This window comes from Emys orbicularis, chromosome 3 (genome assembly GCF_028017835.1).
Source record: "Emys orbicularis isolate rEmyOrb1 chromosome 3, rEmyOrb1.hap1, whole genome shotgun sequence".
Lineage (NCBI taxonomy): Eukaryota > Metazoa > Chordata > Testudines > Emydidae > Emys > Emys orbicularis.
The window spans coordinates 46,327,546-46,471,724 of NC_088685.1; positions in this window are offsets into that span (position 1 = coordinate 46,327,546).

Consider the following 144,179-nt stretch of genomic DNA (forward strand, 5'->3'; position numbering starts at 1 on the left):
TACTGATAATAGCCTAAGCAATACAAATTATGGAAATGGAAAATTAAGGTGGGGTGACCCAGGTGTCACTTATGTACCAGTCCAAAAGAAAATAAATAATAATGGAGGGAGGGAATGGGAGGCAGGACAGAAGTGAGAAATGGGCGGGGGGAGGGAAGAATGGGGAATAATTGGAAGGGGGAACAAAGAGGACACAGAACCCATGGCATGTGGTATAAGGGGAAATGTGGGATATACAGAGTCCCTGATATGAAAGGGGAGGGGAAAGTGGGGGCTTTGGGTTGGACCTTAACTGCGAAATGGAACATAACCTTAACAATGACGCCTACAGAACTAGCAATCTAGGGAACTAGTTATCATTTTAAAGCAGAAACAGACATTTGTTTGTGTATGAAAAGAAGAATTGGTTAATTGGTGATAATCTGGTGTATTTAAAACTTGATTTTTAAACAGGGAAAATATGCCAGTGAAGGATGTACAAACTAAGTTCATCCAAAATATTAATTAGCTCTTTAATATAAATATGATACACTATTAATCAAATGCTCTTTTAGTTAGTTCTCTTTAGTTTCTGTCATGGTGATTGTGCACCACAAAAGATGTCAGAAATGCACAGTGTCAGCAAATCAGACCCTGGGTCTCTGAATTACTTCTATTTGGAAACATTGAAGAAAGTGGCTTGATTTATTAAGTTTTAGTTCTAGTAAATTGCCACTAAAAACATCTAAGCAAGTGCAGCACTTTTAGAGGTGGATTAAACTAAACTATTAAATGAACTATAGTCTCAATATACTAGATCTTTATATTTCTCAATAAGAAACTCTGCAGGCTTGTTAGCCTTTTGTTTCAAATGATTCATGTATATGGTTGTTTTGTTGTGTTTTGGGGGTTTTTTGCATTCTGTCCATGGAGTAAATTATAGCCCAATGATTGCTGAAACATCATATCCAGTACTACAGTATTTTGTATGGAAAGGCATATGAAAATGTGGTTCTAGTCACACTCTAAATTATCTCTCTGGAAAGCCATATAACACTAAAGGGAATTTTATGTCTAGCTGCAGCAAAGTGTTGTGTAACCTTGAGAAACACTGAATCAAGTCTTCCTTGGCTGCTCTGGGGCTTCTGAGTGTCTTCTTTTGCTTCAAAGGTGTTTGTTTCCTGATACCCAAAGGATGAAAGTTTAGACGAGAGACAATCATGTCAACATTGTTTATCTTGTTCAGGATCATTCTTGAATGAACTAAAATGTGAAGAACACGTGTGTGTCATGAAGCATGCAACCTTTCCAGTCACACTTTGCAATGTTATCAGTATAATAATTTAATTTCCCTAAAAAGCAGTCCCCTGGTTCTGTCTCTTTCCATCTTTCTTTCATTTAAAATTGCACCTGACAGAGAGAGAGAGAGAGATGAGATATAAGATTATAAATGTCTCATCCCAGTTACTTGCTCAAAACATTTTCTTTTCAACCATCTCCTATTACGATGAAGATATGCTGCATGGTGACTATATTGGGCAACACAGAAAAATTACATTAGAGAAAATTTATATATATACAAAAAGGAAGGAGACTTGGAGTAGCTCAAGGAGGGAGGGGAAGCCAGTGACCCTATGAAAGCAAAAGGATGGTCTTGGCATTAGGGCTGTAGCCTCAGATTTGGGAGATCTAGATTCAATTCCCTGCTTTGTACAGCCAGCTCTTACTTCTTGCTTCTTCTACCTCAGAGTAAAGACACAGTATGGGGAAGTTCATACAACTTCTGGTGTAAAAGGGCTGTAATACAGCATTGAATCTAGCTCTGTTTATTTTGTTCTTGTGAACGGTACCCTTGGCAGCATTGGAAACTGAAACACTCAGTCCATACAGGAGACACAATGTGGGTAGCTGTGTTATGAGGTTCCCCACACTGTCACTCAAGTATGCCTCAACCTTGAGTTAGAAGTAATAGGAGGGAAAGTAATTTAGTCTCTATGATCATTCAATCCTTGGCATGTCTTCTCTTCTAGCAATACTCACAACAAGCAAAAAGAAAAAGGAAGTGGCTATGGCAAATAAAAACTTGGCTTCTAATATTTCAAATTTGTAGCTGGTCAAAATTTTCTGAATGGTAATTATTTTGATGCTCAAAAAGGTTGGTTTTTTCCACAGAAGAATAAATAAGGAGGGCAAAGTTTTTGGAAAACATTTCATGAAATTTTTTTGCCCAGATCTAGTCAAAATGTTTGCAAATAATTTCCCTCGTGTTTCATCTATCTCCAGTCTTGATGAGTGCTTGACCAGATAATATTTGGGTAATTACAGTCATTCATTATTACTGTTTTAGAAAATTTTATTGCTTATGATTTTTCTCAGTGTTGTCCATTCACTACCACTACACTGATATAGAGAGAAGTAGTATTCTTTTACATTTAATTTATATTTATATCCTTGTGACATGGGATCTGGATATCTACAGATTTTACTGTATTATCCTCTCCACTCAGAAGTTTTATTTCAATAGAGTCTATTGACTTTTAAGCACAGTATAGTATTACTCCCCTGCCTCTATTGATCTAATCTGTCCTCCCTGTATAGTTTATACCCAGGCATTTCAGTCTTCCATTCATTATTTTCATCCCACCATGTTTCAGAAATGCCTATAATGTCTAAGGCTTTGTCTTCACTACCCGCCGATCCGGCGGGTAGCAATCGGTCTATCGGGGATCGACTTACCGCGTCTAGTGAAGACGCGGTAAAATCGATCCCTGATCGCTCTGCCGTCGACTCCAGAAATCCACCTCGGCAAGAGGCGGCAGCGGAGTCGGCGGCAGCGCGGCAGCGGTCGACTTTCCCGCGTCCTCACCGCCAGGTAAGCCGACCTAAAATACGCAACTTCAGCTACGGTATTCACGTAGCTGAAGTTGCGTATCTTAGGTCGGACCCCCGCTGTAGTGTAGACCTAGCCTAAGTCCTCTTTCGTTGCTTTGTATTTTAGTTCACCTCTTTTTGCTTTTAAATTTCTTGCACTGGTATATAGACATTTATAGCTTTTATTCTTCACAGTAAGAGTTACAGCAATACCTAATAGGAACTGGCATATAAAGAAGAATGCATTGACAAAGGGAAAATATTGGATTTTTGGCCCTGTTCTCCAGTGCATTCTACATGGTGAAGTCATTTGCACCTGTGCAAAATGACTGCAAAGAGGGTATGCAATATGTCCAAGATAGGACTGGCAGCACTTTACATTTGCTTTGCTCTGGTGTAAATGACAGTAGAAATCAGGCCTCATAACAAATTAATGCTGTCTATAAATGGATAAGTAATGTTCCATCTTCCATTGGAGCAATAAATTAGGGCCCAATTTTGCAATCCTGCTTTGTGTGAAATTTCATTTGACTTCAGCGGGAGTTCAATGGACAGAGGCCCTGAGAATGCAAAGCATTTGGCCACTGGGGAAAATGAAAAAAATAACTGTTATTTGGTCAAAATGTTGGTATTTTAGGTTATTTTTCTGTCCCATAAAAAATATCACATTATTTAACTTGCGCAATCCCTCATTGACTAAAATCATTGCAAATATTTTCTGCATAAACTTGAGCCAAATAAGATCATTAGCACTGCAGCTTCAATGACTTTATATAGAAAATGGAGGATTAATAAAAATTCTGTTGACATGTGGACATTTTGCTTGGGGCTCATCAGCTTTACTACTGCGGATAGGTGCTCTTATTATTCAGACACATTCGGTAAGGATTTTTCAAAGTTTCAGTATTTAGCAAAAGATTAAAAACCCTACTTCCATATGTTAAGATAGTAAAAGTATGCAAAACTGTCATTTTTATTATATTTACCCTTTTGGGGCTAGCAAAGTAATATTATTGTTAATTTCCTTAGAGTTGGTAGGCCAAAAAAAATCTTTGGATCAAAAAGCTTAAGTCTCTATTTGTCTTTGTTTGATTTTATGACTCAATTTGTGTATAGTCCTGATTCAGTAGAAAGTTTTGTCATTTAAATGTGACTGTGGAAAGCAAACAACTGCATAGCTCTACTTAATATCTTGTGATTACCTTAGCCATATGAGAACCAGGGGAAGTAAGCATAAAATTAGAGACCCCTTCTAAGTCCCTGACCCTGCAATGTGATGTGCATGAGTATAACTTTGTACCCACACTGAGCCCCACTAATTTAAGTGGAGCTCTGCATGGTCACAGGACTCCAATCATAAATATCTCATTGCAGGATCAGGACCTAAGCATGGTCTGGGAGTCCTTCAGTTTCATTACTGGGAACGATGAGCTGTCTGAGGCTAGGTGTCAGCAACTCAGAAACACAGGCGCTCCTGGAAAATAGCATATATGTGGCTAACAATTCCATTCAGATCAATAGCAATTTCTTGCTAGAGAAGTGTGAAATTCCCTATTCTTTACCATGGCATTTCAATTATTTGTTAGTTAATTTCATGCTATATTCTTAACCGCTCCCAGCGCAACTCCCTCGTTTTACTTTATTTGCAGTTTTGACAAAATAGCTATTTTTCACACTGAAAACTTGTAGTCATATGGATTTCAGTGTTGTCTACATGAAAGCTATCTTGGTTAATTTTCCCTAAGAAGCAGACCATTTTTACTACTGAGTTGGGCTCCTTTCCATTTTTTACCAAAACAAATGATGTATTGTAATGTTCCTGCCCAGTGATTCAAGAGCATGAGTACTAACCTCAGGGCAGGCTGCTAGGAACCAGGGCACAATCCCAAATTGGTTCTGTGTTCTATACTAAGATTTCACAACCAAATTATCAAGTGTAAACTCCCCAGGCACTATAAGGCCTCGTCTACACTGGGGAAGGGGGAGGAGGACCGATCTAAGTTATGCAACTTAAGCTACGTGAATAACGTAGCTGAAGTCAATGTACTTAGATCTACTCACCGTGGTGTCTTCACTGCGGTGAGTCGACTGCTGCCACCCCATAGACTCCGCCTGCGCCTCTCGTGGCGGTGGAGTACAGGAGTCAACGGGAGAGCGCACGGGAGTCAATTTATCACATCTAGACTAGACACGATAAATTGACTCCCAATGGATCGATCACTGCCCGCCGATCCAGTGATAGACATACCCTAGCAGCCTAAACATGTAGTCTTAGATAGTTCCTTTGGGCACTCTGATCTGTCTCATCACCAAGGTAAACCTACCTTTGTGATAGATGATCCCTTACACTAGGAATCACAGTAATATTCAGGTTACTTCCAGTCCCAAAGGTCCAGTCACTTACCCCAGGTCAATTGCACCTTTATCGCTAAAGATATCACTTGTAGCCAATCCTATAATAAATTGCATAAAGATTAATTAAATAGGAAAAGGAAATTAGAGTTATTTACAAGATTAAAACAGGTAAACATAAGTACACAAATTAATTACAATCTTACATTTCAAAAGGTAATAGAAGCTTCTATAACAAGCAAGCTCTACATGTCCTTTAGGGCTAACCCAGGCAAAGCAGCTGGAGGGCACTTGCTTATGCCGAGAAAGACCCTGCCCCTTGGAGTCCAAGCAGCACAGAGTTAATTTGGTTTGGGGTTTTGTCCTGTTCCTGCCATATGCTCTGAGCTGCAAACACAGCTGATGGGATGAGTCCACTTGCATGACTGATCTTCTCAGCAAGGAAAGCAAGACAACAGAAGTCTTTTGTCCACTATTATTTGGTGATGGCACACATGGAAATTCCAGTTGAAACATCCCACAGTACTCCATCTGGTATCAATGGACCTCTCCTTTTGGGAAGGGTGTAACACCTTTTGTTGAAGATGAGCCCTTCACACCAATTAATCTCTCTCTCTCTCTCTCTCTCTCTCTCTCTCATGATTTTCACAGAGGCTTACAATAAATCATGCAAATATTACCTTACAATATGGAATACAGATAATATAAGTTAGATCTGGGTGAGTACCTGATTTTTTTTCTTTTGTTGGCAATTTTGAAAATGGGGAGAGGGCAGGAGGAAAGTGTTTTGGGTTGGACAAAAATGGAAATTTTTTGACAATTTCAGTGAATCAAAACTAAAGAAAAATAATTTTTGTCATGAGATTTTTGTGGAATCTGGAATGCTCATTTCAATTTTGAGCCTTTAACACTTTTGATTTTTAAAAATAAAATTAAAAGAAATCTCAAAATGAAAAGTTGTTCTGAACAAAAAAAATAAAAACATTTTATTGAAAAATGTGGAAATGAAGTGTTTTGATTTTTTTTAGATTTTTGGTTTTTTTCCTAAACAATTCAACAACACCACCATAAATTTTCAAAACATCTTGGTTGTTGCTGAAACTCCTTTTTTTCTTTTTCTTTTTTTTTCCTGTGAGAAAAATAGTTTGGTTGAAAAAATTTGCTTTTTCTTGTAGACTTATCTAGCTTCACTCCTGAATCTGGCCCAGTGTCACCAGTGCCAAGTGTATTGTTAATGAAATGGAGAGTAGCTGTACCCAGTGGTGCTGAAACCCCCTGGCTTGAAGTAGTAATAATAAACACTGAATACATGGTTTCCATCACCAGAACCCCCACTATAAAAATTGTTCCAGTACCCCTGGCTGTAACTTCATAAAATAAATCTCTTAGGAGAAATCAGTCAGTCAAATTAGTGAGAAAATGAGCATCTTTACTTTTCATTTTCTCGCTTGTCTCTCAAATGAGTTTCATTAGTACTGACAGAACTGATGATACTGCATTTGCAGTCCAGGGACTTACTCTGAGTGGGTCTCCCTTAGTCGATGTGTGCAATCATGGACATGTTTGAAACTTTATTGATGATTAAATCTGGTCTACCATTAAGTTCATTATTTTGGAGTGTCTTTGAATTGTGCAGGAGTAATTAATATAGACAGGATACTGGTATTTGCCGTCTGTCTTGGTCATGGGACAGCCAAGAAATATTCCAGGGCAGTCAGTGACCTATTGCTAACTGATGTAGTTAATCAACAAACTTTAAAATGTAGAGATGGTTTTTGGCTCTGAAGATTCAGAATCCAAGCCCCTGCTTTCCATTTTCTGGAACACTGGTCCAAGAACACCCATGAAAAGGCAACTGCTGATGCTTGTTCCATGAAACTGGTCATCTTGTGCAGAGCTGTGAGCAGAGTCCTTTTATGACCTAGCTGGTGCAGAAAGGTTGTAACAACTCTTTTTTTCCCTCTACTGACTATCCAAATATCTGGCAGAGTAGGGAGAAAATAATTCTTAAAGCAGAGCTCTTTATATGTCTTAAGACATACACAAGCACAAACGGTGATGTGATTTTTATATTAGAAAACATTAAACTGGAATTGTCTTATGTCCTTCCAAAGTGTGAAATAAAATTATGTTAACGGGTATACTAGTAAGAGTCTGCTTAGTTTGGTTGAAGAAAACATGTGCTTTCTAAATTCTATTTCTAATATTCATTTTTCCACCCATGAAATCATTCCCTTCATTAGATTAAAACTGAGCCTCTAAGAGTACTTCTGCATTGCGATAAAAGCCCCACAGCCTGGTTATGGCTGGCCTGGAGCAGTTGACTTGGGCTCTCAGGGCTTGGGCAGCAGGGCTATAAAATTGCAGAGCAGATGTTTGGTCTCAGGCTGGGATCCTATCCGCTTGCAGGGTTTCAGAGCCCAGACTCCAGCCTGAGTTCAAACATCTACACTGCAATTTTTAGCCCCACAGTCTGAGTCTTGGCAGCCCAAGTCAGCTGACCTGGGCTCTGAGACTCAGTCCTGTGGGCGTTTTATCACAGTGTAGACATACCCTAAGCTTGTATAGCACGGATGCACACTCACATTTTGCTAATGCCTATAGTCTAAAGCACCCTTCTAGGAAAACTTGACCATCTAAAAAACTCGTACATAGATGGATAGGTGAAAAGACATATTAAGAAAAAAAATTAATCTATGCATAAAAACCCCCTTTAATATTGTGCTACTATTAATTGTGAATGTTAAATGACCTAAAATGGCACTAGATAGAGCTAGGCAATTTAACGTTTTTTGCATTAGGATTAGTGAAGGCATTCTAATATATTAGAAAAATATAGCATATGATGTGGTACTGCCAGAAAACAGCTTGTATCTTCTGGCTGCAGCAATTGTCCATATGTTTGATATCCTCCATGTAACCCAGACATATATCATTAATCGTAATTCCATGCCAAGGCCATTGGCAAGCACCGTGGACAATGACAACAATTACTGCCTCCTAAAAGTCTTTGACAAACTACAGAGAAATTTCCGTCTGCCCCTATAATCTAAAAAAATGTATAGAGCTCATGGAATACAATGATTCTGTGCGTTAGAAATGAAGGCTGCCTATCTCAGGGTGAGAAAAGATGCTTCACAGACAGGCAGTAGAAAGGATGAAGATATGTCTGTTTAGAACCTGACAACTATTTTTCTATGATGAACAGTATTTCTATTAAAAAGAACAGGAGTACTTGTGGCACCTTAGAGACTAACAAATTTATCTGAGCATAAGCTTTCGTGGGCTACAGCCCACTTCTTCGGATGCATATATATATGATATATATGATATATATGCATCCGAAGAAGTGGGCTGTAGCCCACGAAAGCTTATGCTCAGATAAATTTGTTAGTCTCTAAGGTGCCACAAGTACTCCTGTTCTTTTTGCAGATACAGACTAACACGGCTGCTACTCTGAAACCAGTATTTCTATTAATATTTCAAACTTGATGTATTAATTTGTAATATTCTCGAGAGAAATGTTTGGTACCTATGCTAAGAACCATTAATAATAGATAAGGAAAGACTAAACAACATTCAATTTTCCAGCCCACTTATACCAAAACTAACCAGCACTAACCTTTTCCCCCCTGTCCTATCTCTTTGCCTGATCCTCATCTGACTCATTTGCAAATCCTTATGCTCGATTCCTGCCTTTGATGATATTCCATTGTATAAGGGGTTATGTTAGTTGTGAAAATTTAGCACCACTAGGAGCACACTGGAAGTGTCTGTGTAAACAGGAAATAAAGACAGTCTTGCATTCACCATGACTACAGTGTCCTGGGTCTCTGTAATCTCTACATGGTGTGAAAGTGGGATCAAATAAAGACTCAATGGATCATAGAGCAACCTTGCAAAAAGGGAAAAGGAAAACAGACAAGCAAGCCCTCCAACCCATCTAGAACAACCCAAAAGCTGCAGACAGTCAGAAATCTTTATGAAACAATATTAGTTGGCTTCTGGTGCTCTTACCATAAACCAAGATCTGTGGAAGAACTCCAGACTGATTATCCCTACATCAGTGCAATAGGAAATACTTAACAGACTGCATGAGGACTCCATGCAAATTATAGGGAGAGAGCTAAACAGTCTGTTGGTGGCCTGGATCTAGCAATCAACTACAACAGAGAGTTGAGAAATTTGATATTTGTGCTCACATGAGCACATTTGAACCATTACTAACATCTGCTCTATCAGACAGGCCATGGCAAAAAGTTGGGACTGATCTTCTCTATTTGGATAATACAATCTATCTTTTGATTGATGTTGCATTGTTGCTCAAAACATCATCAAGTGCAGTTGTGGAGAGAAGAAGACTCATCTTTTGGGATTCCAGAGCAAATAATCTGACAATGGTTCTCAGTTTTCTTCTCAGATCTTTGTAGATATCTGTTTCCATTCATGTCACATCCAGCCCACAGTTCCCAAAGAAATGGGGAAGCAGAACATGTAGTAAAGAAAATAAAACAATTTTCTAAATCCTCATATCCTCACCTTGTCCTGTTGGCCTACTGGTCACCACTTCTAGCAAATGGATTCAGCCCTGTGGAACCACTGATGGAATTGTAGATCTCAACTTCCTTCCCAGTCATCCTTTCCAAAGTAGCTGTTTATTGGCCTGACTTACCAAGACTACAGAAGAAGGAAGATCAATATAAACCCAGCAGAAGAGGGACTTTGCTAGGCACCATACAGTCTAATTTTCAAGTACTGTAATCCAGGAGATCATTTTCATGTGAGAGATTCTCAAGAAAAGGGGACAGTGCAGGGATGCCAATGGAACCAGGGTCAACTTGTTGCATCACAAGGTGGATCTCCAATACACTTGGATCCCTACCCTGAGATTAAAGTTTTGAACACCACATCTGTCCACATAGAAATGCCAGCATAGTCCTCCAGATCCTCTCCCTGTGAGGAGATATCCAGGTACAGATAGCTTATTACATTCCTGGAGGATTACGTCGGATCTTGAGAATTCAAGAAAGTCAGAAAACTAGTAGCCAAAGGCTTAAAAGGGCAAAATAAATCTGACACAGGGCTGAAGGTTTATGCAATTTATCCCATCCTTCACAGAGCTGTTTATTTTTGTTGTTTCATTCCTGTTATAAAATTAAAGGATTTGAATATGGTGACTAATGTAGCTAAAAGGTCCACAGCTGCTTGGACTACAAAATCAATTTTAGCAAAGGAGGGAGAAAGGTGTATATGAACTTTCTATAACCTACAAATGGTTTGTGTGCAATTGAAGTTCAAATAAACTCTTATTGGGTCAATATTGATATCTGAGGTAATCAGTGGAGCTCCATCAACTTGAATTATATCAATTACTAACAGCTGATTCACTTGAGGTATGCTAACTTGTACTCACTGAGGATTTGATCCATTACTGCCAAACTTGTTTTCCAGTTGGGATATGAGGTCAGTCCCAGACACTGTAATAGCTAAGTGTTACCATGAGTTTGCTCATTTCACAATTCTAGATTTGTTTAATCTTTGTGAATTGAACTTGCCACTAAGAGAAAAACGGATGTGAGGCATAAAGTTCTAGCATGATTGTAAGTCTGTATAAATTCAATGCTAATTGCAGTAAAACTGATTATTGACCAAACTAGGACTGTAAGTTACAAGAATTAAACAGAAGGCTGTCAAGTGCCATAAGATTAACAAATCCATTACTTTGCTGGCCCATTCTTTACCTTTTAAGCTTAGGTAAAACAAAACTCTCTTCTGTTTACTTTTGTTCACATATGGTATTAAGTCCAATGAATGTGTTTCTATATTTTTATTGAGTGGCTGAGGGTTGAAATATGACATATCCCTGGGGAAAGCAAATCAATGATTATTTAAGGATGTATTTAATTTGAATAATACAAAACACACTGGTTGAGTCTGTATGATTCAAGGTATTGGAAATGGGACTTACAGATTTTCACAGGTAGGTGCAGATCTAGCCTACATAGGTCATCTGATATATTTGTCATATTGGCATCTGAACACTGAGATGCTGTGTTGCAATACCATCCAAATTCCCGCACTGCACTATCTGTTGTACAAAACTCAAGTTCTCCAAAGCATTTACAATCTAAATTCAAAATTTGGGTCTTTCCCTGGTCATAAGGGAAGGATGTATTATGCTTTTCTTAAATTGTATTATTTATAGTGAAATGATCTGTTTTCTATTTTGTCCAGAAGGCGGCAATATTCAAGGTAATTCCAACCCTCTCATGGAAGGCAGTTCCTAAGCTATGCACCAACAAAACTGTCTCCTGCTCTCATGACTCACCTTTCTAGTTCATAATTCCTTTACAACTGGGGGAGTGGAGCTTTTGAGGGAAGAGAGTCAGAAAGACTTTTGTCCCTAAAGTAACCTGGATGCCGACAACTAAGCGTTTTGAAGATTAGAATTAGAACCTAGAATATGATCCAATATTCAATGAGGAGCCAATATAGTTGTCTGAGCAGTGGGGTGATGATACCATACTGACATGTGATGTTTAGCAAGCTGATTAATTTTGATCGGCTGGACATGTGCAGTGGTATCATGTCATTCCCAGTACAAAATACTGCAAGAGTTGGGTCTGAAAGCCATGAATGTGTGTAACACCATTGCCAAGTCTGCATCTGACAGGTTGTGAATGCACCCGCTGGCAACTCATAGATGGAAGAAGGCATTTCTGCTAGATTTGGGAATAGCAGTGAAGGATCTTGGTGAACCTTGAGGCTGTGAACTCTTGGTGATCACACAGAAGAGCTATTGCTTGCAGGCAATGTCATGATTTTGGATAGTTCTTCAGACTGTTTCTCTCTTTCTTCTAACCGTATTTGTCTTGTCTAGGTTTAGTTGCAACCAGCTGCTCTTCATTCAGAAGCTGACCTCCTGTAGGCATTGAGACAAATGGGAGAGGAACTGTTAAAATTTGATGTGAAGAATGAAGAGAGTTGAAAGTCAGTTACCTACTGTTTGTATCTCAGATCTCCCTGTCATAGGCTAGGTCTACACTACAGCGGGGGGTCGACCTAAGATACGCAACTTCAGCTACGTGAATAGCGTAGCTGAAGTGGCGTATTTTAGGTCGACTTACCTGGCTGTGAGGACGGCGGCAAGTCGACCGCTGCCGCGCCGCCGTTGACTCCGCTACTGCCTCTTGCCGCGGTGGATTTCCGGAGTTGACGGTAGAGCCATCAGGGATCGATTTTATCGCGTCTTCACTAGACGCGGTAAGTCGATCCCCGATAGACCGATTGCTACCCGCTGGATTGGCGGGTAGTGAAGACGTGCCCATAGTCTAGCCTGTCATAGAAATATAGGGCTGGAAGGGACCTTGAGAGGTCATTTAGTCCAGCCTCCTGTACTTAGGCAGGACCTAACCTAGACCCTACTTGATAGGTTTTTGTCCAACCTTCTTTTTAAAAACTTTCAATGATGGAGGATTCCACAACCTCCCCTGGAAGCCTATTACCGACTTTAACTGTCCTTACAGTTAGAAAGTTTTTTTCCTAATATTTAACCTAAATCTCCCTTGCTGCAGATTAAACCCATTAATACTTGTCCTGCTTTCAGCATACATGTAGAACAATCACCATCCTATTTATAATATCCTTTTGTCTGAGGCAGACAGATTAAGCGACTTGCCAAGGGCCACACAGGGAGTAAAGGAAGATGTAGGAAGTGAATACAGATCTTCCAATCCCTGACAGTGCATTGACCATCAGGCAACAGCCCCCATGTTTTAAAATATGTAAAAAAAAAAAAAGAATCAAAGAATATGTATGCTGCTTAGGGTACTGGCACAAAATATCATCAACAGACAAAACTTGCTGTATCCAGTGCATTTTTCTGTATGCTTTAAGTCATTAGAGTGAATCTAGTGAGCTATAACTACAGTTGAATAAAAAAAATTTAATTTGTCTAAAAAATCATTGGTGAACCCCTTTCTTTTCTCTGACTGCTGAATGTTAACCCCTTACTGTTTTTCATAGATTATAAGGTCAGTAGGGACCACTGTGATCATCTAGTCTAACCTCCTGTATAACAAAGGCCATAGAACTTCCCCAAAATAATTCGCAGATCATAGCTTTTAGGGGGAAAAAATCCAGTCTTGACTTAAAAATTGACAGTGATGGAGAATCCACCAATCGTTCCAATGATTAATTACTCTGACTGTTTAAAAACGTATACCTTATTTCCAGTCTAAATGTCTCTAACTTCAACTTCCAGACATTGGATCATGTTATACCTTTCTCTGCTAAAGAGCCCATTTTTAAATATTTTCCCCCATGTAGATATTTATAAACTGTAATCAAGTCAGCCCTTAACCTTCTCTTTGTTAAGCTAAATCAATTGACCTCCTTGAGTCTATCACTATAAGGCATGTTTTCTAATCCTGTAAGCATTCTTGTGGCTTTTCTCCAAACCCTCTCCAATTTATCAACATCCTTCTTGAATTGTGGGCACCAGAACTAGATACAATAGTGCTAAATATAGAGGTAAAACAACTTCTCTACTCCTACTTCAGATTCCCCTGTTGATGCATCTAAGGATCATATTTGCTCCTTTGGCCACAGTATTGCACTGGGATCTCGTGTTCAGCTAGTATTCCACCATGATCCCCAAAGCTTTACCAGAGACACTGCTTCCCAGGATGGAGTTCCCCCAGCATGAAAGTATGGCCTGCATTCTTTGTTACTAGATGTATAAACATTTACATTTAGCCATATTAAAACAGTGTTTGCTTGCACCCAGTTTACCAAGACATCCAGATTGCTGGACTCTTCATTATTTACCACTCCCGCAATTTGTGTCATCTGCAAACTTTATCAGTGATGATTTTATGATTTCTTCCATGTCATTGGTAAAAATTTTAGAGTGTAGCGATAAGAATTGAACCCTGTGAACCCCACAGGAAACATGCCTGCTCAATGATGATTCCCCATTTACAGTTACATTTTGAGACCTATACGTTGGCCAGTTTTTAATCCATTTAATGTGTGCCATGTTAATTTTATATCATTCTAATTTTTTAATCAAATTGCCATGTGGCACCTTACAGAGGACAAAGTATATTACATCAACACTATTACCTTTATCAGCCAAACTTGTAATCTTATGGAAAAAAAGGTATCAAGTTAGTCTGATGGGATTTATTTTCCATAAAACCATGTTGGCCTGCATTAATTACATTAACCTCCTTTAGATCATTATTATTAAAGTCCTGTTCCATTATCTTGCCTGGGATCTTGAGCCCATAACAGCTCCTTAAACCATCTTGTCTGGAGTAGGGTTGGTATATCCAGTCACACAACACTAGTGGATTTATATATGTTGTTGAGATGATGAGAGAGAGGCTAGAGAACTCCACAAGTGCGGGCTCCAGATGGGGAGATGCAGTTACTCATCACAAATGTTTTGGGTCATTCAGAGTGGAATGATCTGATCTAATTCGGTGTGTGTCTCCTCTTCCATTGCAAGACTTTCTGCTGCATAAGTGGCATGCTATGGTCCATTGTGGTGAACACAGCTGAGAGAGAGCCAACAGTAGAAATATGAGAATTTGTCCATTGTTCATAGCCAGCCTTTTGAAAATATGTAATTGTCCACTAGCACTATGTGTGTGCAAAATCTTGATCTCAAACCTATTTGACAATGAGCCGTATTATGAGAAAGTAGTTGATGTATCACCTTGCTTTACAGTTCCATTTGTATGAGGTGGTGGATTATACATAAGATCATAGCAAAGAAAGAAAAAGAAAACAATCATATACAAAAGGCTCCTCTGCGATGTACCTGTTCATTTATTATTCCAGCTTTGTTTACTAGAGATTACATTTATTTTCACTTTCAGCATTTCATTTACTTGTATATCAGGGCTGTATGGAATAATTTAAAATGTAATATTGACAATAACAAAATACACTGGCCAAACTCTGGACCTCAGAGTTACGAACACCAAGGTTATGAACTGACCAGTCAACCAGACATCTCATTTGGAACCAGAAGCACACAATCAGGCAGAGAAAGAAAGAAAGAAGTACAGTACTATGTTAAATGTAAACTACTAAAAAAAGAAAGGGAAAGCAGCATTTTTCTTCTGCCTAGTAAAGTTTCAAAGCTGTATTAAGTCAATGCTCAGTTGTAAACTTTTGAAAGAACAAGCATAACATTTTGTTCAGTGTTATAAACAACCTCCATTCCCGAGGTGTTCGTAACTCTCAGGTTCAACTGTATTTGGGAGAGGATGTCTTAAAAGTATCCAATTTATATGTAGATGGTCAATTTTCAGCCTTTGCAGACCTACAAGTTGAGAATAAATTGGAAAGGACAGAAAAAGTGAAGTTAAAAAATTGATTTCCATGAGTGCTAAGATTTCCATTTCTATGTCCAGAACAATTACTGTAGGACTGTGTGCTTAAAAAAATAAGGAGCATGCAATGTTACACTTGTATAGTGTGTCACCTTCCATCCAAAAAAAGCTAAAATTCCAGCAAGCTTTTCAGTTTGTTTAGGAAAGATGTTTTACAGATGCAAATGTAGCCCTTGCTGGAGCTCTAGGCATAACTAACAGAGTGAATCAAAGGCTGTGAACAAGAGTAGGCCTATGACTTGTCTACACTGGTAAGTTTTGTCACCAAAAACTGCCTTTTGGTGACAAAACAGCGATAGGGACTTTTGTTGAAAAAAACACCCACTTTTGGTGACAAAAAACTTCCATCCCTGTGAGAGACTTTTGTCTTTTCCCCTCCCTTTATTGTTGACAAACAGCCAGTGTAGACACCATTCCTTTTTTTTTTATTGGTCTCCAGAAAGAGTCCCACAGTTCCCATGCTGCCACTCTGGTTTGAACTCTGCTACCCTGCAGCTTCCCCCCTTCCAAGCCCCGGGAATTTTAAATCTCATTTCCTGCTTGCTGGCTTCCCAGGTGAGCATGGCTGGCTATTGCACCAAACGCGCTCTCGCTTGGACCACCGCTGAGCTGTTGGATCTGATCAGTATATGGGGAGAGGAGTCTGTTCAGTTGCAGCTGTGATTGACCCATAGGAATTGGGACACATATGAGGAAATTTCTCAAGGCTTGTGCGAAAAGGGCTATAATCGGGACACGCAGTAGTGCAGAGCGAAGATAAAGGAGCTGAGGCAGGTGTACCATAGGGCGCGGGAGGCGAACAATCGCTCCAGTGGTGCACCTAAGATCTGCCACTTCTATAAGGAGTTGAATGCTATCCTCGGTGGTGACCCCACCTCCATTGCCGATAGCCCCGTGGATACTTCGGCGGCAGCAGAAAGAGGGGGTAACCCAGAGGCTTAAATCCTGGATGTAGAAGTGGAGCTAGAAGAGGATGTGGAGCTCCCAGCGGGGTTGCCCGGTGGGGCAGGCAGCCAGGAACTTTTCTCCACTCCAGAAGTGCTCTACGGGGAGCAGGAAGCAGATGAAACGCTAGGTAAGTTGCTGTGGCTTGTGTAGGGAATTGAAAAGTGGGAGGCAGGTAGTGTTTTACGTGAGCTGGACATTACCCTGTGTAGCTAATCTGCATGGCCAAGCAGGGTGTCGATGGACATCGAGACCTGCAGGGAATCATCCCGAGAGAGGCTCTGGAAAGTTTCCAAGAGGTAGTTGTTAATCCTCTGTGGCAGATTCCAAGGGATTGCAGCCTTGTTAGATCTCCTATTGTAGGAAACTGTATCATGCCATTTAGTAATCACTGGAGCTGGGACCAAAGCAGCACATAGCTGAGCTGCATATAGACCGGGATGAAAGCCGCAAGCATTCAGTAGTTGTGTCCTGGCTTCCCTGCTTAGCCGCAGCAGTGATATGTCAGCCAGCAGGTTGGCTGCCTGTGAAAGTGTGTGATAATTTTAGAAAGAGTTCCCTGCAAATCTGCCCTGCAAGCCATGACCGTTTTGTCCGTATGCACAACATTCCCCCCACTCCCGACACTCACCATGATTAGGGTGCTCGCGGAGCTCTGTGCCTGCCTAGAGTCAGTGAGAAAGTGATTGTTACTTGTTGCAAAAGGCCCTTGTTACTGAAATGTTTCAATAGTTTGCTGGAATGTAACAATTCCTCTTCTGTGCATTGGCCACAGCAGCCGAGACCTTGAGAACACACCACGCACTCCTGCCAACCGGCTTCAGCAGATAAGGAAGAAGCTGAGATGCAGCAAAGAAGACATATTTAGGGAGGTGCCTTAGTGCGATGAGAGACGGACCAGGGAACGCAAAGAGTGCTGGGAAGCCGAAAGTCAGGACAGAAAAGAGAATGCTGCATTTGCTAGGCAAGCGACAGAGCAGATGATAAAAGTTATGGAGGATCAGACAGAGATACTCAAATCTTTGATACAGCTGCAGACTGAGCAGATCCATGGTCGACCTCCACTGCAGCACATGCACAATTCTTTGCCAACTCAACCCCCCTGTATGCCCATACATTCATTTTCACTTTTCAGCATGCCTGAGTTTCCCCATCACTCCACCCCCTCTCACAGCTTGCACAATGATAGCTGGAGCTACACACAGGTGTGAGGTTTTATCCTTTTTAACAATAAATAAAGGCTAAGGTATTTAATGATACAGCATTTTTATTCTGTGTTCTACAAAAGCGTATAGCAATCAATTCACTCTCAGGAACAGGCTTCTAAAGCATTTTGTTGCATGGGCCTCGGGCCCCAAAATTGTACATGGATGCACCAGGGAAGCAACTCCAAAGCAGACATGTGTTAGTGCCCCTCATTGTCGAAGTGGTTCCTCAAAGCCTCTCTGATGTTAATAGCAGCCCTATGGACTCCTCTGACAGTCCTAGCATCTGGCTGTTCAAACTGTGCAGCCAAGCACTCTGCCTCAGTGCTCCACACATGAGCAAACATTTCACCCTTAGATTCACACAGATTATGCAAAGTGCAGCATGCGGCTATGACCGTGGGAATATTATCCTCAATAAGGTCTAGCCTGCCATTGAGACACCTCCAGCGAGCTTTCAAACAGCCAAAGGCACATTCAACTACCATGCGGCACCTGCTCAACCTGTTATTAAAACACTCCTTGTTGCTGTCCAGGTGCCCTGTATAAGGTTTCATGAGCCAGGGCTGTAAGGGATAAGCCGGGTCTCCCAGGATTACTATGGGCATTTCCACATCCCCCACTGTGATCTTGTGGTCTGGAAAAAAATCCCCACCTGCAGCTTTCTGTACGGGCCACATGCGTCATGCACCTTTCCAAACCAGCCTGCACTGATATCTGTGAAACGCTCCCGGTGATCTACAACACCATGGAGAAGTATCCCTTCCTATTGATGTATTCTGAGCAAGGTGGTCTGGTGCTAAAAGTGGAATGTGTGTGCCATCAATCGCCCCGCCACAGTTAGGGAAACCCAACTCTGCAAAGCCATCCACTATTTCATGCACATTTCCCAGAGTCACGGTCCTCCGCAGGAGGATGTGATTTATCACCCTATACACTTGGAATAATACAGCCCCAACAGTGGACTTCCCAGCTCCAAATTGATCTGCAACTGACCGGTAGCAGTCTGGATTCACCAGCTTCCACACAGCGATTGCAACATGTTTCTCTACCGAAAGGGCAGCTCTCATTCTGGTGTCCTTGCGCCGCAGGTCAGGGGCCAGCTCAGCACATAGCTCCAGGAAGGTTGCTTTATGCATCCTAAAGTTCTGTACCCACTGGTCTTCATCCCACACCTGCATGACAATGCAATCCCACCAATCAATGCTTGTTTCCCTAGCCCAGAAGCAATGGTCTACCATATACAGCTGCTCTGTGAATGCCAAAAGCACTGATAAGTTGCTGCTGTCCATATCACACTCGGGTGCTTGCAATTCATCCTCTGTCAGTAACTTTACGAGTAACTCTGCTGCCACGCACGATGTCCTCATGGCAGTTAACAGTGCATAGGAGAGAAGTGCAGGATCCATCTTCTCTCACTGCAGATGCTGGTGCACACTACAAAGACTGACAGTTGGAAAACCAGTGCGAAAGGAAGCCAGAACAGTGCAAAAGGAAGCCAGAAACCACTGGAGGACTGGGACACAAAGCAGTGCGTGACGGGACATTTTGCACATCCCAGGATACGCCACAGTCCGGTTCTGCCTTCCCACAACACCTAGTGATGGATGGTGTCACCAGGCACTGTGGGATGCATACCCACAGTGCATTGCTCACGCTGTCGACAATGGTGCCCTGAATGTGGACACGATCTGTCAACAGAGGGAGCAAATGTAGACTTGCTTTGGCGACTTTGCTTTTCTCAATTTTTTTCATGTCAACATCAGTTTCATTGACGAAACTTGCCAGTGTAGACAAGTCCCTAGTCTTGGCAGAATAGTAACCCACCAGGCATTGGATAACAATGTAAGAACATTCCTGACCAGAGAAGATGGTACAAAACCCAACTAACTACATAAACACAATCTTAAGAGATGGTACTGGAACCCACCGACCCCTCATAAGATAATGATGGGATGACAGGATGAGGATGTTTTGTTCGAAGTAGCAGGTACAAAGATAAGGGTGGTAACTAACCACACCAGGAGTGTAATACATAACTTCTTTGTATCAGTGTATAAAAGGAGAAGTCATTGGAGGGGCATCTTTGTACTTGCTGAGGGGACAGCATCTTGAGCAGGTACCACTGTCATGGGCACACCTGTGTTAGTGTATCTGTATCCATTGAGACATGGTGCTAGAACCGTGCTTTGTCGATAATAAACCTGTCCAAGTGCTTTCACCACCAAACTGTGTTTGTGGTCTTTCTTTATGAGTAACATCGAGATTTCCAGAATTAACATGCTGCGCTGTCTGCCAATGCAACTGACATCAGAGCTCCAAGAATGGCAACACTGGCAGCAGTAACAAATTAGCAGCCTTAACAACTCTCTGCAATAAAACAACAGCACATTTAGAAACTACTTGGTTCTGTTAACAAGAAAGAGGTTGGAATATCTTCATGGGGGTTGGTGGGAAGTCAAAATATTCTTAGCCAAAAGATCCTACAAAATAATATCGTTCTGTATAGCCTTAGAGCAACCTCACCAGGGACACTGCATGTAGCTCTGACGCATACAGGTAAAGAAGGTTATTGTTTATTAATCTTTAGGACTTTTTATGAAAACCTATTGGTGAAAAATTGGACGCACAAAAAATCAGGTTTTGTTGCTGCCCTCCAAGCAAGCAGTGGTGCACCTTAAAGGACAATACACTAAGGTCTGATATATTCATCTGAAAATCTAGAGTGCAAGCAACTAGTGCTAGCTCAGACCCCTTAGCTCCCTCATTGGCTCCAATATCTCAAGAGAGGACCAAGGAAGAAAAGCCAACTCCCCCAAAATATGTTGCAGGTGAGGAATGGTCCTAGCATTTTCTAAACCTTCCCTGAATTTTCCTGCTCTGGATGCAGGGATACCAGAAAAGGCTTCACAGATTGCTCCCCAAATTCTGTCTACCACACAATTGCTCATAAGCTGTAGTATTGTCTGTGGCCACCTACATGTAGGGTTTTGACTAGTGACTCCATAGTCAAGGGCTCAGTGGCTTCACTTCTGCCTTGCTCTCACCCGGTCATCTCCCAAAACGATGGTGTAGCATTCAGCCCCTGAGAGCTTAGGAGCGTGTAGGTTGTCAGGACTCCCTACCCAAGCTCTCCTTGACCTGCCCATGCAGGTAACCTTTACAAAACATTTTGGGCCCTATGGTCTACATGGATGCTGGGAGTGAGTCTTGCAGCCCACTTTGACAGACCTGAGGGAGTGGGGCTAACATCAGTGCACTAAAAATATCAGTGTGGCTGTTCAGGCTTGGGTTGAAGCTTGGGCTGTGAAGCATATGGAGAGGAATGAGCTTCAGAGCCCAAGCTCCAGCCTGAGCTGGAACATCCACACTGCTATTTTTAGCAAACTAGTGTGAGTCCCCCCAGCTCCCTCCCCTCACACCACCACCACTAACATAAATCTGTCAACCTGGGCTGTGAGACTTGCTCCCAGCTGCTGTGTAGACATACCCTATATGTCCAGAAGGGCAACATGAGAAGGCAATATTTGCTTCTGTGTCCACTGCAATGAGAGAGCAATGTTTGGTCCTATGGAATTGAAAAGAAACTGGACTCTCTATGCAACTCATTTGTTCAATGAGAGGTTAGATGCATGTCTGTCTAATACACAGCATAATTCTGAAAAAAAAAAAGGCTATTCAAATCATGTCACATACCACTGCTCACTCTAGTTGTATCCATTGTAAAGAACACAGCAGGATTTCAGAATGTTACCAAGCAAAGCATTTCTTGGATTATGCTGTCAATAATGAAAGCAAAACTGGCCTTGCCAAAGCATTGGAAGGTTGAGACAAAGCTCACAAAATGAGAATAGATTTCAGGGTTAACGGAGGCATCATCACACGAGAGAATTATTTATAGACTACAAAATAACTATAATAAATTTGAAGAGATCTGAGGACCATTTTGGGAATTTATCACATCTTGAAAATAGGCCATCTTTGTAAGCAACAAATGATTAATACACTCCAACCCTGGCCTTTACCTCTCCTGCTTTTTTCTCTGTGACATTGTTATTATTATTATTTTGCACAGAAAGTAGAAAAAAAGACATATTGGCCACGTTTGAAGAGTTCATTTTCAATACAAATAGGAAAAAGTAAATAACCATCTGTGTAGTACTTCTATGTAGAGTTAGATCTTGCCTTTAGGTTATGGAAATATTTCTGTATTTATGACTTCAGCATTTATGATTATCATTTGTTTCACTGGTCTCTTGCTGTACTTAAGAGTCAGTCAAATGAATTAGAACTTGCTATAGAGAGCTAATTGTTGGGTGGTGAGATTGTGATTAGCAATGAGTTCTAGCACCCCTGCCCTCATTGTAGTTTCTGCTGTGGGGCGAGTTTTAGGTTAGAGCATCATTGATAGACGCTGCTGAGGGATGCCCTGGTACCCCCCCAAGCCGCCACCTCAGCTAACATCCCTCACTTTTGGGGCTGTCATAACTTCCAGTGTCCCTCTGGTGGAAGGGAAGTGGTATCAAGTGCACTTTATACCACTGCACACTTCCTCTTAGACATTTTCTGCTACCAAGTGTGATAACTTGGTTGACATGAGCAGGCCCAAATTAAGAAAAGACAGGCCTGAACAAGTAACTGCTGAACATGCCCAAACAAGTAATTGCTGAAACAAATAACTAGTGTGAATATGTTTATAGTAAATAAGGGAGGCTGAAACTAACAAAGCTAACTATTGTGGGTATATTTATAAGAAACAAAGTAGGCAGAAACACCCTGAACTGATAAGCCTGCCTTATACAATCAGCAAAGCGATTGATCCTTACATGAAAGAAGTATAAATGTTAGTAGCTAGGAAAGAAGCATATACACTGTGTAGTGCATGACATGAATTGAAATTTGGTATTGCCATGTACCTAGCCCCCCCATTCCTGAGCCCGGCCAGCATGGGTAAAGAGCTGTTACATAATAAAGTAACCTGAGTGACGACCTGGAGTTGAACAGAGTGTTTGGATCCCAGAGATCTGGATGAAGTGTTCTTCCAGACCCAGGGCCGGCCAGAGGGGGGGGGCAAGTGGGGCAATTTTCCCTAGGCCCCAGGCCCCGCAGGGGCCCCCACAAGAATATAGTATTCTATAGTATTGCAACTTTTTTTATGGAAGGGGCCCCCGAAATTGCTTTACCCCAGGCCCCCTGAATCCTCTGGGCGGCCCTGTCCAGATCTGAAGAAGGTGTTCTGGATAACCTCAGTGGAAAGGTCTCAGAGAGAATCCCAACACCAAGGACCTGAACCTGGATTGACATCAGCAGATGAGAGCATAAACCCAGAGTGATTCTGGTCCTCAGTCAATGATCTTCAATACATTCACCCAACAAGCTCAAAAAGATCATATCAAAACAAAACTCTGTTTTCCCCAGTCCCACAGTGGTATCACCAAATTTCACACACTCATCATGCTTTACACTCTGTACCCTCTCTTAGTACAATAGCATACCCCTTCATGGCATATGTTGTTATTTTTGAACAACTATAGTACTGCCTATTTAGAGGTCATTTCCAGAATTACATGAAGACGTAGATAGGATTTGGAAGTGGAAAAATGCACTCCCCTCCACTGGATGAAGTTTCACACTAAATGTTCCTTTCCCCTCATTGCTGCTTGTGATACAGTGTCAATCTTACACAAGGACTGAACAGGTAAATTAAGCCATTTAACCTTATAGGCTGCACCTGGAGGAGAGTCAGGGTCTGATAAGGCCTAAAGGCTAATGAAGCCCAGCGAGGGGAGGAGCAGGGATAGGCTTATATAAAAAAAGGAAGTTGGTGGTAGAAGGAGTGCTGCAGAGAGAAACTCTGCAATCACTCCTGAGAGAGGAGGGGTGTTGGCTAAGTACAAAGAGGACAGTAAGTCCTGGGTTCTTGCCTTGGACTATGAACTCTGGCAAGAAGCTGAGAGGGGTGAAGTAGCTATGGGAAGTGGAGGAAGTGCCAGTGGTATCACAGAGATGGGACAGAAAATAGAGAAGAAAGGTAGGAGAAAGCCCAGGGAAACAGCAACAGGTTCAGAGCTTCAGCAGACAATGATTGTGGGGAATAGGGTCCCTGGGCTGGAACCCAGAGTAGCAGGCAGGCCTGGGTTCCCCTACAGCCCACTGGGAAAGTGGCACAGACTTGGAAATGGATCAAAAGACTGCCGGAGACTGCAGACAGACAGTTTGTCCTGTGGGACTTTGGAATCCCCTGAAGGAGAGAACTATAGTTATCTGGCTAGAGGGCCAAGTCATGAAGAGCGAGCATCACAAGTCCAGAGAGAGACCCCAGGGTGAGCAATGGATGGAGAGGGCACCAGACCAGCTGAGAACTGATCCCAAGACTGAGGCAAAAGGAGGTGCCGCAACACTGAAGGTATCCTGTTATACTGCTCTATTTGCTTTGCATGGTGTGATAGTGTCATTGACAATGAATACTCTACGGACAGAATAGTATTGGTGGTAAACTTGGGTAGTATTTGGGATGTGTTCATTGTTTTCTCTTCCATTCTTCTGTCAATGATAGCAGTCTGAGAGTCTCCTGCGTAGACTTGTACTGATGTTGCTGAATGTTTTCAGGAAATTAGTCATCAAACCTGTAAATCCATCACAAATCACTAAATGTTAAAGCAATCTGGACAGGCTCTAGAAGAAAAGAGGAGATGCAGCTAAAAGAAGAATGAGAGGGTGATTAGGAAAAAAAAATGGGAAATTTCCATTTTAGTGCTATCATCTAGTTTCCTTTTGTATAAGTACAAGCTTGATTTTACCAGGTTTTTTATACATAGGTGCAGACTATATAGTACAGATTATGTAAAACCATTTGCAACAGAAGTACAGTTGAACGAGGAACAGAGAACTAACCGGAAAGTTAGTACTGTGAAAGGCCTCTTAGAAATCTGTCCTGATTTGAAAAGGCCACAAAAAGCAAAAGGACCAGATGTTTGATTTACTTCAGCTGAGGATCTGACCCACACACTCCTAGGAACACATGTGCCAGGTATGCACTGGTGCGTGCTGCTCATACACTGGCAGAGACTGCTCCATGCTTGTTGTTTTGCTTAAGGTCAGCTGGGAGAAATTCTCAGTTTTCACTTTGCACCTTAGAAACAAAAGGTCCAAAAGTGTATAGAAATTGGGCAATATTCTTTTCAATAGTTTGGGAGCTGTCTAGTGGCCCTTACTGTCTTGTGCGTTGCAGAAGCCACTAGAACGCTAGGCGAGCAGCAGTTTATATAGTTAGTAAACAGTTATTTGGACCCTACTGTGCAAAGAGCAAAAGACATTACAGTCCTGTGACACTGTATAAAAAGAAAGATGGCCATGTTTGCACTAAGGTTTAACCGCTGATGTATCATCACTGTTGCACAGTTGTGATAAGTATGCCTTGTAATGGATCATTGGAAAAGTTATGATTTTGTTGAACAATGCAACAGAGGGTCCTGTGGCACCTTTAAGACTAACAGAAGTATTGGGAGCATAAGCTTTCGTGGGTAAGAACCTCACTTCGCTTGCATCTGAAGAAGTGAGGTTCTTACCCACGAAAGCTTATGCTCCCAATACTTCTGTTAGTCTTAAAGGTGCCACAGGACCCTCTGTTGCTTTTTACAGATTCAGACTAACACGGCTACCCCTCTGATACTTTGTTGAACAATGTTATCCTGTTTATGTGTATATATTATCATTGAATACGAAGTTATGAATCTTTGCTCTGCATTTGAATCTCAGACATGTGTTCCTGAGTAACACTCACAAGACAGATTTACATCCAGACCAGCCAGCCATGTTGATGAGCCATTAAGGAGCACCAACTCTTCCAGTGGGCCCATCCCAAGGATGCCTCAGAAAGCATATGGACAATGGAGGCCCAGTCACTCAGCAGGGCACATAGAACATGTGATCCCCGACTTCATGTTTGAGACGGTAACTTTCCATGCACATGGGCTGAAGGTATAAATTGGAAACTGTGACATCACCTTCTTCCCTCTTTGCTCCTCCATATCGCTGGACTATGATTTCTAACAAAGGGAAGCTTTGAACAATGGACTGAGGACCCCCAATCTTTTGAGTGATCCAGAGAGGCTTCCTACATGCTGGCAGATTTAACATCACTGCTATCATCTTGATCTACAAACTCTGAAATCAACTGTAATGTAGAAGATTCATTTTAACCTTTTCATAACTCTCTTCTTTTTTATATTAACAAACTTTTTGTTTACGAAAGGATTGACTATCAGCGTCGTTTCGGGGTAAGATCTGAAGTATATTTTGATCTGGGGTGTGTCTGGTTCTTTAGAACTGGAAGAACCTAATATACACCTCTACCCCGATATAACATGACCTGATATAACACGAATTCGTATATAACGCGGTAAAGCAGTGCTCCGGGGGGGGCGGGGCTGCGCACTCCGGCAGATCAAAGCAAGTTCGATATAACGCGGTTTCACCTATAACGCGGTAAGATTTTTTGGCTCCCGAGGACAGCATTATATCGAGGTAGAGGTGTATGTGATTTCTGGTTTTATTAATCATTTATCACAGAAGTCTGGTTTGTCTGGGCTGTACATGAGGGGCGAGAGGGCCTGAAGGGGACTGTCTGAGGCTCCATAATAATTAGTACAGTATTTAGTACTGTATTTAGTATTTGGAAGAACACATTTGTTACTGGCTTGGTGAAATCTTATGATAGAGTACACCATCTGTCTGGAATATATGCCCTGTATTCTGGCCGTCTGACCTGAGATTGGCACTTTTAGCTGTGTCCCATACCAGGCAGCATGACAAGTCCACCAGACTGTATTTCATGGATAGGCTGACTGGACAGGATTCAGAGGCTGTCACAGATGTTGACAATATATGTCAATAACTGTTCAAGTACCCTCCTCACAGAATCTTACAGTGTGAGAGCAGATCAAGGAAACAAACAATGCATCCTTACAGGAACATACAGTAAAGCTTGACTGCAGTTTGAAGGAGGTAATGGTCTGACATTCAGAAGAATGATCCTCACAAATCCAGCTCCATTTTAATACCTAAAATGAGAATCAGCATGTTCCCTATGCATACTGATGAGTCATCGTTTGGGTTACAGGCTGCTAGAATCCTTGCACATCCTCAGTTCAAGGTCAGAGAAGATACAGCGTACACAGTAAATACTTCTGTTATACAATCCTTGTCTAGCCTCCAGCTAAAAACTCTACTGGGAATGGGGTGAGGAATGTACCTGTAAAAGGGGAACAGGTTCACATGAGGGAAAAATGCTTCTAAGAGTGTGGCCCAATTCACCTCCTATTAAAGTTCATAATAATGCTTTCACTGACTTCAGTGTCCTTGTATCCCACATTCATTTGTGACAGTTTTTATATTTGCTTTGGACAGGTGACTTTCTGAGAGTATTACTCATTAGCTAAATTAACTATTCCAAGTGGCATCTTTAGTGAGAATTCCCATTGGCAGCTGTGAGTTCTTTTTCTCTTACAACTACATTGTTTGTTTGACATCACAGGACAAAAACAAACAAGACAGAGAGAGAATGCACCAGGATAGAATTGAATATAGCATGTGAAAAATAAAGTTTAAAATAAAAATCCTCACAGTAAAGCCTAATGAAGATTTCCAAATATAGGTCTCCTCAGCAGAACACAAAGTAGATTAAGAAAAAAAGAGTGCAACAATGGTATATATTGTACATTATAATCATAGATATTAATGTTGATTGTGTTACCATTCCTGCATGTTAAAGTGGAGGTTATCCACATCTATTGTTCACACACAGAACAGCTATTCAGTAGTAGTCAACAGCATTGTGAAGTGTCTAGAATATTAGGTAGGCTGAGTGTGTTTATTAACACTTTAATATCATGGTGAGTGTGCAGCCGCGGTTTGTATAATCCTGCTATCTTCAAAAATAGTCAACTATATCTTGCAGAAAGAATGGCAGTTTGTTTACATTCTTGGTTAATTACCACATTCAACTGCATAGCAACCAAATTAATGACTGGAATTTATAAAGTCTAACAATGCAACCAAGTTGAAGATCTGCCAATAACCTTCCAGTAAATCTAAAGAACCCACTATCTCAGGTTCTATTTTAGCAGGGGAAAATCTCACTTTTAAATGACTCATTTGTATAATATCTTAACCACAAATGTACTTTCCAATCAATACTGTTTGAAATTAACAAGCTTTAATACCAGGATTCTTTAACCCTCTTTACCCCTGAGTATGTATTTTAATTATTTAACAAGTAGTTACTTCCTGTTTTAATGGGCATTCCAAAGGATGAAAATTTACAGGAGCCTAATTTGTCTGACCTGGTGCAGTTGATCTTATGAAACTTCTTTAAGCAATCAAGCTCTAGTTTTATTGTTGCTCATTCTAATTCCCCAAAGTCAGGTATCACTCCAACTTAGGAGCAGTTGAAGAACTTGTTAACATTACAGACTGAAGTCTTGAATGAAAAGAGAAGGGTGTAATGGGAGGAAAAGCACAAATAAAATGTAATGTAACTCTGTTTATCATACAGTATACTGCCAAAACAAATTTATCAAAAATAACATGTTGGATCCAATTCTCAGTTGGCCTCCCATCTCAGCTGAGCTCTCAACTATCTGCATGGAATGTGTAAATTCACAATGGGAATGTTGGCATACACAAATATGAGTTATACACAGGCAGAATATGAAGGCTGGCTGAAAAGTTGGTTTGCCGAGGACTTCTGAGGTCAAGAAAAAGAAACGAAGTATTTAAAACCATTTCTTCAACCCAATTCTACTGAATTTCTCTCAGGTTAACCTCTCCTCTTTAGTACATGGAGGTCAAAGCTACTGCATGAAAGTAGATTCTTTCTTGTTTCACACAAGCATCTATTCTAAGATGGATATTCAAAACAATGTAAATTATTAGCAAATATTATAAATAAATTGAAAAAATATTAATTGGCTTTTTTAATTGTTTTTACTGGTATTCATTTTCAAGAGTTATAAAATGTAATGATCTCTGTAACTAAAGACTGTAGGTTTTACAACTTACATGAGTTTATTCATAGCTATAAAATCCATTTGGAATCTGATTTTTCAGAGGTATAACATCAGTGGAGATGTGAGTGCTCAATACCTTTTGAAAATAGGCACAAGTTGTCTCATACGGGATACCCAACAACTGGGGCACCCAAAATCATAGGCCACTTTAGAACATTTTGGCCTTTGTGGCTTGCACTTTTTGGCAAAGTTGGAGTAAATGGGTTGAGGATAGTGAAGAGGCTGATCCACTAGCTATTACTGCAACTGACTTAGTTGGTGTCTTGGGTTGCTGTGACAATGACAACTATGTTCAAAGAGCTTTACTACACCATTTTTTTTATTCATTGTCGATAATTAAACAATAGTTTGGCAGATATATTTTCCCCATGTCTGTAAGTATTACACAACTTTAAGTTAAAGTATCTTTTAAATATGTTATGTGCCCAATTTGTGTTGCTTCATCAGCTTGTTCATCATAATGCAGATCAACTGTTTTGGTATATGCTTCCAAACCCTTTGTAGAACATGACTATTTATCTTAGGATATGACTTGATTCTGCAGAATCATAAGGTACACCTCTACCCCGATATAACGCAACCCGATATAACACGAATTCGGATATAACGCGGTAAAGCAGTGCTCCAGGGGGGCGGGGCTGCGCGCTCCGGCGGATCAAAGCAAGTTCGATATAACGTGGCTTCACCTATAACGTGGTAAGATTTTTTGGCTCCCGAGGACAGCGTTATATCGGGGTAAAGGTGTACTTCTAAGGTGCCTCATTGCTTAGCTACCAAGGTATGTCTACACTGTGGAGCCCATGCCAGTTTAGCTATGCTGGCATAGCCCCCTTGTGCAGTTGTAGCCTACACCAACAGAAGGAGCTTTTTTCAACAGTGTAGGAACACCACTTCTATGAATGACATTAGCTGTGTTAACAGAAGCACTCTTCCATTGGCATAATTGCATCTACATTGGGGTATTTGTCAGCATAACCACTTTCGTCAGGGTATGGTGTTTTTCATAACCCTGACTGATGTAGCTATGCTAATATAACTTTTAGGTATGAACAAGCCAGAGTCTGACTGCTCTACTTGGTGTCCATATTTATGTTTTTGAATCCAGCACACTCCACTAAAATGTTGTTGAATATTTTATCTTAGTACGCTGTACTCATGCATGACTAAAGATCTCATATGGAAATTTCCTAGTACTTGCGTATTACATTAGTAGCAAGTGATGTCTCCACATCCAATAGAGTGGAAAGTACTAGTGCACTGTAAAATTTGATTTTTTTTTTAAATCAATACTATGCTGATTCCATATAAGATCTAGTAGAAGAACAAATGAAGAATAGGATTTTGGATATGAAATTTAACATACCCTAACATATTCACAGGGATATCTATACTGCACACTAAGCCTGGATCTGTGGGTGTTTGCAAGCTTGATTGCCCACACTACATTGTAAACCTGGATTTACAGTTGTAGGACCCAGAGCTCACAGCCATGCTAACATGTCCAGACTACACTCTGAAGACCTGACTCACGTTTGTGGTTTATGCTCCATGCACACTGCAAAATAATAGGGCTTGGACCTAAGTCACAGTTGGACTTGTGCTCTGACCCATCTCCTTAGCAGGATACTAGGATCTCAGTCCTGATTACTTGCTGACTTGAGTCAGACTGTATGTGAATAGAAAGGGGGTTTGGGTTGAATCGTGAGTCAGAGCTCTGGCTTGATGTGCAGTGCAGACCTACCCTAAATGAGAGTGCTTCTGATGCAGGTAAATTGTCAGTGTACTTAGTATTATACCATTAATCCTGGTGTTTGGTTTTAGTATACTGTTTATGTGACTCTGGTGCAAATCTGCTTCACTGAAATGCTAAGCCAAAGTTTACAGAAGGGGTATAAAATGAGATGCCATTATCTTCAAGTCTTGCTCTAACTGGCCTGCAAGTGCAACCATCTGCAAAGAACAAGTCTCTAATAAAGGCGTTTGTGATGCACACAAATAAAATAGATTAAAACATTTGCCTGAATGGATTCTAATTTCTATTCCCAGGGTAGATCACAAACTGCTTGATCTGATTTTAGTGCAAAGAAATCTACAGCTAGTGATGAGTCATCCAACCAAACCACCATGTAGCTGTCATATAATATTGGCCAACTTATCTGGACATCCAGTTTTTTTTTTCTGGAACCATCAAAGACCAGAACAACTGACCTGTTAACATCAGGTTTACAAATACCACATATGAGTCTCCATTTTGTTCCCTATTGCAATTGTCAAGCAAAAATCCTGAGACACTGCTATGCTGTGATTGAAAACCACATTGTAACATGGGAATAAGGGGGCTGTACTAGGTTCCAGGAATTGGCTAAAAAGCACTCTTGACTATATTTTTGTCTGCACCTGCAGTAAAGAGATACTTTTATAAAAATTACTATCATTTGGGGTCTCTTTCACTTCTGGATGGGACACTGGGAATATGTAAGTTGTTGTGCTTCTTTCTTGTCCTAGCGATAATAGAGTAATTGAGTCAGTATATCAGCCACATGTATAGATTTCAACAGAATTTTTACTTTTTTTCACTGGTGCCATGGCTTGTAAAACTCTTCACAAGTAAGAGGGATGTTGCAATTATTCTTCATCCTTTCACAGGGGAACTCAGTTTTCTGTCATAATAGATTTATGATTAAGAGTAGCAAAACATTTAAACTTTTGAGATGGAACTTTATCATTAGAATGCAATTTACGTTGATCCCACCTATGCAGTGGTGCAATTTTCATCTTTGATAGACCAAACACATTTTTATTTGCTTCAAAGGACTTGTTTCTCATTGAAGTTTGTCTCTTTTTCAGTTCCCCCAAATACTTTTCATATACCTGCATTCAGTTTGAATTCACTTTGAAATTCTGTATAGACCTGCATCTTTTCTACAGATTTTTGGTCATCCAGGACAGATATGTATGTTTGATCTAGCAAAGGCATCTGATGGCCAAATAGTTTACAACAAGCCAATCTTGGCTCTAGTTTTTCTTGAAGCCAAGGTTCTCAACTGCTGATGGGTATATATGTTCATGAAGTTATAATTCTCAGGTCCCCTTCATCTGTTTTTTCTTTCCAAAAAGAGGTCTTGGACTCTGGCCAACCTCTGTGAATTGGCCCTTTCCTACTAACTGGGGCTGTAAGGTCAATAATGAAACATGCAAGTTCTTGACCTATTAAAGCAATTCTAAATTGAGATCTGCTCATCTCTTGTTGAACAAACTGTGTTCAGTATTCCAAATAGCAATAGTTACGCAATATTTGAGTCTTTAATTTTGTTTCTTTGATTCATTGACCACATATTTTGTGTTCCCTCCACTCCCACTACAACGGTTGAATTAAACAAGGATGGGACTCTTTCTTTTTGTTGATCTCTGTCTAGCTGCAGCCAGCTGGGCTGTCCCTAAATAGAAAAAATGGGCTATCCAGAGGTGATGCCTGTTTCTTGCACTATCCTCTAGATGACATTCAACAAAACTTGAAGAGGGTCACGTAGTTGTAATATCTGTGACTATTACCGTGTGCAAGCAACTAATTGTAACTACTAGAGAAGGCTGTTCAATTCCTAAAGGATTGGTATAAAAGTACTGGAAATGTCAAGCTTTGGATAAAATTTTAATTTAAAATCAGATTTTCAGAGGGGAAAGGGAAACCAAAACATGTAATTGTTTTCTTACCAGAAAATTTAGGGGATTGTGATGAGCTTTAGAGTTAGTCAAAACATTTCAACAATTAACAGCACGCTGCTGTTTACATCCAAAGAGACTACCTTTTCAGGCAATGTAATTGTGGCCATTTTTCTTTAATACAGCCTAGAAAAAATATATTAAATATTAAAAAAAAGAGGCAAAGTAAATTCAACAAAATATCCAATTCAAAGTCTTTGATTATCTGCTTTTACCCACAGGTTTGTGGAAAGCACAACACTCACTAGGCAGCGTGGTGACTCCCAGGTACATAAGAACGGCCATACTGGGTCAGACCAAAAGATCCATCAAGCCCAGCATCCTATCCTCTGATAGTGTCCAATGGCAGGTGCCCCAAAGGGAATGAACAGACAGGTTATCATCAAGTGATCCATGCCCTGTCACTTCTGGCAAACAGAGGCTAGGGACACCATTCCTGCCCATCCTGGCTAATAGCCATTGATGGACCTATCTTCCATGAATCTATCTAGCTCCCTTTTGAACCCTGTTATAGTATTGGCCTTCACAACACCCTCTGGCAAGGAGTTCCAGAGATTCACAGTGCATTGCATGAAAAAATACTTTTTTGTGTTTGTTTTAAACCTGTTACCTATTAATTTCATTTGGTGGCCCCTTGTTCTTGTATTATGAGAAGTCGTAAATAACACTTCCTTATTTACTTTCTCTAGGCCACTCATGATTTTATAGACCTCTATCATATCCCCCCTTAGTTGCCTCTTTTCCAAGCTGAAAAGTCCCAGTCTTATTAATCTATCCTCATATGGAAGCTGTTCTATACCCCTAATCATTTTTGTTGCCCTTTTCTGAACCTTTTCCAATTCCAATATATCATTTTTCAGATGGGGCAACCACATCTGCACGCAGTATTCAAGGTGTGGGCATACCATGAATTTATATAGAGGCAATATATTTTCTGTCTTATTATCTATCCCTTTCTTGATGATTCCCAACATTCTGTTCGGTACTCCTTATTGGGTTAAAATAAGGTTAATAGATGCACACAATCCTTCCCATTAGCCCTGGGAAATTTTTCTTTGAGCCTTCTGTGGTAGAAATGGGGTTCTGGGGGCAGTTGTGGCCACAAAAGTCCCTTTAGAGCCACACTGCCAGGGAGCAGTGGTGGGGACAAAATGGTTCCAGAAGTGGTGCAAAGACTGCAGATGGCTATGGCCTCCTGGGATCTCCATGTTTATAGGTGGACTCAGGGTTCATATTTTTTAAAGGGGGTAAGGTGGGGCAAACCTTGGCCCCTCCCACCCACTGATGGAACAATACAGGAGAAACTCCAAAAGGAGAACCTCCCATTAGTATTCCTCCCCTTAGCCACCCCCGATGGATTTTATCATTGGAAGGTAAATCCAGCCTTTTGACGTTAATATAAATCAAAATAACTACATGTAGCCACAACCTACCTGGGAGACACTGTAAGTAACAGACTTTAGTCTGGGAATTTGCCACACTGGAATAGGACTGTTGTTTTTGCTAGATCATTGGCAATAAAATGACAGAAGAGATCTCTCTAGCTGTATAGGCATATATCAGGATGGCTTTTCAGGCAGGGAAATAAGATTCCGTCTACACTGCAAAAAAAAATGGCAGCAAATCTCTGAGACTAGGTTAACCAACTCAGGCTTGTGCTATGGGGCTAAAAATAGCAGTGTAAATGGTGCTGCTTGGGCTCTGAGGCCCATCTCCCTTGCTGGGTTTCAGAACCCGAGATCCAGCCCAAGCAAAATGTTTCTACGCTGCTATTTATAGCCCCACAATGTGAGCCTGAGGCAGTTGACCTGGGCTCTGAGACTCGCAGCCAAGGGTCTTTTTTTGCAGTATAGACAGACCCTAAGACTCCAGGTCACAATTAAGTAACCCATCTCTGTATGCATGCAAAAGACTTTTGTGCAATCAGTGGTCCACTTGAGGAACTGATACGGGAAAATATACAATCAGATAATGCACATTTATCTAAGGCCATTTACCAACAGTGATAAACTGCAGGGTAAATGGATGGAAAAGATGATTTACTGTTTCAGAGCAGCTCAAGAAACAAGCTAAGAATTACCAGAAAAAGGTAGGAAAAACACAGAGGAAATTGTCATCCCCCCCTCCCTCTTTTCTCCACCAACCTGCCAAATATCTTTCCAAACCTGATTCTAATTTTGCTGATTCTTCACAAATTCTGAACAGGTATTTCATGTCTGCAGTGTATACATTGCATCAAAACTGTGTGCACTAGCATTAACTGAATGTAAACCTTTACACAACAAAGATAACTATGTACATTAAAGCTGCTGTTACTGTTTTGCTTAATCCCATCATAATAATCGGCACCTAATATAGTCAAAGCACAGTATATTAACTAATGAATCGTCATACTCTCCCTGTGAGATGAGTAAGTATTATAATCTCTGTTTTACAGATGAGGAATCCAAAACAGATATCAAGAGCCAGATTCTGATCTCACATGGTTTTTAAACTGAGATCAGTGAACTTACTCCTGAATTACACCTGCATAACTGAAATCAGAATCTGGCCCTAATTGACTTGCACCAGGCTACACAGTGAATCAATGGCAAAACCAGGATTAGAATTCTGACTCCCACTCCTGGCGCTCATCCTCTCTCTCTGATATGCAAAGCGATCTTAGTGTCACCATTAAAAGGTTAATCCTAACTAGCAAAATGTCTAAATACAGCATCAGCACTCCCCTGGCAACCTCCACCTCATAATGACTACTGAAGCCTGACAGTGAAATAATTGGTGATGAAATACACCTTGCAGGGGAATAAACATATTCTTCAGATTTTATAGGCACCTGACAAGTTGCAATAAACAAAAGTGCTAACGTATGATGTTCTATGTTGTATTATAATTAAATGAAGCACAAATAGCTGTCTCGGCTGCAAGCTTAATTCATCAAAACATTAGCTGCAATTGTTGAGAGCTTTTTGCCTTTTCGGGGTGTGTGTAGAATGTAATCTTCCTATTGCAAGTCTGTGGTTTAGTAGCCTGCTTTTCCTCTGCATGCAAGGAATTATTTCCTCCTTGTGCACCTGTACTCTGAACAAGGCAAAGAGGGGGCAGAGTCAGCAGAAAAAAAAAGTATGCCCTGCAGGTTTAGCTTGTACTTTTGACATTTACACAGGATTCTGCTCTAGTATTTATTCCAATATTAAAAGAAAAAAAACCCTTGGAAAATCCCCAGCACTGCTTGACACATATACATACTGCTGAAAGATAAAATTCTCAAACCCATGAATATCAGAGGACAACAGTCTGAAATAAATGTTTGAAATATTTTAATAAGCTATTGATTTTTTTAAAATTTAACTTACAACAGAAGAGAGAAGGGAAAAGTGCATTATCCAAGGGGCAGCCTTCCTTCTGTGTTGAGTTGCGCAGTGTCATGAACCTTCAAGGTTTCTTACCCAATGTTTCCTCTAGTGGTGTCATTATATCATGCACAGTTAAGTGTTATGCAGCAGAAAGTATCCAATATGTTCTTCTATTAGGTGGCTCACATTTGCTTTCCCTGTTCTCCTTGAATTGTTGCAATGTGGCTTCAAACTTTTTGTCACAATATAAGGGCATTGATCATCCCCGGGGTCAGATTCTATGTATGAGCAAAAAGTTGGCAATGGCCATTCTTCTGGAATGTACCAGGTCTTTAGAATGAAGTAGCAGAGCAATTCTAAGCTCTACACTGCAACCATGTATTGTTTCCCAGTGCTCAGTGGGCTGGATCACAAATCAAATACAAATTAATGATTTATGCCAATCAACATCAGGCTTATGGTACCCTGTGCTGCCATTGTTGCTTCCGTGTACACTTATCAGATTTTCATGTCCAACAGTATGTTCACCCAACTCTGCCTCATTCCATAAATGAGTAATGAAGGCACTTCTATTTTTGAATCTGGCAGCCCTGATTCACACTGACTCCTGTGTACAAGTTGCATGGGAAAATTGAGGAGTGGCTGTGTAACTCATTTTTTTATGAATATTGTGCTATCTGTGCAATGCATAACTGGCTTATTCAGTTGTACAAAAAAGTCATTTATTTATGCAGAGGCAATGCACCTAGTTGATTAAGTGCTGCCCCAAATCTATTACCGTGAATTATATTTAAATTCATAGCAGTTTTTCCCCCTCTTCAAGGTAACATGATTGACTCTATGAATATATAAAAGAAAGACATAAAAGCAGCTTAGTCAGCAATTAAGGGGAAAAAAACTATCTGCTAGCCTTACTCTTTTTAGGCATTTCTATGCACTTCCAGCTTGTTACAAGTGATAAAAACTCGTTAAGCTAAATTTTGTTTCATTTTGAGAGCAGTATAAATCTTTTCCCATTATACTATATTTCTATAGGGAAGGCAGGTATATAAAAAGGTTATTTCCTGATTCCTTATAATGCATTTCTCTAGATATCTCAGACCTCAATCAACAGTTCTTAACCCAGCTCTACATGGCCTTATTGAAACTTACAGCTTCTAGATGACTGGATGTTACCGCAACACACAGACTCCCCATAAATGCACCATAAGTACAATATATGCATCTTCAATATAAAGCTGAGCTATGAGGCAACACTGACTTTCAAAGCTCCTGCAGTTTCATTAGTCATAAACATCCTCCTTTTACCCTAGATCAGGGGCGGGCAAACGTTTTGGCCTGATGGCCACACTGGGTTTCTGAAATTGTATGGAGGGCCGGTTAGGGGAGGCTGTGCCTCCTCAGTCAGGCGTGGCCCGGCCTCAGCCCCCTATCCGACCCCCTCCTGCTTCTCGCCCCCTGATGGCCCCCTGGGACTCCTGTCCCATCCAACCCCCCCTGTTCCCTGTCCCCTGACAGCCCCCAGAACCCCCGCCCCTGTCTGCACCCTGCCACCCTATCCAACCCCTCCTCTCCTTCCTAACTGCCCCCCCGGGACCCCTGCCCCATCCAACCACCTCTTCTCCCTGACTTCCCCCTGGGGATCCCTGCCCCCATTCAACGCCCCTGTTCCCTGCCCTCTGACCTCCCCGACCCCATCCACACTCCCACCCCTGACCACCACCCCAAACTTCCCTGCCCTGTATCCAACCCCCTCCCCCCCACTTCCTGCCCCCTTACTGCGCTTGCCTGGAGCACCGGCAGCTGGAGGCGCTACAGCCACGCCACCCTACAGCACCAGGACAGGCAGCCGTGCCGCCCGGCTGGAGCCAGCCATGCCACTGCGCAGCACAGAGCACCAGGTCAGGCCCTGGCTCTGCAGCTGTGCTGCCCCAGGAGCTCGCAGCCCCGCTGTCCAGAGCATTGTGCCAGCGGCGGGGCGAGCTGAGGCTGCAGGGGAGGGGGAACAGCAGGGGAGGGGCTGAGGGCTAGCTTCCCGGGGCAGGAGCTGAGGGGCTGGGCAGGAGGGTCCCACTGGCCGTAGTTTCCCCACCTCTGCCCTAGATCATAGGGATAGTCAGTAGAGGCCAGGACCCAATTATCAATAGGAGATGGGAGGAGTATGTGTCCTAGCCATAGATATAAATTCGGAGGTCTTCTAAGAGAGCCTCTTCTCAAGTAGAGAGATCCCATGACAGAGTGAGACAGCACAGAAAATATCATAATGTCACTATATAAATCCATAGTGCGCTCACCTCTTGAAGACTGTGTCCAGTTCAGGTTCCCCATCTCAAAAGCATAGAGTGGAACTCAAAAATGTTCAGAGAAGGGCAATAAAGATGATACAGGGTATGGAACAACTTGCATATGAGGAGAGACTAAAAAGACTTTGACTGTTCAGCTTAGAAAAGAAAAGATGGGGATATGAAAGAGGTTGATAAAATCATGAATGGTGTGGAAAAAGTGAGCAGAAATGTTTTGTTGATCCTTTTACACAATAAAAAAACCAGGATGAAATTAATAGGCAGCAGATTTCATACAAACAAGAGGAAGTACTTTTTCATACAATGCACAACTAACCTATAGAACTCACTGCTATGGGAAGTTATGATGGTCAAGAGTACAACTGGGTTCAAAAAAAGAACTGGCTACGTTCATGGAGGATAGGTCCATCCATAGCTATTTGCCAACATAGTCAAAAATGCACCCTAAGCCTCTGACTATCAGAAGATGGGAGTGGATCACTCCATAATTGCACTGTTCTTCAGCTCTGGTATGGACCACTGTCGGAGGCAGAATATGGGTCAGGATGCACTGACCCAGTATGGCAGCACTTTAAATCTTACATGCTGGACCCAAAGCCCATTGATGTAAATAGGAATCTTCTCATTAATTTCTGTGGGCTTTGGATCAGATCCTATATTACACATACATTAATGACCTGTTTCTGAGGTACTGAACACCTGCAGCTCCCACTGAAGCCAATAAAAAGCAGGTGATAAACCCTTGGCTTCCAGGAACAGCCTTATAAAGAAGGTGAAATTATTTAAAACTAGAGCTGCTGCTAACATATGAGAGAAACAATATTTGTAGTCAAATTAACAGTTACAGAGGTTTTGTTTATAGCAGTTCTATATTAATCCTGTCTGATTTTCACTCGCGGGAATGCGGATCAATAGAAAGGCATGTCATGAATCTTTATTTTCCATGGAAAACAGATTCTAAGAAACTGTTTAACCTGTGGTTTTTTTGTTTTTGTTTTTGTTAGGTCCGAAGTTTGTTCCTCTAAAACCAGTGGTGAATGCCAGCAAAGTGACTTGGAACTGCATTAGAAATAAAGAGAACTACTGTTCTTATTGAAAACAAGACTTTAGGATGACCTCTGGAAATACAATCACTCCAGGAGCAACCAGTTCAAACATCATAAAAAGCCAATGTACATTTTCTGTTGAACAAAATTAAGTTCTTAAGTGTCAAGAAAACAACTTTACTTATGAACTATTCTAAGACACAGCAACAGAGAAGATCCTCATTTACAACATTGCAGGTTGGAACATATAAAGACTGTCCACACAGTCAATTTGCAGCCCTGGAGCTATAAGAAATTAATTAGTTCTCTTTATCTTTTTGTTTTTTTCTTCTCACTGGCCTGCCTATTATATTTGAAATGCAGCTAAAAAGGAATTGAAGGTTTTGGGGTTGAATTAGTAACTCTCATGATTTCTGAATATAAATGCTCAATGTATACTTCTCTGATGCATGCTGCCCTAGTCATTTCCTAGAACTGAGTTTGGAAACAGCCCTTTTATTGCTCATTTCTCACTGCTAAAACTCAATGAAATTCAATTATCACAAAAACAGTCAGTAGGCTTCAATTTTGCGTGTCCTTTTTAAATTTGGAGTGCCTCCCGATTGCTGTCACAGCTATTGCATTGTCTAAATCAATTGCCATGGCATGCTCACTAAATTGAGAAATGTTGTTGTGAATGCATAAGAAGTCTCAAGTATCAACAGAACCAATTATAAACAGGGAGAAAATAAAAGGTAGGGGAATTTCTCATCTGCTGCAAAACTTTTTATTCCTCTGTCTGATTTCCTTTGAGGATTCACTAAGGGACAAATAATACTTCACCCCTTCTACCATGGCAATACTGCATGTTTATTTCAAAGCTTCTTAAGTAGACAAAAATGCTTCTCAAAGAGTAATTCAAAGAATTTTCATGGCTCCAAGCCTGCAAACTTTTCTTCTATGTGAAAAATTATCCCTTTGTTTTCAGAGTTTATTTGCAGAGGCATGCCTTTATGGCCAGATTGAATCATATCCTTATGCAGCTGTGAGGTGGGGAAGGCACAAAGTACAAGGACAACCCTTGCACTCAAGGACTGCTTCTACCTTACAATTCTCAAGGAGGGTGAAACGGGGCAGGTGGAGGGCGGAGATGAGACAGCAGCTCTGTCCCCACTATACAGCAGCCAGTGAAGCTGTCCATCTGTGATAGGGTAGAAATCTACACCCCAGAAAAAGCACTGATTCCAAGCACAGGACCTTCAGGAAACAGCATGGCTCCTAGAGCGCCCCCTGGAATGGAGCAGCTCTGCATTCCCCTGCCTAGGCATAATCAATCCTCTTTTGGGATGAATTGGTTAGTTTTGATAAGTCATGAGTTATTGTTTCTGTTTCCTGATTGGGTGAGTGTGTAAGCCATTCTAGAATGAATTCTTGTGCAGGTGAATGTAGAACCCACTGTCCACAAAAACCCTCACACAGGACTTTGCCATTCAATTTCCATGAACCAGTGAAACTCAGTCATACAGCTAACTGCAGAAAATGAACACAAACCGGGCCCAAACATGGATGAAATAAATTCATTTTAAAAAGACTCTTTGCAGAAAAAAATCTGCACTATTTGTTCAGGTTGACATCTTCCCACTTCCCACCCCACCTCCACACCTCGTGTAGAGCTGGTAGAAATTTTTCAAATTATTTATTCAATTTTATTTTAAGATGAATGTTTTACATTAAAATGTTGGTGAAAAGCCTTCCCGGTTTTGGACCATCCTTTTTTCTGTCTTCCCTCTACGTTTGCACCTTCTCTTACTTTCTCCCTCCTTCTGTTGTTCTCTCCTCTTCCTTCCCTATCCCCAAATTCTTCCTTTCTATTTATGTTTTTAATACCCCTAGGGGAAGTATCTGAGCACCATTTTCTCCACTTCTCATCCATGCCGATTCTGCTTTCCAGCCATCACCTCCAGCTTCCAACCAATATTCTATTCATACATCTACAGTAACATACATGTTTTTCCAAGCACTCCACAGAACTGTCCCTTTCCATGTAGCTACAAAAAATAATACACATACTCCATATATCTGCCCGGTCATATACACCCAGAAATACTCTTCCTCCCTAACACATATCTACATACATGCAAATCTTCCTCCCTAACACATATCTACACACATCATATATAAATTTACCTTCTCCCTGTGTATACAAACACACTTTATACATCTCCTCTGTAGTCCTTTTACCAGTATTATATTGGAAGGGTGCTTGAGAGGCCTTTTAAAAACATTGAACAAATACATTAAAGGGAGCAGGGCCGGCTCCAGGCACCAGGCAACCAAGCACATGCTTGGGGCGGCACCTGGTAAGGGGCGGCCAATCTTGGGGTGGCGGTGGGGCAGCGCGGCGCGGCATTCCGTGGGGGGGGAGGGGCGCTCCGGCGGCACGGCATTCCGCGGGGGGGCGCTCCGGCGGCGCGGCGCTCGGTGGGGGGGGGCGGACTCTGGCGGCGCGGCGCTCGGCGGGGGGGCGGCACGGGGCGCGGCGCTCAGGGGGCGGGCTCCGGCGGCGCGGCGCTCGGCGGGGGGGGGCTCGGGGGGCGGCGCTTTTTTTGCTGCTTGGGGCAGCAAAAAAGTTAGAGCCGGCCCTGAAAGGGAGGTTTGGGATGATTGCCTTTCCCTTTCTCTGGATATTGCAAAGTTCTTCTCCATCTGTGTATGCATTTCTAATGTGCCCACCACCATAGTATGTAGGCACCATCAATAAAATTGGCATAACTTCTGTTTAAGACGGGCCAGATTCTCTGTCAGAGATTGCTTTTACCCCAGGGCCTACAAATGCTTCTGAAGAGCAAAGCTTGTAAAACCCACCTCTTGGATCTACTTTTCACATAATAACACCAACAAAGAACAACCCCTCCCTGCTCCAAAAATATAAAATGAATGAAACCTCACAAATTCCAGTCCCTGCAGACTGAAGGGAAGATTGAGAGAGAGAGAGAGAGAGAGAGAGAGAGATTAAAGTGCTCACTTTATATAAGGCTGAGGTGTGCAAAAACCCAGTGACAGGTGCTGTATAAAAATCTAGATAGCTATGAAATAATCAGATTGTATCAAACAGCAGATTTTTGCAGAAAACCCCACAGGGTGGACTCCTCCCCTTCCAATCAAGGATTTCATGTCCCTCATCTATTTCAAATTACACCAATTGGACACTATGTTGCAGCATTAATATAATCAGCACATTTTGAGGGACAAAGCGTAGGTTTTCTCCAACAGAGTTCAGCTTAAATGTTCATTCATGCAGTGGTGTTGCCTCCTTACTTGGTTCTGAGGTTTCCTTGATATTTTTTAATATTTACATTAAGGCCCCAGTCAAGACTGGGTTCCCATTGTGTTTGGCACTGAATAAACAAACACACAGTATGATACAGTCTCTGTTCTGAAGCGTTTGCGACCTAAGGTCCTCTCCACACACTTAACCACAATGAGTAATCCCATTGATTTCAATGAAACTACTCAGAGTACTACAGTTAAGCAGGTGTGTAAGTGTTGGCAGGCTGTGGGGGGAAGGGTATTTTTAAGGCAAACAATAACAAGTGGGTTTCATAAACAATGGGCAGGAGGGTAAGGCTAACAAGTGATAAGGTTATATGTTTATGTAGGCTAGCGAGTTGGCCAAGTTATAAATTTGAAAAATGGCTGTTTGTACATTCTCAATAGAGGCTTCCTACAGCTTTGCAGTTAAATTCCTCAAAGATTCTGTCTGCACTGGACATGCTTCTGTGCAGGGTTCAGCAGGATTTTCACTCAATTGCAGTTCTGGGATGCAGTGCGCTGGGATGCAGAGCTGGACAGTGGAAACGAAAGCAGGGAGATTGTCTCTCCTGTGCTCTGAGTGATCCCTCCTTCCGTGTGGAGCTTCCTGATATAGATGCAGAGGAATAAGAGCCAGACCTGGCGGTGTTGGGGAGCAGATTGGGACAAAGAGTATGGAAGAAGGAGACTAGGACTGGAGGCTAGCAGGGGAACTCCTGGAATTGACTGGGCAAAAACATTGGGATCAGGAGCTGGAGAGAGAATGGGACTGATTGGGCAAGGAGACTAGAACTGGATAAGGGAGGGCTGGGACTGGCTGGACATATAGAGCCAGAAAGGCAGGGGGAAGGAGGATGGGGGTAGGAGAGACAGGGTGGGGGAAATAATTGCGAACAGATGGGCAAGGAGCTGGAAGCAGTGAGGAAACTGAGACTGGGATGTGGATTCAGGAAGGATTAAGACTAGGACTTGCTAGGCAAGGAGATTGGGATGAGAAGCCTGAAAAAGCTAGGGCCTATGGCAACTGGGACTGGCCAGGAGTGTCATGGTCAAGGCATGGGCAGTCAAGCTAGTGAGTGGAGCTGGAGTCAGGCCTACTGGGTAGAGCCTGAACCAAAGGTCAGAGCCAGAATCAGGAACCAGATCAGGTGTAAAAGCCAAAGTCAAAAGTAAGGAACCTCTTGGCAGAGGATGTGTGGGTTGTGTCTTGCCAGCAGGTGATACTGAGGATCAGGGGAAAGTGCAGGGAATGGATCATACTGAACCACAATATTTCCCAGTGCTCCTGGATTATGTTCTTTAGGCACACAGTCTCCTGAGTTACTGGCTCCTATTGTTTCCATGAAGTTGGGTGAGATTTGGAGAGTTGGAGATTTCTCTTGGATGGAGATTCACAGAGCCTGGGACATGTATGCATTCATGAAGTTGTCTGCAGCACTGATAAGGGCCCACTGTGGTGGGAGCTGCTGCATCTTGCCCAGAATGCATAGCTGAACATGTACCCAGAGAGGTGGCAACAGCCTAGGCGGCTCAAGATGGGTGCCAGTGAAGACTTGCAGGGATGTTCCAAGGTGTAACTCCGAAATCTTGCCCAGGCCTGCCCCCCTTCGGGGCCTAAGCTTGTTTGTTTCCTGACTTCCTCCAAGCAGGAATCCTTGAGGGGCATGTAGAGAGTGTTTGTCTAGTCTCATCCTAGTGAAAATGCAAATTGTTGCATCAGCACTGTTCTCTTTCTTCAATGGTCAAAATCGGCTTCAGGCCAGGTCGGCTTCCATGGGCTTGGGGAGTAGGCTCTGGGGTGATGGTGCAGCAGAATCATGACTCCCCTCTTCTCCTATCTCCGCTCACAAAGCTGGTTATCAATGCAGATGGATATATCAGTAAATGGATCGAGGCCCATATGAGTCTTCACATGAGCTAATTCATCTTTGACTTCCTTGCTCAATCCTGCTCAGAACAGATACAAGTGGGCTGCGTCATTCCATTCCATGTCTGCTGTTAGACAATGGGAATCTGCGACATACATAGTGACCAAATCCATTGCCTGTCAGCTTCTGCATGGAGGCTTCAGTCAAGCATGTGCAGTGGAGGGTTGTCAAAAATTGTGGAGAAGGCCTAGAGAAAAGGATTCCAGTCTGTCAGCATCACACTATCTTGTTCCAGAAAGTGGGAGGCCCAGTCCAAGGCTTCTCCAGTTAACAGGCTGATTATCAGTGGGATAGGTCCAGGGATGGACCATAAAGAATAAGCGACACTACTCAAGGAATCCCCTGAAATTCTGGTGGTTCCCATTGAAACATTTGGTTAAGGGCATGGTGGAACCCTGTTCCAGTGGCAGGGCAATGAGCTGAGCCTGGAGTGCTATGTTTCTTGCTTGTAGCTGAATCACTTGTTCACAAAGGGCTTAGTTCCCCACCAGAAGCTGTGTCACTTGAGCCTCAGAACATGATTCTCTGCTTGGAAATGAGTGACTTGCCTCTGCAAATCTGGTGCCCCATGGGGTTCACTAGATGAAGGGATGCCCACTCTCTCCATATCTCTGCTGGGATATCGATCACAGAGAGATCAAGGACAACTTGTGCAAACTGTCATGGCCAGGACATGGATGGTCAGGTCTAATGGACTGGAGCCAGAGTCAGGCCTACTGGGTAGGGCCGGAGCCAACGGTCAGAGTCAGAATCAGAAACCAGGACTGAGGGTCAGAGCCAAAGTCAGAAGCCAGGAACCAAAGCTGATGGTCAGAGCTGGAATGGAAAGCCAGGAACCAGAGCTAAGAGTCAGAGCTGGGGTCGGAAGCCAGGAACCAGAGCTGAGAGTCTGAAGCCAGGAACCAAAGCAAGGTGAAGGAGCAAGGTCTGTTGTAGCAACTAGCTGGGGATCCACCTAGTTGTACAGACAATTTCCTGGTTTAAACAGTGTGCATGGACCAATCAGGAATGCAGGGAGCACTGCCAACCAGGCCCTCTGTAGGAGGCACATCCTGTGATGCTTAGCCCTACCAGTGTTTAAAAGTTAGGAAATGCCAGAATTGCCTGTGCCCCTTGTGAGTTTGCAGTATGATAAAATCTTAAATTACATATAGAGCCCTGTGCAGATACAAAATTTATATCTGCGGATGCGGCTATCCATGGATATAAAGCAGATATCCGTGGAGCTGCAGGGCTCCAGTGACAATAAACGAGACCAGCAGGGCCATGGCCAGCGACCAGGCCAGGAACTGCAACGTTGAAAGCAAAAGCATGTTGGGTCGCCGCTCACAGAAGCCAGCGCCCATCCTGGGCAGCTCCTCCAGCATAGCTGTGCCGCCCCTAGCCCTGCCCATTGGGACAGGCACCAGGCTCACCAGCAGCTGTCCCTGGTCACGCTAGTGTGTGCAAGCAGCGCTCGCGCTCCCGAACAGGAGTATCGTTCACACAGGGGTGTGCAGGGCTCTAATTACATGATCACATACAATTTTTTTTCCACAGGACTCCTGACTTATTCAGTGCACAGGATGGATGGTGCTCATTCAATGAACAGCTATTCAATATTTTGTTTTCTCCTTGTTGTTCAATGGGTGATCCCATGCCTTATTACTGCATGCTATTCAAACCTTGCTCTGAAGACAGAATTACTAATTTCCACATGGGCTTTTCTATAGTGCTCATCATTGTAGTATCTGAATGCTTCACAAACATTAATTTACCTTCACTGTGCCCTTCTGAGCTGAGGGAGTTCTACTATTTCCACTTTACCGATGGGGATCTGAGGCCCAGAGATATAAAGGTGAAAAGTATACACTAATTTTGGATGCCCAGTTTAAGACACCTAGAACCTGATTTTTCAGAGTACTTAGTATTATATATGTACTTTTATGTTCAAAGTACAGCTGCTATTGAGATCAGTTGTACCTATGAGTACTCAGCACTTTGGCAAATCAGATACCCAGACAATGAGGAACACACAATGAGTGACCACCGTTGAAAAGTTTGGTTTAATTGACTTGCCTAACCTCACACAGGAACTCAGTAGAAGAGGCAGGGATGGAATCTAATTCTCCAGGGCAGCATTCCACTGACTTTATGATGAGACCATCCTTTCTGTTCCTACAATTCCTAGCCTCATTCATTACACTCCTTTCAACCCCAGGTCCTCTGGAACTTGTCATTTGGCCCTGTCCATGAGCCTCCCTGGCCACCCCTGACACAAAATCTAAATTGTCTGAACACCATCCAGCTGGGTCACTTATGAACCACACCCAGTAAATATCTGCACGTGCTCGTGCTTCATACACTATTTGCTTCCTTGCCCTCGTGTCCTCCCCTGACACCAAGAGGCAAGACCTGTTGCAACCTAAGGAGGGCGAGGAATGCAGTGGCCCCGTCTGTACTCCACTCTAGTCCCACAACCCACCAGGGATATCCGCTGATGGCTCCTTCATGGCGCCATGAGCATGAGAATGTACCTTGTGTGGTTCATGAACTCTCCCGACACCTGAGGGAGACCATGGCACATATCTACATGGAATGTATCAGGTTGCACCCCCTCTTCTGGCTCCTCTAGAGCCTCTTACTGAGCTTCTAACTGCACTTTCCCCCACACTTCCTGATCTATACACACCCTATCTGTGGTCCCACAAAGTGATGGGGCCTCCTTGTCAATCTCCTCCTAGTGCTAGTCAAGAGGGCCATCCATTATACCAGGACAGAGGGGTGGAGGGGAGGATGCTTTGCCACTGTAGGGCCTATTTCTTTTCCCTTGTAAAGTCATACCTCTAACAGAGTTCCTCTGGGCAGTGTCCACTGGTACCCTGGACACCTAAGGAGCAGTGGGTGTTATCGGGAGCTCTCTGCTTGGTGTCTCCTTCTGGTGACCTGATTTTTGTCCTATGATCCTTATTCCCATCTCTTTATTTTCATTTGTTGTCCTCAGTATTCATTTGTGGCCTGGGTCTATTGTGCATCCCCCTCATATGAGAGAGAGCACCTTTAGCTATGGGCAGGCCAGTGGTGCTGGAACACTTTTTATAGTGCGGGTGCTGAAAGCTAGCAAAACTATCCCCAAACTTGTCCCCCAGCCCCCAAGCTGAAGCCGGGAGCAGGGCCGTGTCTCTAGAAAGGGGGGACAAGGACAGGGATAAGGGGGATGAGGCTGGGGCAGGCGTGGGGCCAATAGTGGAGTCCCATGTGTGGGACTGGCAGCCGGGACCCAGTGTGCGCAGCTGGAAGCGGGGCTGTCAGCTGGGACCCCGTGTGCGGGGTCGGCAGCCGGGACCCTGTGTGTGTGGCCGGGAGCGGGGCCGGCAGCTGGGACCCCACATAAAACCTGGGGGTGCTGCAGCACCCCCCGCACCACTACTTCTTGCGCCTATAAGGCGGGCCTAGGCCCACCATCCCCTTGGTTTCACAATAGGTACATGCCTTCCAACTTCTGCAACAAATGAAGAAGTGATTCTACGGAGAACAGTGTTCTTCTCTCCGCAACCTTGATTCACCCCCAGAAAAAGTTCATCCTGTACACTGAATGAGGCAGGGGGCCAGTGGCAAAAAAATAGTATGTGATCATGTAATTAAAGACTAGATCATTATGCACATACACAAAGGGGGCCAAATTAAGGTCACACAGGCAACCTTAATTCTGGCCTTCCCTAACTTTTGAGGCTTGACTTCTCCAACTTTAATAATGTTCTTTCAACATAATTTTGTCTGTTTATATTATAAAAAATAATCTCTTCCTGTCCCTAGTTCCATTTTAACTTTTTTAATTCATGAAATTTTAAAAACGGTTATTTTAAAATAAATAACTTGGTACCCCTGCCTATTTCTAAATGTACATGTTTTTGAAACTTCTACATAATCCTGCTTTATGATTTTTGAAATTAAAAACAAACAAACAATAATTTCAGTAGATTCCCTGGCTACTGTTTATTTCCCTGTCCATGCCCAGCGTCCATTTTCTGTCACTCCACCAGTCAAGCCAATCCCCCTTACACACAGTGAAACAACCAAATCACACTGAATGTGTGAGCCCTCTGCTCAAGTGCATCTAAGGGCAGTGGGGAAAGACATCATTAAGCCATTTTTCTGCTGCTCCAAGCCCCAGGGCAATTTAGGGGCTGCTTCATCTCCACGCACAAATTAGAGCAGCCTCAAGGCTCAAGTGGTGTTATTTCCTGCACTTCACATGCCCTATGCTGGGGAAAGCTGCATAGCCAGCACCACATCAGCTGAGGATTCCTTCCATTTAGGGAAACATTAAGTCCACTTTACACTGCTGGAGTGATAAAAGGGGACTTAGCACAGGACAGGATCTGGCCCTTTGTGTTACTACAATTCTTATGTGCTGAGTTTGGTGAACAGTCCACTGATTTTACAAATGCAAAGATGAATTCAAAGTCACTGCATAGGAATTTAGAAGCAGCTTCCAAAAGCAGTAGTAAGCCATAGGGTTGAGATTGAATTCTAAGTTATCTCTGAGAGTACTTGTAAATAACCTTAGTGGGTGTCCATGTATTGCCTTGTGTAATCATCTGTGAAGAAGTCTCAAGTTTTGTCTTGCAGTCTTTCTAGCCTTACACAAGCTCAGGTCCAGGACAGTGTTTATAAAGCTTCTAAGCAAACTGTTTTTCTCTGTAAGGCAGGTAGTGTAATGAGCATTTCTAGTCTATCATCTCTCAACAGGTCAAAAGGGCAGGGATTCGGGGACAATGTGTACTATAGAGCCACTGGCGCTTAAAAAGACAGAGATCCTATTTTTTGATAAGTTAAATATATAAAGCTTGGAGATGTGAATTTTACTAAAGTTTAATTTCAATATACACCTCTCCAACAATTCCAGATACATTTTCAATTTAAGATTTGAAGTCTCTCACTGTTATCACCAGTTGAAAGTACTTTTCATCAAGTCAGAAGAGGAAAGACGGAAGGTTCAGAGTGAAGAACAGCAAGAGCGTGAAAAACAGGATTATTTTTAACAAATTGCAAATCTTTATGAGCCAATTTCTCAAATAGGCACATGGATTTTGCATGTACCAGTCTGTGAATTTGTCTGTACTCATCCTCTCTCTACCTGTTCATGACTCCATGGAATTATAATGAGGAAGAAGCAGAGAGTGTACCTTTGTGCATGCACATATGCCCTCCTCTTTACACTACAATGCAAAGGACCCTGCAGCTAGGATGTCATGTTGTGTATTTGTTTGTCTGGCCATAGTAAAGACTGTGGCTGGTTTTGCCTGGGAGGATAGACAAAAGTTTTATCAGTTCTTAGAATGTCCAGTTAGAGCACTTTCTTTTCTGAAGTGATTATAAAAAGTTTTAAACTGGTATAGTATGTTTACTAAAGCAGTAGGATTTCACATAGGCATGTGATACTGAATGCTTATTGTTGTGAATTAATCATAAGTATATATTTGATTGAAGGCATAAACTAGACGTTGCAACTGAGGCTATGTCTACACTGCAGTTAAACACCTGCAGCTGGCCCATGGCAGCTGACTTGGGCTAGCGGGGCTTAGAATCATAGAATCATGGATTATTAGGGTTGGAAGAGACCTCAGGAGGTCATCTAGTCCAACCCCCTGCTCAAAACAGGACCAACCCCAACTAAAACATCCCAGCCAGGGCTTTGTCAAGTCGGGCCTTAAAAACCTCTAAGGATGGAGATTCCACCCCTTCCCTAGGTAACCCATTCCAGTGCTTCACCACCCTCCTAGTGAAATAGTGTTTCCTAATATCCAACCTAGACCTCCCGCACTGCAACTTGAGACCATTGCTTCTTGTTCTGTCATCTACCACCACTGAGAACAGCCTAGCTCCATCCTCTTTGGAACTCCACTCCAGGTAGTTGATGGCTGCTATCAAATCCCCCCTCACTCTTCTCTTCTGAAGACTAAATAAGCCCAGTTCCCTCAGCCTATCCTCGTAAGTCATGAGCCCCAGCCCCCTAATCATTTTCGTTGTCCTCTGCTGTACTCTCTCCAATTTGTCTACATCCCTTCTGTAGTGGGGGGACCAAAACTGGACACAATACTCCAGGTGTGGACTAACCAGTGCCGAATAGAGGGGAATAATCACTTCCCTTGATCTGCTGGCAATGCTCCTACTAACACAGCCCAATATGCTGTTGGCCTTCTTGGCAACAAGGACACACTGCTGACTCATATCCAGTTTCTCGTCCACTGTAATCCCCAGATCCTTTTTTGCAGAACTGCTGCTTAGCCAGTCGGTCCCCAGCTTGTAGTGGTGCATGGGATTCTTCCTTTCTAAGTTCAGGGCTCTGCACTTGTCCTTGTTTAACCTCATCAGATTTCTTTTGGCCCAATCCTCCAATTTGTCTAGGTCACTCTGGACCCAATCCTCACCCTCCAGCGTATCTACCTCTCCCCCAAGCTTAGTGTCATCTGCGAACTTGCTGAGGGTGCAATTCATCCCATCATCCAGATCATTAATAAAGATGTTGAACAAAACCGGCCCCAGCACCAACCCCTTGGGCACTCCGCTTGATACTGGCTGCCAACTAGACCTCGAGCTGTTGATCTCTACACATTGAGCCCGACAATCTAGCCAGCTTTCTATCCACCTTATAGTCCATTCATCCAGTCCATACTTCTTTAACTTGCTGGCAAGAATACTGTGGAAAACTGTATCAAAAGCTTTGCTAAAGTGAAGTTATATATCACATCCACCGCTTTCCCCATATCCACAGAGGCAGTTATCTCATCATAGAAGGCAATCAGGTTGGTCAGGCATGACTCGCCCTTGGTGAATCCATGTTGACTGTTCCTGATCACCTTCCTGTCCTCCAAGTGCTTCAAAATGGATTCCTTGAGGACTTGCACCATGATTTTTCCATGGACTGAAGTGAGGCTGACCAGTCTGAAGTTCCCCGGGTTCTCTTTCTTCCCTTTTTTAAAGATGGGCACTATATTTGCCTTTTTCCAATTGTCTAGGACCTCCCCCGATCGCCACGAATTTTCAGAGATAATGGCCAATGGCTCTGCAATCACATCATCCAACTCCCTCCGCACCCTTGGGTGCATTAGATCTGGATCCATGGACTTGTGCACATCCAGCTTTTCTAAATAGTCTTTAACCTGTTCTTTCACCACTGAAGGCTGCTCACCTCCTCCCCATACTGTGTTGCCCAGTGCAGCAGTCTGGGAGCTGACCTTGTCTGTGAAGACCGAGGCAAAAAAAGCATTGAGTACTTCAGCTTTTTCCACATCATCTGTCACTAGGTTGCCTCCCCCATTCAGTAAGGGTCCCACACTTTCCCTGACCTTCTTCTTGTTGCTAACATACCTGTAGAAAGTCTTCTTGTTACTCTTCACATCCCTTGCTAGCTGCAACTCCTTGGCCTTCCTGATTACACCCCTGCATGCTCGAGCAATATTTTTATACTCCTCCCTAGTCATCTGTCCAAATTTCCACTTCTTGTAAGCTTCCTTTTTGAGTTTAAGCTCACCGAAGATTTCACTGTTAAGCCAAGCTGGTCGCCTTTCATATTTGCTATTCTTTCTGCACATTGGGATGGTTGTTCCTGCACCCTCAATAAGGCTTCTTTAAAATACAGCCAGCTCTCCTGGACTCCTTTTCCCCTCATATTAGCCTCCAAGGGGTTCCTGCCCATCAGTTCCCTAAGGGAGTCAAAGTCTGCTTTTCTGAAGTCCAGGGTCTGTATTTTGCTACCCTCCATTCTTCCTTTTGTGCTTGGGCTACACTACAGAGCTCTTTAATTGCAGTATAGATATTCGGGCTCCGGCTGGAGCCTGGTCTCCTGGACCCCACGGGCCGGGGCAGGGGGAAGTGAGTTCCTGTTGAAATGATTACTTTAATGCTGCCGGGACTTTATTGTGTTATGAATGATGTTAGAGCACCTATACACTGGAGAGGCATTTTTAAAATTATTTTAAATCGAAATAAATAAAGACACCTGCAGAGTATACTTGATTTTTTTACACCCTGATGAAACTTTGGCAGAAAAGTAGTTGTCAGGTTAGCAGGAATGTTGCTCTCTTCTGATGTCTCTCTGTCATTTTGTAGCTTTTAAAGCTACCACTTTGCAGTGGGGGCGGATGTAGAAGACCAAGTAGACTGTGAGGGGCAGACAGAATATCTACTGGCACATGAGGGAAATGCACACTGAAGTGACAATTTCAACATCCTTTAAAGTGGTACTTTTTATGGGCCTCTCATTGCTAGCAGGCACAGGAGAGTGCACAAGGATTCCAGCTGCCCTCTATGCAACTGCACAAAGGACGTAGGGGATGAGGGGTATGTGTGTGCTGTCCCCTAATACGTGAATTCAGATACTGTGATGATGGGGGCACAGTATAAAAACAGAACAGAGGAAACCAGAATCTGGTCTTATGTGCATTGGATCTGTGACAGACTTAAATATTCAGTAAATAACTGATACCTTAAAAGTTAGCATCTAGTATGCTATTCTTTTTTTGTGCAGCATCACTCATGTTTTGCTTGGATTGCATGGAAGGACAAATCCTTCTGGAATGGAGTAGAATGGACTAGAATGGACAGGAGGTTGGACTAGATGACCTCCTGAGGTCCCTTCCAATCCTGATACTCTATGATTCTATGAAATCAAAACCAAAGAAAATGTAGAGGGCTTGTGTTTTGGAGCTTTTTCTAAAAAAAGAAACACTTTTTTGTGTTGCAGATTAACAATGATGTTAACCTTATTATTATTTCTGACATGTTGACCGTGTGCTCAGTGCTGCACATAACACATAGGGGCCCTACTGGAGATTACAGTCTAAGTGGACAGGAATAATAATACTGGTACAAACTACTCTGGCTGACCAAAGGCAGATTGGCTGAGAGCGCTGTAATATTTTAAAACAGGGAAGAGAATGCCTAATGCAGGTGCATTAACACTGGTCAGCTTGGCAGAGGAACTCTGGAGCAAATCCTGCTTCATCCTCAGGAGCTGCATAGGACTCCTTTACAGTTGAAAAGAAACCTAGAGGTTGGGGCTACACAGGCTTTGCCCTCCCATGTGAAGGATGGAACCATGTTGCTGCTGCAGCACCAAACATGTAGCAGAAACAGAGCATACATGGGCTATGGGATGGGTTAGAGCAGTGGTTCTCAAAGCCGGTCCTCCGCTTGTTCAGGGAAAGCCCTTGGCGGACCGGGCCGGTTTGTTTACTTGCTGCGTACGCAGGTTCGGCCGATCACGGCTCCCACTGGCCGCGGTTCGCCACTCCAGGCCAATGGGGGCTGCAGGAAGGGTGGCCAGCACATCCCTCGGCCCACGCCGCTTCCTGCAGCCCCCATTGGCCTGGAGCGGCAAACCGCGGCCAGTGGGAGCCGTGATCGGCCAAACCTGCGGACGCGGCAGGTAAACAAACCAGCCCGGCCCGCCAGGGGCTTTCCCTGAACAAGCGGTGGACTGGCTTTAAGAACCGCTGGGTTAGAGTACAGGATTCATTGCTACATGAATCTTTTTCCTATCCACTCCTCCATGTTGTGGGGGCATCCAAATAAGAGGCCTACATTAGCTCGTCAAATCACTGGGCTAGAGTAGCCTCTACAGAGTTACTCTATATATACAGGGCCGGTGCAAGGATATATCGCGCTCTAGGCGAAACATCCACCTTGCGCCCACCCTCCAGCCTGGGGAGCCAGGGCCATCCCTAGCTATTTTGGTGCCCTACGCAGCCCCCCTGTGGGGGGCCTGTGTGGGGCACCAGGCCTCCACTGGGGGAAAGGGAGGGGCCCAGGCCTCCACAGGGGGGCTGTGTGGGGCCCTGCCCCAGGCCTCCGTGGGGGACAGGGAGGGGGGGACTGGCCATTGCCTGCGGGAAGTGGAGCGACCCAGCCCCAGCCTGCTCTACTCCCCTGGCTCCCAGCCGCGCCGCCGGCGAGTCCGGGGGGGGGGGGGGCGGTTCCCCCCTCCCCGCAAGCCTGGGAGCCAGGGGAGCGGAGCAGACTGGGGCCGGGTCACTCCACTTCCCGCAGGAAGTAGCCAGTGGTTGCACCGGCCCTGTATATATATCACACCCACATTTCTCCCCTGGACCTGCCCAGCTATGCAGGGTAGCTATTGGGGTTTGGATTTGGCATAGCTCCCACACTGTGTTGTAATGTAATAACTAGGGCTGTCTATTAGTCACAGTTAACTCACTCGATTAACTCAAAAAAATTAATCGCAATTAAAAAATTTAATCGCGATTAATCACACTGTTAAACAATAGAATACCAATTTAAATTTATGTAATATTTTGGATGTTTTTCTACATTTTCAAATATATTGATTTCTATTACAACACAGAACACAAAGTGTACAGTGCTCACTTTATATTATTTTTGATTATAAATTTTTGCACTGTAAAAATGATAAACAAAAGAAATAGTATTTTTCAATTCACCTTATACAAGTACTGTAGTGCAATCTCTTTATTGTGAAAGTGTAACTTACAAATGCAGATTTTTTTTGTTACATAACTGCACTCATAACCAAAACAATGTAAAACTTTAGAGCCTACAAGTCCACTCAGTCCTACTTCTTGTTCAGCCAATCGCTAAGACAAACAAATTTGTTTACATTTACGGGAGATACTGCTGCCTGCTTCTTATTGACAATGTCACCTGAAAGTGAGAACAGGTGTTCACATGGCATTTTTGTAGCTCGCATTGCAAGGTCTTTACGTGCCAGATGTGCTAAACATTTGTATGCTCCTTCATGCTTCGGCCACCATTCCAGAAGACATGCTTCCATGCTAATGATGCTCATTAAAAAAATTGTGCGTTAATTAAATTTGTGACTGAACTCCTTGGGGGAGAATTGTATGTTTCCTGTTCTGTTTTACCCGCATCCTGCCATATATTTCATGATATATCAGTCTCAGATGATGACCCAGCATGTTGTTCATTTTAAGAACACTTTCAGAACAAATAACAGGAGTACTTGTGGCACCTTAGAGACTAACAAATTTATTAGAGCATAAGCTTTCGTGGGCTACAACCCACTTCTTCGGATGCATATAGAGTGAACCATATATTGAGAGATATTTCAGAACAGATCTGACAAAATGCATCACCTTTGCATTAAGGCAAGGAGATCTTTAATTCCCAACACATTGTTATGACAGAGACTTTTGTAGCTGATGCTTTTTCCAGGAGCAACGTCCTGTAGGACCAACTAGGGTGACCAGACGTCCCAAGCTGTTTGTCCCGCGTCCCGACCGATCTTTGGTCGGGACGTAATTTTTGTCCCGATATTTTGCACTGCCGGGATCACTCGGCTTTTTTTTTTTTTTTTCCGGCAGCACTCGGCTTTTTTTTTTTTTTTTTTTTTTTGCCCCCTGTGTCCCGATATTTTCTTCATCTCATCTGGTCACCCTAGGACCAACCCTCCTGGAACATAGATTTTTAATTGAAACCGTGTCCCTCTGTGCCAACTTTCAGAATCACAAAACTTTGGAACTGTTCACAGTCCCCTTGCATTCTGAATACTCTTGTTTCATCTCAGAGTTTTAAGAAGTGCTGGCAAAGATAATGAAGGGAAAGCCAGAGAGATGCATTGCTGATCCATGGTTACACTCCACAGCTCTTAATAGACTTCCCTGCACTACTCAAGAAGCTGAACACAGTGACCCAAATGCCAAGTCAGAAGAAGGTCAATTCTGCTGTGAAAGAATCTCTGATCACCAGATGTTCTCCTTGGAAATCACTGTAAAACAGACTGTAGTGCTCCTGTTCTCTGCTTGAGAAAATTGGAACCAATGTGCACAGTGTTTGTAAGGCCTTGATTTGTGAGCATGTTAAAGCCAGAAATGAAACCCCCCTGTTCAGGCTATAATTTCAGCTGTCAGGCTAATCAGTTAACTCCCTGCCATATTAAAACTGTGCAATTTGCATTGGCTTCTGTTTTTTTCCTGGAGTAACTAGTACCAGGGATTGGCATGCCAGTCAAGCTGCCTCTATCTAAACCTATAAACATAAAGATGACTCCTTTGGGATCTTGTTAAATCTTTTGGCTTTAATCGACAGTTCCTCTTGTTGCAGCATGTCTTTAGTTGTTAAACTACATATGTTAACAGTGTCTTGATCCAACTGGGTGTAGTAACTGACTCAACAATCAATAAACTGTGGAAAAAAGGGAAAATCCAAAGGACCCCTCCCATCGGGGAGAACTAAATTCAGATCATAACCCTTCTCAGATCTATTTTGTCTCAGCCTAACAGGATCCAGGAGTCTGTTCCCTCCTGTATGCATAAGTACTCTGACAACAGTACAATCAGAAGTTTGCTACTGAGGAACAAATAATTCCCAACCAATAATATGTTGAATGAATTTAGCTTCTTTTCTGTCTCATGGAATAGCTGAGTAAATCATGACTTCTTGACTGTATTCAACACTGGAATTTATTCAACAAATATAACTAACTCCTTGGATCAATAAAGAATATTTATAATTCAGCTGTTGCTTAGTTGTAATAGGTCAGCTAAGTCACTGGATGTTAGTTCTGTTCCCTGACTGCATATGCATGCATTTCTGGCACAGTACTTGTGCTTGCAAAGGGAAATTGAAGTCTTTACAAACACTTTTTTGTGAATGTTTAAAATTTGTTTTTTTCTGTGAAAGTGGCAGTAAAGCTTCATCATTTAAATTCATGGGATATAAAAAAAGGAGCTCATGCACAACGGAGAAAGTGAATTAATTAAAAATATAATGTTTTGTGGACTTTTATTCTCCTAGCCTTTACACCTCTCTTACTGATGCAGGTTCTTATGCACCTGTAACACTGCATATCTAAAAACTTGGATTAAGTGCAGAGCGGCAAATGCTAGTTTAGAAGTGGGCCCCAGTCACTAAGGGAGCAGATGCATTTGCAGCAGTCAGTAGGAAGCATGACATTAGACAGTAAACTGTTCTGAGCATAGCCCCTCCCCTGAGGCATAGCTCAAGTCTCCTCCCTAGTTCTTGCTAATTAGAAATTTGAGGGGCTTCTCCCCCCTCCTCACATGGGTTGGGTCTGGGTTTTTTACTGCAGTGACTCATGCCTCCAACCAAGGTGATTCTTCTCTGTGCCTGGGACACAAGGTAAATAAGTACATTCTCCTACTCTATTCACAAGGAATATAACAGTACACGACCACCACAATACAAACTCCAGCCAATGAAATGCCACACTCAAAAAGAACAGTATAACACATAGGATTTTATTGGGGACAGAACACAGAGCCTCTAGGGAAGGAAAGAATTAAGATTAACAAAAATACTAAAACATCAACAATATAACATATTCCACACCTCCCTGCATTTACCACTGCACACAACCCCCAGCACCCTTCCAGACAGATGAGACGCTGAAGATAAGTTAGGCGATGAGTGCTGCAGAGCTGAACACTGGCCAGCTTAAAGAAAAAGAGAAGAGTTCCCTTATGGTGTCTTCACCCCTGGGTGGCGCAGGGTCCTCTCCTGACTCCCTGGTCCAGAATCCTCTGCAAGTCTTAGCTGGCTGTAGGTAGCCAACACTAGGTTAGTTCTCTGCCTCTCCAATTGCTGGTCTCTGCAGGGCTGGCACTCCTGCATCACATACTACATCCCACAGTAACTCGAAGTCTCCCTTTGTGTGGGGAGTGGGAGTTGATTAAAGCCTCCTCAAGCTTCTCTGCTTTTCTCTCAGCTCCAAACTTAGTCAATAGTCAAACAGCCCCAAAGTAAAACCAGAACTGACCCTTTTGTCTTTGAGGCAGCCTATCCCTCAGCGGGAGGGGAGTCTCCTCCCGCTGAGGGACTCAGGAGTCCTGGCTCCTAATTGGCCCAGAAAACTGTCTATATAAATCACTTCATCCAAAGCTTCCCACTAGCTTTTGTAGTAGTTTCCAGTCTATTCTGTCCCCACCCTGAACAACAAGCATGGGAAGCGGTGTTCAGAGTAGGCAGGCCATTGGTCTGGTGTTAAACTGAACAGTCCCTTTTTGGGAGGTTTGTCCCCCATCTGGTACTGACACAAAACCTGACATGATTTTGGATGGAGGGTGTCTGTGACGTTATCTGATTAAAGTATGACCATGCAAACCATTTTTGCCACCACTGTTATATAATTGCAATGAATCTTATATCAAGTGTGACACATGGCCAGAAAGGGTTAAGCAGCTTGCAGGATAATTGACCAGAGTCAACCATTAGAGAGATGTTAGAAAGGTATGTAAATGGTAATTAGGGCCATTCCATGGTAGATAGTCTAGAACTTTGAAATGTAAGCCTATATTCTTAGAAATTAGAGATGAGACTAATTGTATGTGTGTACTCATATCTTGTCAAATGTTAGCCATGTAAACAGACAGTTCCTGTCTGTCACTATAGCTGTTGATTCAAAGATCAAAAGGGAATATTAACATTTAGGTGAATCTTGGGTGCAATAATGTCATTGTCTATATGTCTCTTTAAAGTTTGTGATAGTCTGCCTAATGGATAAATTGCCTTATGTTAATTTGTGTAGCTAATTACCAGTAATGCTTAGGAAATAGACCTACTTCAAAGTCCCCATGACTGCCTATTGTTCGCCAAAGGACTCCGACCTGTCAAGAGAAGGCCTGAAACTGTAAAAAGATGCTTGGGTCCTGATCCTTTTCATTTCAGATCTGCTTGATGCTTCATGCAGAGGAAGTTTAAGCCCAAAATTGAGATCTCCAGTCCTAAACCTGGAATCACCCTGAATATAAACATTGGATTATAACCTATGAATTAATTCTGAAAGAACTCTTTGCAACTACAAAGCTCACCATCTCTGCTATGAATCTGAATCTCAAGAATTGTACTCATGTCTGTATGTATACTAATCTTTTAACCAATACCCGCTCTCCTTTTTTAATAAATGTTAGTTTAGTTAATAAGAATTGGCTGTAAGTGTGTATTTGGGTAAGATCTGAAATATTAATTAACCTAGGAAGTAATGTGTCTGATCCTTTGGGATTGGTAGATCTTTTTGATATGATGAATACGATTTTCAGTAATCCTCATCATATTTGACTTGAGTGTCTGGGTGGAGGCCTAAGGCTGGGTTACTTTAAGGGAACTGTGTTGTTGGCTTCTGGGTAACCAGTGAGGTATTATAGAAGCTGTTTTGTGCTGGCTTGGTAAATCTGAGTATTGGAATATCCACCAGCTTTGGGGATTGTCTGCCCCATTTTTTGCAGTTCACCCTAATTGAGTGACCTCAGTTGGCTTCCCTGGGACTCCTGTCACAGTGCCATTTTGAAAATCAAACCACTGTGTCTCCACTGGCATGACCCAAGAGGCTCAGTCCAGTGTTCTAGGAGCTAGCAAACTCCAAAGGGGGATTACACATGTTTGCACAGTGCCTAGCACAATGGAGTCCTGACCTATGACTGGGACTCCTGGATGTTACCACAATACAAATAATCTGTACCATGTTATCTGTAATCCATGGGTCTGGGGAGTGGACTTTCACTGAGCCTTACTGAAGTCCCTCCATTTTGTGAAAGTACAGTTATGCAAGTCTCAGCTACTGAAGGACATGTCTTTATTTCACAAGTGATTTTCAAATGAAAACAAATTATTTTTGCTTCTAATAACAGGTGATCTTATTTGAGAGGAATAAAGACACATTCTCCCCATCCAATTCATACACCCACTAACATTCAGTTTGCTGGTTTGCTATACTGGCTTTTTTCTAGTGTAGGCTAGGCCTATATCAGTACTGCTATACCAGCAAGCCCTCCTAATGTGGATGTAGTTTATACCAACAGAAGAGTGCTTTTGCTAGCATAAAACATATTGCCTATTTTGTTCAGGGAACCCGTATACCTGAAAACCCTTTTTTTTTTTTTTTTTTTTTTTGATGGTATAGCTGCATCTATACTAGGGGTTTTGCCAGTATAGAACTGTTGTAAAAAATAGGTCATCCTACTAACTGATGTTGCTATACTGGGAAAAGTTTCTAATGTACACCTAGCCTGAGTCCGAAGCTGATGCAAAAGGAACCTCTTCTGACTTCAGGTACTGCCCTACATATTTCTTTGGGTGATTTATCTATTTATGCTGATTCTTTGATGTGGTCTTTTAACTCTGGCCCTTTGAGAAATCATTGTGATTTCCATTTTTGAAGACCAATTTCAGATTTAAGTTCTTATTCTATATTTTAAATTATTTTCTGATACCATCTTCTTGGGATAATCACTCTTTATTCAAGCTGTTTTGTTTGCAAGAACAAGATTTCATCTTCATGTTTGTCGCCACAAATTGAGAATAAAAGGATTAGAAGAATCATCTTCTTTAGTGTATGTGACTTGCTTAACTATATTATATCTGAAAATATGTTTGTATCGACAAAGAGTCATCATGGTCTTGATAAAAGAACCCAAGTTTAGGAGTCAAACACATGGTTTCTAATAACATGGATTCTGATACTACTTGGTGTGTGACCTTGGGCAAGTCTCAAACTCTGCGCCTCAGTTTTCCCATTTGCAAAATGGGGCTAATAATACTTAATTTCCTACCATACAGGGGAATTGTGAGGTTTATATTAATTAGTTAATATTTATAGAATGCTTTAAATATCTAAAGCTCTACACAATGTAAGTGTCACCAGTAAGTTTTACTATTATATTTTTTGTTGTTCCTTGCTGAAAAATTTAAAACTTCCCATCCACCATCATTTGTGTTTACTTTCCCCTTCAAATATATTTTCATTTCCCTAAAATAAATAGGATTCCTTATTCTTAAAATCTGTTTTTCCTCATAGATTTCCTTATAACTCTTGATGTAATTAGGATAAATGTTTACTACATAACTCACTGCCAGCAGAAATATTTGTTACAAGAAACTAAAAGCTCTTCTCTAGCCTCTGTTCTCCTTTCCATTTGATATTCATGTTAGAGTTATCATGCCTCAGCAATGGATGTTACCAGCCTTAAGTAACCTCTTCACCTTAAGGCAATATAGACCATTTAGTGCTAAATAAAAAAAGAAGTTATATAAAGATTCAAGTTTGTAACATTATAAAAGAAACACCAAGAAAGCTGTATCTTTGCATACTGATTCAGTCAGTAAACACAACTTTGTCTTCATCTCCCCTAGAATAGCAGGTTATTCCTCATCTTCCTTTTTCATGCTCTCTTTGTTTTTTCCCCCCGTTCTTAACAAGGAATGGATGATTGCTATATCCTGTAAAGAAGACTTACATTAAGTAATCATAGCCAATCTTTCCTTTCTGTAAGCTAGGCATTCTTGGGCTCCTTTGGTCATAAATACTTAGCCTGTTTTTTTGTCAGAAAATTAAGTCACAACATTCATACAACCCTCTACGCCGCTGCCCTACCACACCCCCCACACCCCAAAAACCCCAAGCAAACAACTTCGGAAAATGTATACCCAGAAAATATAGGTAACCAATGAACAAATGGAAGAGAAGTCAGACATTCAGGTACCTCAGAGTTGTGCTACTACATGCATCTACTTCCCAGTCATACTCCCTTCAACTATCTAATATACTTCTATGACCCCATTACTATAGTACCCGAATACCTCATAATCTTTAGTGTATTTATCCTCACAACCTTGTAAATTATTATTCCCATTTTGCAGATGGGGATTTGAGGACCGAAGAGATTAACTGACTTGCCAAAGCTCACACAGGAAGTCTGTGATGGAGCAGGAATTTGAACTCAGGTCTCCTAAGGCCTAGGCTAATGCCCTAGCCGCTGAATCATTTCCCCTCTATATTCCAACTTCCCGGATTTATTAATCACACATCATTCCTCTGCATAGCTGAGTATCGTGCTGCACAGGGGGTGGCAGTATTGCCAACCTCAAGAGATCAAAAATCATGAGTCAGATCCCCCAAAATCATGAGATTTTTAGACTCATCTTTATTCCTCTGCCAAAGTGTGAGTGTGAGAGAGAATTTTGGGTTAAAAAACAACCTTTAATGCACCCAAAGATCCCTGGCTTCTCAGACCCAGACTTCCCTTACCCACTTCTCAGCCCTAAGATAAGGGAACTGCCATCAATTTCTTATGACCATCTTGACCTAGCAGCAACACTTCTCATCTTGTTCCCCTAGGACTTCTCCTCTGTTCAAGTCCCAGCAGCACCACTTCCCCAACTCCCCCCTTCCCTGCCTTTCTCAGTGCTATAGCCAAACATGAAGGCTCGTCTCAGTGGCAGGGCAGGTCATGTATGCAGTGCGGTCCACAGCCTCAAGGTTTTCAGCCCTGAAAATCATGAGATTGGAGGAGTTTCTTGTGTCCTCATGACAGCTTCTCCTGCAGGCTCCAAAATCCTGTGACTCACAAATTGATCATGAGAGTTGGCAACACTGCCTCCCCCCTCGCTGCTCAGAAAGGATTCCTCTTACCCTCCAGGCTGAAGGAGCTGCCATTTTATCCCCTCCACCACCCACCCTCTTCATTATCTTCCTCACTCTCCTCAGCCTCCCTCTTGCCCCTGACATCCCCTGTACCACATTCTCCTGCAACCCATCAGTCTGCCTCCTGATCCCCCTCATTCTCCCCATCCATCTTTCACAGTGTCCCTGTAGCTCTTCACAGTCCCTGTGTCCTGTCTAGCCCCCTGAATCATAGAGTGGCAATGGGATTTGTCATCCAACTATATTAAGGGCAGCCTCATTTCCACAATCAGATAGATTGTAGAGAAATGAGAGCCATTGTGTTGGCTTCAGCCCCGTTGACTAATAGGATATGTTGGCAATTTTGAATAAGGAAAAATCTGTGAGTTGGCAGCTTTTCATCAAATTTTACATGAGCTGCGTAAAACCACCCCATAATCGCTGGAGTCATAATATGTTTGTGAGAGCTGGCAGTACTGGGGTTCTCCCCCTCATTTGCCTCTTCCCTTCTGCCCTGCCCTAGAGGTGAGGCATGGATTTGCCCCACAGTGCTATGACTGATATAGAACTCATTAACTTCATTTTTGCAGAGTTGTTGTAGCTATGTTGGTCCCATGATATTAAAGAGACAAGGTGGATGAGATAATATCTTTTATTGGACCAGCTTTTGTTGTTGAGAGAGAGACAAGAATTGGTCCAATAAAATATATAAAATATATTACCTCACCTACCTCATCTATCTCATTAATATCATAACATGCATGTTATAGTAGAGGGAAACGATTCTCCTAATGAAGAGTTAAACCAGCACACATGGTCCCAATCTGAAAATGTTGGTTCAATTAGGGAGCATTTAAGGTAATGGAGACACATTGTCTTTCAGGGGCATCCCATTTTGCAGTCTGCTGAATACCATCAAACCAGTGATAGGCCCCCTATGGTTTGCAGCCTAGCCTTAATCAAGACACAGCAGGAACACACAGCATAGGGGGTGTGGGGGGGAAACTGAGCAATACTTTGTCAGTGTTGCCCTTTTGTATAAGACAACTCTAGAGAAAAGAGGTTGTAGTCACAGCAGAGTGTGAGGGGAGGAGAGCTTGCCCATCTCACTGGCTTCTGAACCCATGTGTCAGTGATTTAAACCCAGAGCTGGTTGAGAGAGGGAAAAGTGCTGGGTCTGTGTGTGAATGGGGTGGCTGACAGTACAGACAATCTTGTCAATGGCTTTCTACAGCTTTGTGAATAATTAAGACTAAGCTGGATTGTTTTTGCTGTCTAACAATAACTTCTGTTTAAAACTATGTTATACAGAAACTGCATATATTGTAAATAAAAATGGACAAGAATAATTAATCACGCATCTCTGTACACTCATTCCTTTCCTAAAGAAGGAATACCCCATTCACTGAGTCTAAACTGCTTGGTGTCTTGGTAGTTTATTCAAATATGATGTCAGAAATAGAGGATATTTCTGGAAAGCTGGAAGTTTTGGGGGCCTTTTTTGTTCCTGCTTGAACAGAGATGAAGAAATAAGTGGTAGCTTCTATAAAGGCAAAAATTAAAGCTGTACAAAAAAGGAATTTAAAACCAGACATGAAACTGCTCAACAGGGTGTAAAAACTGATCAAGAAAGGATAAAGGCAAATCATCAACAGATGAAAGATGGTCTGAAAGCACAGATCAAATCTGGTTAGCCAGTTAGAAGTGAAAAGGGTACAAGAAGAGAAGACCTGACCATTCCAAAGGGACATGCAAACAGTTAAGAAAAGGCTCAGACTGTTCTAGTAAAATGAATCAGAGGGGACAATATTTTTTGGCCTTCCTAGTTTATGTTCCTTTCTAACAATCTTTAACTTTTTCCATGAAAATATTTCATTTGACACACAACCTCAGCTCACATGGTGAAACATTTGAAGCCAACAACATTTTTTGTAAAGTGCGTAGCAGAAAATTCTAATGCCCTGGTCAGTCTTTCACAAGAACATTGTCTTAATTCTATAGGGTTATCCAGGATATTGTCATACTTGACTGAATTAAATTTAATATTGTTGAGGTCAAAAATGTAATTGTGTATGTGTTATTGTATGAAGGGAATGCTAATGTAATTTCTCTGGTTACCAGCCTTGCAGCTGTAACCCATACATCCTCTGGGTGTGGTGGTCTGTCCCATCTAGTGGCACTGAGACCACTTAGAGCAGGCCTGCACAACTCGTAAAGCGGCGAGGGCCATATTACTCCAAAGAAAATAGCTGAGGGCCGAAACCCTCCAAGCGCCAACAACCCCCCCCCCAGCGCCACCCAGCCCCCCGAAACACAACACACACACCCCAGCGCCGCCCACCCCATGGAAACAACCCCCCCAGCGCCGCCGAAACACACACACACACACACCCCGTGCCACCTGCCCCATGGGAAAAAACCCTCTTTCCCCAGCACCGCCCCACCGAAACAGCAGTATTGAACCTCGGTAATATGTTATAGCGGGCCCCTAGGTTGGATAATTAAGGTAAAAGAAAAATGTCTTTTTGCTAGAAGTAGAATAAGATCTTCCCCCCACTTTGTAATCAATTGCCCTGTTGAATGAATGAGGTGTGAATGAGGAAGGCATGGAAGGCAGGCACCTCAGACAGCTGCAACCCTTGGAGAGGACAGGGCCAGCTCTAGGATTTTTGCCGCCCCAAGCAAAAAAATTTTTGGCCGCCTCCCCTTTCTTTTTCGTGCCCCTCTGCCCCTGGCCCCACCCCAACTCCATCCCTTCCCCAAATCCCCAGCACCGCCTCCTCCCCTGGTGTGCCGCATTTCTCCCCCCCATTGCTTCCTGCGGGCCCCCCGTGACCTCCCGCCCTAGCTCACCTCCGCTCCTCCTGCTCCCCCGGGCGTGCCGCCGCTCCGCTTCTCCCCCCTCCCTCTCAGGCGAGGGAGGGCGGAGAAGCGGCGCGTTCAGGGGAGCAGGCGGAGCAGAGGTGAGCTAGGGTGGGGGGCACAGGAAGTAACGGGGGGGGTAGAGGAACCACTCCCCGCTCCAGCTCACCTCCGCCGCCTCCCCCGAGCGCCCCGCCACTCAACTTCTCCTCCCTCCCAGCCTTGCTGCGCGAAATAGCGGTTTCGCACATGGCAAGCCTGGGAGGAACGGGGGAGAAGTGGAGCGGCAGCGGCTCGCTCAGGGGAGCAGGCGGAGGCGGAATGGAGGCGAGCTGGGGCGGCGAGGGCACTTTTCCCCATGCCCCAGAGTCGGCACCTATGATGGCCGGCACCAGAATGCCGCCCCTAGAAATGTGCCGCCCCAAGCACTTGCTTGTTTTGCTGGTGCCTGGAGCCGGCCCTGGGAGAGGGGATGGGAGCCAGACCAGATCAGCAGAACAGGTCAGCCACCGACTCACCTCCTCAGCCCCTCTCCCCCAGCTCGCCTCCTCAGCCCCCGCCACTCCCTGTTTGCTCGACTCCTCAGCCCCCCACCCCTCCGGCTCGCTGGCTCACCTGCCCCCCCGCCACTGCCCCCCCGCTCGCCTCCTCAGCCCCCCACCCCCCCGCTCGCCTACTTATCCCCCGCCACTGCCCGCCCACTTGCCTCCTCAGCCCCCCCTCCCCCGCCACCGGCTCACCTGCCCCCCCTGCCACTGCCCACCCACTCGCCTCCTCAGCTCTCCACCCGCCCGGCTCGCCTACTCATTCCCCGCCACTGCTCGCCTACTCAGCCCCCCTCTCTCACCCGCCGCTTGCCTACTCACCCCCCCGCGGGCCGCAAAGTGAGCCCATCTACTCAAGCCCCGCAGGCCGCACAGTGAGCCCACGCGGGCCGCATGTTGTGCAGGCCTGACTTAGAGAAAGAAATAAAATGAGTCTGCTCTACAGCCTTAGCTAACAGGCACTTGGCTTTTAGCTCATGCAGCAGAGGCTCATGCACTAAGGTCCAGAGGTCCCAGGTTCGATCCTGCCCACCGATGACCTGGTCTGTTGGCGTTACACAGCCATCCATCTGGATAGGTATACACTAGTTCAAACTGGATTCTCTAGGGACCAACAGACATAAGAGGGATTTTTGGATAGATTGCTTGGTTTTGAAACAGGCTCAGGGCCTTTTTCCTGATTTAGCAAGGACCCATGGTCCACAGAGGACCCCAATCCTTAAGGAAGGGTTGGAAGGAGTGGGCCTACTGAGACCCCATAAGACTGTGTGCTTGTTCTGAGCTGAAGATGTGATGAACTTGAAACCACAAGGAAACCCCTTGCCAGAGTCTATGTTAGGGTCAGGGTAAGCTTATTAGCATGCGTGTAGGTTCTTGTATTGTTTTTCATATGTTTTCTCTGTAGTGCTTTTACCTTAAGAAAATAGGCTTGAATTAAAAGAACGATGTGGTTTCTATAACTGTGGGCAGTCACACTGTTAACCATCTCTGAAGAGAAATCAGATGTGCATGGGCAGCCTGTCTCTGCTTGGAAGGCAGGGAACTGTGCAGCCAGGAAATTCACTTCCTTCTGACCAGGGCGACTCAGGTCTCTGCCCAAAAAAGGAAACAGAGGGAGAGCCAGAACCCTGAGAGTGGGTGCCCAGTGGGTACCCACCGAGGGGAAATATAAGTGCCCTGAACTGTGTCAGTTCTCTTTCATGTTTAAAAGAAGCTTCAGTGCCAAATCTGAGTATGAGCTATTATTTAATGCAGAATATCTGCAGTTTTAAAATTTACACTGTCTCTGCAATATTAATATTTACTAGACATGGGCCTAAATTACAGCCCTAAAGGCTAGTTTGTGCTTTTAAGGCATTAGTCTGTACTGGGGGGTTATGTGCAGTCATCCCATGTCACGGGACCTCAAGGAATATGAGCACTGTGCCAGCTTTCAGCATGGAGTAGCCTGCTTCCCCCATAAGTCCAGCCTGCAGAGCAGGTCAGTGTGGGGGAGGGACATGGTCCACCTTCTCCCAGCTATTCCTTATCTTTTTAATCATGGGAAGCCCTGGATCTGCCAGAAGAAATTGTCCCTGTGCTCTCCTGAGCTTGGCATGTGTGATTAACTTTGTCCTGGAGCAGAATGCATAGTGAAGGAAGGGCTATTTAGAGCCCTCATGTTCCCCTTCACTCCCAATGTCTGGGGTTCCTCAGGAGTAGCAGATGGCCACATGCTACAGGAGATGGTGCAGTTTGCATAGTACTTAAGATGTACTAGCATGAGATGACTCCCCGCAACCCCAAATACAGAGCTTTGCCTTTAAGGTACAACCTAGCCTTTAGGGTGTTAGTCTAAGGCTAGGTCTACACTACAGCGGGGGTCCGACCTAAGATACGCAACTTCAGCTACGTGAATACCGTAGCTGAAGTTGCGTATTTTAGGTCGGCTTACCTGGCTGTGAGGACGGGGGAAAGTCGACCGCTGCCGCGCTGCCGCCGACTCCGCTGCCGCCTCTTGCCGTGGTGGATTTCCGGAGTCGACGGCAGAGCGATCAGGGATCGATTTTATCGCGTCTTCACTAGACGCGATAAGTCGATCCCAGAACATCGATTGCCTGCCGCCGGACCCTCCGGTAAGTGTAGATGTACCCTAAGTAAACACTCGCAGTACAGCGATGATTTAGGTAACCCTGCATACATATATATGGGCTAGGGATCTAGCCCTGAATCTGAAAAGGCATAGTGGTGGGGGGGGGAGGTTGCTTAAAATATGAAGCTGCATCCAAATCAGACTGTGTAAATCAGTGGTTCTCAAAGTTTTGTACTGATGACAGCAAAGTTCTGAGTGCGACCCCCCCCCCCCTTATAAATTAAAAACACATTTTTATATATTTAACACTATTATAAATGCTAGAGGAAAAGCAGGGTTCGGGGAGGAGGTTGACAGCTCGCGACCACCCCATGTAACCCCTGGATAGGCTGACCACTCATTTGTTGAATTTGACTACCCAGTTCAATATAGGAAATCTAGATCTGGTTACAAATTGGAGGAATGAGCTTATTTCTTCACTGTAAGACATACTGGGATACTGTCAGTATTTCAGGCTCTATATACCACCAACATTCATTCTATTCTACTCTGCAGGACTAAAACAGCTAGAGTTTTTCCTCACAACTTCCTTGTGTGAATCTCAGCAGGAAGAACAGGTGGATTTATTCAGCTTAATAGAAATAAAGTGACATCTTTCATGACACAGATACATTTTGAGACTTGTTATGGTCGGCCCTGAAAAGGTAATGCAAAGATTAATACAATGGGCTGCTGCGTGAAATGCATTCTAAAAAGGTTAAGTTAGTCTTGTGCAGAATGTATCTTTAAAAAGTACGCAGTCAAACAATTTTTTTTTAAAATCCCCCAGGAGTTTCTTTTAACTGGAACAGAGGCTTGGGGAGTTTTCTCTGAACCCTTATCTCTTGTGCTGTCTGCTGGGCTGCATGACGTAACCTGCATGACATGTTGTCTGGAGGATAATTGTGTGACTTGTACTGCCATAATGGATCATAGTATGCAGTCAGATTGTTGAGCCCGCTTGAAAAGATAAGTGTAGAGTGTTCTTTGAAGTGTCTTAGCTGGGTTTGTCCCAGTTAACATCAGACACCAGATAAAATTTTAGCGAGTGATGCAAGTAAACTGAAACTTATGAACGCTTTAAAAACTGCATTTTAGTTACTCGGGAGCATGTTTCAAACACTCAAGGTAGTCCCTGGATGGTATCACTTTCCTTGTATTTGCTTTTAACCTGTTTTCTGAAGTCATTTCAGACAAGATATTTGGATTGCACAGCATTAATCCATAAGTGTCATTTAACATTGAACTCTACTTGGTAAAAATAGTAATTAAGAAAGATGACACTATTTTGTCATCCTCAGCTTGTCTACAAGACAAATGATAGTGTTGACTATCATTTACCATTATGTTGCTCAATAAGTAAAAGTTTCAATGATTTGAATAAGAGCCACATATTAAGATTTATGTACCTTTTAAATCTACAAGAAAAAAGGAGGAGATTCTATTGGGAAAGTTCAAAACAAGATTTTTTTTTATTGATGATAAAGCATACAGTACAGTATATCTTTGATATTTTTACTAAATGAGTTAACTGTTTTATCACTGAAGTACTTTTATTTTTATAGTTTACACAATACAGTATGAATATTGTAATGAAATTAGTGTCAATACAGGAATTAGTTTTACCCATGATCTCAAAACACATTTTAAATGGTTATAAAACAAATACTTTTTATATACCTGTCACAATTACAGGGCAAATTGCAATTCAGACCCCTTTTAGTCCTCACACTTAATGTCCCAGCTTCTTATCTTATCTTATCTTAACTCCCTTGAAGTTCTTTACACCCAGTATCTTATCTCTGCCATTGTTTTGTTTCTCCCTAGTAGCCTCCTTTGACTTAACCACATGCAGACAGACAGGCTAATATCAAGCAGGTAAATTGAAGTACATATAATACTAATAAAAATACAGATATCGCCCATGTTGTCCGAAACATCATAGAATTAGCCAGTGGAACTCTCTGCTACAATATATTTGAGAAAATAGCTAAGCAGTATTTAAAAAGACTTACGGCCTAATTCTGTGTGGTACCTTACTTCTAAAGGTTTCAGAGTAGACACAATCAACTCAGGGCTAAATAGGGATTGGGAATGGCTGAGCCATTACAAACATTGAATCTATCTCCCCTTGTAAGTATTTTCACACTTGCTTCTTATCAAACTGTCTGTACTGAACCATCTTGATTATCACTTCAAAAGTTTTTTTTCTCTTACTTAATTGGCCTCTCAGAGTTGGTAAGACAACTCCCACCTGTTCATGCTCTCTGTATGTGTGTGTATATATATCTCCTCAATATATGGTTCACTCTATATGCATCCGAAGAAGTGGGTTGTAGCCCACGAAAGCTTATGCTCTAATAAATTTGTTAGTCTCTAAGGTGCCACAAGTACTCCTGTTATTTTTACTTCTAAAGGATACCTGTAGATTCCAATGAGGCTACTTACAAAGGAACTACTCAACGTGGGTAAAAGTGGCAGAATCTCACATACAGGCATTTATACGAATTATAAGAACAGCACAGGGTGGGGGAGGTAATTTCTTTTATTGGGCCAACTTCTGTTGGTGAGAGAGAGACAAGGTTTCAAACTTACACAGAGCTCTTCTTCAGGTTTGGCCACAACAACACCACTGTAAAAACAGCACCCACATTTATGCTAGCTAAGATAAATTTATAATGGATGTCTTGTCTCAGGAGATAAGTGAATCACTAAATATCTGCAATTAGAAAGAAGTTTCCCATAATTGTCCATTATGGAGGTTTTACGTCTTTCTCCTAGCAGTAGAGTACTGGCCACTGTTGGGAAAGGATAATGGACTGAATAAACCATTGGCTTCATCAAGTATGGTAACTCTTGTAGACCTATGCATAGATGTTTGGGAAACTTTTTAAACTGTAGTGTTTTAGGCAAATGTTTCAAGTACACTGTACCACTAATGGGCTGACTTTTCAAGTCTAAGAAAACTAGATGGACAAAAATCCAATGCATTGAAGAGGAGACTGAAAAGCAAGATACCCTTTAAGTTGGTCTAACCTCAACTGTGAGCAGCATGTAGTAGGGTTATCATAGTGCTTCACCACCCTCCTAGTGAAATAGTTTTTTCCTAATATCCAACTTAGACTTCCCCCATTGCAACTAGAGACCATTGCTCCTTGTTCTGGCATCTGCCACCACTGAGAACAGCCTAGCTCCATCCTCTTAGGAACCCCCCTTCACGTAGTTGAAGGCTGCTATCAAATCCCCCCTCACTCTTCTCTTCTGAAGACTAAATAAGCCCAGTTCCCTCAGCCTCTCCTCATAAGTCATGTGCCCCAACCCCCTAATCATTTTCATTGCCCTCTGCTGGACTCTCTCAAAATTATCCATATCCTTTTTGTAGTGGGGGGACCCAAAACTGGACACAATATTCCAGATGTGGCCTCACCAGTGTCGAATAGAGGGGAATAATCACTTCCCTCGATCTATTGGCAATGCTCCTACTAATGCAGCGCAATATGCCATTAGCCTCCTTGGCATCAAGGGCACACTGCTGACTCATATCCAGCTTCTCGTCCACTGTAATCCCCAGGTCCTTTTCTGCAGAACTGCCACTTAGCCAGTCAATCCCCAGCCTGTAGCAGTGCATGGGATTCTTCCGTCCTAAGTGCAGGACTCTGCACTTGTCCTTTTTGAACCTCATCAGATTTGTTTTGGCCCAAACCTCCAATTTGTCTAGGTCACTCTGGACCCTATCCTTACCCTTCAGCGTATCTACCTCTCCCCCAAGCTTAGTATCATCTGCGAACTTGCTGAGGGTACAATCCATCCCATCATCCAGATCATTAATGAAGGTGTTAAACAAAACTGGCCCCAGGGGTCGCTTGATACCGGCTGCCAACTAGACATTGAGCCGTTGAGCACTACCCATTGAGCCTGACTATCTAGCCAGCTCTCTATCCATCTTATAGTCCATTCATCCAATCCATACTTTAATTTGATGGCAAGAATACTGTGGGAGACTGTATCAAAAGCTTTGTTAAAGTCAAGGTATATCACATCCACTGCTTTCCCCATATCTACAGAATCAGTTATCTCATCATAGAAGGAAATCAGGTTGGTCAGGCATGACTTGCCCTTGGTGAATCTATGTTCACTGTTCCTGATCACTCCTCCAAGTGCTTCAAAATGGATTCCTTGAGGACCTGCTCCATGATTTTTCCAGGAACTGAGGTGAGGCTGACCAGTCTGTAGTTCCCCAGATTCTCCTTCTTCCCTTTTTTAAAGATGGGCATTATATTTGCCTTTTTCCAATCGTCCAGGACCTCCCCCGATCACCACGAGTTTTCAAAGATAATGGCCAATGGCTCTGCAATCACATCCACCAACTCCCTCAGCACCCTCAGATGCATTGCATCTGGCCCCATGGACTTGTGCATGTTCAGTTTTTCTAAATAGTCTTTAACCTGTTCTTTCACCACTGAGGGCTGCTCACCTCCTCACCATACTGTGCTGCCCAGTGCAGCAGTCTGGGAGCTGACCTTGTTTGTGAAGACCGAGGCAATAAAAGCATTGAGTACTCTGACTTTTTCCACATCATCTGTCACTAGGTTGCCTCCCCCATTCAGTAAGTTCCCACACTTTCCCTGACCACCTTCTTGTTGCTAACGTACCTGTAGAAACCCTTCTTGTTACCCCTGACATCCCTTGCTAACTGCAACTCCAACTGTGCTTTGGCCTTCCTGATTACATCCCTGCATGCTCGAGCAATATTTTTATACTCCTCCCTAGTCATCTGTACAAGTTTCCACTTCTTGTAAGCTTCCTTTTTGTGTTAAAGCTCACCGAAGATTTCTCTGTTAAGCCAAGCTGGTCGCCTGCCATATTTGCTATTCTTGCTGCAAATCAAGATGGTTTGTTCCTGTGCCCTCAATAAGGCTTCTTTAAAATACAGCCAGCTCCCCTGGACTCCTTTCCCCCTCATATTAGCCTCCCAGGGGATCCTTCTCATCAGTTTCCTGAGGGAGTCAAAGTCTGCTTCTCTGAAGTCAAGGGTCCATATTTTGCTGTTCTCCTTTCTTCCTTTTGTCAGGATCCTGAACTCCACCATCTCATGGTCACTGCTGGATTCCTGGTCAAAAGAGAATTGTCACAATTCAGGGCAACTGCAACTGTATTTCCCCTTAGTGGGCCAGCTCGGGCATTCACTCTCAAGCTTCCAGCTTCCCAGATGTTGCCTCTTTCCCTTCTAACAGGGTATTTACAGGCTGCACAGTTCCCTATTTTTACTGTGTTATTCCCAGCACAGACAGGATGCCTAAGGACACCAGCTTGCTTTCTCTTCAATAACAACGAGCAGGTGTAATTTCTACAGTTATAAAGATACCACATAGCATTTCCTATGCAAGCCTACTTTACTCTTAAGTTAAAACTATTACAGAGGAAAAAATATGTACAAAGTAATAAGTGAACTTAGATGCATACAGTGCCATGAACCTACATGCATGCTGATAGCTTACTAGAGTTAACACAAACCTTACATGGGCTCTGTCAGGAGTAGTCATTCAAACCCCCACTCAATGAGGTTTCCTGTGGTTACAAGTTCATCACTGCCTCAGCTCAGAACTAGCCAGTCTTTCCAATCCTACCCTAAGGACTAGGACCCTCCATGGACCAGAAGTCTCGTCCGTTTGCTGAAGGCAGCCATGAGTCAGTTTAAAACCAAGCTATATCCAGAAATGCTGTCTTTGTCTCTTGGTACCTGGAGAATCCAGTTTGAACTAGTATATGAATACCTTTCAAGGGGGTGGTTTCTCTGGAAATGTTACAACCAGAATGAGTTTGCCTGTTTACCCCCTGCTGTTCTCCTATTTACTCTTCCCATGGAAATGCATACAATTCCACAACACACACAGTATTAAAAGTGCTTTGATCTCCAAAGATGTTAACCCTAATTCCATAAAATTAAACCTTATTGAATTAAGTTCATTCAGTATATTGCAGGAAATTGTCAGTCTGTCACAGCTCCCTTCTCTGTCATTTGACTATGCCCACACAAGAGGGACGTCTGCTTGTTTGGCATGCTCTCATCTTTCCCAAAACTTGCTCAGTCCAATTCTTTGGAGGCTTGTACAAGGGTAGGAAGGAATGGTTGGCTAGGCTCCATGTGATTCTCTATACACCTAGACCAGCAAAGGTAAGCACTAAGACTCCAATATGATCTAAGGTTACTTCTCAGAACAGTCTCAATAGGTGAAGACTGCAAAAGGCACTGCTCCTGCAAGGAGCTATGCTGTGCAGGGGACAACAGGAAATGATAGGGGCAAGTGGCACACTGGAGATAAGATGCATCCATATAGAGTTGAGGGTACCCTTGTCTCTTAAGCCTCTCAAAATCCATATGTATGTCAGTTGATCTGGAGTTTAGGGAATGAAGATTATGTCCACCTCTTCCACCACGTCCCCAGCCACTCAATGGAAGAAGAGTAGGAAACTCAGTTGATATTTGTCAAGGTTCTTCTCTCCAGAATTCCTATTTACACAGCATGGATGTTATTAAGTAGACATTTCGGGATTCTTGTTATTGTAAGGTAATCTTATAAATAAGTGACTGAATACTGTTGCTCCTTGGCCCAAACAGTTAGCCAATATTCAGGGGCTTTATGATTGGAGGAGAAATTGATGATAGAAGTCAGATATATTCTTCTGAGCAATTATCTTAGAAGGAATGTACATAAAGTCCTATTTCCCTGAACACAACAGGAACAAACAGCCAGCAGTTTCCAAGCCTATCATTCTACACTCCTGTGCCCCAAGGAGCTCTGTCTCTGCTTCCACTCAGAGGCATGCTCACAACTGTTTCTCTTTCTGGCCTTGTCTACACTACACAGTTTTGGTGACAAAAGTCAGGTTCCGTCAACAAAACAGTGAATGTGTACACACAACAATGCTCCTCCCACTGATTTAACTCTCCTGCTACACTGAAATCATAAAGCCACCTCAACAAGCAGCATAGGGCTTTTTGCGACAAAGTTAGAGTGACTCAGTGTCAGTGAAGACACTGCGCTTGCTTATGACACCCTAAGTGGCCTCCAGGAGGTGTGCCACAATGCCCAGTGTGACCACTCTGGTAAGCAGTTTTGATTCTATGGCCCTGCAGTTAGGTATACAGGCATGCGCCCATCCCTCTTTAAAGCCCCGGGAATTTTTGAAATTCCACTTCCTGTTTTCTCAGTGTAGACAGCATCTCACACCGCATCTTCCCAGCTTCCCATGCCGGCTTTCTGCAGCAAACCAGCTCCCATATGAAGTACACTGGAGTTGCAGGATCTGTTGGGTCTCTGGGGAGAGGAGGCTATGCAGTCTCAGCTCTGATACAGCCATGCAGATTGCTCATGGCACGTGTGAGAAGTGGCATGAAAGGGACATGCAGCAGTTCCGTGCTAAGATCAAGGAGCTTAGGCAGGTGTACCAGAAGGCAAGGGAGGCCAACTGTTGCTCTGATGCAGTGCTGAAAACATGCCGCTTCTACAAGGAGCTGCACGCCATCCTTGGCAGCGACCCCACCTCTACCACCAAGAGCCCTGTGGATACTTCAGGGGGACTGGAGGCATCAGCTAGTAGAGTCAACTCTGAGGACAAAGTGGTGGATGAAGAGGTTGATATGGAGGAGGATGTGGCACAATTGACAGGCTCATTCAGTGATGTGGTGAGCCAGGACCTCTTTTTGACTTCAGGGGGGTCTAGCTAGTCCCAGCAGTCTGGCTGTGGCATGCCTGAAGCAGGAGCGGGAGCTCCAGTAAGTACTCTTTTTTTTATTTGATAGTGCACGGTAGAGGTGTCATGAGGTAGAGGTGTCCTTTATTTTGTTATATGGTGCACATGGGAGAAGGGAATTGAAATGAACACCACTAGGTATGTTTGCATCTGCTTTGCATTCCCCTGTGCAGCTATGCAGTAAAGGCACTGTGGAAAAGTTTATTAATGCACATTGTGATCTCCTGGGAATCCTACATAGAGATCTCTAGGAAACTTTCCTGCAGATACTCTGAAATTCTCTGCCAAAGGTTCCTTGGCAGAACTGCTTTGTTTCTTTCCCCATTGTAGGAAACTTTGCTATGCCAATTGGCAATTACTTCTGGAGGAACCAAAGCAGCACATAGGCGAGCAGCATGCATGCAGGCGATACACTACTGAGGGTAACCGAACATGCAAGGGTGCGATTTCAGCAACAATTGCTCCTGCCTGTGGAAAATGGTACCAGTATTCAGAATAGTGTCCCTAGGTGCTTGTACTGATCCACTTTTGAAACCACCAAGACCCTTTGTCCCATCTTGCACCATCCCGCCCCCTGGGCCAAACTCACCATATTTAGTGCTCTGGCCATGCTGTGTGCTTGCCAAGGGAAAGTGAGAAAGAGGTGTATAACTTTTACAATTCAGGACTGTGAATGCACACACAATACTGACTCTGTGAATTGTTTCTTTTGCTTCTGCAGATGTGCCTTTGAGGGCCAGACCCTACACACCTCTGTCAGATAAGGAGATGAATGAGGAGAAGTAAGGAGGATATATTTCGTGAAGTGCTGCAATCGTCAGATCAAGCCGATAATGAGCACAGAACACAGAACTCTCTCGATAATGGAGAGAGACAAACAAAGAAACTAGACATGGATAGCTAGGTAAGGAGACAGGGCCTGGAGTGGATAATACAGGGTCAGTAGTGGATAATAAAGTTCATGGACTATCAAGAAGACATGATCAGGTCCCTGATTACGCTGCAGGTGGAACACATGTTTGCTCAACTCCCCCTGGAGCCCATACAGAACTGCCTTTCTTGCTTTCCCCAAACTCCCCACACACATTCCTCTCACATTCCCGGCCCATCACAGTGCCCCTTACACTCCAACCTAGGGACATTTTCCATAATGACAGCTGGACTTAAACACAACTGTGAGAGCCTCACTTCAGAGAAATGTTAATCTGTGTATTGCTGTTTAATAAAAATGTATGTATATAAAGAGAATGATTCTTTATTTGTGACCTAGACAGGGTGGTCACAACAGAAATTCATACACAGGGGCAATCGGCACATTTGCAGATTACAATTAATGCTCAGCCAGGAATCATTACAGGAGTCATTCAATGGGGCAATTAAACAATGCCTGGCTCAATTCATTACAGAAAGACACATTACTGGGACTCATGGTCAATATGCTGCTTCAAAGCCTTCCTGATTCGAATAGCCCCCTGTTGAGTCCCTTTAATAACCCTGGTGTCTGGCTGCTAAAAATCAGCCTCCCAGGCGATCCACCGCAACACTCCACCCCAGGGAAACTTTTCCCCCTTGGCTTCACAAATGTTATGCAGCGCTCAGAAGGCTGCTATAACCATGGGAATTTTTCCTCCTGAGGTCTAACCAGCCACAAAGGCAGCACCAACAACCCTGTGATCTGCCAAACGCACATTCTGCAGTCATACTGCACCTGCTGAACATGTTGTTAAAGCGCTCCTTACTGCTGTCAAGGTTTCTGGTGTGTGGCTTCATAAGCCACATGAGTAAGCGGCAGGCTGGGTCTCCCAGGATCACTATAGGGATTTCCACATCCCCTATTGGAATCTTCTGGTCTGGAAAGAAAGTCTCTGCATACAACTATACAGCTCAGTCTTCCTAAAAATGCATGTGTCATGCACCTTCCCTGACCACCCCACGTTGACGTCAGTGAAACAACCGCGGTGATCCACCAGCACCTGCAATGCCATAGAGAAGTAGCCCTTTCTGTTGATGTACTCCATTACAAGATAGTCTGGAGCCAAAATTGGGATATGTGTGCCATCTATTGCCCTGCCACAATTAGGGATTCCCATTGCTGCATCCCAAAGCCATCCACTATTTCCTGCACATTGCCCAGAGTCACAGTCCTTCATAGCAGGAAGTGATTAATGGTCCTGCACAGTTGCATCACCACAACCTCCACAGTGGACTTGCCAACTCCAAACTGATTCATGACTTACTGGTAGCAGTCTGGAGTTGCCCGCTTCCACACAGTGATCACCACACATTTCTCGACTGTTAGGGCAGCTCTCATTTTGGTGTCCTTGTACTGCAGGGTGGGGGCAAGCGCAGCTCAGAGTTCAAGGAAGATGGCTTTGCGCATATGAAAGTTCTGCAGCCATTGCTCATCAACCCTTACGTGCATCACAATCTGATCCCACCACTCGGTGCTTGTTTCCCAGGCCCAATAGTGATGGGCCACCATGTGTAGCTGCCCCGTGAATGCCAACATCAATCTTGAATTTTTTATTTCCATGGCACAGAGCAGGGCAGGAAACACGGATTCCTGTTCAGATTTGCAGCTCATGAAATATTGCAGGATCAGCCACGTTGTATTCATAACGCTTATCACAAGACTGGTGAGCAGTGCAGCATCAATGCTTTCAGGCAGAGATGGCGGGCACAAAGTTTACAGGGGCAATTGAAAAATGGTGCAAAATACAGTCAGAAAACCTTGGAATTATGTGATGGAGAAAACATCATGGGGAGGTGATTCCTTCCCCATGATGCACTGTGATCCGTTCCAGAACTCCTGGTGGGATAAGGTAGGAATTTGCGCAGTGAGATAGTTACCCATGGTGCACTGCTCTCTCTTTCGGTGCTAGAGTACCAACTGTGGATGTGATCTGTGGATACAAGGAACATTGTGTGAACATAAACTGCTGTAATTACTTTGCTTGTGTATGATCATCAGTGTAACTTAAATTGACTTAACTCTGTAGTGTAGATATGGTCTCTGTCTGGTGGCTTTCTGCCTTTGACACACACAGCTCCAACCAGTCCCACCCCTGCTCAGGGCCAACCATGCTGCTCAGTATGTTGGTGGTGACGTCCACCATCTCAGCCGTCACCACACAAAGGGGGCATCTCATTGTTCCTGCAGTTAGCCTAAATGATGGATTGTTAGCAGCTCATAAGCTTTACTGAGGGCTGCAATTGCTTATAGATCAAAATATGCTTGATGGAAGTCATTAATACCTTCCAGCATAACAATGTTAAATTCTAGGTTAGACACATCAAACCATGAGACTTCAAGGAGCTGTTCTTTAATCCAGAATCTCTGTTACCTTTCTTCTCCATTTACTTTGGAGACCGCTTTTTCATTTGCTGTAAAACAGATGCTACTCTGTATCCTTCAGGCTTGATGTCTTTTCTATGCTGGATTTCAACACCAAGTTCTCCCCTTGCATAAGCTTATCAAAGTATGATAGAGCACAATGTACAGTATAAGAATGCACACCATGCCTTCCAGAAGATTTTTTCATTCACTTCTTGTCATACAAGTGCCTGCTTGAAGGTTATCATGTCATACATGGAAAAAACCCTTCAACTCCCTTTGTGTATATGACATTTCTGGAAGCATTGATGACTAACCTCTGGTAAACAAGGCACTCAAAAGGCTCACAAGTGATTCTGAGTTTTGAATAGCAACCTTCTAAAATGGCTTCTCCTGACTTCCTTTAGAAATCAGAAAGGATCCAATGGTCCACAAAGTGGCAAAACTTTAATGGCAAAGCTTCCATGACTTTAGTGGGAGCAAATATTGGGTCATGAAGCCCTGATCCTACTCACAGATCTACAAAGGCGGGCCCTTATACTGGTACAGAGCTCCCCTGACTGGGCTGCAAGGATCCACCTGCATGGATTTACTTGAAGAATCTAGTGCCACATGGCTAATAAGATTAGATAGCTCTCTCTGCTTTACATGAAGAAAATTTGCCTTATTCTGTTTACTCGCACCCACATAAGAGATCAACTGGAAAACCCTATATGAGTAAGGACAATTCCTGTGAGTACAGGGATTCAGGATCAGGACCTCTCTTAATTTTCTAATTTTGTTATTGTTATAGTTTTCTTCTGATCTTAGGTTTACATGTCACTACCACAAATGGAACCACAATTACAGGCCTCTAGCAGAAAGTCCATCTGGGGATGTAGGCTTGCCAGATGCCCTAAAATTCCTGGTCCACTGGGATGTGGGAAGAAGGCTGAACAACTTTGCTCCAAAACACGCCCCCCAGCAGCATGCGTAGGCTGGCTCAGCAAAGCTACCTTCCCTTTGTAAGCATTGCTTCTCGCGCTCAAAGGTCAATCTCTCTAGAGTGCTCCCTCTTAGACATCTCTGGTTTGCACATCTCATCTTTTCCCATTTACCCAGTGAATAATTCATAAAAAAATTAATAGTGCATTAATGCATCTTCTGAGGACTAAAGTTAGCATCTGAAAATAAAATGCACATAACATGAAATAAAGTAGCACAAAAAACCTGCAAACTAGGCAGGATAGAATTATCAAAGTTAAAAGCAACAATAATCTGCCATTACAAAAGTCTGTATGAGAACAGAACTTGACCACTAAAGCAAAACAAAATCTATCCCTGATCAGCCCAGTCCATTCAAATACAAGTACAGCTACCAAGATATGTTTGATGTTCAAGCCTTTCTGTATATTTCCTCTAAAGAAAGGAAAATGTCATCTTTTAATGAAAACCAGTTAATAGCCTAGAATGCTAAAGCAGGAATTCTGAAAGTTTGCTGGATGTAAGTAGTGCTAGATTGCACCTCTTTGGGGACTCAGATATACAAAATAGTACAAGACACAGGAGATAATGTGTATTTTGTTAGCATCTATGGGAAAAAAACACTTTACTGTTCTGATTAAAACTGTCTGAGAACCAGGAGTCAGGATTCTGCTCCCACTGAAATTCTAATTAGCCTCAGATTCCTAATATGTTGTTTAAACTGGGTCATCCATTTATAACTGTTTTTTTTCTCAGAGATAGCACAGGCCATGTGAAAACACAGCAACTACATGAAAGTTACTTGGATTTTGGGAACTCGCACACACGCACACAAAAACAGCTGGACTTAATTAGAACTTTTCTGGGGGCTGTAAGCCTTTCACCAAATTGGAGAGTGAAACATTTTATGCTATCTTGATAGGTGAGGATCTCCAGAGGCTGATTTTCACTGTCTTGTTTCTAATTTGATTAATGTTAGGGTATGTCTACACTACGGGATTACTCCAAATTTACAGAATTCGATTTTTGGCAACCGATTGTATAAAGTCAAATGCATGCAGCCACACTAAGCACATTAATTTGGTGGTGTGCGTCCATGTACCGAGGCTAGCGTCGACTTCCGGAGCGTTGCACTGTGGGTAGCTATCCCATAGCTATCCCATAGTTCCCGCAGTCTCCTCCGCCCATTGGAATTCTGGGTTGAGATCCCAATGCCTGATGGGGCAAAAAACATTGTCGCTGGTGGTTCTGGGTACAGCCTCCCTCCTCCCTCCATGAAAGCAACGGCAGACAACCATTTCATGCCTTTTTTCCTGGGTGAACACTGCAGACGCCATACCACGGCAAGCCTGGAGCCCGCTCAGCTCAAGACAGCAGTCATGAACATTGTAAACACCTCACGCATTATTGTGCAGTTTATGCTGAACCAGAACCTGAAAAACCAGGCAAGGAGGAGGCTGCGACTGCAGCGCTGCGACGAGAGTGATGAGGACATGGACACAGAATTCTTTCAAACCGCGGGCCCCAGCACTTTGGAGATCATGTTGTTAATGGGGCAGGTTCTAGCCGTGGAACGCCGATTCTGGGCCCGGGAAACAAGCACAGACTGGTGGGACCGCATAGTGTTGCAGGTGTGGGACGATTCCCCGTGGCTGCGACACTTTCGCATGCGTAAGGGCACTTTCATGACTTGCTTTCCCCCTGCCCTGAAGCGCCAGAATACCAAGATGAGAGCAGCCCTCACAGTTGAGAAGCGAGTGGCAATAGCCCTGTGGAAGCTTGCAACGCCTGACTGCTACCGGTCAGTCGGGAATCAATTTGGAGTGGGCAAATCTACTGTGGGGGCTGCTGTGATTCAAGTAGCCAAAGCAATCACTGAGCTGCTGCTACCAAAGGTAGTCACTCTGGGAAATGTGCAGGTCATAGTGGATGGCTTTGCTGCAATGGGATTCCCTAACTGTGGTGGGGCGATAGATGGAACCCATATCCCTATCTTGGCACCGGAGCACCAGGGCAGCCACTACATAAACCGAAAGTGGTACTTTTCAATGGTGCTGCAAGCACTGGTGGATCACAAGGGACGTTTCACCAACATCAACGTGGGATGGCCGGGAAGGGTTCATGATGCTCACGTCTTCAGAAACACTAATCTGTTTAAACGGCTGCAGCAAGGGATTTACTTCCCAGACCAGAAAATAACCATTGGGGATGTTGACATGCCTATAGTTTTCCTTGGGGACCCAGCCTACCCCTTAATGCCATGGCTCATGAAGCCATACACAGGCAGCCTGGACAGTAGTCAGGAGCTGTTCAACTACAGGCTGAGCAAGTGCAGAATGGTGATAGAATGTGCATTTGGATGTTTAAAGGGTCGCTGGCGCACTTTACTGACTCGCTCAGACCTCAGCCAAACCAATATTCCCATTGTTATTGCTGCTTGCTGTGTGCTCCACAGTCTCTGTGAGAGTAAGGGGGAGACCTTTATGGCGGGGTGGGAGGCTGAGGCAAATCGCCTGGCCGCTGATTACGCGCAGCCAGAAACCAGGGCGATTAGAAGAGCACACCAGGAAGCGCTGCGCATCAGAGAAGCTTTGAAAACCAGTTTCATGACTGGCCAGGCTACGGTGTGAAAGTTCTGTTTGTTTCTCCTTGATGAAAACCTCCCCCTTGATTGACTCATTCTCTGTAAGCAACCCACCCTCCCCCTTCGATCACAGCTTGCTTTCAAAGGAAATAAAGTCACTATCATTTAAAAATCATGTATTCTTTATTAATTGAGTATAAAAAGAGGGAGAGAACTGACAAGGTAGCCCGGGTGGGGTTTGGGAGGAGGATAGGAGGGAAGGAAAAGGCCACTTCAAAAGTTCAAAATAATGACAGCCTTTTGCTTGGGCTGTCCACTGGGGTGGAGTTGGAGGGTGCATGGAGCCTCCCCCCCCCCCGCATTCTTACACGTCTGGGTGAGGAGGCTATGGAACATGGTGAGGGGGAAGGGCGGTTATACAGGGGCGGCAGCGGCACTCTGTGATCCTGCTGCCGTTCCTGAAGCTCCACCAGACGCCGGAGCATGTCCATTCGCTCACGCAGCAGCCCCAGCCACCTTTTATCTCGAGCGTCCCTCCTCTCCTCACGTTCATCCATCATGGCCTCACGTTCACTGGCAGCTTTCCTGTACTGGGATAGGGTTTTTTCGCCGCCTTATCTGAGATAGCCTTCGTGATGAAGGAGGGAGGCTTGAAAAATTTGCAGCTGCGGGAGGGAAAAAAGGGAGAGAAGTATTTAAAAAGATACATTTTACAGAACAATGCTTATACTCTTTCATGGTGAACAACACTATTCACATTACATAGCACATGTGATTTCGGTACAAGGTCGCATTTTGCATCTTAATATTGAGTGCCTGCGGCTTTGGTGTTAGAGATCACAGACGCAGGTCTGGGCAACAGAATTTGGCTTGCATGCAGCCATGGTAAGCCATTGTCTTTCGGCTTCTGCAACCTTCCTAAAAGCAGCGCTCTCCTTTCCCACATACCAAGCAAAGCCCGTTGAGTGCTGCTGTTTTCCTGTTAACGTGCAGCAGCAGAAACCAAACTTCCCCCCCCCCCCATCCAATTCTCTGGGATGATCGCTTTACCCCTCCCCCCACCGCGTGGCTGGTATCAGGGAATCTCTGCTAGCCTAACGCGAAAAGCTCAGCACCAATGCCCCTCCCTCCCCCCATTTGGCTAACTGCAGGGAAGGATTTATTTTCAGCCACAGGCAAACAGCCCAGTAGGAATGGCCACCTCTGTCCCTTTAATTAAATTCCTGTATTTCAACCAGGTTACCATGAATGATATCACTCTCCTGAGGATAACACAGTGAGATAAAGAACGGATGTTGCTTGAGTGCCAGAAAACACCAGGACCATACGCTGCCAGGCTTTGTCATGCAATGATACCAGATTACTTGCTACTAGCATGGCGTGGTCAAATGTCCTACCATGGAGGATGGAATAAGGCTACACTGCCCAGAAACCTTATGCAAAGGCTTTTGGAGTACATCCAGGAGAGCTTCATGGAGATGTCCCTGGAGGATTTCCGCTCCATCCCCAGACATGTTAACAGACTTTTCCAGTAGCTGTACTGGCCGCGAATGCATCCCAAGTCCTCAGGGCAAATTAATCATTAAAAAACACTTGTTTTTAAACCATGTTTTATATTTACAAAGGTACACTCACCAGAGGTCCCTTCCACGGCTTCATGGTCTGGGATACTGCCTTGGGAGGGTTGGGAGGGTACTTCAGTCAGGCTGAGAAAAAGATCCTGGCTGTTGGGGAGAACGGAGTGCTGTGTGCTCTCTGCAAGCTCGTCCTCCTCCTCCTCCTGCTCATCTTCCCCATCTGCAGAATCCTCAGGCATGGCTGAGATTACCCCCTCCTCAGAATCCACGGTCAGAGGTGGGGTAGTGGTGGCGGCCCCCCCTAGAATTGCATGCAGCTCAGCGTAGAAGCGGCATGTCTGCGGCTCTGACCTGGACCTTCCATTTGCTTCTTTGGTTTTCTGGTAGGCTTGTCTGAGCTCCTTAACTTTCATGCGGCACTGATATTAGTCCCTATTGTGGCCTCTCTCCATCATGCCCTTGGAGATTTTTTCAAATGTTTTGGCATTTCTTCTTTTGGAACGTAGTTCTCCTAGCACGGAATCCTCTCCCCATATAGCAATCAGATCCAGTACCTCCCGTACGGTCCATGCTGGTGCTCTTTTTCGATTCTCGGACTGCATGGTTACCTGTGCTGATGAGCTCTGCGTGGTCACCTGTGCTCTCCACGCTGGGCAAACAGGAAATGAAATTCAAAAGTTCGCGGGGCTTTTCCTGTCTACCTGGCAAGTGCATCCGAGTTCAGATTGCTGTCCAGAGCAGTCAAAATGGTGCACTGTGGGATAGCTCCCGGAGGCCAATACCATCAAATTGCGGCCACACTAACCCTAATTCGAAATGGCAATGTCGATTTCGGCGCTACTCCCCTCACCAGGGAGTAGTACAGAAATCGATTTTAAGAGCCCTTTATGTTGAAGTAAATGGCTTCATTGTGTGGACGGGTACAGGGTTAATTCGATTTAACGCTGCTAAATTCGACTTAAACTCGTAGTGTAGACAAGGCCTTAGTTTGTAGAAGCTCAGGCGGTGTAAGTCATCTTGAAGGTCTTCTGGGTACCTAGTTGGCTGAGCCTGCCCCATGTGACTAAAAAGGCCAACCACAATGCCACCTGTGTTAGGTATATAGAGCACATCTCTGGATTATGTTATGTTTTTAAGGCATAGCTCAGGAGGGAGGGGGAAGAATGGATCATGGTATAGCAGGAGCTCCAGAAGGAATTCAACTGACCCAACCAAAATTCCTTCTGGGGAGTTCATATTTTTGTTACTGCTCCACACAAGCCCTGCCCAACCTTTTCCACAATGCACATGCACACACAATCCCTGCACCCAGCCAGCTCTTGCATGGCTTCCTCCTACCTGCTAGGAGCAACTCTGACATTAGTCATCGCAACATTGCATGTCAAGAACAAATCGTGTCAAACCAACCTAATAGCTTTCTTTGACAGGTAACAAGCCTTGTGGATAGGGGAAAAGTGTTAGATGTGGTATACCTTGACTTTAGTAAGGCTTTTGATATGGTTTTGCATGACCCTCTCATAAACAAACTAGAGAAATACCACCTGGATGGATCTACTATAAGGTGGGTGCATAACTGGTTGGAAAACTGTTCCCAGAGAGAAGTGGTTCACAGTCAAGCTGGAAGGGCATATTAAGAGGGGTTCCACAGGGATCAGTTCTGGGTCTAGTTCTGTTCAATATCTTCATCAGTGATTTAGATAATGGCATAGAGAGTACACTTATAAAGTTTGAGGACGATAAGCAGCTGGGAGGGGTTTCAAATGCTTTGGAGGATAGGATTCACATTCAAAATTATCTGAACAAACTGGAGAAATGGTTTGAACTAAATAAAATGAAATTCAATAAGGACAAATGCAAAATACTCCACTTGGGAAGGAACAATTAGTTGCATGCATACAAAATGGGAAATGACTGCCTAGGAAGGAGTACTACAGAAAGAGATATGGGGGTCATGGATCACAAGCTAAATATGAGTCAGTGTAATACTATTTCAAAAAAGCAAACATCATTCTGGGATGTATTAGCAGCAATGTTGTAAGCAAGACACAAGAAGTAATCCTTCTGCTCAACTCCATGCTGATTAGGCCTCAACTGGAGGATTGTGTCCAGTTCTGGGCACCACATTTCTGGAAAGATCTGGAGAAAGTCCAGAGAAGAGCAACAAAAATGATTAAAGGTCTAGAAAACATGACCTATGAGGGAAGATTGAAAAAAATGGGTTTGTTTGGTCTGGAGAAGAGAAGACTGAGGGAGGACATAACATTTTTCAAGTACATAAAAGGTTGTTACAAGGAGGAGGGAGAAAAATTGTTCTCATTAACCTCTGAGGATAGGACAAGCAATGGGCTTAAATTGCAGCAAGGATGGTTTAGGTTGGACATTAGGAAAAACATCCAGTGGAATAAATTGCCTAGGGAGGTTGTGGAATCTCCATGATGGGAGTTTTTTAAAAGCAGGTTAGACAAACACCTGTCAGGGATGGTCTAGATAATACTTATTCCTGCCATGAGTACAGGAGGCTGGACTAAAAGGCCTCTCTAGGTCCTATGATTCTATGCTAATCTCTGCATTTGGTTTCGATATGGAAAACACGCTTTCATGTCCATACAGGACAAGCCACAATCTAGCCCTGTGTTTTTAACTAAGCTCTGCAATTATATTTTGAGAGTAAAGAACCCTTATATACATTTTCATGAATCCACTCACTGTACAGAATGGTTCAGCTGGGTAGAGGGGTAGAAGGAAGCTTGAGTTTTCTCCTGAAATCCCACTAATACATCTCTAGGTGAAACAGAGAACTAGTTTATTTTCCAGACTTAAGTTCTCCTACAGCTAGGCCATATGCAAGCATAGTAGCAGATACACCGCGTAATGGAAAAATGTTAGGTGTCTGGGACTGTTACTGTTTATATCTGTTCTATCTCACCTGAAAAGATAGAAAAGAGCTGCAGCAAAGACAGCCCTCCATACAACAACAAAACAAACCCAGAGCTTTCCTCAGAGTCAACAGGCCTGATTCTGTTGCTTTTGCAGCCAGCGTAGTCATTTACACAGTGCAAAGTGAGTGTAAAATACTACCATTCTGTTTCACACCTGTGTAAGTGACTACACAAGTGAAAGAAACAGGAGTACTTGTGGCACCTTAGAGACTAACAAATTTATTAGAGCATAAGCTTTCGTGGGCTACAGCCCACTTCTTCGGATGCATATAGAATGGAACATATATTGAGGAGATATATATACACACATACAGAGAGCATGAACAGGTGGGAGTTGTCTTACCAACTCTGAGAGGCCAATTAAGTAAGAGAAAAAAACTTTTGAAGTGATAATCAAGATAGCCCAGTACAGACAGTTTGATAAGAAGTGTGAGACTACTTACAAGGGGAGATAGATTCAATGTTTGTAATGGCTCAGCCATTCCCAGTCCTTATTCAATCCTAAATTGAAATCACAAGTGAAAGTCACTGGAGAATCAGGCTTGCTATCTTTAACAAGCCCGAGGTGGCTTGTGAGACCTGGGCCAGTGATTGCTTACTTTCAATTATACTCTCAAGTGTCAGATAGCATCTGTGTTAAAATTTAAACTGAATTTACAACCCTCCCCCACAAACAAAGCAAAACACACCTGAATGCAGGGGTCAAATGCTGATGTTGGTATTGTCAGCAAGTCATCACAAGGTGACTCTGAGGTTAATGAGGAGTAAGGAGGATGTGTGAGAGACTAGCTGGACTGTATTAGAGACTGGGTGGATGTGTGGAGATGAGGCCGAATGCTTGTCTTGTGCTAGATGTCAGTCATCATCATTTAAGGTTCACCTTTTGCTGCTGAGCAGCCCTGTCCCCATCAGTTAATTTGCATAGACTATAATAATAAATAGTAATACCTAGCTCTTATATAGCTTTTTTCATCTGTGCATCTCAAAGCACATAACAAATAAGGTCAGTATCATTACCCCATTTTACAGATAAGGAAACAGAGGCAGGGTCACCCAGCAGGGCCAGTGACAGACTCAGGAATAGTACTCAGGTAATCTGAGTTCCAGTCCAGTTCTCTATCCACTAAGAGATACTGGTAGTGGGTTTAGCTTGCTGACCAGCTGTGGCTTCCATGCACACTTATTACTCTAGGAGCAGCAGACCTGTTTTGCTTATTTTTAAGATTTAATTAACTTGCCTTGTCTAACATGTCAACATGATTTTTGGATCAGATGAGAATGAAAACAATAGGAGAGCAGCCCATCTCTGAAGTTTTCTCAGCTGCAAGAGCAAGATTCTGACAGCTACCCCATCAAACTTCTAAAGTATTATCAGCTGCAACAGCAGAGAATGTAATTCTCTGCCTAGTAACAGAAGTGTTTTTTAATGATAGGATAGACAAAGCATTGTTGATGGAATCTGACTTTATTTTTTTCCAAAAAGGAATGTTTGAAAAGAAACTTCCCAATACATATTCCATCACAGAACATATTTGTGGCTCTAGTGAAAGCCTGGAGGATTCCTTCCTAAACTTGTCTACACTTACAACACTGCTGTAGTGCTTCAGTGAAAATGCTGCCTACGCCAACAGGAGAGCTTCTATTGGCATCGGTACTCCACTTCCTTGAGAGGTAATAGCTACGTCAGTGGGAGAAGCCCTCCCATTGACACAGCACTGTCTACACTGGGGGTTAGGTTGATATAATTATGGTGGATTTTCCACACACCCGAGTGACATAATTATACTGACATAAGCTCTTTATGTAGGCCAAGCCTTAGTTTAAAAAAAAAAAAAATCTTCCAGTTGGGAGATTACAAGTGGATCTCCCTATCACACTTAGATATTAGCATGTGAATGGAGGAGCTGATTGTATTTCAAAATGTTTTCTCCCTGTGGTTGGATATAGGTGCTGCTCAACTCATTGAGAGGAGTTTTTAGATTTGCACCCCCACAGCACTTGGCTAGTTTTCAGCCAATGGATAGCCAAACCAAAACCAAACTCAAGATTTATCAGAGCTGCATACTTTCAACATTACTTTACAGTGCAGAATGCTGGGGAATGAGAAAATATGACATGTCCAAACTGTCTTCATTCCATACAACCTGCCTCGGAAAAATCCTCCGTATCTTTCGGCCCAGAACAATTTCAAACCAAGATCTATTGACACAATGCAGCCAAGAGGATATGAGCACCATCATTGCCAGGAGGCGTTTGAGATGGATTAGCCATGTGCTTCGGATGGAAACTGATTCCATCGCCAGAGTAACAATAAGATGGACACCTGAAGGCAAGCAAAAATGAGGCCGTCTGAAAACTACATGGTGAAGAGCTGTGGAAGCCGAGCTGAGAAACCTGGGGCACAGCTGGGGAACCATTGAAAGACTTGCCAGAAACAGACAGGAGTGGAGGAGCTTCATCGCTGCCCTAAACGCTAGAGGCATAATGTGAACAGGATGATGATGATGAGGCTTGATTTAAGCATATGTCGTTGGTTTAAAATTCTGTGCTTTAGCTACCAAACACTGCCTCATGTTCCTTAGACCATGTTCCTTAAGTCGACACTTAAAAATTTAGGTTGGCATCAGTATGTCTACACTTGGAGCTGGGCTTGTGAATCCCAGCTAGGCCACATACTTGCATTAGCTGTCATCAAGCTAGAGTGCTAAAAATAGCATGTAGCCACAGCAACATGAGTGGCAGGATGGGCTAGCTGCCCCAAGAGATGGTAGGCATGTACTTGGGGCATCTAGCCTATCTCACTGCTGCTACATTCTATTTTTAGTGTGCTTACTCGATGAGAGCTACCACAAGTATGTTTCCTCAAGCTGGAAATCACACCCCCATCTCCAAGTGTAGGCATATCCAAAGATATGGTGCTCAGGGGTGTTAAAAATCTACATTGCTGAGCAGTATCACTATACTAACCTAACCCCCAGTGTATTCCATTGACCTAGCTCCCATCATGTGGAGAGGTAGTGTTCCTACAGCAACAGAAGAACCCCTTCTGTTGCTGTAGGCTGCATATACTCTATGATGTTATGTTGGCACCATAGCTATGCTACTATACTCATCATAGGGTATGCAACTGGATAGTTTACTCCACTTATTATTATATCTGAAGCAGAGTTATATTTCTAATCCTTGTCCTTCATCGCAACAGTTAATCTGGGAGACTGTTTCATGATGGATTAGCCCAGAGAAGGTTTTCCAGAAACGCTACATTTCATACTGTTAAGTTTTGATCAAACTTGTTGACTTTGGGGTTGTTTTTTTGGTTTATTTTTGCAGGGTATCTGTAAAATAAGCTAAACCAGTGCCCTTCATTGCATACAAACTCCTAGTGCAAGTTTCATTTTGCATAGTACCATGAAAAATAAAGTTTAACTGTTGTGCCCTTTCTAGGTTAGCTGAATGTATACGGTAATACAATGGAAGAAATAATTGATAGTAATGCAGTAAGATCTGCCTTTTGTACCAATTTAAAATATATCAGGGAACAAAGGAATTGTAGACTAAGACTTACTTAGGTCATGTGTCTGAAGACCTAAAGATCCTGGAATGAGCAGATCATTATTAATGATTTCTATTGCACTAGTGCCCAGAGGTCCCAATCTTAACTAGGGGTTAAATGTGATAGCTACCTGCACACATCTCACTACAGGATCAAGAGCTTAGTTCTCAAAACAGCCCAAGAGCCTCACAGAAAGGCATGTTATAACAATTTTCTACCAGTAAGATAACTAATACCAGTTCAATTCCATCATATTTTTAATATTGTTGGTTCAGCAAAAATGGACTGATTACTTAAAAAAAAAATAGGAAAAAAGAATTATAGAGCAAGAGTAAAACACACACAATTCAGCCTTCAAGGGCAACCAGAGGTTTAACTATAAATACAAAATTCACCCCCTGCCTTGTGAATTTCACATTTGCTCTCTGAATCTGTTTTCCATTGTCACACTTTTTTTCATCTGATGCTGCCTACCTCATCCAACAATTACACTATTTTTTATACCTAGCGGCTAAATAGAAAAAGGTCCCATCACTTTAAATTGACTTCCATAAAGTAATTTGACAACTGCAAACCAGAAGAAATCAATTCCTGGTCCTTGGTTGTTTTGGATCTGAAGCCATTTAAAAATAATCCTTGACTATTGTTCACTACTATTTCCATCCAGACTTATAACTGGAATTTCAGCTTTATAGCACTCTCTACTTGGGGGCTACAATGAAAATAATGTGATACAGCTAGAAAAAAAAAAAGCAAACCTCTTATAACAATCCATGACTGCAACCGTGCACAGAAACCACAGTTGTCTTTTAATCCCATTGTACATGCAGCATGGGAAATAGAGCTGCCCTAAATACATAAGTTTCTATACTTCAGCTAAAAATGACTCTTCATTAGCTGTTAGCAGATTTGAGTTTATGGGCAAAGTTTTCTTCTGTGGACAAATCTCCATTGCAGTCAGCAAAACTGAACTTGGTCCAGACTGAATCCAGCATCTCCATGTGATATGCAGTCTTTTTTCACTATGGTGAATCAGCTCCCCCCATAAGTACAAATTTTATGAAAAATATGTTCTTATGTCTGTAATAAAAAGGTGATGTTTCCTACCTCATAGCATCATCAGATAGTTTATAAACTGATCAGCCCTCCATGCAAATACGTTACCATGGTTTTTTTCTTGTTTAACCACATCTGTGATTTCCCACCCAGTATGTGGCATGCAAGTAGTAACATGCAGCAGTAGCTGCTGCTACTGCTCTAGCTTCTTGGGCTACTCATTGTCTTACTCCCAAATTGATGGCAGCAGTGTCAGATGGTTTAAAAAATCCCTTCAGTTCACATCACTGCTGCTTGGACCCTTTGTATGAACATCACATATATTTTACTGTCTTCTGTTATTTTTTTCTTTTTCCTAGGGGTTGAGAAATTTACATGATTTTGGCCCCAGTCAAGCAAGGCACTTGAGCACATGCCTACCCTTAGCTATATGAGAAGTATCATTGACTTCAACAGGACTAATCGTGTGCTTAAAATTAAACAAGTGCTTACATGCTTTGCTGGGTAGGAGCCTGAAGATTTGAAGTGAAATTTGAGCCTTGATTGGTTTCCATTATGGCTCACATAGGACGTTTGATTAAATGTATACATTCTTTTTGGTGACATATTTTGCAGTGGCATACCCCATCCTAATGATTAGACATGTAATCTAGTATCCAATCTTCTAAAAAATAGAAAGTCCAAGGAGTGGGCTCATTAAATAAACATATTATCCCCAAACTTCTCATGAAACCTAAGGAGAAAACAGAGACTGTGTCTGTAACTTCCCTCATGTCATGATACCCTGATCAGAGTCCATCTTGCAAATAGAACAATAAAGATATGTACTCCATTTTTCTCTTCAAAACAACTTTCTGGCTATTATGGTATTAGAACTAAAATTCATACTTTGTACATCAAAACTGGATGCTTTAACTGGTAGAACTTCCCAATTAGAAATTAGGATGGAGGAGATGGGAAAGAAAGAGAGGGAAACTTAGAGCAAGTTTCTGAAATGCAAATACATGAGTCCTTATAAAGGCTAGTGCATTCTCTATAGAAAGATAAAGACCATGGAATACCACATAAAAACAAATATTATTCACAGGGGTTTCCTTTGATAACAGCTGAGGCAACCTTTTCAAAGTTGTTTTTTCTAATTCTCTTGATATTTTTAACTCTCCTGTTTCGGTCTCAAAGGAATTTTGAATACCTAATAAAGATACTATTTATGTGCCCTCAATTATATCTGCTCAACCACTTTTTACTGTTATTGTTTCTTGTAACACATCTATTGATCAGGAGAGACTGGTGAGATGTTTATGGAAATAGAAAGACAATCTTCTTTATGAAGAGCAAAGGATAAATACTTTTAATGATGGGGCTGAGGTTACCCATGCTTGTTGAAAGACATTACTTTTATTTTGCCCACGGATTTGATCTCCCTGGGCTTTCCGATTTATTTCCTGCAAAATTGCAGCCAGCTCGGCAGAAATGAAAATGTGTCTATTTTCTTGTGATGAGGATCCAAAGTCCTTTTTGGCGTCCCAGATTTATAATGAAGATATAACTCTGACACTGAATTAACTTACTCTGTGTTGCTTAATTTTTGAACTATCATCTTCAGCCAATTTTTCACATTATGCCGAGTCATTTGAGCTCAGAAATCTAACAAATGATATAGTACAACCCCCAAACCAGAATAAATGAAGGAAAAACATTCAATTTTCATAAATTCATAGATTATAGAGCCAGATGGGACTATTGTGATAATCTAATCTGACCTCCAGGCCATAGGATTTACTTGAATTAATTCCTCTTGGAACTAGAGCATATCATTTAACAAAACATCCAATCTAGATTTAAAGATTGCCATTGAGGGAGAATCTCTTGGTGAGTTCTTCCAATAGTTACCCTCACTGTTAAAAATGTGTGAATCTGAATTTGTCTAGCTTCAGCTTCCAAAAATTGGATTTTCTTATATCTTTGTCTCTAGACTGAAGAGCCCTCTTCTCAAATTTCAGTTCCCCATCTTCATAATGATAGACTGTGATTAGGTCATTCCTTAACCTTCTCTTTGATAAAGTAAACACACAGAGCTCTTTGAGTCTGTCACTATTAGGCATGTTTTCCCAATCCTTTAGTCAGTCTTGTGGTTTTGAACCCTCTCCAGTTTTTCAACTTCCTTCTTGAATTCTGGACATCAAAAGGGGACACAGTATTCCAGTCACAGTCTCACTAGTGCCAAATATGAAAAGTAATATAACTTCTGTACTCCTACTTTATATTCCCCTGCTTATACATACAAATTTCACATTGAGCCTTTTGGCCATAACATCATACTGGAAGCTCATGCTCAGCTGGTTATCCATCAGAAATTGCACATATTTTTTCAGAATCACTGCTTCCTAGGATAGAGTCTCAAATCCTGTAAGTATGGCCTACATTCTTAGTTTCTAAATCTATGACTTTACATTTGCCATATTGAAATGCATATTGTTTGCTTGTGCACTTGGTTCATAGTATAGATGGATCAACAAAGCTGCTATTACTTTTTAACTCTCAAAGAGCAGTGGATTGCATTTTGCCTGAAAGACAATAAACAAAGTTGTATTACATTAAAAGTTTCCAGACTAGCTTGATTAATCTCCTGTTGAATGTCAAATATGCACTAACATTATAAAGAATGTTTCCATCTTACTCCAGTTGGACAGGCTAATTCATAAGAATTTTATATCCAAACATAATATGCCTTTCCTGGAACTGTGAATCCATTCATTCTTTTGTTTGCTGCCACTTGTGTATTAATATGCATTGCTGTCTATAATGTTTATGATCTTCTTGAGTTCTTGCAATCTGCTAGAGGTGGACAAACTTGTTCGGTATTATTGGATGTTATTTCAAATACAGTATCCATTAAAAATCAATCATTCATAAAAAATTAATAAAAAAGACAAATTAGCAATCCAGAAATAGGTTACAATAGGTTGGTTTTTTTTTTAAATCATTAAGGCAAAGAAACAGCAAATTATGCATGAGTACTGACAGTATAAACTTTTAAGTGCATCTGATGGCATTGTAAAATATTGATAGGCCTATAGATTTAGGTTGTATATTTGAGAAGTCTTACAGGAACAGACCAATTTAAAGTCCATGATTTCTTTTGTGGTGGCTAAGCTAATGGACTGGAAGAAGAAAGGTCTGCATTTTTTTAAACTTGTTTTAATATAGTCAGGTATGTAATGCAGAGAGCACAAGTTTTATGAGCTTGTGACAATCTGCTCCACTAAAGAGCACTGCATCTGTATTCTGCACCCACTGAAGCTTACAATTTGTTCTCAGTGGAAACTCCAAATAGAGCATGTTGCTGTGATCCATCCTGGAAAGGAATAGGCTATCATGGAAAGTTCTGTATCAGCAACCTGCTAGCAGACCAAGATTAAAAAATAAAAATGAGAAACACCAGGGCTGCTGTTTGGGAGTCCAAGAACAGTTGGGGTGCAAAAGTGTCCCCAAACCCTAAATCTGCAAAGGGCTCCTGTGCTTCATGAGTCAGTGTTATGGAATCCCTCTGTCTAGTGCAGTAGCATTTGGTAATATATGGAGACATACCTATCTCATAAAACTGGAAGGGACCCTGAAAGATCATTGAGTCCAGCCCCCTGCCTTCACTAGCAGGACCAAGTACTGAATTATGCCCCAGATGGCCGCCTCAAGGATTGAACAACCCTGGGTTTAGTAGGCCAATGTGCAAACCACTGAGCTATCCCTCCCCAAAGAGCAACCTACAGATGATGCACATACACAAATGATTTTCCAAGTCAAAGAAACAAATGTAAATGTTTCAGTTAGAGCAAGGATAAAATGAATAGGAAAAAAACCAACACTTGAAGCTGTGGGTAGATTTATGTCTGTTTTTAATTATATTTGCTGTGAGAGGCTTTTGTTAACCCAATAGCTGGCCTGTCTTGGGTATTTTCATGTTTTGCAGTCCCCCAGAAAATCACAGTTTTCAGCCAATGCATACAAAGCCCTTATAAAATATTCAACATGTTCCTCAGGTTCTTGAATTCTCTGGTGAAAACACACTTTTTCATAAACCACATTTCTCTGAGGTATAAAGTACGCATATCAAATGTAGCCAGAGCTCTTTCATAGTCATTTTTGTGACTGTCTTCAGTAAAGCCAAAGTATTTAAAGATATTCTCTGCTTGCTTCCCCATACATAAATTAAAGAAGATACTTGAATATCTCTAGTTTCCTGGTGGAGTTTTGTAGCCACTTGATGAAGAGAGGTTAGCGGGGGGCTCATCCCTCTCTGGGGCGGCGGGGGACCACACCGCCTCACTACACACTGTTGATGTCTTCGGGGGAAATTAGTCCGGCCGCGGGAGTCTCCCTCGGCGGCCCTTGCGGCAACAGAAATAAGCACAGTAAGCCCGGGACCTGGGTCAGGGAGGGGCAACAGTGAGTCAGGTGCTCAGGCAGGGGCTGAGCAGTAGCCTTACAAGCAGTAGCAATAAGCCCAGGCATCCGAAGGACCTGGGAGAGGGGGAGACTGCCACCCACAATGATTTGGGTGGCAGGGGGGATGCAGGCCCTCCCACTCCACTGCGTCCCAGCCCGGGGCCCTAGCAGTGGCGGAAGACCCGCTGCTGTGTCAGTGGGGATCCTGGCCGCAACACACTGACATGGGCTCTGGCAGTGCTGCAGCCAGATCAGGGTTGGCTGCCCCCAGGCTACTTCCAGACTCCCCCTCTTGTGGTACCTGGGTCACAGTGGTGTCCTCCGAGGGGTCCAGCACCATGGGTTCTTCAGGGTAGTTGGCGAGAGGCAGACCCAGCAACTCCTCCTGGTAGCTGGTACGGGACAGGCTTGGCAACTCCTCCGGGTAACTAGCGTGGGGCAGGTCCAGCAACTCCTCTGGGTAGTGGGCGTGGGGCAGGTCGGGCCAGTCCTTGGGCGCACCTTGGGCCACGGAGGCTTCCCAGTTGCAGGCTAGGCCGGAGGCATCTGGACTGCCCGGCGGCTGTCTCTCCAGTGAGATCTGCGATCGAGCCTTTATACTTCCAGGGCACTGCCTGACCCTCTGAGGGGCAGGCTCAGAGCTCCCTAGCTCTGCCCACTCCAGTGTCCAGAAGGGCTCGTCCCTCTCCGGGGTGGTGAGGGACCACACCACCTCACTACACTTGAAATTTTGCAAAATATTGCTTCCAGTCTGTCCATTGTGAAGGTTTGTCAAAGCTGAAGTTCTCTGAGGCCATGAAGAATAGCATGTTGATGAGATCAATCCTAAAACCTTTGTGGCTTTGTTCCTTCTGTTTGCAACCTTTATTGCTATGTTCGTTCTGTTTCTGCTCTCCTCTTGCACCAGTTAGGCTACTTTTACTTCTGACACCATGTCATGTAGTCGATATGGACTGGCTACAAAGCTTCCTTCCTAGGTTGATACACCAGATGTGTTCACTATAAGATCCTTTAATGCCCTGACAGGAATGGTTGTTGTAAGCCTAAGGTAGATATGTTATACACAGTGCTATCAATTACAGAAGCCCAATGGCAGTGCCTCTTTCTCGCCCCAAGAAAAACAACTTTTTAAAAAGTAGTTTATTTTGCAAATATAAGTATAAGGAAAAATTGAAACAAATCCTACAGGTTCTCTTTCATTAGTGATTGAAGTAGGTGTGATTCTGAAGATTTTGTGTTTCAGGTCTCACTTCTCTAAACTCTTCCCATTACAATAGTGAACATAACCTAAGTCAGGGATCGGCAACCTTTGGCATGCGGCCCATCAGGAAAATCCGCTGGCGAGCCAGGATGGTTTGTTTACCTGCAGCTTCTGCAGGTTCGGCCAATCGCAGCTCCCATTGGCCACTGTTCCAGGCCAATGGGGGCTGCGGGAAGTGGCGTGGGCCGAGGGATGTGCTGGCCACCACTTCCCGCAGCCCCCATTGGCCTGGAATGGTGAACCGTGGCCAATGGGATCTGCAATCAGCTGAACCTGTGGACGCTGCAGGTAAACAAACAGTCCCAGCCCGCCAGTGGATTTCCCTGATGGGCCGCATGCCAAAGGTTGCTGATCCCTGACCTAAGTCAATTATAGAACTATGTGGCTCAGCAAATTGCATTTACTGTTTAACCTTCAGAGGTTCTTTGGATGCAATAAACAAATTTTACTTTCTCTGAGGGGTAATTACCAATACACATTAAATAAAAATAAATAATACCATTAAAAGGCATGATCCAAGGATCATTGAAGTAAATGGGAGTTTTTCTGCTGACTTCAGTGGGTTCTGCATCAGGCTTGTATAGCACTTTGCACAAGGACTTCAAACATATAAATGTACCTTTGTATATTTATCAATGTAAATAACCCACATATGAGCTGCCATCTCCAAAAATCCTTTTTGTGATGTTGTCCAGTCTCCTGAAGTTCTCTCAGACTCAACTAATTGTTGGCCTTTGGCTTCTCTGGATCTCAATGTTATTTCAGATCTCCAGAGCTTTCTGTAGAGCCATTGAGGCTTTTCTGACTTGAAATAACCTTTTCCATGGTCTTTGACTCTCAGCTTTATTTATAAAGTGCAATTTACTAGGATGACACACGTATAAACTGACCTCCCATTTCCCCCAATTAATGGCTTTAAATTTTAGCCTTTTTTCTCGTCTCTCATGTGACTGTATCCAGTAGTTGCTGGCAAAAAAGCATTCACTGTGTAGCAACATCAGCTAAAGTAGGTTTTTGTCTTTGTGCAAGGAGAGTAAAAGCCCAAACATTTTAGTCATTTGATTTACAGACTAAACTTTTTGCATCGTACTAGTTAGTGCAGATGTTGCTGGTAACCTCTACCCAAAGTTCACAAAGCTTTTATTGTTCACTTTGTTTGAAATTAGCCCTCATGTCAATAGCTGGTACTAGGCCTATGTGCACCACTTATTTCCTACTGAAGCCCTCAAAATTTGGACTTCTAAGTGGTGCACATAGGCCTTGCATAGCCGTTGGCATGGGGACTAATTTCATGAAAGTGAACAATAAAAGCTTTATGAACTTGGTGTACCAAAACTCACTGTCTCAGAGCACGCCCACACATTAAAACCCAGCACTTCAGCTCTTCTGCCTCAGTTTCCTCACAATAATTTTCATACTACTCCCACTGTAGACGTTGCTTGACCCTCCAGCATTCAACATCCTTCTTGGGTAATTAAGTCCCTTAGTCCAAGAATAAAACAAAAGAGTCTTCAGCATCAGAGGCTCAGCCTTCATGCCCCATCCTTTTGGGCAGACTCTCAGAGTCAACATCCTATCTCACTAGCTGCCAACTCCTGGGCTCCAATCAACCCCACCATCTGGGTCAGGTCTACCCTCCTATCAAGAGCTTTGGCCAGCCACAGTCCTCAGATAGCTCCTTGCTTGAGTCTGGCTTCTTGCCTCACATCAGAGCAGCATGTCTGCCATGCTCCCCAGCCAGCCCTCAACTGCTGGACTTTTCTCCTCAGTAAGGAATTAAGATCAATAAACACAATCTTCTGTCTTACCTGAGCTCTTCTTCCAACTCAGTCTCTACAGATGAAAATTGCCCTCTGCAGAGACTTCACCCCAACCCAAGCTCTGCAGAGTCATTGTGCCACTCTTCTGGTGATGCCTTCCAGGGCTTTTTCTCCTCTCTGGCTACCCTCTCTCCTCAGGGCTAACCATGGGAATCTCTCCTCCTCTTCCCTCCTGGCTCTTTCCCGCTGGCTGCAGAGGATTCAGACAGCTTTCTCTTACGGAACTCCCTCCTTGCTTCCTCTTCCTCCTTTTAAGTCCCAGACCCTGCACAGTTGTAGCAGGCTTACTGAATAGGGCTGACTAGCCCCAGGCCTCCTGGACCTTAAAAGGGCAAGCCACCCTGTTATACATGGTTAGATGTTACCAGGAACATCTGCACTAACTAGCATGCTGCAAGATTTTTAATTTTTAACTGTTACATAGGCCTTGTGCATTGGGGGTATTTCTCCTGTAAACCTTTCACGTCCATATCTACATATACAACAGTGCATACACATCAGAACAGCCGTACAGTCTTATAGCCATAAGTCTTCTCTGCTCACTTCCCACTGAAATTTGCCATCACACACTAAAACACACATGGCATACTCCCTTTCAGATGCCCCTTGGTATTACCATATCTGCTTTTCTCTTTTCAGTTGCAACCATGAAAAAGGACTAGGCTGCTTTACCATAGATAATTGTGGGCTACCTTTGTCCATTATCCTGGTATTCTGTATCTCACACTTTTGCCTTAAACTTGCTTCAGAATAAATTAACCAAAACAATCCGCTCCTGAATTAAAAACAAGCTCCGAAGAGAACCACATCCATCTGCAAAAAATTCTATCAAGGGAGCAAGGAATTTATCAGATAGAATTCTAATATTTACCCATATGAACTTCACAGAATTTGGTAATAACTACTATTCCCTCAGTTTGTAAGTGACCATACTGCTGCTCTCTCAGCCGACAACATGCTTTTTCTGCTGATTCAAATAGCCTTACAATGATCTCTCTTCTCTCTTTTCCCTCAGTGCCAATTACAGTGCAGCATTTCTGGAATGGACTCTGCTGGAAAACATATGCCAGCTAGAAAGACAATAAGCCTTCCAACCATTCTCCCCACATGCTTCTAGTACAAATTGATATTTGCTGTAGTCCACTTTGTGGGTTGGTCTGTGTTTGGCGCTGTTAGCATTATCATTACCACCTTCTTGGCCACGAGACACTCAGCTAGGTACTGTATGAAAGAAATTGAAATAATTTATACTGAGAACACCAATTTCCTCTTTAATTGCACTGTCAAATCAAACATGGAATCACTTTTCAACCTGAGGCCCCAATCCTGCTCCTACTGAAGTCAATAAGAGTTATGTCATTTCAGCAGAAGATGGATCAGACCCTGAGTGATGCAACGGCCACCCTGCATAAAGGTAAATAATGGACTTATATGGGTCCCTGCTGTATACAGTATGCTTCCTGTTCTGTTTATTTACAAGTTCTTGCATTGAGAAAGCCTTTACTGAAGGTCTCTTTAGGAGTCTGTCCTTTTGCCATACAGAGTTATCACTCACCACTCTCTACAATTCCACTATTTCTTATTTGCTGGGACTTTTAAGAGATCATATATGAGCCAATAGAGTTTATTCCTTTGCAGGTTTAATAGTCAATCTTTTAGTTTCTCTTTCTGGAAGTGGTGCCAACAAAAAGATTTAATACTTGCCAATAGGTGGCTGAATCTTTTCAGGAATATGAAACTTGCTAAGTGCAAACTTTATTAAAGCATGAGGAATACAACCACATGCATTAGCCAGGTCAAGGCAAGTTACAGCTCAATTGCTTCTGTCTCCTTTTTGTTTCATGAATGAATTGATCTCTCATATTAAAGTGTTCCCAAGAATTCTTAGTTTCCAGGCACTCATCCCTTTTGCACAGAGCTATCTAACTATTTATCTGCTAAAACAGCTTTTGGGGGATTGCCTTGAAAAGTATATATTGTCCACTGTTTAGCAGAGAAATTGATCTGGACTGCTTGATATCTGTTGACTCACTTTTGATCTAAAGCATCCATCCAGTTCATGCTACAGCCTCAGAATATATCCTGATCTGCTGACCAGTTTCAGTAATGGCTTCAAAACTTGTAACATTTCCTATGAACTTTCTAAGCCAACCCACTCAGCCTTGGTATTGACACTGATATTGGCTATATAATACCTCTTATTTTGCTTTCATGTTGTTTGCTGCTGAAACAAAATATAACAGAGTCAAACTGAGTGCTGAGGCTGAGCTGGCATAACTTGCAGGCTAAAGGGATGTATTCCAAGAGTGTATCAGAAAAAGCATCATGGTGGTATTAGAAGATTATAAATTAAGATAAATCACTCATATTTTAACTCATACCTTTTACAGCTCTTCTGTATTTGCAACAACTTCATATCAGACTCCTTTACATCTATCCACCAACATGTATATTGTGCCATTTTACATGTGACTTCTGAATTTCCTGTCTGAATGACTCTTCTCTCATTTGATTCAGTTAAAAATGTACATATGAATGTTCACACATTATTGTCTAGTGGCCTATAGACGGTATCATATAGGATACTAAAAACCAATCCACTGTGGGGCTTTCTTTTTTCATTGATCTAAGTGAAAAGCACTATTGCATTTGTACGTCTGCCCTTTTCACTAGCTGTTACAGCAAATACAACTAACTCATTCATTATTCTGAGACCTCTGAAGCATGACATAGTCATGTAGGATTTATTATGCCTCAGTTTACTGGGAGCTTTTAATACATTAAGACTCTGTGTTAAGAGAAAGAACCAGAAGTTTTATTTAATGCAACCAACTTTGCAGTCGGCCTACCCCCAAAAGAATAACACTATATGGACTGGCCCAGTGCATGCTAGCCCTGTATAAAATCTTGAGGTAAATTCCTATTTTGAATGTTTCAGATCTTGGTTAGGCACAGAATGGGATTCCTGTACACTGTAAGTTGAGCTAAAAACGGCAGACAAACTTTTCTAGATTTTCTGGCTTTGTGTGAGAACTTTGATATTATTTTTAAATAAGTAGTTTACATTCAATTTCCTTTTTATGACAGTTAAATGGGGGTCAAGCTTGTAACAAAATTTATTATCCTGTAACAATATTTATTCTGCTGTGAAAAGATTCATTATACAAAGCTCATCATGCAGAGGTCAGAAACAGATGAGGGTGAGGTTTGTCTGTTGTGAAAGGGCAAGGGAGGGTTTTAAGCTTTATTGGTCACATCAGGTGTTGTAGGGTGAGGGGAAGAAGTGTTGATTTTCATTTTGCATCTCCCACACTCTTGTGATTTTAAAAATATGCAAAGAGTGCCCAGAACTTTGAATGGTTCTTTTCATTACGGAGTTTGTTTAAAGCCAGAATCTAAATAAATAAATATTAGAGCTGGTTTAAAAAAAATCAATCTGAAATGATTCACCCATTTAGGGTCTTTTTTCCCCACAAAAAACTTTAAATTTGTTCTAACCAGCTCTAATATATATAAAATCTGATTTAGTGCCAACATTTTCAAACATTGGGGTCTAAAGTTGGTCACTAAATAAGTGTCCTGATTTTTATAATAGCTCAGCAGACACAGCTCCTATTGACTTCCTACATGTTGCATTGAGTGATGTATTCTTTGCTTATAAAGCTGTAATAGAAGAGGACAAAGTATAGAGCCTTTCACTCCATACTGGCTACCACAGAGTATTGAAGCTACTGATGTTTGTCTTAACAAAAGCTTAATGGAGTTGCACCATTTATGTCCTGCTAAATAGCTGTTTTAAATGTGTTTTCTAACTTCTATCAGACCTTGCATCCAAGGACCTCAAAACATTTATCAATCTTGTTTTGGCAAGGAGACACCAAATGGTGCTGTTTTACAGAGTCTTACATGTTCTTTTTCTTAGTGAGTAAGCAAGTTTTTATTCTTGGAAGAAAATGATGTTATCAGGTTTCCTTGGCAGTTCCTTGAGGGACCTGTGTGGAGCAGCAGGAGAGTTTGCTCTTTGCCTTGATCAATGCATCAAGAGTTTTTGTTCAGGCAGAGTTGTTCCCTGGGAGCTGTGGGTTGGTGTTGGGCTGAGATTCCTGAAAGAAGGGATTGCCTGCATTATGTTTGTGACCTCCTCTGTTCCAGGATCCATGTACATGTGTAAATAACAAAATGTAATAAGAATATACTGACCACATCATTGATTTGTCCTCCAATGGGAATCTAGCGTGCAAGGTCCCGACATCTGCTATTGCGTGGCAGAAGGCTAGCAATATAAATGAATTAAGCCTCACAATACCCCAGTGAGGCTAGGAACTATTCTCCTCCTCATACAGATAGGGAAAATGAGGCACCAGTTTCAGGTAGTTCACTCAAGGTCACACAGAAAATCTGTGGCAGCTTCAGGAATAGAACCCAGATTTTCTGGCTCTCAGTCTTGTGACATAACTAAGGTTCTTCTTTTACCAGCCACATTATAGACTGTGAACTTTAAATATGGGCCTGTGGATTCCCCTTTTTGATCATGTAAGGGAACAGAGAAGGCCTTAGAGCCAAATTTTGCTCTGAGTTATGCCAATGTAAATCAGAAATCATTCCAGAAGAACTCCATGAAGAGGGAGAAACTCCAAATGTACATTGGTGTAAATAAGAACAGTTTGGCCCTTTTTCACACTATATCTGGCATGAAAGAGGTAGTCTTCTTTAGGCTGTGTTGTATAACATGTGACTTCATAGTGAGACTCCAGGAGAATTTCCAACAGAGGCTACTCTAGTGGAATGCTATCACTTATGAAATGCTAAAACTGGTATGTTCCTTTTTCTGCTGCTGCTGTTATAAAATGTTCTCAGTTGATGGGCCAAAGGGCATTCTCAAGATCTTCACCATGTGAGATAAAACATTAGAAGTTTATTTCCAGAAAACCATTTATTGGTTGGAGGTCACTAAACCCTGGTTGTTTTATGCCACTATAATCTAAAAAAAAATCGGTCCAAAATAATCAGAATGGAATTACTATAAATTAAGGTACACTTCTGAAAACTAAGGTTATGCACCAACTTTTTGTCTCCTTTGTTTCAGATGGCAGCAGAATGAAATGGGTTTATGGTACAACTACCTCTTAGCTACCCTTCAGCCCCTACTTCAAGCCCTGGATATATCATATACTGAATCATTGTCTTTATATACTGTAAAATGGAAACTAATGGAAACATGATAGATTTTCTGTCCACAGTAAATATGGGCTTATTTTGTGAGGTATTAAAAGTCCACAGACCCAAGTTCAATCTCAAAATGAAGCAGGTATGCTGAACTACCATTGAGAAATTTACAAACCCAACTTTCTTTTTGCCAGCTGTGTTGATCAATTTACTCTTCAAATATCTGTACAGTGCATCACTTTTCATTTGCTCCTTTAGCAGGTATAAAAAGAAGGGGACTAACAAACTTCTGGGCATCCTCCTCAGCTAGGACAAGTTGGTAAGATCCATTAAAGTCAACAGAGTTATGCTGATTTACAGCAGCTGAGGATCTGGCCCATCACGTACAACTCCCCGTTTGTAAGGGTAGTATAATCAGTACTTGTCAATGCATAGTGTTTACAGGCAAGACTCATAAATAGTCTTAATCATTCCCACCACCCTCCAAAATTGAATTCCACAAAATCCGGTTTTACCAGTCGTGTTGTGACAAGCCTGTGTGCATTTATATTTTCTTAGGAAATATTGCTCTTATTACCCCTATTCAGAGATCAGGGAGTATGGGCAGAAAAATGGTCAGGTCACTTAGGCTTGGTCTACACTAACCCCCCAAGTCGAACTAAGGTACGCAAATTCAGCTACGTTAATAACGTAGCTGAATTCGACATACCTTAGTTCGAACTTACCGCGGTTCAGACGCGGTCCACACGCGGCAGGCAGGCTCCCCCGTCGACTCCGCGGTACTCCTCTCGCTGAGCTGGAGTACCGCAGTCGACGGCGAGCACTTCCTGGTTTGACTTATCGCGTCCAGACCAGACGCGATAAGTCGAACCCAGAACTTCGATCCCCAGCCGCCGAACTAGCGGCTGGGTGTAGACCAGCCCTTAGTGGTTATGCTTAATAGAATACTAGAAATGCTTTGCCAGGTATATGGAGTAATAATCTATGTAACTATATTCTGGCTATTTTTCAGATCTATTTTCTTTTCTAAATATATTTAAAGTGCCCTGGGGATGACATTTCCATTATGCTAACCACAGGATTATGTCCCTTAGAACGTTTGGGCCATAATGCTGATCAGAGCTGTAGCTGTGATTAGGAATGAAACAGCGTGCAAAGGGTTTTGTTAAGATGAAAGGAGATCTTTTTGTGTTGCTGATATGTAAATTATATTCCACATAATAATTCTCTTTTTACAGTCTCAAAATATAACTGATTAAGGGAGAGCAAAATAAATATCTGAAATATTATTGCTGATTTAATCTTCTTGGTTTCAGTTTCTACATTTGGCCCTGGGACAGTATGGTTGCTCCATATTCCTCATGAATGACCCCTGTAGATGAATGATAAACTTTGTTAGGGCATCCCATTCAGCCTTCTTTACCTAGACCTGCGGTTAATTCAACATGGGTCTCCAAAGAAAAAAAATACAAGAGAGTGAGGGGAAAAGTCAATGTTAGAAAATCTGGCCTTGAAAACTGCTCTTTTTAAATAGAAATTCACTAAATATGATGTCAATCAATGCATCAGTTAGCTCACTGATCCAGGTGTCTGAGTGCCCAAAGTTGGAGGAACAGGTCGAAGTGTGGAGGAAATGATACTGAAACTTTCTCGCTGAGTCCTTCCATCAAATAGGATTGATCAACAGAAAGCAGTGTTAATTGAAGAATCTTTTTAGTCTCTAGAAGAATCTGAATTCTTGTGGCTAGATTGTAATGTTATAATCTGTCCTGAGTAAGGGTTGGTGCATAGCTGCACAACCCAGGAAAAGACCAGAGAATGAATAGTGATTCATGGAGTCACAATTACTCCCCTGTTTCCCCCTTGCTCTGTGGAACCGTAAGTTAGGTCACTCTTTTTCCTGGAGCAACTTATCCCCCATGTGTGCCTGGTCAGCTACTCTGGCAGGAAAGTAAAAAGGAACCATTCTAAGCATCATCTCATTCACCACCCTTTTCTACCTGCTCCACCCTGATGCCCAATCTTTAGATTATGTAATAATTATATTGATTACTTAAGAATCCTCAGTTATCACTTTGAGGGTTGACAGGTTTTTGTCCCAAGATCAGGCCCATTATTATTTAAATTATTATATAGTTGGGAATCCCGATGTGCACATTTGCAACACTCACACTATAGGAACTCTTCTGTATTTACAAATATAATTTATTAATACATTTAGTACCCCAGCTCAGTAAGATTGATAGAGATACTACAGAATGTACATCTGCACATCCATATACTCACATCCTTGAAGAACAACCTGAAATGTTAGCCATCATCTTCCTCATCACCATCACCTTCCCCATCATCACCCGGGGCCATCATTCTGCCACCTCCCAAGGACTACATCTCTCTCCGACCACCCCTAGGCTGGGATGTCACTTTTATAATATGTTACGCTGACGCCGTTATGTTCAATTCATATTCAGTAGCAGATTTTCCCCCCTTTCCTTATTTGTATTTCATCACCTTACTAATGTTGGAGTGTCTTTTTTCTATAGGTTAGTACAGGGGTCGGCAACCTTTCAGAAGCGGTGTGCCGAGTCTTCATTTATTCACTCTAATTTAAGGTTTCACGTGCCGGTAATAAATTTTAATGTTTTTTAGAAGGTCTCTCTCTATAAGTCTAGCCAGAGCGCCGGGGGCAGGGCGGCGAGCCCCGGCGGGGGCAGGGCGGCGAGCCCCGGCGGGGGCAGGGCGGCGAGCCCCGGCGGGGGTCGGCTCTCCCCCCGGCGGCCAGAGCGCCGGGGGCAGGGCGGCGAGAGGGCGGCGAGCCCCGGCTGGGGCTCGGCTCTCCCCCCGGCGGCCAGAGCGCCGGGGGCAGGGCGGCGAGAGGGCGGCGAGCCCCGGCTGGGGCTCGGCTCTCCCCCCCGGCGGCCAGAGCGCAGGGCGGCGAGCCCCGGCTGGGGCTCGGCTCTCCCCCCGGCAGCCGGGGGGAGGACTCGGGGGGGGGAGGGCGGCCAGAGCGCCGGGGGGAGGGCGGCGAGCCCGGCTGTGGCCCCGCTCTCCCCGGCGGCCCAAGCGCCGCGCCGCCCCCCTCCAGGTGCCGCCCCAAGCACCAGCTTGGTTGCCTGGTGCCTGGAGCCGGCCCTGATTATATAACTAAACTAGTGTTGTATTGTAAAATAAACAAGGTTTTCAAAATGTTTAAGAAGCTTCATTTAAAATGAAATTAAAACGTTGATCTTACGCCACCGGCCCGCTCAGCCCGCTGCTGGTCTGGGGTTCTGTTCACCTAGGCCGGCAGTGGGCTGAGCGAGGCCGGCAGCCAGGACCCCAGACCGGCAGTGGACTGAGCAGCTCAGCTCACTGCCGCTCAGGGGTTCCATCCGCCGGCTCCTGCCAGCCAGGATCCTGGCTGCCGGATCCACTCAGCCCGCTGCCAGTCTGGGGTCCCGGCCCTCCCCACATACAGTGGGTACCTACCTTCTCCCTGGTTCTGGCCATTCTCTTCCTCTCTCTGCACTGAGCTGAGGGTGGCAGTGCACTGAGCACAAGGCTGGGGGTGAAGGGTCGGGCCAGGAGCTAAAATGAGGGAGGGGGCTCAGGGTTGGGGCAGGAGGTTCGGGTGTGGGGCACTTACCTGGGCAGCTCCCATTTGATGCGACGGGTGCAGATGGGAATGTGGGGTGTGTGTGCAGGAGCTCCCGTTTGGTGCTCTGGGTGGGGGGTGGGGATGTGGCAGGTTCATGGGGGGTGGGGAGGCTGGGGATGTGGGGGGGGTGCAGGTGTCAGGGCAGAGGGGGGGCTGGATATGTGTGGGGGTGCCAGAGTCAGGGCTAGGGTTGTGGGGGTGGGATGAAGGAGTCAAGCAGAGGGCTGGGTGTGTATGAGGGAGGTACAGAGCTCAGGGCAGGGGTCTGGGGGGTGTGCGGGGCTCAGGGCAGAGGGCAGGGTGTGTGTGTGGGGGGGGGTCAGGGCTCAGGGGAGAGGGCTGGGTGACTGCCCCCCTAAGAACTCCCAATCCCCCAGTTCCTTGTCCCCTGACCACCCCCTCCAGATACCCCCCACCCTAACTGCCCCCCCCAGGACTCTCCTTGCTCCCTGTCCCCTGACTGCCCTGACCCCTATCCACCCCCCACCCCCTGACAGACCCCGGGACTCCCATGCCCCATCCAACCCCCCCTGCTCCCTGACTGCCCCCTCCAGAGACCCCCCCCCATCCAACCCACCCTGCTCCCTGTCCCCTGACTGCCCCCACGCCCACCCCTTATCCAACCCCCCTGGCCCCAGACCCCTTACCATGAGGCTCCACACAGAGCCAGATAAGCTGCCCCGCAGGAACGCGCAGCCTCGGCCCCCAGAGCTCTGCACGCGCAGCGGCAGGGCTCCGGGTGAGCGGGGAGCGTCTTTCCCTTCCCACGGAGCAAAACACTGCCCCGCGGGAGCGCGCAGCCCCAACCCCCAGAGCGCTGCACGTGCGGCGGCAGGGCTCCAGGGGAGGGGAGAAGGCGCGGGAGGGGCAGGCAGCTTGCTGCGCTCCGGCCCAGGAGCGCGGACCCCGCGGCTTGCCGTGCCGGGAGAGTGGGGTCATTTGCCCACCCCGTGCGCACGGCTATGCTTCTGCTCCCTGCCCCTGCGGGGGGAGCGGAGGGCAGAGGAGAGCGGGCCGGGCTGGGCAGGATTTTTAATGGCATGCTGGAGTCCCGGCAGGCTCCAGCGTGCCATTAAAAATCGGCTCGCGTGCCGTCTTTGGCACGCGTGCCATAGGTTGCCGACCCCTGGGTTAGCACATCAATGATCTCAACTTATTATCATATACGTCAATTCGTTACCATGGCCCTTTTGTGATTAGGATCACATTTGTTATTTCTGTCCTAACCAGTTCATAGAATATTAGGGTTGTAACAGGCCTCAAGAGGTCATCTATCCAATCCCCTGCTCAAAGCAGGACCAACACCAACTAAATCATCCCAGCCAGGGCTTTGTCAAGCTGGACCTTAAAAACCTCTAAGGATGGAGATTCCACCACCTCCCTAGGTAACCCATTCCAGTGCTTCAACACCCTCCTAGTGAAATAGTGTTTCCTAATATCCAACCTAGACCTCCCCCATTGCAACTAAAGACCATTGCTCCTTGTTCTGTCATCTGCCACCACTGAGAACAGACAAGTTCCCTCCTCTATGGAACCCCCCTTCAGGTAGTTGAAGGCTACTATCAAATCCCCCCTCACTCTTCTCTTCTGCAGACTAAATAACCCCAGTTCCCTCAGCCTCTCTTCATACGTCATGTGCTACAGCCCCCTAGTCATTTCCGTTGCCCTCCGCTGGACTCTCTCCAATTTGTCCACATCCTTTCTGTACTGGGGGGTCCAAAACTGGACACAATACTCCAGGTGTGGCCTCACCAGTGCCAAATAGAGGGGAATAATCACTTCCCTTGCTGGCAATGTTCCTACTAATGCAGCCCAATATGCCTTTGGCCTTCTTGGCAACAAGGGCACACTGCTGACTCATATCCAGCTTCTCATCCACTGAAATCCCCAGGTCCTTTTCTGCAGAACTGCTGCTTAGCCAGTCAGTCCCCAGCCTGTAGCGGTGGATGGGATTCTTTCTTCCTAAGTGCAGGACTTATTTCGGTTCTTTCCAAGTTCCAAGTTGTGGTATACCTGTTAAGTTTAAAAGGGTATGAACTTACGGAGCCCCCTATGCCAACCTACTTCAACACATGCTCTATGTTAAAGGTCTTAACCACATGTGGCCCTTATGCTTTAGCTCATCCCCATCTATCTAAGTGAAAGGTCCCAAACATATATATGCTAACTTTGCCTTAGCTCAACATACAGGATGCGGTCTGTAGATCCCTTGTGTTACAGCCAAAATATATTCTAATATAAACCTATTATAATAAAACAAATAATCAAACCAATAAGAAACTTATAAGAAAATATATATAGGCAAGCAAGCAGGCTAGCCTTAGATGTATCTCATGTACCTTTTATGTACATCAGTTCATTGCCAGGACATTTCTGTGGTTGACTCATGTACCTGTGGTCAGAACTTCCCCTTAAACTCTATATTCAGTTCCTCAGATACTTGGGGTTTTCCATTGGGCTGTTTATCTGTGCAAAGTTCATAGGCCTTATGCTAACTTGCTGAAGCTAATTTCGTACAGGATACAGGCCTGTAGGTTTCTTGCAATACTGCTGAATATAATGCAAAGCAGAATATAATGCAAAGCAGTGAATATAATAAAGCTAGCCCACTGAGCCACAACCCCCTGCAAACTTATTTGCAGTGGGAAATATTGAGTTGCTCCAGGTCTCCATTGTTTCATGTATCACATACTGGATAACAACATGAGTGGGCTCCAGGTTTCTTAAAGTAAGCTTGCTTTCTATTAAGAGAAGAATTTACTGAGGTGCTGCAACTGCAGTTAGCATTCCAGCCATGTGCACACAGACTGACTTAATGGAGACTCCTCCAAACTCTCCTGCAACCTGTGCTCCCCCCTCTAAATCAGTGGTTCTCAAAGCCGGTCCACCCCTTGTTCAGGGAAAGCCCCTGGCGGGCCGGGCCAGTTTGTTTACCTGCTGCGTCTGCAAGTTCAGCTGATCGCGGCTCCCACTGGCCGCGGTTCACTGCTCCAGGCCAATGGGGGCTGCGGGAAGGGCAGCCAGCACATCCCTTGGCCCGTGCTGCTTCCCGCAGCCCCCATTGGCCTAGAGCATCGAACCGCGGCCAGTGGGAGCCGTGATTGGCCGAACCTGCGGACGCGGCAGGTAAACAAACTGGCCTGGCCCGCCAGGGGCTTTCCCTGAACAAGCAGCAGACCGGCTTTGAGAGCCACTGCTCTAAATATTTCCATGCAGATTGCTACATCTTTCCTTTTAGCAACAGTTTATTATATCCTTTGTGCCAACATTTGTCGACTTGCTGGGCTGCTATCTAGTCCCTGAGAGGGTGTATTTTGACAGCTCAACATTTCCAGGGATTCCTTTCGGTCTCTGTTGCCAGGTATTTATTGCTGACTCTGCCTTCCCATTGCTTTGTGAGTACCCAGGGGAAAGACATCTTGTGCTCAAATTCTCATTTGACACTAAATTGGTTGAATTCTGCTACCGGGTACTGTGGCCCTGTCATAAACAGATAGTTAAGGGTTAATGCCTCTTTTACCTGTAAAGGGTTCAGAAGTTCACCTAGCCTAGCTGACACCTGACCAGAGGAACCAATGGGGAGACAAGGTGGTTCAAAAGGAAGGAGGGAAGTTCCCTTTGTTTAGTTTCAGTTTTAAGTTTTGACCGGAGTGGGAAAGCTCCAGAATTCAGCCTCTTATCAAGTAGTGAGTATTAGTGAAGGAAATAAATAGGTTTATGTTTATTTTCTTTGTAACTTGTCTTGGGCATTAGGGAATAATCAAATTGGGTATTTTTTGTGTAACTAAGGGTATGTCTACACTACGAGAGTACTTCGATTTTAGTTAATTCGACTATGTGGAATCGATATTACAAAGTCGAACGTGTGTGTCCACACTAAGGACAGTAATTCGACTTTGTGAGACTTTGTGAGTCCACACTAACGGGGCAAGCGTCAACATTGGAAGCGGTGCACTGTGGGCAGCTATCCCACAGTTCCCGCAGTCCCCGCTGCCCATTGGAATTCTGGGTCGAGCCCCAAATGCCTACTGGGTAAAAAAATGTGTGCTTTTGGGTGCCTGTCGTCATCCGTCCGTCACTCCCGCCCTCCCTCCCTCCCTGAAAGCGCCGGCGGGAAATCAGTTCGCGCACTTTTCTGATTACTGACAGCGCGGACGCCACAGCAGTGCGAGCATGGATCCCGCTGCGACCATCGCTGCAGTTGTGGCAGTTCTCAACGCCTCGCAGCTTCTCATCCACCTTTACCAGAGGCAGCTGCAGATAAATCAGGAGAGGAGGCTACGGCACCACCGCGACGGCATGAAGTCGGACACTAGCTCCGACCTCTCAGAAAACATGAGACCCAGCGCCCAGGACATCTCGGTGTCACTGGGTCTTGTGGATACTGTTGAACGGCGATTCTGGGCCCGTGAAACAAGCACGGACTGGTGGGACCGCATAGTGCTGCAGGTCTGGGATGAATCCCAGTGGCTGCGCAACTTTCGCATGCGGAAGGGGACTTTCCTCGAACTGTGTGAGTTGCTGTCCCCTGCCCTGAAGCGAAAGGACACCCGGATGCGAGCAGCCCTGACTGTCCAGAAGCGAGTGGCCATAGCCCTCTGGAAGCTTGCAACGCCAGACAGCTACCGGTCAGTCGCTAACCACTTTGGTGTGGGCAAGTCTACCGTGGGGGTTGTTGTGATGCAAGTAGCCAAGGCAATCGTCAAGCTACTGCTATCAAAGGTAGTGACCCTGGGAAACGTGGAGCTCATCATAGATGGCTTTGCCGAGATGGGATTCCCAAACTGCGGTGGGGCTATAGATGGGACTCACATCCCTATCCTGGGACCGGACCACCAGGCCAGCCAGTACATAAACAGAAAGGGATACTTTTCCATGGTGCTGCATGCACTGGTGGACCATCGAGGACGTTTTACTAATATCAACGTTGGATGGCCTGGCAAGGTTCATGACGCTCGGGTTTTCAGGAACTCTGGTCTGTTTAGACGGCTGCAGGAAGGTCTTTACTTCCCGGACCACAAAGTAACTGTTGGGGATGTGGAGATGCCTACAGTCATCCTCGGGGACCCTGCATACCCGCTAATGCCCTGGCTCATGAAGCCCTACACTGGCGCACTGGACTCAGGGAAAGAACTCTTCAACTACCGGCTCAGCAAGTGCAGAATGGTGGAGGAGTGTGCTTTTGGCCGTCTCAAGGGGAGATGGAGAAGCTTACTCACTCGCTGTGATCTCAGTGAGACCAATATCCCCATTGTGATAGCTGCTTGCTGTGTGCTCCACAATCTGTGTGAGAGCAAGGGGGAGACCTTTATGGCGGGGTGGGAGGTTGAGGCAAATAGCCTGGCTTCTGATTACGCCCAGCCAGACAGCCGGGCGATTAGAAGATCCCAGCGGGACGCGCTGTGCATCAGGGAGGCTTTGAAAGCCAGGTTCCTGACTGAGCAGGGTCTCCAGTGACGGTTTACTTTGTGGACACAGATGCTGAACCTGCCCCCGTTTCTTTACCCAGTTACTGTTGACTATCCTTCCAAGTTACATACCCCCTTCACCACCTTCCCAACAAATAAAATTTGTTCCATTTTGTTAATGAGCAAGGTTCTCTTTCTTACTGTTTTCGCGGGAATGTTTTAAACCGGGGACGCAGACTGTGGCGGGGGGCGGGTTTAGTGTTCTGATGCAAATGATGCTTCTAAACTCCGGGAATGACAGGCTCCGCAGTGCTGGATTGGTTGTTTCAACGCAGCCTGCCAGCAGTCCTGGGCGGGACTGCGTGTATGTGTCGGCCAAGTGACTTTCTGGCGGGGGGCGGAGGGTAACAGACCCCCTGCTGCGTGGCTCTGTGATCCAGGATAAGGACCGCGGCATAAAATCTCTAACTGCCCTCCCCCGCCACAAAGTCACAGATCAACCCCCTCGCACCCTAGAACATGAAAACCGCCTCCCAGACTGACCAGGGTAACTGGTGACTGCACTGTGTATGTGTCCTGATGCTGGACCTGCCCCCGCCTCTGTAGCCTGCTAAAGGTGACTGTCCTGTCCAAGTAACAAACCCCTTCCCCCCCCTCAGACAGAATCCCCTCTAAAAGACACTCTCGGAAACAGTACTTAACAGAAACACATGTTTTATTATGAACCGCACATGAAAAGGGGAGGGAGGAAACTTGGACGTGGGCTTGTGTGAGATGGGTAGGAAAGGACTTTTCAAACTTTGTGGAACGAGAGCCTTACATTGCTGCAGCAGTGTGCAGGGGCTGACTGAAAGTTTTAACGGCCCTTGCCGCCCCTCCTTCTTTGGACTTTTGGTGAGGGGGGGTGTGGGACTTGGTGGCGGGGGAGGGCGGTTAGAGATAGACAGCAGCAGGGCTCTGTCCTCCTGCCTCCGGTCTTGCAGAACATCCACTAGGCGCCGTAGCGTCTCCGTTTGCTCCCTCATTAGTCCAAGCAGGGTTTGAGTAGCCTGCTGGTCCTCCTGGCGCCACCTCTCCTCCCGTTCCATGACTGCTCTGTGCATTTGTGACAAGTTCTCCCTCCACTGTGTCGTCTGGGCTGCCTGCTCTCGTGAGCACTCCATAAGTTCATAAAACATGTCCTCACGCGTCTTCCTCTTCCTTCTCCTAATCTGCGCTAGCCTCTGGGAGTGTGATGCCAGGCTGGGTTGGGAGACAGTCGCAGATGTGTCTGTGGGAATGGGAAAAAGGGAGTGAATTCCTGAGACAGATAAATGAAGTTTCTAACAAAGAACATAGTCTTTCTCTGTGAACAACACCATGCACTGCACCTTTCACATGCGCACTCAGGACAAGGTCGAATTTTCGGCCCTCGCCTTCAGTGCCTGGGGTCTTGCAGTTGCGATCATAGAAGCGTGGCAGGACACCTCTACTTTTGTTGCAGGAAAACATGGTAAGCCGTAGACTTGAGGCAGCTTAAAAATGTAATAGTAGCACTGGGCTCCTTTCGCACTGAAAGCAAGGCCACTCTCTGCTGGCAGCAATCAGGGAAGCATGAGCTCTGCCCCTGTCCCACCACCTCGCGGCTGTCCCCGGGAAAGATCCCTGTATGCTGCCCCTCTGCCGCCTCCACCGCGTGGCTGTAAAGCAGTCCCAATACTAACATTCCCCTCCCTAATTTAAAGCAGGGCGTCATGTGCGATATAACTCTGATGAGGATCTCGGAGAGCGAGAGGGGACGGATGCTTCGGGAGAGCATGCAGAGGCCAGGGCCGTATGCCGCCATGCTGTGCCGTGCCATGATCCCGGACTACTTAATGGACTCATGGCGTGGGAACGTGTGTTACCACGGTGGACCGAACAAGATCGCCTGCCACGGAACCTGATGCGCATGCTTGAGCGGTACCTCCAGGAGAGCTATGCTGAGCTATCCCAGGAGGACTCTCTGTCAATTCCCGGGCACATTGACCGTCTTTTCGTTTAACTGCAGTAGAAGGGACTACAGAGTGGAGCGTCCTGTGGTGGCCTAATCATGAATATCCGGACATTATTTGATTTTTTATACATAGTTAGGACTAAATAGTTGACTAAGCCAAAGAAATCAGGAACACCAAATTGCTGATATAGTTAATATTCCTGTTTTGTTATAAATAAAAGTTTCTATGTTTAAATGAGTGAATGAAAAGCCCATTCTTAACAATATAAATATTCCAGTTATGTTAAAATTAAATGTTTAGATGTTTAAAGCACTCACTGCTTGATCCTTCCCCTGATTCGGTGTCCGGGGTAACGGCTGTGGACGGTTGGTAGGGGATCTCGGTAAGGGTGATGAAGAGCTCCTGGCTGTCGGGGAAATCAGCGGTGCAAACGCTGTCAACTGCCTCGTCCTCCTCATCTCCTTCCTCATCTTCCCCGTCCGCTAACATTTCCGACGAGGAACCGGCCGTGGACAATATCCCATCCTCAGAGTCCACGGTCACTGGTGGGGTAGTGGTGGCGGCCGCACCTAGGATGGAATGCAGTGCCTCGTAGAAACGTGATGTGTGGGGCTGGGATCCGGAGCGTCGGTTTGCCTCTTTGGTTTTTTGGTAGCCTTGTCTCAGCTCCTTGATTTTCACGCGGCACTGTGTTGCATCCCGGCTGTATCCTCTCTCTGCCATGGCTTTAGAGATCTTCTCGTAGATCTTTGCATTCCTTCTTTTGGAGCGCAGCTCTGAAAGCACGGACTCATCACCCCACACAGCGATGAGATCCAAGACTTCCCGATCAGTCCATGCTGGGGCCCTCTTTCTATTAGATTGCACGGCCATCTCTGCTGGAGAGCTCTGCATCGTTGCCAGTGCTGCTGAGCTCTCCACGCTGTCCAAACAGAAAATGAGATTCAAACTGCCCAGACAGGAAAAGGAATTCAAATTTTCCCGGGGCTTTTCCTGTGTGGCTGGTCAGAGCATCCGAGCTCGAACTGCTGTCCAGAGCGTCAACAGAGTGGTGCACTGTGGGATAGCTCCCGGAGCTATTACCGTCGATTTCCAGGAGAACCGGATTGATTTTTTCCCTTGTTTTAAGATCCAAGGGGGTTGGATCTGGACTCACCAGGAATTGGTGGGGAAAAGGAAGGGGGATGGTTAATTTCTCCTTGTTTTAAGATCCAAGGGTTTGGATCGATGTTCACCAGGAAATTGGTGAAGAAGTCTCTCAAGGCTACCCAGGGAAGGGAGTTAGTATTTGGGAGTGGTGGCAGCAAAACCAGATCTAAGCTGGTAATTCAGTTTAGAGGTTCACATGCAGGTCCCCATATCTGTACTCTAAAGTCCAGAGTGGGGGTGAAACCTATGACAGGCCCATTATCTGACCATAGTGTGTCAGGTATGCCAAGCCTTAGAAAATGTGCCTTCAGTTTCCTGATCAGAGTTCTTGCCTAACGGTATGTCTGCACTGCAATAAAAAACCGGCAGCATTGAATCTCAGAGCCTGGGTCAGCTTTGGCTCACGGCGCTAAAAATTGCAGTGTAGATGTTCGGCCTAAGGCTGGAGCCCACGCTCTGACACCCTGTGAGGGCCATGCCATGGGTCTTTTATCGTAGTGTAGATGTACCTTGAGAGTTCTCTAGATAGTTCACCTCCCTGAAATTGGAATACTAATCTACTGTGATCATGGAATTCCGATCATTACAAGTGAACAGGTGCGTTCTCAGATTTTCCCATGGATGCATTGGGATTTTATGCGGCTCCAGAGTCCCTTCTGTTGTTGATCACTATACTCTTTGCACATCTCACACTCTTCTATGTATGCTTTCATCTGGACATTCATCCCTGGACAATAGTTGCATTCCATGGCTTGTTATAGGCACACCTCTATTCTGAGGTCTGAAGCATATATACGACTCATGGTGTCAGAATAGCTGAGCGAATAGTTGATCAATGGCTAAACCAAAAAAAAGTTGTTGTTTTTTCAAACCAGAATTGAAGGGTTTTGTTTTCTTGATGAAACAAGAGGGGGTGGGGAGGGGGAAAGGGAAAAAAATCATTTGGGTAGAATGTAACATTTTGAATGGTGATTGAAAATCACATTTTCTATAACAAACTGTTTAAGCATTTCTAAAGTTTTTCAGGTGTGGGTTGGTTTTTTTTGCCAAAACTTTTTGCCAAATTTGACCTGAAATCATGAGTAGTTTTGGTGCCCCCCAAAACGCATTTTTGATGCATATACTATCTGTTGAAATTTTTTTGTCAATTCTAGGTGTCAGCGCTTAAATCTGCTGGGATCACTGCTCAGTCCCCTTCAAACAAAATCTGTTCTTGCACACACAGCTCATCCCTCAATTGGTAGTAGAGGCTAACTTCCTGTGGTACTTGCTCCTTGTGATCTGGCCAACCCTCAGGTATGAATTGTTTTACTGCCTATAGCACCCCATCCTATTTGGTGCTTTGTTGAATTGCCTGGAGCCTCCCATCAGAGATTAAAAGATGTTGTAGCAGGTTGATAGAGTCTCTCTCATCCCTCAGAGCCTTCTGGGTGGGACTTCGGAAGGTATGCCCCGCTCAAAGTATCTGCTACCAGGTGAGACTTTCCATGGAAATACCTTATTCTCATATCATAATGCTGGACTCTGAACATCAACATGTGCTGTAGTTGCTTGGGGGCACTCAGTAATAGCTTCTTTATGATGTTTTCTAATGGCTTGTGATCAGACTGCCTATCTCCTTTGTGCCCAAAGGTGGGCTGATGGAATTGTTTCATTCCAAAGATCAGAGGCAGTATTATAGCCCCGTTCTGCATCTGTCAGGTCTCTGCTTGAAAGTGCTATAGGATGCTGGCTTTGCATCAATCCTGCTCCGAAGCCTTCTTCTAAGGCATATCCTTGTAGTGCTAGCTGCTCCAAAGGGTTGTGGTACTTTAAAGAAAATCATAAGCGAGGTACCAGTACCAGTCCTACTATTTCAAATGCTTGTTCTTGGGTCTCGGACCATTCTCACACTGCTTCATGGTGTGATAGTTGTCTCAAAGGTTCACAGGAAATAGCTGGCCATCCCTATAAATTATCTTCAGTTTCAGCTTGTCTGCATTCAGCCTAATATCCCACTCCCAACACCTGTTTAGGTTTGTCACAACTTGATATCATGGTCCTTGATTGCCTTTTCCTTGATATCTCCTTCTCCTACCATAGGAGTGTCAGGAGTGCCTGATTGTTTACACAGGAAAACCTCTGTGTTTTCCCAATGCCCAAAGACATTCATACTCAGCAGTGTTTTCCAAAAGGTGTGACAATGGTTGTCTGGTGGTTGGATGACTCATCTAAGTTAGTATGCCAGAACCCATTCTTGGCATCACAAACAGTGAACAGTTTTGTCCTGGATATATTGGGTAATATATGGGTAGCAAATTTTCAATGCTCTGTTAAGTGGTTTGGTGTCAATACAGATCTTCAGTTTACCTAAAGGTTCTTTACTGGGCCGCTGATCCACTCTGTGAAGTTTCAATGGGTGTAATGATGCCTCTTTGCAGGCTTGACAGTTCCTTCAACAGCCCCACTGGAGATAATAGAACTCTGTGTTTTAGTAATCTCACAGGCTGCACCTGGAGGTCTATTTTCTACTTCATTTTGCCCTCTAAGTATCCATCTCCTTGAAGTATGTCCATATAGTCTGTTAGAATGCTGAACAGGGGACGCGGTGACTGTTCTTCATCCTCTCTCACATTGAGGAATTCTGGTGTTATATTCTGATCAAATCCAGGGCTTGCACTGCCCTACCGCCCAGATATTCCTGTGTGTTCATTACTATAAACTCCTAGTGATAACATCTTGCTTTGTGAGTTTCTTATTGAGATCCTGCATTTTCCCACTGGATTCAGAATGGTTTTAATGGGCATCATGAGCAGTTGGTCACAGTTCTCCTATCTAATAGTGCTGCTAATGAGTGTTGCTTGGATTACATTATAGCTTGCTCCAAAATCCATCTGGAAGCAAATTGGTTGTTGATCCAATAGCATAGTTGCAAATATGGCTGGCAGTAGCTGAATGGCTGGCAGTCTTCTTCAGTGTGTGTACATTGAGATTCTTTGGATATGCTAATGTCATGCTGAACATATCCTCCTTCATTGGAAGTGTATATATTATCAATCACTGCATTTACTGCTGTCTTTTTCTTCCTGGGGTAGCTGTGGTATTGGGACACCATGGTTCTTTTCCTCCCTACATCCCTTGCACTGTTGCCCAGAGGCTAGGCATTTTTCTTTCAGCCTTTCATGCTACTTTCCACAGTATATATCCTGAACTATGTCTCTATTCTTGGTTGGTCAGTCTCTTTCCTGCTTCCTGAGTTCCCTTACCTTGAGTATGTGTACTCGTTCTGCACTAGTGTCTGTCATTGATTATTGCCCTGGACAGTTCAGCTGTCCTTGCTATTTGGAGGCATTGCTCTAACATTAAATCTGTTTCTCTCAAGCTCTTCTGTAAACTGGAATCATGTGACCCATAAACAATCCTCACCCTAATTAGGAACTCTAATGTCTCCAGAGTTATATGTGGTTGCCAGAGTTTTCAGCTCTGTAATATAAGTATATATTCCCTCTTCTGCTTCTTGGTTTTGGGGAATAAAAAAAACACAATCTTTCTACAGTCTCATTGTGTCTGGAGGTCACAGAACTCAAACAGAGTACTCAGTTGTATCAGTGTTTCAGGCATTATTCCTGGCAACAGTATCTCCCTTGCTTCTTGTCCTTTTGTGCCCAGTGAAATGGCTTTTTTTTTTTAAATTAACCATTGGAAAAATTTGGCAAAGATTGTGCTAGATTCTCACTCACTGACAACTTTTAAATCAAGATTGGATGTTTTCCTAAAAGATATGCTCTCGTTAAAAAAGGAATTATTTTGCGGAAGTTCTATGATCTGTGTTATGCAAGAGGTAAGACCAGATGATTACAGTGGTCCCTTCTGGTCTTAGAGTCTGTGAATCGATTAATCTAGTCAGCTCTGTATACAGAATCAGTTCTTGCTTCCAATGCTGCCATGCACATGTAAGGTTTTTTGTCTTGACGACAAGCTTTTATGTTGGTCTAAGTCCCTCTGTATTGCCCGTTTGCGCTGTTCCTAGCTGCTGCTTGGGTTTCCTGTTAAGCACACTGTTTTCCTTGCTGTGGGTCTCACTATGCTGATTGCGGCCACCTGTTTCATGTTCCACATGCTGGTAATAACAAGAGGGCACTGCATTTCTAAAACTTAACTGGCTTTTTATTAAGGAAGTTATTTACAGTGGTTCTGCAACTGCTGCTTGCATTCCAGCCATATGCACAGACTGCCTTCCCTTGGTGCCTTTTCCAAACTCTTGCCTTCTGCAATTTGTGCCCCTCCCTCCAAATTCCATGCAGGTTGTTACATCCCTTCTATACATTGTGGCCAGAATCACAAACGGAGCAGGGGCCTAATGGGAGTCTCTGCTCCCCAACATGGTTCAGCAAGGGTTGCGACCAGGGCCGGCTCCAGGCACCAGCTTGTCAAGCAGGTGCTTGGGGCGGCCGCTCCGGAGAGGGGCAGCACGTCCAGGTATTCGGCGGCAATTTGGCGGACGGTCCCTCACTCCGCCTGGGAGCGAAGGACCTCCCGCCGAATTGCCGCTGCAGATCGCGATCGCGGCTTTTTTGTTTGTTTGTTTGTTTTGGCTGCTTGGGGCGGCCAAAACCCTGGAGCCGGCCCTGGTTGCGACAGTCTAGCCTTCAATTAGCTAGAGACGGAAAGGCAAGCACTTTGTGACGAAATGGCTTGTGAAACTATCCTGAACATAGCTATGAAGTAAGAGTATAATTCATAAGAATTGGGTTGATACCTCATCTGCCCTGCATAGTTTTTTCTGACAAAGGAAGTCATTATGAAAGCCACATAATTTAACTGATTATGCAGCCCAGAGGATTGGCATTCCCCCCCCTTTAAATAATACCAGTCTGGATTATTTGGTACTAAGAGTCCAGAGGAGGAAGTAGATCACAAAGATCCTTGATGTTTTGCAAAACAGTTTGGGAATTAAGTATTTTTAATATACCAAGCCAAGTTTGAGATACCAAATTTGGATATGGAAGTCACTTCCTTGAGCTGACAATGCTATTCTTTTGCGATAAGATGGAAAACCTTGAACTGCTGAAGCTAGAGACAATGTAAAGAAAAAGCTGTATCTGCTTAAATACGCATGTTTATAATATAATTCTCTACTGTTTTTTTTAGGGTAAAAGCTATAACGTGGTGGGTGGAACTGGCCTAATCCCTGATCATTCATATTAGCTTTCTTTCTCAAGTGGTTCCAAAATCTTTTCATGAGTTTCATGAGTATTACTGCCTAGCATAAAGTTTTAATATTAGCCATATGGGGAGAAATATTTAGCCTGGTCTCTCATGACACCTCTATTTTTATTTTTCTATTTGTTGTTGACTGTTCATTAGAAAGCTTTCTTTTCTTTACTGTGGGAAGCCTTCTCAATACATCAGTGGATATGGTAATTGTTGCTGTTGGGAATCAGCAGAAAACTGTTAGCACTAAATTATTACCATTTTCTACTGGAATTTATTTTAAAACAACTGTTTTTTTTTTCAGTCTATGCTTTAAAGACGAAATATATATGATAAATGAGATAAATACAGAAAATTCTGAAGGACAATGAGCCAAATTCTGATCTGTATTACACATGTGTAAGTTCAGTATTATTGCTACCAAGGAGGTAGAATCTGACCAAATAACTATTTTCCTCTCCAGCAAGGGAGAAGTTCAAAGCAGAGTTAGCAGAAGACTGGAAGCCAAAATGAAAGAAAAATGAAATCCTGTCTCCATTGAATTTAGTGCAAAATTGGGCCAGGATTTTACCCTAAATATATATGATGGCATGATATAAAAGTTTCTCTGGTTTGAGATATTGGATCTTAAATCCATTACTATTCCAAGACCAAATACTGTCTAGCCTGGTCTAGTAATTTTTGGAGGCCTGGGGAACATAGAGGTGGTGAGACAGTAAGAATAATTTTAGGCTAGGGCATTGAGTAAAGTAGCTATTTAAAGCTGCTCAGGAGTTTGGAATGTTGGTTAGTCCCAATGGAGTAGTCTTAGCATGTGAAATGCAAGCAATGCAACATACAGGTACATAATAGTTTATCACAACTATGTGTGTAAATTCTATCACCCTGTGCAGGCAAGGATTTGCACAAACACAAATGGAAGTTGGGTTAAGACCCCTTTGAAAAATAGGGCACAAAAGATTAATGTAGCTTCATGGTCCTACGCTAACAGAATACATCCTCTAGCACTGGGACTGGAGTGGGGGAATGAGAAGGTGGCAGACAAGCTTGCCCCAGTTTCTTTTGGGGGCCACCATTGCTTGAATTTTCAAAAAGATTGTGAAAACTCTATTTTTAAACTTTGCTGTCTTTGAAGAGCCTCTGAGAAGTGACAGCCCCCACAATGCTTGAGTCCACCAGTGCTCAGAACCATGCACTGGAAGCAACCAGGATACTCTCCTATTCAGGAAGCCATGATTTGTTTGTCATCCCCCTACCTCACAGTATACATCTGATCATGATGAGGGATTGCAAAGAGAGATAATGAGTTTTAGATAAACATCAGACAATTTTGCAGACCCTGAAAATAAAACAACATAAAGATAAGCAAAATGAGATGCTGAATATGCTGCTACAGGAATGTGCCATTCAGACAGCAGGGGAAGAAGGGACAAAACAAAGGACATTTAGATACCTCTTAAAAAGTAAAGGGACAGTGGAACCTGCCTGTTAAACTCATATTTAATGATAGTTACAATGGCATTGACATTGATAACTCGACAAAATCGAGGACAACACTTCACTGTTTAATGTTGTAGACATTAATGTCTCACTAACACCTTATCCCTTGTTGGGTCTGAGGATCCCCGCACCCTCTTATCCACACAACATATAGAAGGAAAATGAAAGCTCCAGTTTATTTCAATGTACTGCCATGTGCAAAAGGCAATTCCAGGTATGGTGGTGAACCTCCATGCATTTCTTCTCTACAAACAGAGACTTTTCTATGAGAATTCAGTCTTCTACTAAAAAGTGAAGAGTATTTGAAACAGAAATAAATTAACATTGGCATATGAACAGCTTGGGGAACAATAACAAACCAGATTGAAAAAAGAACAAGGCAGCATGCTATGCAACACAAGGAAAAAAAAATCAAGAAATCCATTTGCAGAATAAAAGCATTAAAGGAACCAAAAATAATCAGGCTAATGGGGAAAAAAATCAGATGAATGTAGTATTAGCGGAAGATGAGAATGTAATTCACAGCGAAGAGGGAATTGTTAAGAGCGCAGATCAATATACATAAACACCACAGCAGCAGGGTAAGCTAACCTCAAAATTTTTAAATATGCCAAAAGAAGGAGAACACTGTCCAGAAAATGTAGATGGGGAAGTTGAGAGCCAACTGAGGATATTACTAATGGCAAGTCATAGTGAGATGGTACTATTATTGTAAAAATGATTAAGTTACAGAAGATGTTCATTCAAGCTTACAGTACATGATCTTCAACCTTTTGTTCAAACAGAAAAAGCTTTTCAGGTAACTGAAGTGTACTGTACCCATTATTACTATATGAAAACTCTATTCCAATCACCAAGCTGGAGTCTTCCAAATTTTCATGACCTCTTTTGATGAAGTTTAGTTATGATATGGAGAGACAGCACATGGCCTCTGTATTACTTAGTGATTACTGGGGGACTTTCTGCATTTGGTGGAAAGGATCTCTGTAATGACCTGGAATGGGGTAGTCAAGGTAAAACAGGGAAGATGCTATGGAATTCATCCAGTGGCCCCACCAAACTACTCAAATGCTACAAAGAGGCTGCAGTCACTATTTCAGTCCACAGATGTGCTACTTTAGCTGGCATGGTGGCCAACAGGTGACTGTGTTGCAGTCGCACACATTGGCTCTGGGTTAGGGGTGGGTGGGTTTCACAGACTGTTTAGGCTATAATCTAATTCTTTATTTGATACAAAATTTGGAATGGTGAGAAAAATGTGGGAAAAGAGAGATCACCATAGACAGGTTATTTCACATAATAAAGGAAAAGAATTAACAATAGAAAATGTTGAAAATACTTAACGAACAACCTAATTTGTCACTTCCTTTTATTAAAAAAAAAGTTCACCTTCTCTCTAGTGTGATTACTTCTATAGATCACTAATCATGATTTTTGTAATGCCAAATGGCCAAAATCAGTCCTGGGATAAGTGGGTGCAGCCCCCAGTTAAATTAATGTGAACTATATGCCTTGTTATTACATAAGAGGACTGTTGGCCCCTTATAGAAACATAGTGGGTGTTTGGGTTGGCCCTCTCCCAATACCAGGAGAAAGGGGAAGGGCTGGAGCCGAATCGTAGACCTGTCAGTTCCAGGATCCTAGGGCCAACGGGGAGAGGCCAGCACTCCAAATCAGTTGGATTGACGGGGCGGATAGGCCTATGAGAGATTTGAGAGCTCAGGACTTGTCCTCCATGTGAGCTGGGCCTGCCAAGGGACAGTAAGGCACAAGAGGGAGAGTGTTGCATCCCAGAAGTGAGCAGAAGCCAGTAGCAGCCCAGGCCAGAGGTAAAGCAGCAGCCCAGAACTGGGCAGTTCGAGCAGCGGAGACCAGCCATGACGTTGGGGAGGCAGGACTAAGCTACAGTGGGGAGCTGCAGGACAAGAGCTGGGATAGTGGATGCCTGCTGGAGAGCAAGGTGGACAGACCCTGGGCAGAGAGGGCACCATGCAGGGAGACATCGCCAAACAAGAGGGCCTTGAAGGCCGGACTCAGAGGGGGAGACCTGAACCCAGAGCCATAACTAAGCATTTTACCCCTAGAGGCAACACGTGGTGGGGCATTCAGAGTCACATTCCCCCCCAGATTTCTGCCTTCCATTTAGCACAGAGGTTGTCAAACTGTGGGGCATACCTCCCTAGGGGGATGCACAGTTTGAAAACTGTCACCTCCTGCCACGAGCCAGCAGATCGGAAGCTACCCAGTCCACTCAGGCCCCTGGCCCTTCACTCTTTCTCCCTGCCCTGCTCCCCAAGCCAGTCTGCCTCTACACAGCCAGGTGCTCCCCAGGCCAGGTAGGTGGCACAGCTCCAAACTGCACCCCTGACACACTCTTACCTTTGCCCCAAAGGAGCTCCATGCCGGCTGGCAACACCCCCTGGAGCCAGCCTCTCCCATGGAACCTGGCTGCCATGAGATGCTACCCAGGGTGCTCCCTGGATACTCATTCTCCTCGGGCACCTGCCTCTTACCAGTGTGGTCACACCCCGCTCACCACCCAGGGACCTGCCATTACAGCTGGGTCACTCTCCCCACACTCCCTGTGTTTAGAGCAGAACTGCCCCTTGCTCCCCTTAGCTGCCCTGCCCCAGCCTCATGACTTCTGGGCTTGTGGTCATAGAGCCCGAGCTCTGAGCTCAGCCATGCAGGCCTGGTGCCCCGCCCAGGCACGGGGGGCAGGTGGCTGCAGGCAGGCCGGCCGGCTTGATCCAGTCAGCTCTGGTAACCAGAGAACTGAGCGACCCGTAGGGTTACCATATTTCAAGTTCCAAAATAGAGGACACTTCCAGGGGAGAAGGAGGTGGAGGAGTTATTTGGGGGGTACTGGATGGAGTATTTGGAAGGTACCTGTGGCAGGGGTACCCACTGAAGGTGGGCTGCCAGTACTAGTGGGGGATGGGCCCCACTGTGGCCTGCCCCATCCCCCACTCCCACATCCCCCTCCCCTCTGCCCCATTCCCCTATCCCCTTCTCTGCCCCCTGCCCTATCCCATCACCCTTCCTTCCGCACTGCCTCTTCCCCCACACACCTTGCTCTGCTCCTCCCTCCTTCGCAGGCACTCATCATTGTACAGAAAACAGTGGCTATATAGAGTACCCAGCATATGTAGAAGGGGAAGGGACTGGCACTAGGACCCAGCAGGTGGCATCCAGCTGCAGTGGCAATGAGCACCAGGCAGGAGAAGCAACTCTGGACCACCCCCTCTGCTCCCAGACTGGGCCTCTGTTTTGGGGGGCAATGTACTCCCCAAAAAACTACACCCATGGACTTCGACTGACGTTGCTGGGCCAAATTCTGCATGTGGGAGGTTGACACCGCTGGGCTCAATTCTGTGCTGCCATATTTTTGCGCCTCCGCCGGCTCTGCGCCCTGGCAGCTGCCCCTCTCGCCCCCATAGTTACAGCTTTGCATGAATCCGACAGGAGGCCTGCTACTGGGGAAAAGGGTGCCATCACCTGGAGCCTGAGGGTGTGTAGCCACCATCAGAGCAGGGATCTTACCTGCAGTATCACCACACCACAGCCAGGGCCTGGGAAGGAGACATGGGACATATAACGAATAGGCTGTGAATTTTCTTGAGTTCCAGAGACTATTGCAGTGGTGGGCAACCTGCAGCCCTCGGGCCACACGCGGCCTGTCAGAGTAATCCGCTGGCAGATGGCAAGACAGTTTGTTTACATTGACTATCTGAAGGCACTGCCGCCCGCAGCTCCCAGTGGCCATGGTTCACCGTTCCTGACCAATGGGAGCTGCGGGAAGTGGTGGCCAGCACGTCCCTGCGGGAACCACAAATCATGTCTACTGGGAGCTGCGGGTGGCCATGCCTGCGGACAGTCAATGTAAACAAACTGTCTCTTGGCCCTCCAGTGCATTACCCTGACAGGCCGCCAGTGGCCCGCGGACTGCAGGTTGCCCACCACTGGACTATTGTGTAGTGTTCTCCATGCCCATCGTGCACGGTTCCTGAATCCTTTAACCTTTTTAGTTTTTCCCTTATTTGTTTACATTTGCTGTTTATGTGGTTTAAACTCAATGTAGTGATCATTGGCTCAGGGAAGTGGCTAGTGAGGAGAGAATACCCCAGAGTGGGGATCTCCTGCCCCCTGTCCTGAGTGATCCACAATGAGACTGGGAGTTAAGCCCCCCCCCAGGGATCTTGGGCCCGGACTTATCAGGATGGCAAGGATTCCGCCACATGGGAGTGAGAAAGAGGAGTCCTTGAGGTCAGGAAGGCATCTGGGTAAAGGGAGTTAGGGCGAGGACCCAGATCCTTTTGCCATCTGATTCCTTTAGGGTAGTATAGAAGCCAGGAAAATTTCCCATGATAGCAGAACCATTGCCCTGTTTACAATTAGGTATACATTTGCCCCAATATGTGATTCCACCTTATTAGGATATTATTTGGTCCCAGTTCGGTATATTTACCATGATACATAACTAAGTAAAACCATAGTAGAATATTCTTTCAGTAGTGACCAGAGTTAGTCCAATTGACTAGTCTTTGAATTAATGTAATGTCTTGAGTAAAATCAAATGAATTTGTATTCTGAAGAAATGCTAAATTCCAGTGCTCAGAATTACAAAAGTGCTGAGTGTCCACTCTTCCTACTGAATTCAGTGGGAGCTGTGAGTGCTCAGCACCTCTGGAAAAAAAAAAAACACTTTGTCTGGCACTAATACAAGTACACCATACTCAACAAACTGATGCTGCAGAATACTACTATGATGAGTTCTCTTTCTAACTAGATAAGGGTAAACTACACTCCACTGTCATCACTGCCGTAATTCAGACTCCTACAACCAGTGTACAAAGACAATTCACCCCATAGTAGTCCCAATACTATATATAAGTCAGTATGAAAGCCTTTTAATGTAAATAATCAGGGTGCTGGACACAAGAAAGGAAGATAAAGTGGTACACTTGGTTGAAGAACAATTTATCCATTCTAGAACATTAAAACTACTTTCAGTTCCCTTGGTGAGACACTTAAGCTATTTCTGTCTTAGTGCTTGATTTTAAAATACTGTATATAGCTTTTGTCCAAGGTCTTTTTAATCTCATGAGGCGGTACAGCTATAAAAATTGAACAAACTAATCTTGGTTTCATGGAGTGTTATTTGTGGATTCATCCAAAATACTTCCCATATTGAATTTCTGTGCAATAAATGTACTTCTTCTAATGTGCTCTACTGTGCACTTATGTCAGTAATGATATTTTCCTGGTTATGTATGATATAACAAACAGATTATCTGAGGAGGCATATTCCAAGTAATTCAGATCAATGACTTATCAGATGGGAAATACCAGGAAATACATAGTATGAAGGTATTTACATATGTTTAGAAATCTATATAAAAAGAAACCCTTAGAAAATATTCTCTTGGGTATTGGAGGTATATGAAGGGAAATACAGAATATCTCACATTACCAGTGTGAGCATGTAAGAGTTATATAGAGCTAAAAAGAAAGCCTGAGGGCAAAGAACATGTCTACATCTATGGCCCCACTCCAGTTCCATTCAGGCAGACCCCTGCATCATGTAGAGCCTCATTGACCAGTGGGGTCATAACATGCTCAGAAAGCATCAGGCACCATGATTGTAAAGCACCTTGCATAACGTGGCCCAGAGGTTCTGTGCATTTCCACAATATACACATTCCATAATAAAAACTCTACTTTCCATGACAGCTACAGTTAGCTCTGTTTAAACAGCTGTGCATTTGGAAGGCTGCCATTTGTGATTTTTACTAAGGAATATTACAGTATCTGTCTATCCCGGGGTTTACTGTAGTACCGATCTCTCCAGTATCTATTATGGAACCTAGGACTAAATGAAGACCACCCTTAGTTATTACATTTATGAATTTTGTGCTGTCCATATCTCTTGCTCTTCTGCCCTGTGGTGAATTACGTGCATCTTTCTGCCGACTGCAGCTTGCCCTTCATTGTAGTGATTCCCACAATCCTGGCCCTTCTAGACTAAAAGAAGGGAAGGTGCCTGAGGCTGCCAGGTTATTTTATGTTGCAGGACCCTGTGGGTGAGGTTACCTGAGTTTTCATCTCGCCTTGGAGACAGAAGATTTAGATGAATCTTTCTAAAAAGACAGCAGATTTCTTAGTAAAACAAGCTTTATTTGAGAAAGAGTAGAAAAAACAGGATTAAATAAAAATAAATTGTTCCCTAAAGATACTATAGGCTTTATATTGTCAAAATGCTAGCTAATGTAGGCTAATTTCAGTTTCAGTCAAAGATATACAAAGTTACATGTCTTCACAAGCAAAGATTCCTCTGGGGCACCTTTGGGCCTAGGTGACAGCCTGGCATGCCGTTACCCTAAGCTGCCTCTTTTTGTGGGTGTCTGTCTCTCTCTTAAGTAGGCCAAACTTCCTGATGGTTCAGAGACTCACAGATGTTATGTTATTGCTGTGGGTTTGGTGAAATATCACTGAAGCTGGTAGGAGCTCTAAGAAACAGTTATGCTCCTTTATAGCAGCCCCACATAAAATTAAGGCATATGTGAGTCCATCCAGAAATTAAAAATATTTGGACGAAGGGTTTTGCTAGGTATTGTTTTAGGTGAGAGGAGGAGGAGGAAAAAACTCAGAGAGAGGCAAGGCAAAAACAGAGAGATTGGGCATAAAGCTTGACACAGCCTGGACAAGTGCAATGTGTGTCCCTGTGACAAGTCTAGAGAGGGGGCTTTGGGGCCTGGTGCTGGCTAAAAGGTCTGAAATAGTAAACAAAGAAACTATGTCCTGTTGCTTTGGTTCCTCCTGTGTTCAGGGAAACAGAACTTTGTACATTCTTTGTAAATAAACAAGATTACATCAAAGGTACCAGATTCCATCATCAATTTCTTCTTCTAACTGGAATAACCATGAAACATCAAATTTTTGGCTAGCTGCTCTGGCCAAAAAAGGTAACATTATTAACATATTTCCTAATCCTACTTTGTCTCTGGAGATCTTCTGTTAGCTAAGTACCTCCCTACCTCCAAATCAATTCCAGGTCATTCTCATATACTCATCAAGTTCAAGTTCAAACTTGGAGATGGTTTCTCCGCTGATTAGGTGGCCTTAATGGCCATATTTACTGATCTCAATTGCCTCCTGACCTGAAGTGGGTGGTGTCTAATTTTTTTGGAGCAGGATTTGCTTCCATTAAATAGCTTTTTACCCTGTGACTTCGCCATTAAAATAATTTTTGAAATTAAGCTTATAAATCCCATGTATGGATATTCACAGCTGTTTAAATGACATTAGTTATTAAGGAGGAGATTTTCAAAGGCACAAAAGGGGGAGAGGCCCCCACCTCCCACTGACTTTCAATAAAAGCTGTTGCCTAGCTACCCTCTGTACCTTTGAAAATTCCCCCTACACTTTTCCACACTGAGCCTTTTATCTTCCGATTAAAATGCAATTGTGAAAAAATGATTTTTATAGTTAAATACATATTGAAAAACATAAACCATAACAAGTTAATTTCTTGTTTCATATCCTATTTTATATGTGTAATTCCTGAAACTGAAGAAACAGCTCAATTTACTGAAGTGTTTAAGTGTTCCACTCTAGTCTAATGTGATCAAAATTTAATGAAATGTAGATAAAGAAGAACTGGTGCAAGATCCAAACATAAAATTAAACATAGTAGGGCAGTGTAGTGTGTTTTAATATACCTATTTTAATCCAGCTGAGATATTTGGGAAATAAATGTGTGGAATAAGAGATAGTGATGAGTAAAGAGAAAAAATGGGAGGAAAAAATTTAATTGCTGATGTCACTGTAGAAATGTGGTAATTGTCTTCAAGAGAAGAAGAGGGAGGAGTCAAAAACAATTGAGATTGCAAAACTGAGGCACAGGGAGAATCGTAGAATTGTCAACAATGACGGAGCAGGGTAGAAGCTGGGAGGGTTTAGATGGAAAAAGTACTTCATTTTTCACCATATTGGTCTCATCCTTTGTTTTTAAAGCACTGAATAAAAGAGGGCAAGCACTACAAGGCAATTATACATGTAGGTTATGCAACTTGCCCAAAGACAGGCAGACAGTCAGAGAAAGAACTAGTAATAAAAAATCAGGTCTTTTGATTCCCAGTCCTGGGCCCTATTGCCTACCCTATTGCCTCTGTATTGTGGAAATTCAGGCAAGCTATCACAAGGTCTCTAATACTTATTCTTAATGTTTTTTCCCCTCATTGCCAACAAAAAGTCTAAATAGCAATTAGAAACATTATGAAAACAAGTGCCCTTGTATTACAAGCCATTTAGGTTTTTGTCCGTCCCCTGCCCCCTCCCCCCTCCTCCCTCCTCCCCCCCCCCCCGCTTGTTAAGGAGGACAGACGAAGTGTAAATACTATGGCTGTTGACTACAGTGTTGAATGGGAAGATCTCTTTCAGCAAACTCAAGTTTTTCCCTTATTTGTTTACATTTAAACCACATAGTTTTGTATGGATAGTTGGGTTTATGTTTTCCAATGTGCATTACTTTGTATTTATCAACACATTTCATCTGCTAATTTGTTGACCAGTAACCCTACTTTGTGAGATCCATTCATAACTCATCACAGTTAGCTTTGGACTTAACTATTTTGAGAAATTTTGTGGTATCTGCAAACTTTGCCACCTCACTGTTTACTTTTTTTTCCAGATCATTTATGACAATGTTGGACAGCACTGGTCACAGTACAGATCCTTGGGGGACCCCAACCTCTGTCCACTCTTGTCATGGTTCCCTCCCCAGTCTGAACTCTGGGGTACAGCTGTGGGGACCCTCATGAAAGACCCCCTAAGCTTATATTTCACCAGCTTAGGTTAAAAACTTCCCCAAGGCACACATTCCTTTCCTTGTCCTTGGACAGTATTGCTGCCACCACCAAGTAATTTAAACAAACATTCAGGGAGGGGCCACTTGGAGCCCTATCCCCCCCAAAAATATCCTCCCAAGCCCCTTCACCCCCTTTCCTGAGGGGGCTTGAGAATAATATACCAACCAATAGGTTAACAAAGTGAGCACAGACCAAATCCCTGGTTTTAGGACACTGAAAATCAATCAGGTTCTTAATAGAAGAATTTTATTTAAAAAAGTAAAAGAATCACACCGGCAAAATCAGGATGGAAGATAACTTTACAGGGTAAATAAAAAGATTTAAAACACAGAGGATTCCCCTCTGACTCTGCTTCCCAGTAACAAAACAGAAAAAAAAATTACCTCTTAGCATAGGGAAAATTCACAAGCAAAAACAAAAGATAATCTAAAAAATTTCCTTGCTATTACTTACAATTTCTTTAATTTTAGATGTATCATTTCAGAATCTTGTTAGGAGCTGGTTTACCTGCTTGGTTTCTCTCTTTGTCCCGAGAGGGAACCAACAAAAAGAGCACAAACAAAATCTTCCTCCGCCCCCAGATTTGAAAGTATCTTCTTTCCCCATTGGTCCTTCTGGTCAGGTGCCAACTAGGCTAATTGAACTGATTAACTCCTTACAGATAAGTGATTCTGTACCTCTGGCCAGGAAGGATGTTATGTTACTGCATACATAAAGGTTGTTACCCTTCCCTTTATATTTATGACAACTCTGAAAACTTAGGAAAAAGGGGTAGGAATAAATGCCATCTTTTAACCAGTTGTGGATTCATGAGTGACCTTCCCTCTTATCCCATGACTGCTTACTTTGCTAAGAGCCTTTGGTGAAGTGTCAAAGGCTTTCTGAAAGTCAAAGTACACTAGATCCACTGGATCACCCTTGTCTGTGTGTTTGTTGACACCCTCAAAGAATTCTAATACATTGGTGAGGCATGATTTCCCTTTACAAAAGCCATGTTGACTCTTCCCTCTTCCCCAACATAGTGTGTTCCTCTATGTGTCTGATAATTCTGTTCTTTACTATAGTTTCAACCAATTTTCCTCTAGAGTCTTTGAAAAAAATCAGCATCACATCAGTTATCTGCCAGTCATTTGGTACAGAGGCCGATTTAAGTGACTGGTCACATTTAATAGTTTTGCCATATTTGAATTCCATCAGAACTTTTGGGTGAATACCATCTGGTCCTGATTAGTTATTACTGTTTAATTTATCATTTTGTTCCAAAACCGCCTCTATTGACACCTCAATCTGGGATAACTCTTCAGATTTGTCACCTAAAAGGAAAGGCTCAGGTGTAGGAATCTCCCTCATATCCTCTGCAATGTAGACCGATGCAAATAATTCATTTAACTTTTCTGCAACAGCCTTGTCTTCCTTGAGTGGTCCTTTAGCACCTCACTCATCCAGCGGTCCTATTGATTGTTTGGCAGGCTCCTTTCTTCTGATGTACTTAAAAAAAATTGCTCTTAGTTTTCATGTCTGTTGCTCTTCACATTCTTTGTTGGACTACCTAATTATACTTTTACAGGGTTTTTTTATTCCAGGCAAGACTTTTTTTTGCCTTCAGGCATAATTCACAATGTCCACCAGCCATTCTAAAAAGTGACAAACTTTTTGCTGATAGTCATAGTTACCAAAAATAACGTATACCCTTTCATTTGTTGATCCTGAATCCTGTTTAGAAACTTGTAGAAAGTGTGTTGGGGGAGTAGGGGGTAGACTGAATATCTCTGTGGGTTTAACTCTATCAGTGTATTTAGAAGGTCCCCATCACTGTGGCTTCTGAGCACCTCACGAACAATTCATAGATTCCAAGGCCAGAAGGGACCATTGTGATCATCTAGTCTGACCTCCTGTATAACAAAGACCATATAACTTCCCCCAGAACACTCCTATAGTGTATCTTTTAAAAGAAAAGAACATCCATTCTTGATTTAAAAATTGCTAGTGATGGAGAATCCACTATGACCATTGGTAAGTTGTTCCAATGGTTAATTATTCTCACTGTTAAAAATGTATGACTTATTTCCAGTCTGAGTGCCTGCAAGGTATAGCTGCAAGGTATAACTCCGAGGTTAGCAATTATTATCATCTCCCCTTTTATTGCAGGGAGAAGTGCAGCCAGGGGGATGATTTGCTCAAGGTTGCACAGGAAGTCTGCGGTAGTTCTGGGAATTGAACCCAGATCAGAGTTCCTCTCCAATGCCTTAATCACAAAACCTACCTCCTCAAAAAGGAGATCCTGATCAATTTTTCTCCCAAACACAACCAGGATGTCTGAGAGCATTGGACCGGGAGTTGTAGCCAACTCATTTTATATATACTATATATAGTCAAAACAGTAGAGCTTTAGCAGGGCTTCTGGTGCACTATTCAAGTGTCTGATGGCACTCCTTTTTGGGCCTTACGATGTGTCTCAGGTGGGTAGCAGCAATCTGCTAATACGCACCCTGTCATAACTTATTGAAAGCGTTAAAGAGGCATCACTGATGCTGTCTTCAATATCACTGCGGAACTGCACAATAGGAACACTGTGGAGAATAGTACCGTGCATCAGTGCTAAATGCCAGCTTGGTTCCATAAAATTAATAAGCACCACTAAGAGAATACCAACATCCCTTCCACTCTATCGTTCATTAAAGTAACTCTTGAAAGATTAAAAGCTATGGCAGAGACAACAAGAGCTTAAAGAACTTGCAGCATGGTTATGTATAAAGCAAATGCAAAAGTATGGTTAAAAGTATCACAAAAGTATCACAATTCTTTGCTGATTCAAGACAGAACTGTCTCCTGCTCCGAGTCTGTTTAGAAGATTAAATAAATAAATATATCTGTACCTAAATTGGAGTCAGAAGAAAGAGAATGCATATTCCAGCTAGGCAAATATCACTAAAAATTGTCAGTGAATAATTCTTCACACTTTTAATTCATTTCTATTGTGTTAGTTCCCTGGGTGTGTTAATTTTTAACAAACAAAATCTAGTGCATAAGTTTGTTGGTAAGCGTGTTCAAATCATCATTTCATTGTAAATTAATATCACAGAACATTTGCAGAAAGTGAATTTTAAACTAGCCCATATGACTATTTGCAAAAGAACTTGGATTCATGCCAACCAAGGAACTAAATATTGAATACTGTGCAATTGACAGATCAAGAAACATTCTCTAGTCTGCTGTTCATTTTGAATATTGAATAGATTTGAGGAAATTGTAAGTTGCTCAGAAACAATTCTAGAAGAGAAAATTAGGTGAAATGTATTGAACATATTATTTATTGCCAATTATTTCTTCAGATCTAGTAATGACTCTGGCTCAAACAGTAAGTCAATAATGCAGAAGAATTGGTGTCAATAGATTTCTCTCTCTCTCTCTCTTCAGCAGCAGTGAATGGTTTTCTTCCATAAACTTCTTCACTGTAAGGGAAACAAATCTAACTGGTTGCACATTTCCCAATGGAACATTTGAAAATGTGAATTTGACAAAGTTGAAACATTTCAGAGAAATGTTTAGATTTTGTCAAAAATTGACAGGAAATTATCAAATGTTTCATTTCAACTTCATCGTTTTTAACTTTTATGTTAATAAATAAATAAATAAATACAATACGGTATAATGTAGGCCAAAATGGTAGTTGTGGTCTATCAAAAACAAAATCAAGCATCTGTTTTCCACATACTCTATGTGTCACTGATGATGAATGCTAACCAAACAAAAATGTTCTCAGTAGAACTGTGCAAATAGCTACTTTTTGCAGTTTGGAGGCTGACCTGAAAAAAAATGGTTTTGAGTTGACCCAAAATAATTTTTTTCAATGAAATGAAAACAAAAATTCCAGGTTGCATTAAACATTTTATTCAACTCAAAACTAAATGTTTTGATACATTTGAGGGTGGGGTTAACTTTAAAAAAAAATGGAAGTAAAATTCAAAATGAAAAATTCTTTAAAATTGAAAGACTTAAATGTTTTATTTTTAAAATGTCAGAACAAAACATTTTGATTTGGGGGAATTTTTTTTTCTTTTGCCAAAACAATTTAGCAAATTTGACACATATTCACAAAATATTTTGTGAACTAAATGTACATTTCTGGACAAAAAAAAGTTTTGTTCAAAACATTTTGCCCAGCTCTAGTTCTAAATCAAGCTTTCATAGCTGTGCTACTGTGAGTGAACTTTACAGATAATTTAGCAATTTCCTACTCATTTGAAAATAATATCCCTCTGTTCACTTTATCATTATGTGGGGAAAAAATTCTAGAGCTTCTAGCAGCTATCTACAATTAAGGAAGTAGACTTTCATAGTTGTACTATTCTTTCTTAACTGTATATTTAATTTAGCATTTCAGATTTTCAGGTTTCCACAAAAATCTCTAATATTCTACTCATTTTGGAGCAACTGTCCTACAGCCATTATTTTTTACAGCTAATGATAAGTCAATAATTTTGGGGAAGTTTTCCTCAGATTTCTAATTACTGTTGCCACCAATACAGTTCTGGCACTGGTGGCAATGATGCGAGTTCTAGCTTAGGCTGATCACTAGCATCCTCACAGCCATGTTGTCTAGCCATACGCAGAGCAAGTACAAGTGACATAGTAGTTAAAATGCTGGAATTCCCGGGTGCCTCATCTATACCAGTGCTACCATCAGTAGAACTGCACTGGGGTAGTGCAGGAAATTTAAAGAAAAGAGTCTGTTTAGACAATGCTAGAGGGTCCTCTATAGGCATGTGGGATATTGCTCTAACTTTTAACACCTGCACAGATTACTTTTTTATGCTGATTAAATGTTATAGCTTATGTAACAATATAATTTAAATTAGTTCCCACCGTTCATTTGCACCAAATTCCCCACAATTCTTTCTTAACTATTGTACTGCTTCACTTGCTTCTTCTCTTTCCTCCATTCTATTCCATTTTCACAGTTTAATCCTGTTCTTGTCTTCCCATGCCACCACTCCAGAATTTATTTCTCTCTGGCATCTGCTGTGTTCTCACAAATGCTACTAAATACTCCTTCTACCCTATGATCTAGTGGGTCCACCCTCACCAACCTCCATCCAATAATTCCCTTGTCTTCCCCATTCTTCCTCCCCCGCCCCAGGGAATTAATCTCAAACAAACTAGTTACTGTTTACAACTGTTTTTTTGTTATTCTATTCCCTCCATATCCTTGCTTTCACTGAAACCTAGCTTCTTCCCTCACCCTCTTTCCAACATGGTCCCCACCTTCTCCTAAAGGGGTCTTCCCACTCCTCTCACCCAGGAGGCAGTGTTGATGGAATATTATCCTGCTCCTGCCACTGCCTCTCACTACACTTCCACTCATTTTTCTCCTCCAAAATACACTCAGTTTGGCTCATATCTCCTCTCTCTCAATCCACATTGCTGTTGTCTGCGGTCCTCCAAGCTCTTCCCATTTCCTATTTGATTTTTGTCTCCAGGCTCTCTCTTCCTGTCCTCTAACTCCCCCACACTCATCCTTTGTGATGTCAAATAGCAAATCCTCCAACATTGCTGCCTACTGTTTTCTCTCTCTTGCCTTCTCCTTCAGCCAGTGATGGAACTAAATCAACTCACTTATTCCATGTCTCACACTCAACCTACTCTTTCATAGGAGTTGTGTTCTCTCTCACTTCTATCTCCCACACTCATCATTACTTCATTTCTTTCATCACTGCTCACTTCCCAGTCCCCCCCCCACCATATCCAGGGCTCTTTTTTAATGAATTCCAAATTCTCTGATTCTCTTCACCTGTGGCTGTGGTGGGCAAGAATCAAGCAATTCACTATGTGGTCTTCTTCTTTGCCCACGAGACTTAGGTGGCATCAAGTCATCTGTACTGGCATCAAGCCACCCTAGGATTTCTTTACATTCCCTTTCCTGACCAAGGGCGGAAGGGCCGAGAATCCAGCATTGTAAATGGTGATGGCTTGGTCTCTGAAGAGATGAAGTGGGATTTGTTAGACTGACATTTGAAGTCTTTAGGAGTGTAAAAAATGAGATTTTTTTTTCACTTTTACTTAACTGACAACACTGATAGATGTTACAGGAATTCAAAACAGAAGTGAGGAGAAATTTGCCTTCTAGTGGCAATTTTGACGTAGCTTTAATTGCAAGGCATTGAGATACCACAATGAGAGATACAATGGTGTATAGAAATGTGCATAAACAAACGAATTGTGGACCACAATGTGTAATGGAGACCCAAAATGAGGGATGCAAGTTATTCCATCAGAAAAATTAAAATGCTGTAGGATTCATTCCTTTAGTGCATAGAGATCCTTCTAGGACTCTGTAAGGGGTTTGACTCACCCCTGCGGCGCCTCCTGCTGGTTGTCCTTGGGAATTAGCTCATCCCAGCTCTGGAGCACCCTCTGCAGGCCAGTGTCCCACTGCCACTTGGCCCCAGTGTCCCTCCCTGGACTCCGGTGCCCTGTTAGCTGGGGTGCTGCCCCCTGGCAGTAACCCCTTTCTCTCAGGGTCTCCCCTCCCCGGGGAACCCCCACCCACTATCCCCACCTCACAATAAGGCCACTGCCAGTCACCAACTAGCCCCCGCTCACTGGGGCAGACTGCAGTATAAGCCACTCATCATCGGCAAGGTTGGGTTTGGACCTGCTCCCTTTACCTACCCCTGGGCTGCCCTCTGCAACCCCCCAATACCTATTTGCCTTTTGCTAGGCTGCAGCCTGGGGCTTTCATAGAATCATAGAATATCAGGGTTGGAAGGGACCTCAGGAGGTCATCTAGTCCAACCCCCTGCTCAAAGCAGGACCAATTCCCAACTAAATCATCCCAGCCAGGGCTTTGTCAAGCCTGACCTTAAAAATCTCTTTCCAGGCTGGAGCTCCCCGGCTCCTCTGCCTTTCCCCGGCCCTGCTCCACTCAGGACCCTGTCTCTAGCTCCCTGCAGCCAGGCCCATCTCCCTCTACAAACAGAGAGAGACTGCTGAGCTCTTGGCTCCCAGCCTCTTATATAGGGCCAGCTGAGGCCTGATTGGGGCGTGGCCCAGCTGCGGCTACTTCCCCAATCAGTCTAGCAGCTTTTTCCCTCCCTCAGGGCTGTCTTTAAACCCCTCAGGGCAGGAGCGGGTAACCACCCCGCTACAGACTCTTTTTCAGGATTCTTTCTTTCTAATATAAATAATTTTGAACAATAAAATTTAAGGGATGCCACATTTGAGTGGAATGTAGGTAACTTTGGGACTAAAAATTACACTCAAAATGATGGACATGAGCAGTGGGCTGAGCAGAAAGGGCAGTGAATAGATATAAGGAGCTGAGTCCCTGATGGCTGGAATTTAAAGACACCCACTTCCTGATGTCACTATGCAGATGTCCTAAGGAGCCTCAGGTTATGCAATGCCAACTGTTAATTGTTGAGGAGCAGGACTGCAGCCTTCGCTGAGCAGTCTGTGTTTATCTCTGGTTAATAAGCCATAGTACTTTCAGATAAATAATTTCAAGCAGAATATATTTTGGTGTGCACAGTAACTAGAGCTCAAAGTGCAAGAACAATGTTCCATTTGGAAAAGCACATGACCCCATCCACAGTATACGTTTAGCCTGAGGGTGAATAGCAATAAATGAGAATAGGTGAATTGCTATCTAGGAGAGAAACATTTCCCAATATGAATTTACTTCAAAGAAAACTTTGTTTCTGTTACTTCAACTGTACATATTTCTTATAAAAGAGTATTTAAAAATAAGACAGCAATATTCAGTACTGTGCCTTGAGCAAAAATCTTATAAAAGAAAATATTTTCCAGCAAAAAATAATTACGGAAAGTGAGACCTGAATATGGTGGGGGATTCTAGTTATTCTTTGAGTAGTGACCTGCTGGGTGCTCCACTTCAGATTCACCTGCACCTTAGATCAGAGATGTTTAGTAAGAGCGCCCAATTAGCACATGCATTCCCCACCCCCAGCCTTGTGCCTCACCCCAGGGCTATATGGGGGCTGGGCAGGCAAACAGCCCTCAGGTCCTTCACAGCTACTTTTGGCCTGAGAGAGAGTTTACAACTGTGCCTGTTCCTGACTAGTATTTGGAATTTAGTTATTAGTTAATATAGAGTGTTTGTAATTGTTGGAACAGCCATTCCCTTCTTTCTTTTTTCCCTGCTATTCCAGGCAGTGACAGGCATTCCCAGTACCTATGTTGTTTGTGTGATACCCTTATCTCTAGAAAGCACAAGGGTAGATCCCGAAAAAATAGGGAGATCAAGTTTGAACTCCTGATGATTGAGCAAGCCCTACAACAAGCTTTGAATCCTGTCATGGGGAACCCCCCCCCCCCCAACACACTGTACATGGACCTACCAGTACAGCTAGTATTCTATCCACATTGACATCTGTCACCAGATGCCCCTAAAGGCATAAGAGTACATTTATGGTACTGAAGACCTCCACTAGTTTTGATCCAGGCCTTTAAGCTGAAGGAAATGAGTACATCTCCATGAAAATCTTGGTCACTGACACACAAGCAGAGTATAGATACCTCAGGTCCCAAGAGGAGTCCCATGCAGGAGTGATTTTAGTAATGCAAAGGCAAAGAGTAGTCAATTGTCTAACACAAGTGCAGTACCAAGCTTGGATAACCACATTCAGAGCTGCAAACACATGGCAGTGAAGAGTTCTAAGCCTAGCCATGAACAATATTGGGTACCAGTAACAGGAAAGTCAAAAGTACCAGTTGGGCACCTATGGTACTGAGGTAATGGGCAACAATTCACACCCATGCCAAGTTCTGGATACCAGCTTCATCAGTACCCAAGCTGTCCTCCACAGGTTCTCACTTGACCCACTCTGACACCATGGGTACTGCAAGAATTTAGGTACCTTAAGGACCTGATAGTGCCTTTGAAGCTGGACTCTTCTCTGTTAATGAGTGCTTGGGTTTTGTCAGCATCACAACTCTGTCAGTAACCACCACCCCTATTCTTATCAAGTACCATATTTGCCCTCATCTACCTTGCCAATGGAACAGCTAACTTCCCCCCTTAGTGTATGAGGAGAACGACTCTTCAGACTTTCAAGTATCAGTCCAGGGTTCCCCGTCTATTCAGGACACACCAGTCTCCCTCTTATACTGATGTACACAGCAAGATAGCCCCCAAATGGTACCCACATGTCAGGAACACACATGGATGCCTCCACCTGTGCTATTTGGGCCCCCTCAGTGGACTTGCTGGGACCCGAGGGAGTCCTATCATCAACAATTTGCATCCAAGTCATCACACCACTGGAGAGAGCAGAGAAGGGCACACTCGCCTCAACCACAACCTATGCTAGAGGAAGAGACCTTTGAGGAACAAGAGGCAAGGGAAGATAAGGAGGTGACACCTCTTACTGATATTTCTTCCTTATCGCCTGATGAAGGTGTGATGACTCCACAAACTTCTATGGCAGATGACTTCAGACAGTTTCAGAAACTGAGGAAGTAAATTGCTGAGGAGTTGCAGATTCTCTTAGAGGAGGTTCAGAACTCTTACCATAAACTCCTAGATATATTACATGCTGTGTCAGCGATGAAGATCATCATTCCAGTAAATGAAGCTTTTATGGAGCCTGCTAACCTCAGCTACCACACCACCTACATGCAAAAGGGTGGATAAAGAGTATTACACACTGCCAGGGAATCAGAGTTTCCATTTGCTCATCCAGCTCTAAATTCCCTGGTGGTGGAGGCTACTAATGAATGGAGTAGACAGCATAGTTTGGAGACCACCCTGTTCGGTAAGGACCATAAGATGCTCAGTATTTTTGGTCACAAGTCTTACTCTTCAGCCGCATATCATTTCAAGATAGCAAGCCACCAGGCACTCATGGCCAAACACAATTATCTGAACAACAATGAATTTAATTCCTTTATTGAGCGCCTGCCAGTGAAACATCGTGACCAATTTAAACTTATGGCAAGAACATCACTCCAGGCCTCCATGGATGCTGCAGAAATGGCAGTGGCCATGAGGATCACATCTTGGCTTCAGCTCTCAGGCTTCCCAAGAGAAGTTGAAAGCATCATTGAGGACCTCCTCTTTGATGGTTGCAAGTTTTTTGCTGACTCAATGGATACATCTCTCCACACATTAAAGGAATCGAAAGCCATGCTGTGATTTACAGGAGAATAAATCCTGTAAATAAGAGGAGATTTAGTAAGTCTCAGACAGCACAATATTCAACTTACCATTGATCATCTGAGTCCCCATCCAAGAGGCCAAGGTACTCTTTTTAAAAAAACCTACCTTCAGCTGCAACCATATGTTCCCAACCATCTGTGTCATCCAAGCAACAGTTCTGATGGATTGGTTGAGAGTCTCAAGCACCCAGTCAACAGGGTTTTACAGCTGCAACATATGATCCCCCTCCCTCCTTTCAGAGAATGCAGCTCCCACTTTCAGGCTACATGGGAAAGTATAACAAAACGATTGAGTTTTGGAAACCATAACATCTGATTACACTATTTCAAATCTATCCCTTCTACCTAGTCCAGTGGTCCTCAAACTTTTTAGGGTCATATATCCCCTTATCTGTGCCCCCCCCTCCCAGGATCTGCGGCTGGTAGCGGGGCCTCTACCCCCGGGGAGGGGTGATGCAGACAGGGGTAAAGGGTCCAAGGCTGGGGCTGCAGTTGAGGGCAGGTCTGGGGCATGCCACAGCTGGGGGCCAAGGCTTGGGGGAGGGCTGAGGCTGGGAGCATGGCTGAGGCTGGGGCCAGAGCAGAGCTGGGGGGAGAGCGGGGTTGGGGGGAGCTCCCTCCCCTCCCTCTGTGGGGGCTGGCCCATGCCTGCCATGCCCCCACTAATGTTCTTCCATGCCCCACTGGGGGGGCACACCCCACAGTTGGGGGACAACTAACCTATTCCCTCTCACCGTCCCTCTTCAGGTACCCTTATCACAATCAATTGCTAGTGTAAGAGGTTGCCTTGCTTATACATTTAGGAGAAATAGAACCAGCTCCTGTGCAGCAGAAATTCAGGATGGTGACCCTTGTGGCAATAATTCCCTTGTTAGAATTAGTTGTGAACCAATCTCCTCTCAACCTACAAGATGCATACTTCCATTTCTCTGTTCACCCTTCACACAAAAGATTTCTTCAATTTCTAATCAACACTGAACACTACCAATACAGGCTGAAAGAAAGCACTCTATCTTCTGCCCCAATAGTATTCTCAAAGACTCTGATGATAGTTGCTGCCCACCTACATTGTTTGGAGATAGTAGTTTTCCTATATCTAGATGACTGGATGATCAAAGGTAAATTATATGAGGAAGTGTAGGCTGCAGTAAAGATGATGTGTTCTCTGTCTGGTTAGCCTGGGCCTCCAAATAAACCTTAAAAGATCCATTTTGACTCTAACACAGCATCTAGATATACCTCCCTGCCAGTAGATTGCTCACTCTAACGAATCTCATCTTCAGGACACAGGGAAGTCCTCAAGTAACCATAAGATTGTCTTCAACTTCTGGGCTACATGTCAGCTTGCATCTTTATAGTGCCAGACTACATCTCAGAGGTCTACATGAATGGCTGCAAATGGTTGACAAACCAAGAAAGCTCAGTCTAGGCAGG